The sequence below is a fragment of the Myiozetetes cayanensis genome, unplaced genomic scaffold (assembly GCF_022539395.1).
Source record: "Myiozetetes cayanensis isolate MyiCay16 unplaced genomic scaffold, myiCay2020 scf5-8, whole genome shotgun sequence".
In the NCBI taxonomy this organism is placed as follows: domain Eukaryota; kingdom Metazoa; phylum Chordata; class Aves; order Passeriformes; family Tyrannidae; genus Myiozetetes; species Myiozetetes cayanensis.
Genome location: NW_026087742.1, coordinates 14,092,950 through 14,231,602, shown reverse-complemented (window position 1 = coordinate 14,231,602; position 138,653 = coordinate 14,092,950). Strand labels below are relative to the sequence as shown.

The 138,653-nt window shown below is 41.5% G+C and overlaps 4 protein-coding genes across 12 annotated transcripts; 2 read left to right on the top strand and 2 right to left on the bottom strand.

The window, feature by feature from the left end:
* Positions 1-19,431: 19,431 nt before the first annotated feature.
* On the bottom strand, positions 19,432-45,317 carry GABPA (GA binding protein transcription factor subunit alpha). 6 transcript variants are annotated; one of them, XR_007630947.1, is made up of 11 exons: positions 45,163-45,317; positions 41,488-41,588; positions 40,693-40,837; positions 39,726-39,810; positions 35,390-35,635; positions 31,601-31,795; positions 30,878-30,934; positions 29,700-29,840; positions 28,146-28,338; positions 21,952-24,278; positions 19,432-21,348 (listed from the first exon to the last, which is right to left on the bottom strand). XR_007630947.1 is itself a non-coding variant. In XM_050332720.1 (10 exons), the coding sequence occupies exons 2-10, from the start codon at positions 41,562-41,564 to the stop codon at positions 24,050-24,052; spliced, it is 1,368 nt and encodes a 455-aa protein (XP_050188677.1). In that variant the 5' UTR covers positions 41,565-41,588; positions 45,163-45,317; the 3' UTR covers positions 21,442-24,049. The 6 variants fall into 6 exon arrangements, 5 of the variants coding, with proteins under 5 accessions (XP_050188677.1, XP_050188679.1, XP_050188682.1 ...); XM_050332720.1 differs by lacking the exon at positions 19,432-21,348 and having other exon boundaries at positions 21,442-24,278; XM_050332722.1 differs by lacking the exons at positions 19,432-21,348; positions 45,163-45,317 and adding an exon at positions 44,259-44,905 and having other exon boundaries at positions 21,442-24,278.
* A 16-nt stretch (positions 45,318-45,333) lies between these two features.
* Positions 45,334-49,508, top strand: ATP5PF (ATP synthase peripheral stalk subunit F6). 3 transcript variants are annotated; one of them, XM_050332728.1, is made up of 4 exons: positions 45,334-45,481; positions 46,195-46,384; positions 47,611-47,735; positions 49,401-49,508. In XM_050332728.1, the coding sequence occupies exons 2-4, from the start codon at positions 46,215-46,217 to the stop codon at positions 49,427-49,429; spliced, it is 324 nt and encodes a 107-aa protein (XP_050188685.1). In that variant the 5' UTR covers positions 45,334-45,481; positions 46,195-46,214; the 3' UTR covers positions 49,430-49,508. The 3 variants fall into 3 exon arrangements, with proteins under 3 accessions (XP_050188685.1, XP_050188686.1, XP_050188687.1); XM_050332729.1 differs by lacking the exon at positions 45,334-45,481 and adding an exon at positions 45,612-45,661; XM_050332730.1 differs by lacking the exon at positions 45,334-45,481 and adding an exon at positions 45,742-45,875.
* A 223-nt stretch (positions 49,509-49,731) lies between these two features.
* JAM2 (junctional adhesion molecule 2) lies at positions 49,732-88,592 on the bottom strand. Of its 2 annotated transcripts, none has more exons than XM_050332726.1 (10): positions 88,442-88,592; positions 66,265-66,330; positions 63,280-63,393; positions 61,662-61,814; positions 59,752-59,957; positions 58,163-58,265; positions 56,350-56,457; positions 55,393-55,408; positions 54,430-54,463; positions 49,732-53,576 (listed from the first exon to the last, which is right to left on the bottom strand). In XM_050332726.1, exons 1-10 carry the CDS (start codon positions 88,494-88,496, stop codon positions 53,544-53,546), a joined length of 888 nt encoding a protein of 295 aa, XP_050188683.1. In that variant the 5' UTR covers positions 88,497-88,592; the 3' UTR covers positions 49,732-53,543. The 2 variants fall into 2 exon arrangements, with proteins under 2 accessions (XP_050188683.1, XP_050188684.1); XM_050332727.1 differs by lacking the exon at positions 88,442-88,592 and adding an exon at positions 88,038-88,149.
* Positions 88,593-98,108: 9,516 nt separating this feature from the next.
* Positions 98,109-107,751, top strand: MRPL39 (mitochondrial ribosomal protein L39). Its single transcript, XM_050333602.1, has 10 exons — positions 98,109-98,184; positions 99,459-99,665; positions 99,897-100,036; positions 100,697-100,796; positions 102,076-102,143; positions 103,346-103,458; positions 104,264-104,329; positions 105,303-105,456; positions 106,257-106,304; positions 107,605-107,751. Exons 1-10 carry the CDS (start codon positions 98,130-98,132, stop codon positions 107,692-107,694), a joined length of 1,041 nt encoding a protein of 346 aa, XP_050189559.1. The 5' UTR covers positions 98,109-98,129; the 3' UTR covers positions 107,695-107,751.
* Positions 107,752-138,653: the final 30,902 nt, after the last annotated feature.

The following is a 138,653-nucleotide window of genomic DNA, read 5'->3' as shown; positions in this document are numbered from 1 at the left end:
ACAGCAGTCTCGTATTGATCTGCCTAAAGTCACGAGCCCTGGCATATGGCTTTGTGTGAGAGCTGTAACAAGGTTAGCTGAAAGAAGAAGCATTCTGCAGCATTCACAGTCCTGTGCATTCAAAACATGTGCTTGAGCAATGCAAGATCCTGAGACTTTAATATATTATGCATTCTTATCTGCCTCTCCATTTCAGGACCTTGAAGGCCTACACACATCTCACTTCCAAGCGCTCGGCTGCAGTCACGTGGATACAGCTGCTTGTGATTCTGTGGTCAAAGCACCAGGCTGAGATTATCCAGCCCATCATCAGCCCAAATGAAACCCCTGATGCTGCTGAGGCTGACACAGAGCAAAAGATCGTATTGGCCTTGCCTCGTTACAAAAAGGCCCTTAAAAAAAACCCAAACCACTTCCATAGCATGCTTATGAAAGAAAGAAATTCTGTGTCAGAAATCTTACCAAGTTTTACTGTACCTAAAATACATACTTGTTCAAAATGCAATGCGTGTGTGCAGGCAAGACATCAAGAGTCAGGGTTTTACAAATGATCACAAAGATTCATTTTCCCCCCAGAAAACTCCCTTTCTTAACTCAACAGTAAGCAAAAACACAAACACAGCTAATACCTAATCAAACAATTTCTCTTGTTGGCTGGGAAGATAAAAAATGCTACTATTATTTCTATTTTGAAACAATTGGTGGTCCTTTGAAGTCTGCAGCTCTACAGAGCTTTATAAAATACACAAGATTCTCATTAACAGAAACTTCTATATTAAAACTTCAAATTTAGCTACACAACTCAGGAAATGGTGCAAGTCAAAAGGTCATAATAAAAATAAGGCCTCAATCTCACAGTCAGGCACGTTAGCAATACACACTTGTAGATGCACCTCTCTCTAAAACAATAGTAAACACTAAATACGTACACAGAGTGGGTAAGTCAGTGTTTGCTGAATGGCATTGTAAATGGCTCCATATGCTCTTGACTAAACTACTTCATAATGTACACAATAAAGTCCTCAACATTTTGCTACTGCATAATGTTTCTTTCAGTTTTATGGTGCAGCATACTATTACACAACTCAGAAATAAAACCTGGCTCTATTAACACAAACCCATGGATTTGTTTATAAGTCTACCCTGATTATTTTCTTCCAACCTAGCTACAGACCACATCAACTGTAAACTCTTCAGAAGTGACATTTTTTAATCTGCTTTGATGGCACTTAGGAAAAAGACTGGTGAAAAATCAGAGCTTCTACAACAGCAAATAATTAGACCTTAATAAGCACAGATAGCTTTTTCTTATCTGAGTGCAAAGGTCTTTATTAATTTAAAATCAGGCAAAGTGTTTTGTTTTGCTTCCAGCTTGGGAGTGTTCAGCTCAAGACTTCATGAAAGTGGGGAGTGCATAGGTCTCAATATTGAAAAAAGAAAAGCAAGTTCTTTCAGGAGTGAATTAGACAGAGCTGTTCAGGCAACTGGAAAAGAGAGCAGGGGAACCATGAAATATAAAAGCTGTTCTGTAGGGAATGAGGGCTGAGATGCATTGGAAACTTCATGCTGCTGCTGCTTTTGATGAAGAGAAAGCTGGTGTGACATCTGGCTCAGCCTACCTTAGCAATTAATGCAGAGTAATAAGTGTGGATCTGCTGATCAAAGCAATTGGTCCTGAGGCATCTCACGTCCCCATTACAACCTAAATTCAAGGTGTTTATTTCAGAGTATCTATAATCCAGCCTTCGGGGCTAAACAATCCCAATGCACGTACAGTCTGGCACTTCCATGAGCCAAGTGACCCCATCAAACCCTGTCTCACTCACACGCCACCCCTTCTAGAAAGTACTGCAGTGTCCTTTTCGTCTGCCTTCTGTCTCTGTGTCACTGCCCTCTTCAGTTTGTAGGCACCTCATCTCCATTTTAAGGCTTAATGCCAGAAAAATCTCTACTTCCATCTTTCCTGGTGCTGCTCCTGAGTGGCCCCACAAAGCCAGCTTCTCCATCCGCCTCCCTGCTCCTGTTTGGACAGTGGGATCTCCAAGGGGCTGTGGGCCGAGGGAGGGAGACTAATCCTGAAGGCATTCCCTGCTGTTTGTTGTCCTGGGCTGTTTTTTCCCAAAGGATGGGGATGGCAGGATCTCCTCCTGTGTGGCCACCGTGCCTTGGCTGAGTGTGCCCACAGCCCTGGGGACACGAGCAGCTGCACCACCCTGGCAAAGGGGTGTGGGATGTGAGGGGCCACAGTCACGGTCATCAGCTGTGAGTAGGCTCTGGTGTTCCATGTCACCTTTAGGGAGCTTGTCCCTGGGGTCAGTAGTAAAGCTACTGCCCTGAGGCAACTCACCATGCCAGCCCTGCCAGTCAACCATCACCCAGTTTAGGGTAGGCCAGACTGCCACGGTAAGGTCTGTCAGACAATTCTCCAGGCTCTCTTTTGTGAGAGCTGCTGGCAGTGCTGGTGGAAGTCAAATGGATGTTTCCAGCTGGAAGGGGAGTCCTGTGTCACTGACGGTGTGCCAGTCCTGCCATGGAGTCCAGCCCATGGAGCTCATGGTTGTCATCGACATGGGCCACAAACACACTGATCACCCAGAGGGGATTGCATGGCAGGGTGGTTAATCACTGATACTTTTGTCATTGTAGTAAATGTACTGTCAGTATAAAAGAATCAGAAGGCTTGTCTCTGTCATCTCTCTCCACTCCCTTTCCTCAGAGGAGGACTTTCTACACTCTCCTCTAAGATTTGCCTCTCACTCACTGAGTAACACTCAATCTACAAGCATGGAATAGTAAGGTTTACTTGGATTACACCTTCCTTGGCCCTTGGTGGTTTAGGCTCTTACATCTATATCCAGGCACTGGTGCACTTTTGAAACAGACCTGGCAGGTTCATGTCCTCTGAAAGGGATCCATCTTACACCAAAATCCCTCTGAGAAACAAACATGTCAGCAGGGGACAGGGAGGCTCTCAGGTGGGTTGTTTCAAACTCCCCCAGCAGTTCCTAACTACAAGCCATTAGAGTCACTACAGTATCTCCTTTACAGGTGTGAGACATTGTCAGTCTTTCCCATCTTCCTCTCCTCTCCTCTCCCTTTCCACCCCTAATGCCCACTCAGTAAGAAGTGTCAACACAACCCTCGAAATGCCAAGCGATTTTTCAGTTGTTCCCATCTTGATTCTGGAACAAGCTAAAAGCAGCTGAACCTAAGTCAGCTCAGCAGTAACACAGACCTGCTTTCATCTGACAAACAATTAGAGGTTTGTTTTTTACCCTTTGGGCTGCCCTGAGTTTGCTCATGGCAACTACTCTATCCATCTAACAAGCATACAGGACCAGCCTTTGAATTCACAAGGCACAACACCAAAAAGCAGAAGCTGCATTAGGTCTTACCACTATCCTGGTTATGTGAGTCCAGGACATGCAGTTGGTCAGTGCTTTTATGCTTTTACACTACACATTACAGTCGTCTCAAATGAGTCATCTAAACCCCAAATTTATTCATTTGGTCACAGGAATTGCATTGCTACATGATAGAGATTTAAAATGGAGCAACAAAGGATCTAGTTGAAAGGGTCACTAGCTCTACAACAAAGACTCTGGTTCAAAACTGGGAGCAAGAGCACCAAATTAGAGTCCATAGCTAGCAAATATGGGAGGCTTTGTAAGTCAGAAGAGTCCAGTTGAAGGGTAAAAAAAAGCAGGAATTTATACAGGCACCAGTTTAAACCTTTTGCTCAAAATACATGAGCAGTGAGGACATTTTTAAAGCTTTTGATGGCTGCCTCAGAAAGCTTCTTCAATAAACTATTTTTATTGTTGCAAAGCTGCAGTGTTTGCCTCTTTTCTATTCTGACTGTAAGACAACATCTTCACCTCTATGCCTACAAGCAATTAATTAGACAGCTGGTGTGTGGATGCTGCTTATCACACCACAGGAAAACTGGCAGCACACAAGGTTTGGGTGTGAGTTAGGACACCAGCCATCCTACGCTCCCTCTGTGGGCTTCTGGGCTGAGTCGGGGAAGGCAGACCCAGATGTGTGTGTCCCTCAACTGTGGCTGTGTGCCACAGAGGAGATCAGATCCAAGCCTTCCCCAGGCAGGCACAGTCTCTGTGCTATCCCTGTGCAGGCACAGTGCACCACAGGCTCTGGGTCCCTCTGAGTAACTCTGTTGTAACTAAACAGGAGCTGAATTTTAGAAATGCAGTACTGACAGGATAGGTGCAAGGTGGTGCAAAGGTATCCAACATTAAGACCAGAAGAAGGGGCAATCAAAACAAAAATTGAGGGTTCAAGCTGACTGCCAGTGTACTGCTGGAAGTGCCAGGAAAGATCTTTCTCCTTCCCAGGGAACCCTGACTGTAGCTTTGTAGAGAGAGACAGAAGGGGAGAAGAAAACACTGAGGCTGACTTGCGGTTCCCAAGGCATCCCAGCTAACTGATGTTCCACAACAATTTTGCCTTGTACTACAAGGCAAAAAGAGATTTTGCCTGCTGGTACCTGCCTCAAATGAGCCACAAGTGAGCCCTTCACCCAGCACTGTGATGCACAGCTGGAGAGAGAGGGACAGGAAGAAGTTCTTGTTTTGTTTGAGCAGATCAAAACACAGCAGGAGAATAAAGTCTGTCTAAAAATCCACATTCTGCTGCCCCATTCATTAGAGGAATTGTTTCAGACTAATGCACTGTAACTCAACATTAATATATGGAACTGAACCAGAAATAGTCACACGTGTCAACTTATGGAAACCTCAGTAAGGAGACAGACAAAAAAATAAATGTAATATGCACAACTTAAGATATCAGCATTTCAGCATCCTATTTTTAACCTCCTAAAAATGCATTTACACATCCCACACATTAGCTACATATTCTCTTTCCTAACACTAACAGGCCAACAATTTTCCCCATCGTATGGAATATAAAAAACACATCAACCACTTGTAAAAAAGCAAAGAGATCATCATTTGGAGAGGCCTCAGGGTGGGAGGTTGTGACCCAAGGTTTACAAAATCATGATGCTGAATGCAGAACTGCTATCCACCACTGTGTGCATGGTCAGAGTTTGAGGGCACCTGCTGAACCTCACGGGACATCAGTCCCTGGGAAAAGCAAGTGCATCTGTACACAGCAGGTGGTCACTGCCCTCACTGCCTCAGGAGCCCGGGGGGCAGGCAGGACCACCAGGTCCAAAAAGGGGCTAGAAGAATTCATCAACAGGTCCATAAATAAATACCAAAGGAACTAGGCAAGGATGTACCCTCGAACAGCCTAAATACAGCACTAGGTAGTGTGGGGAGGACAAGGAGGAAGGACTGCTGGTGGGAGCTGGGCTCATGTGCTCACCCTAAGTGGCATCTCCTGCTGGCACTGTCAGAGCTGAGTTGCTGGGTGGCAAAGATGACCCATTAATCTGATTCAGGAGGGCATTTGTAATGTTACAAAAAACCTTAGGGTGCGTGAGGGGAAGGAATAAACCCCCCACCCTTCTGTGACTGCAGAAAGTGAGAAAGCCAAAGAGAGCACTTAACTCTGGAGAGTTTTGGCAGTGCTGGCCACCCCAGGAGGTGCCTAATTACAGCATTAAGCCTACTCTCCCTGGAGCACTCTGCAGTCAGCCAGCACTAGGAAGCACTGGGGGGTATATTCATATGGGCTGACAGCAGAGATCATTGGTGTGGTCATTTTGCTGCTCTCTTCTCCTACTCTGTGTGCATTAGAAAAATTAATATGAGAATTTAAATTATAGCAGTTCTGGAGCAGGAATGGGTACTGAAACAGAGGAGTAACACCACAGTGCTGACATGGAATAAACTCTGACCACTGGAAGGTTTAAGGGTGTGTATGGTTGATGTTCCATGATCAGATTTCACTGATCAGATTTAAATGCAGCAGCGTGGGAGCGATGGAAGAACAGGAGCACCCATACCTAACACTGCCACAGGAGTGCTGTGCCTCAGACACTGCTGAGATAATGTTTTGCTTCTCCCCTGAGTGCAGATCCAGTCCAGGATGGGTGAGCTGTCATGGCCTGGGTTATCTGGCCACCACACAGTGGCAAAGAGAGATGATCTGTCGGTGCTGAGGTAGTGAAATTTGGGGACCAGCTTCTGAACACAGCTGTTGCAGATGGTTTTTGTGATGCTACAGTTTAGACCAGAGATTAATAAAACTGTCTCCAAGTAGCCATTAGTGATCTGACAAGACAGACCTTGTTTCTTTGCTTGCACCCCTCGTGTTGACCATCCACCTTCATGATGTGACCATCTACACTGTCGCTTTTGATTCACACCTGTGTTTCCACGTGTAGTTGCTCTCTCCCTACCAAAAAGGGCCTTCTGACACAAAAAAGCCTTTGATTGTGGGGTTGCCTTTTTTGCACAGTCCTTAAGGTACTGTGGCATCCAAACCCCAGTTAGAACCCCGTGCTCTAATAAGATTTGTAGTCAACAGGACCAAGGCAACTTTACAAATAGAACATGACAAAATTGTCTTATTCTGAAGACCGAAAACCTTGGTCTTTTTAATAACAGGTCTCTCTGCTGGTGCTACCTAAAGGCAGAAAGATGCTACATCTGAGCCTGTTTAGCCTGGAGAAGACTGAGAGGGGATCTCATCAGTTCATGCAAATGTCTCAAATGTGGGTGCCAAGAGGATGGTGCCAGACTCTTTTTGGTGGTTCTCAGTGGCAGGACAAGGAGCAATGGCCATAAACTGGAGCACTACAAATTCCATCTCAACATGAGGAAGAACTTCTTTACAGTGAGGGTGTCAGACCACTGGAACAGGCTGCCCAGGGAGGTCACAGATTCTCCTTCTCTGGAGACATTCCTAACCCACCTGGACGTGTTCCTGTGTCATCTGCTCCAGGCGCCCCTGCCTTGGCAGAGGGGTTGGACTGAATGATCTGCAGAGGTCCCTTCCAACCCTAACAATTTTGTGACTCTGTGAGGTGCTGCCACTGTTACTGATGGGCTCGGCCTTGGCCAGCAGTGGGTCCATCTTGGACCTGCCTGGCACTGTCTCTCTTGGACACTGGGGAACCTTTCAGAGAAACCTTTCAGACATCCTTTCAGAGAAACCACACCTGTAGCACCCCTGCTACCAAAACCTTGCCATGCAAAACCAATACAACCTGTTATCTGCAGGGGAGATACCACAGTACCCTGAAGAAAATAGACCTCCTTAACGTGGTTTAGTTTAATTTTTTTCAAAAAAGGAACTGAGTAGCAATAAAGATCAGGCTGGTTCCCAGGAGCAATGGGTAATTCTCTGACTAAAGCAAGGCAGCAGGTCAATGAAAATACGTTGGCTCAGTGCATGAGAATTTCCACTGATCCCAGCGTTGGGATGACTCATGGTGAGATGGGGTGGGGACAGAGCTGCAGAGTAAATAAATCTGTTAGCCAAGCAGGGGCACCTGAGAGCGGAGTTTTCACTCAACAGCTTAGGAGAGACAATGTACTTCCAGGGATTCCATAAAAAACCAGAGAGGGGGAGTGGGGAGGGGAGGAAGGGAAGACTGTCTCTGGCAGCTGCTACAACCAGAAGCCATGTGCCCTCTCCAGCAGGGAATTGTGGTTTATGGGCTGGGTGAAAGGGAGCAGTGACTTTACTATCACTTAAAGGCCTGCCATGCTCTTTCCTGGAAAGTGGCCATCAGAAGCACTGCCAAAATTGTAGACTCTCCAAAGAGCTGATATCTCCACAAAAAAAATCCGAAGGGAAGGGGGATGTAGTGAGTTGACCTTGGCTGGCCACCAGGAATCCAAGCAGTCACTCTCTTGCTCTCCTTCCTCAACAGGGTAGGGGGAGAAATGATGACAAATCTCATGAGACAAGATAAGGAGAGGGGGATAGTTACCAGATCCTGTTATGGACAAGCATTAATTTAAGTTGTGGACAATTAAAATACAGTTGGATAGTGAGAATGACAATAATTAAAATATCCTCCCCTTGCCCCCATTTCTTCCCAGGACCAACTTTACTCCTTTATCCCCAACTCTTCTGCCTCCTCCTTGCTCTCCACCCCAAGTGTTACAGAGAAATAGGGAATGGGGGAACGTGGTCAGACCTACTGGCTCCTCTCTGCCATTCCTTCCTTTGTACACTCTTCCCTTGCCCCAGCATGGGCTCTCCATGGGCTGTAGCCCTTCAGGAAATACCCATCTGCTCCAGCTTGGGATCCTCCGTGGCTTCAGGGGATCCCTGCTTGGGTATGTGGAGCAGAGCAGAGGCACTCCCTCACCAAGGGGTGCACCCTGGGTTTGCCATATTTACCTGTATCTCAGAGTGCTCCAGAGAGGTGGCAAAAGCCATTGAGAAGTCTGGATCGAGGTTTTTCAGGCAAAATATTTCCATTTTTGGAAAACAAAAAAGAGATGTCAGCGGGAAAAACAAGAAACCCAAATCCATGTTTTCAGAAAATAAAATTTCTGTTAGCAAAAACCTAAATCTGACCAAAGGCTCTGCCAGCATTGATGCCGACATGGAAAAATTCCTTCTTTGCTTTTTGGTCATGTCCCTTTATCCTTTAACTCAGAGAAATGAGGTATAAGATGTCTCTTGCTCTGTAAAGGCCTGAATAAATTCTGCCAGACAGATGTATAATGAGGTTTATTTAACAGATCCTTTTGCACTTCAGATGTTTCCACAGCCAAGTGTGCATGTGGAATCCATCCATTTCACAGGAAGCCCATAATACCCACTTGAATTTAAAATACACACTTAGGAAAAAATTGCGCTGTATCCTAATAACTTCAGAGGACTTTGGAGGTCAGGAACACAGGTAGACAAGTGGCTGTGATAGCATCAGGCAATAATTCCCTTTTGTAAGGTCTGGCAGCACACGTGTTCCTTGACCTGTTGCAGCACAGTGTTGATTTTTCCAATCTTGAGTGGGCCTTTTCTGACCAGAAATGAGCAGTTGTAACAAACTGCACTGCAATTTTATTAATCAAACAAACACCCACTTGACACTGCTATTTTCACTAGTGACTCGTTAATACCTTTGGTCAAATCCTGAGCATAGGGCCAGCAGGGGATTAAATGGTAATTCAGAGTTCAAGCCAAGGCTCATTTGTGTCACCATCAAGGTCACTCATGGAGCTGCCAAGCTTCGCATCAGAGTGAAGAACAGAGAGAAAAGGAGTAGCCAGCACAGTCCGAGTCCATGAACCACTTCAGTCGAGAGATTTCTGGTGGCATCCCTTTATTTACAAAACTACAGATTGTCTTTCCTCAGTGCTCATAGTGAAAGAAAGATATGGAAAAGCACTCCTGACACCTTCCATATGTCCACGTGCCTTCCAGTGGGGCTGGGAGATGCGTGTGAACAATTCCTTCTGGCAGGACACAGCTTTCACAGAGGTCCTGGTCACGAAAGCAGCCCCAGGGCGTCTGTGTCTCCCAGATGCAGGGTCACTCCTGAGGCTGAGGATCACTTCATCCATTAGTCTTGGTACTGCCTGAAAATCTACTCTGTTTGCAGTCTGCAGGAATGTTCCCCAGCCGTGCATTCCCAGGCTGCTGCCTGAGATCAGGTGGAGGACACTCTTTTAGGAGTAATTTCTCTGGCAACTTGTATTTATTGTCCTGTTTTAAGATGATTTACACAATCTTTTCAGCATTATTCAGTCAATGCTTGACTAATCCTGGTCACAAACCTTTATATCTAAATAATTTGTTTCTTTCTTTTCCCTAATATAAACAAACTCCAGAGCAGATATCACAGCATAACAATTATTATTTCATGGGCAGCTCATGTGTGTAAGAGAATATTTCATTATGCCTTCAGCTTCTTTTTACTCTCAAGACAAAAGAAGAAGGGATGAGGCTGTTCCAGAGGTGTCAGGAGCAAAGGTTTTGCTAAGCAGCCCCTACTCAGGCATAAGACAGCAGGTTGGTAAGACAAAATATTTGGGTTTCTGTTTTTAGCATATGCAGGTGATAGGCCTGGAAGGCTCATAAGGCTTTGAGGTGCTTGTTGACTTTCATCTCTGCATCAAATTTGTCAGAAATAACAGACTTGTAGGAAACCAGGGTAACCTAGACTGGATATTGCCTTCTTTCTTAGGGTTGAGTAGGTTAGTGATTTCCACCTGCACATTGTGGCAGGCAGAATGGGAACTTAAAGTTTATCAGGGAGATCCTCCTGTTGAGTCACAAGGTGCAGAAAGGATTCCCTTGCTTTCTGAACTCCTCAGAGAGGAGCCTGGCCGTGGTTGGATCCAATTCTAAACCCAATCCCAGATCTGGTCAGCAATTTATGTCTAAAGGATTATTTAGGTGTACTTGAACCTTGATACAACTTTGTCACACAGGATTAAGAATGGCAAACCAAATGTATTTATAGAAATAAAATAAAATATTTATTTAAATTGATCATGATAATTATTATTATTAGTCTAAAATATCTTGATCAGAATTATTTACTACACAGTATGGGTAGCTATAAATATTACTATGGTGCACTATTTTTTAAACAACACTGAAACAGTTATATTAAAGGTAACAAACCAAATTATTAAGTAGAGGTTGATGTTACTGGCCCATACTGTGACCATGGGCAAAACAAACAAACTAACTAACAAACACACCCCCCTCCCTATACATGCACACACGTACACATCAGTAGTATCACCTGCTGATTCCTTTTTCAGGTGCTTGGGCTGTTACACCCTCACCTGTGCCAGTTTCTATCAGTCAGGAGACACTGTTCTTCCTCAGGATGTTTAACTTTGGGGTTGATGAGTTGGGCTGGTTTCAGCATCCTTTAACACCAAAAGCAGAGTGACCCTCCCCTTCTCCATTACCAACACTGATAGCTTTACAAACAGGGTATTGTTTGAGCTCTTTTATTCCCCCACCCCACCCTCCAGGCAGAGCACCCTGGCACGCACAGCACCGCATGCAAAAACCTGCCAGGATCCAGAAGGTATCACAAGGGTCTGTTTAGATCGATGAGAGAAGGAGGCCAGTGTTTCTTCGTGGCTTAGCGACTGCCTCTGCCCAGTCTGAGCTGGAACGAAATAAACTTCATCTCAGCACCAGCAGCTTGAACCTGCAGATGCTCTGGGAACTCATCTGAGTATCGGTTTTTCCGCGTCATGGCCTCGGTCTGTCGGTGTTGTTTGACATCGGAGCCTGGAGCAGGTCGCTGACACGAGCCAAGCAGTGTAAGTAATGCACACAGTCATCTGCTTGGGTTTGCTTGTCTCCAGAGACAGGATTCTTGAAAATCCATGATGTGCTGTCTTGAGGTTCAGCGTGATTGCGGATACTGGTAGGAAGCCTCTGAAAAGGAAAAGATATCATAGTTTTAACAGAATAGAGGACTAATATGGTGGTTGAAGGAAGGGGGGGACTTTCTGTTTCGTTAAAGCATAATGGTTACAAAATGTGAGACTCCTGTGTCTCTAAATTACTGCTTACTGAGGCACTTCAGTGAATCAATCTCTGCAAATAGCTATCGCATTTTAACTTCTCTCTAGGCATCCACTAACCCACCCTCCTGCTCTGACTATGAATGCAGGAATTGGCTGCCACTGGCTACTGAATTATAGGCTCCAGCATCATCACAGTGACATTTCATAACAACAGAAATTAGCCTGGGTTTAAAATGGGGAAAAGAAAAAAGGAGAAATCATCTCAGGGGAGAAGGATGATTTTTCCTTCCAGCTTCTGTAGATATGACAGCATGGCACCTTCTAAGGCAGTGTGAGCAGGACTCAGTGCCAACACTGAGACGAGCCACCTACCCCTTCTCAAGAAACTGGAGGTGAGAGGGCTCCCCTCTAATTATCAAGCAACACCGTGAGGCTGGTTATTGGAGTCCAAGTGTAATTTTACCAGCTGCTGGCATTCTGGAGATGTGCAGTGGTGTATTGCACATGCTAAGGACACACAGTGGTGTTGGCTGATCCTTCATGTCTCTTTACAAATTCCAGTAAACCGAGAAAGGAAAGTTTTAGGGATCAGGGAAATGCTGTGAGCATCTCACAGCACCAGCCCTGAGCCACCTCTCAGGCACTGGTTCCAGGGTCATTGCTGCCAGTGGCAAACCCAAGCTGAGAAGGGTTTGTCACATGCAGGTACATGTTTCTGTCTCCCTGCAGTCTTCTGCTCTGAGTCCATACAACAGCTTGTGGGGACAAAGCTTTGACAGGATTGCAGAACTGATCCAGCTGGAAAGTAAACCAAGCAAACCATACTGTGAGGATTTTTAAAAATAATTCATCTATTCTATGCAAATATATGAAATGACATAATATGTCATGTATCATTGCTATGTATGTTTTCATACATGGAAATCTATATTTTTTACTATACCTGCCCAAACATCAAAACTTGCCATTTTTAACCCAGCTGAGGTTAGTGCCATGGCTTACCTTCCTGTGAAGCACAGCATTTTTAACACAGTCATATTTCACAAAACCTCTGCCATGCACTGTAGTAAGTTCTTATTTATCCCGGGCACTGCTTTCCAGCTGGGAGTCCAGGTCACATTCTGCCACCTCGCAAACACACAGCCCAATAGCCAGGACACATCCTCCCATCAAGCACAAAATCCAGGCAGTGACAATGATTTACCCATTTGAACCAGGATTCCTGGCTGGTCTGTGACCTCATGACAGGGAGACACAAGGCACAGGGATGCTCCCCATGAAACCTGGAGGTGCTCCTGCTTCTGCTCAGCAATGTGGCTGCAGGAACAGGGGCAGAGCAGGTGGTTCCCTCTCAGCCTCCTCCCAAAACAGAGCTGCTGAAGGTTGAAGGTCTGTGCCCGTGCCCTCTGCAGGGGCCTGGCCTCGCTCGGGAGAAAGCTGTCTCTGCTACTGGGGGAGCTGCAGTCCCAGAGTGGTCCCCCCACTCCTCCCACATCTCCCATTTGCTAAAACATGAAGTTATGCCATAGTGTAACAGCAACGATTTCAAAATTAAAACAGCCCTGCTTTTGAAGCCAGAGGTAAAGAGATCATAAGTCTTCAGAAACAGCTCATTAGGAAGCTGGAATTACGCACATGTGAGTGGGAATCTTAAAGATAATGTTCTCTTTTTTTCATTCAAATTATTGATACTGCAATCTTCTACTAATTTCCCTGTAATTTGTATATGCACTTAAGAGAACATGTATCCTCCATCCAACTTCTCAGGCACAGACACCCAGGATTTTACCAGTGAGAGACTGAGAGCACAACCCAAGGTTAGCAGAGGAAGCCGCAGCAACGCCCCATGGTCACAGGGAAATCTGATGCCTCTCCAGCAAATCCATCGGAGTTTTGTGGCACAGGAGGCACACGGACCTTGTAGCTTCACAGCTTTTTTTCACCCCCTGCATTACTTGAGTGGAAGTGCTTCAAGCACGCCACTGAAAATGTCAGAGAACAAATCAATATCACGGAGAGGGGAGTGCTGCTGATGCACTACTGCATCACACGTGAAGGGAGGGACTCCTGTCTGCTGCGGCTTTGCTGCTGTTAATGCTACAGCCTGACACTTTTCCCCTCTAGGGAAGAGAGAAGTGTTAAGATTTTTAGTCTTACTGTAGCTAACCATCCCCGCTCTAATTCAGCTCAAAGCTCAGAAACCATGACAAACCCTCTCCAGAGTGTGTCATAGCAGGCAACCGAAGCGCTTGTTTAGGAAGGACAGGAGTAACTTTCATATACTTGGAAAAAGCCTGGGTCGAAAATAACAGTTTTCAATGGATTCACGGAATTCACTACCAGCTGCCCCAGAAGACACATCTTGCCTGCAGCAAGGAAGGCCAAAGCTCTGTGCCCACAACAGCAGCTGATGGGGAGGAGGAGGGACATTTGTCCACTCGGGAAGATGGAACCCAAATGGGCAGCTTCAGAAGTGGGAAGGTGCAGCAGCAGCAAGTGGGAAGCTCTGCTGGACTTTGGGACAAAATGGTGTGAAGCAGCATTAGAAAAAATCCAGTAAAAACAAGTGAGTGGTTCATGCTTCTCAGCATAGCTGTGCCAGACTCCTGAAAATTCAGACCAGGGGCCCTGAGAGTGCTTTGTCACTGTGTCCCCCAGCTCTTTGTCACTCTGTAGGTACCCAGTTAAGCAGTTAACTAACAGGAAAAAAAAGGGAAGGGTCTGTCTTCAACAGAAAACTTTGCCACGTGGCATTGTCTTATTTTGGTAACGGAAAAGGGAATTCTGAGAACAAACAGGTATGGAAGATGACTTTTTTTCCCCAGTTTTTTAAACATCCTGCTACTTGCCTTTACTTGGCAATCTTCTGTTATGTTTCCCTCATGTGCTAAGCCTATCCATTTTATACTATCTATACTTTTATATACAGCATAAATACACATACTTCAATGTATATATGCATTTTATACCCACAATCATTTCTTTGCTTTTGATTTTATAAATATTTTTCACTTGCTTTTTGTGCTTCTCCGTGCTTTTGCACATTATCTTCTTAGATTTTTCCGGGCTTTGTTCTGATGTGGAATAAGACCAAGCTACACGCAAAGCCCTGGAGCACGTTCACCGCTACCTCTCTTCTGGATTTAATTTCCCCCACACCCTTGACAGCGTTATTCATGTGTTTCTTGGCAGGCAATAGTACACTTAGGATGCAAATGCCTGATGACTCCACTGAGAGCTGGACAACAAGAAACTTCCCGTGCTGTGCTGCCAAAGCGCCGTGGCACTCCCAGGCGGCCCCTCCTGTTTCTCGAAGGAAGGACAGGGGCTGTCAGGCTGCCGGGAGATGTCCCCCACCCATCCCCAGCTCCGCAGGCTGCAGCGGGGGCACGGCCAGGGCAGAGCCCGAGGCTGGCAGATGGCCACGGTCAGGGGTCCCAAGCCCTGGGAAACGCCCCACACCATTCCTGCCCCCACGCCACGGGCTTGGCTGCCCACGGGTGCCCGCACTGAGCCTTCGGCTCCGCCACGGGTGTTAGCGCATCCCCCTCCCACAGCCCCGGCACACGCGTGACTCTGCTCAGGAGCATCGCTGGATGCTACAGAGAGTGCTGGTATTCTCTCTGGTGTGTTTGAATCCATTGTCAGAGTGACATCAGCTGGAAAACGCTGGTACTGGAGCAGGGCTTTCTTTTAAAGAAGTTTCTTTCCACCCAAAACTAAGTTCCCCCTACAGTGCGTAAAAAGACGCCTCAGCTCTTCTTAAACCCAAAAATCTTGGGCAGATTATTACTTTCCGTAACCTGAAAGCAACCAATGACCTCCCTCTTCAAAAGCATTACCCAGATTAATACCAAATGAAGTTGTACTTCAATTATTCATGGTCACTGTAAATTCTTCATAGATGAAATGAGCAAGAGCAAAGTGGAGCACAGCAGCGCAGCTGAGGGACAGAGCTGGGCACGGGGGGGATTTCTCATCGAGTCACACAGGAATGAAGATTCAGAATCAGCTCTTGTGAGGGCTGGAGATGGCAACTGTCTTATGGAAAGGTTGGCTGCCTGATGTGGGTTTTTTCTGGTCCTTCTAGTGGTAGTAATTGTATTTTAATGTTTCTCATCAAAAGGTAAGGCAGTTGCAACACAATAATAAATGATTAACATATGTTTATAATAATTTTTGCTTCTGGCTACCAATGCATTATTATGCAAAAACCTAATGTGTTTCATATTATCTGGGCATAAATCAGGATTATATCTCTTTCTGAAAGATATCAACAATTGCTGTAAAGTGCCGTGGACAATTCTGGCATACACAGATGAGCAGGAAATACAGCAAGATTTCTTCTTTGGCAAGAAAGCATGAATATTGTATTTCTGAATATTTGATAGATGCGGGTGGAGAAACCCTTCTCAAGGAGGAAGAGAGGTAAAGAAATTCTCAGAGACCCAGCTCAGCACTGAGAAAGGTTCCTTTTTCTTGGGTCAGTATACTAATGTTTACGAAATTTTTCAGCCAAAAATCTCCATAGGTGCAGCTGAGCTCATCTTTTGGGAAAAGAAGCTCTATGAGCTCTTACTCACTCTGACATTTGCTGCTCTTACATCTATTATTGATTTGCTGAAGCACCACTACCAGGCCTTCGGATTAGGATTTTGTTTAATGGCTAAAGTTTTCAGTTCCAGCAAGTGACAACATATTTTCTCTGTCTAAGATAAGCCTTGCAAAGGGAAATTGCCCCTTTTCCATACAGAAAACTGTATGACCCTAAAGGTCACAGGGAAAAAAAAAATGCATTTTCTAGACAGAATCTAATTTAAGAGATGATGGAATTGTCCCCTGAAAACCAGTCTGCACACAGCATGTCTGCTGGAAGAAGGGAAAAAGCTGAACTTTCTGGGAGAACATCACTCCTGGACTTGTTTTGGCACCAATGCCCTTTGGCAAAAAGGCAGGTGCTGAGCCAGCACACTCCCTGGGACCACTGACAGGAAAGGGGAGTACTTTTGCCTTCAGTTCTTCCATTTCACTGAAGACTTTCCAAGGTGATATAAGCAAAGGGAAGGGGCAAAGTTCTTACTGGAGTAAATAGCTTCAGTAATTCCCAAACTATTTGTGAAAGTCAGATTGAGTTAGTATGAAGTTCGTGAGTTTCTCTGCAGTGAACAAACTTTAATCTTGCTCCTGTTTGAAATAAAATTGTCATTGGTTGCTCAAGCAATGGAAAACTGAAGGAAAAATGTAGACCATTAGAATATGTTTCTCTCTAGTGAGAGCTCCTCTACAATCACAAGGCTAAATAGAGTTAAAAACCCTCAAAACACAAGATCCTCCCATAGGCAGAGGTTTCAGCATTGAAGTCTTTAAATGGGTCACTTAAAATGCTTCTCTGGATAACAGTGTACTATAACAGTGTGTTGGAAGCTGTCTGTTCCCTGGGATCACTGCTCACCAGACATACCTGTTAGCTGATATTGAAAATAATTCTCCATAGGATGCCCAAAGTTTAATCGTGGCAGGTTTGCAGAACCCTTCACTGAAGCCCAGATAACAGGAGATGACATGGTTCTAGGTGTGCACTGTTGAAAAGGATAGAGGGAATACTCATTTAACTGTTTACTTCCTGGCCCAAGGGGATAATCAATGCCAGTTCCTTTGGTCAGCAGCCAGTGAGGATAAAATCAAGAACTACCTTGACACCACCTGGTTTAGTTACAGAGGCTCTGTGGGAGAGGGAGCCAACAGGAGACAGTCCCTTGGCAGCACCAGGCTGCTCCCAGACAGCAGCTACGGCTCTTACTGCACTTTTCTCAGAGCTGCTTCAGCTGAGTCAGGAGTTTCTTTGCTTCCCTGCATTTTTATTTGTTGGTGGATGGCTCTGTTCCTATCCCCTCTGGCTGGCCTTGCACCTTCAGCCAACATCAGTGCTCTACCTGCATTTATATTCAGTCTATTTAATAACTCCTCGAGCCTGATAGTTGACATTTCTGAGCAGCTTTATACCTCTAAGGAAGAAGTTTTTATTTCTTCCCTCAATTTGTTCTCTTCAGCCAGATCTGACTTAACCATAATAACAAAAAAAAAAAATAAAAAAATTAAAGCACTGACTGGCTTCAGCTTTCTCTATTGCACAGTGAAGTCCCAAGGATGCAATTCTATCTGACCAAGCAAAGCCTGGGGGAACACCCCTTCCCCTATGTATATATGTCATTTATTTACATACATACATATATATATACACACACACACACACATTTATAAACTTGTACAGAACTTTTCTGTGTTCAGTCCCTCAACACAAGCCAGTTTTACTTCAGTCCTGGGCAAAGCCCCTTGATCACTCTGGCAGACCATCCCGGCAAAGCTCCTCAATCCTCTTTGTACCTGCCAGCGTGGTCTAGTTCACCTTCTGGTCCAGGGCAAAAGTCTATTGCCACCTGTCTGTTTTTATCAGCTTTTTACGAAATTAATTCCTATTGCTATTTTCAGTTTAGTGTCCTAAACAGCTATGGTTTAGGGTACTGTGCTCTGGCTGGTTACTGCCTCTCCTTGAAGAACTATCCTTTTGATAAAATACTTCATCAAAACTAATTGTTGAAACCTGTTTTCCAAAACAATTGAGACCTTTCCATTCTGACACATGCAGGCCCATGAGTCACAACCCTCTGGTTTTTTTCCTGCTTCTCCGGCTGCGCAAAATTCACCAAGTGACCACAACGGCATATTGTTGATTGCAAAAAGGCTGAATTAGGCTTTATTTTCCTACCTGGGCACACTAACTTGGGCGTGATCACACTGACCCAGCTCTTCAGTTTCCCAGAACTTGTTTTTGTTACTCGTAACCCTTTAGATGTAACTGGCCCATGGGTTGAAAAGTTAGTAGAGCACAAAAGACAGACACCAATCTTCTCCATAAAAACTCCTCTACTCTAAAACTATCCCCCAGGTGATTTTTTTTTCTTCTCATTCTTACAAAGCTCACTTTAGCTCTGCTGAATTATTCCTGAGGACAAGTTCAAGCTCCTGTAACAGCTTCTTGTTCCTCGTTGGGTACAGTTCAGGTCATCTTATTAATTTATGGTTCTTAGCCAAGCTGCTTCCCATCAGTTCTGCCTCCCTCAGCTCTTTTTATGGGACAAGAGCCAGGAAAGACTCAAGTTTCACAGTGAGTTTCACATCCTCTCTGACTGTCCCTGACCTCCCTTTGCTGCTCTCAATGGGGACATCAAAGTCCCGAGGTGGGTATTATGGATTCCCACATGGAGCACTTTCTGTGGAGCCAAACAGGCTGGACACAGCAGGATGTGGGAGTAACACGGCTTTGAGTTTCTGGAATAAAACCTTGCATTGATAGAGGAAAAAAATTAATATCTTTTCTACCCTAACCCTGAAGTTTGAAGAACTGCACCCCGCAGGTGTCTAATTAATGTCTGGTTAATCTCATTAAATCTCAGCTCTCACATTCTCACTCTTCCAGATTAACTTTTGTTTGCAGCTTTCACCCTGACAAGATTTGTATAAAACAGGCTGATTTCTCACTGCCTTCTGCAGCTGAAGGTTTATGCAAACCCAGTTCCTGCAAGGAAGCTCCTGCAGAGCCCTTGAAAATAAGAATATTGAAAAACTGAAGCTTACCAGGATGAAGGGAGAAACAGCTAACTCACATTTTTTTTCATCCCAAATTACCTTTCCCTAACTGGGAGGAATTTCTAAAAAAACCCAAATCTAATTTCTAAGAAACACTTTTAGTGCCATCCATGTTTGCTTCCATTATAATCAATAATTGATATATTACATATTCTTATATATAATTTATATAATTTGCTTTTTGTCTACTGAGATGGGGGTATTCTACCTTGATCAGCGAATTCTGACAGGTTGGTCTCATAGGACTAGAAATACAGGCCTTAAATGCTAATTTCTTACATTTAGGTTACAAGGCAGGTTGCAAAGGTAAGACAAAAAAAAAAAAAAAGGTATCTTAAGATTTCAGATCTATTATGGACAATGTGGGTTTTTTACTACCAAAGACTCCCAGCTCATTTAAATAATTAGCAGCAAATACTTGAACCAATAGGCAAAATTAAATGTCTCCACAAGTTTTCTCACTCCCCAAAGCTGTGCTGAACCAAACAAGCATTTTTCCTGAGGTTTCTAAACAGCCCTTTCAATTTCTGCAACCTGAAAATGACCATAAACTAAATTTTTATTACTATCTGGTGTCTAGCAGACACTGTTTTATAAGTAAAGAAGGGTTGGACAATGAAAAATTAATGCTCTACAGGGAGTTTCAGCTTTTCTGGTAACAGTCAACCATTTGCATGCAGATTCCAACTGTTTCTGATACAGAGTTATCTCTTCTAAACTGACTTAATTTCTATTAAGTAACTCCATGAGTAAGTTGCTTAAAATTACGATCAATCATTAATTCTTTGGATTCTTTCTTTCCCATCACAGCTGGTTACAGCAACACCACCTACAAAAAGAACTTAACATGGATGTTCTGTGCCACAAACCCAACAACTGATACCTGTTTTTCAAAGTAAATGAGAACTGGTTTGTGGCTCCCACACCTATCTTCTGGTGCAACTGTCATTAGAACCATTTAATTCTGGCTTGCAGAAGACCAGCTCCACAAGTAAAAGACAATTTTTACTAAAGGACAGACCTTCAATATTTCTTTCTCCCTCCTCAGCACGTTTTAACTTTAGTTTCAAATCATTAATGGCTGAGATGCCAATAAAATTACAAGATGGTAACATTTCAGTTTGGTGCCTGATTAGATTCTGTGGCCTCCAATTCTGAAATAATGATGCAAAATGTCACTGAGTCATAATATGTCTAATGCATGGGATTCTGCATTACAACCCTCAAACACAGTCAGCCATTCCTCTCCTTTAATTATCTCTTATTTAGAGTAATTCATATTAAGAGTTACCTCCAAAAAAAAATTATACAGTATCAACCCAAATATATTGTAGCAGTCCTGATGATACATTAAACCCACAGCCCTTAACAATATGTATGACCTTGAAAAACAAAACACTCCAGTCTAGTCAGTAAAAATATTCCCCTTAAACCTTTGCAAATGGACCTTGTACTACTCTTTTTTATCAGGTAACAGAGTTCTATGTCAGCTTGTTTTGGTTGCAAGCTGCCAGCTGTAATTCCCTATATTGCTCCAATAACAATTTCTGTATGAGAACAGGAATTCCAAAACAAGCTCACATAAGGCATAAAGATATTAATAGCTATAAACACAAATAAAAGGTCCTCAATTAATACAATACCAAACATTTGTTAAGTGCACTCCAAAAGCATGGAATCATTTAGGTTGGAAAAGGCCTCCAAGATCATGAAGTCCAGTAAGTTACTGCAGTGTTCTAAACCCAGTGTTTTCAGTCCATTACATGTTGTTGCTGCTAAGCTAAACATAAACATTTTGAAATAAAGTGATGCGGCAAGTTTAAAGGTGACAAAATATTTCTGTCTGGAATTTGGCAGCCCAGATGGAGGAGTTCAGAGGTATAATGAGACATCATTTTAAAATAAAGCAATAGCAGCATAACCAGAATTTTATCTTCTTTTTAACCAGGACAGTACAAACAGTTGAGTTAGCAGGGCCACGTGAAATGAGTGGGGCCACTTGCAGAAATGAAGAAGTCCAAAGTTTACAGATCAACATGAATCTTTCTGATTTAAACACCACTAAAAGCATAAAATGAACCATTTCATAGAGCTCCATTTCAGTCCTACTATTAGGTTTTCATAATTTTTTTTTAAATCAAAGCAACACTTTGAGATTCACAATGAAGACGTTAAAGAAAGCTGCAAAAGAAAGAAAGGACACCAAGTTCCAGTTTAAAAGCAGAAACACATAGCCAAGTATTGAGTCAAAGAAGATGCACCTTCAGAATATGAAGTGAGTGCCTTCTTCCTGTTCTGAGCTTCTGACCTTAGGAGAAAAGAGAAAAAAAAGACAGGTGAACTGCTTGCACCTGAATGACATTACAAATGGCTTTCTGAAAAATTAAGAAGTCAACAGGCATTAGCTGTATAACATTTTTATTTTACTATATTGACATTTTATGCACAAATATTTTATCAGAGTAAAAATAGAAAATAATTGTTTCATGTAAAATTACCAAAAAAAAAGTAAACCACAAAAGAAATACGTAATTATTAGCAGAGTATAAGTGTCTTTATTTAAAGAGTAAAAAGTATGCAAAAAACGTTCCATTTTACAAAAATTTGGAATATTCTTTGTGTTTTCCTTCTGACAGCAACAGAACAACCTTTGACAATATATTCTACATCTTTTGTTTCATTGAAGACATCAAGTTAGTCACAGACTTCTCCCTCAACTACAGAGAATGTGATAATGATTTTATGCCGTTTGAAAGATTCTTTCTTTACTAATTAGAACTTGGTGGAAAAGCAGATGGAGGCACAACAAAGAACCCAAAGGACCATCACACCTACTGAAAAGCTGCAAAACAATAATGGGATGTATTTACAGACCAAGGGTGGGAGCAGGAGTTTTCCCCACTGGACTTACCATGTAACAAGAACACGCAGGGGAATCAAGTTTTGATTAAATTTCAGTTTTGCTGTTTATCCTCCCACAGTCCAGTTTGATGTAGAAAAGCTTCTTCTCTTTTTATACTGTATTTTAACTAAAAAGGCCTCTCAACAACCCTGCTAAATAGAACCAGTGACTTGTACTATTAATTACTGTTTAGTAATTAGAGGTGCTACCACCAAACTACCACCTTCACATCATTCTTGGTAAGCAAACCCTCATCTCTCTGCACAAGCCACTTCAAACACCTGCCAACTGGTGGCACCAGACTGCTCTAATAGCAATAAATGGACTCATGTTGACCTCTCATAAACAGATGCACTTACATTTTTTGCTCAGGGTTTAGATTTTTTTTTAAAAGCAAAATGAAGCCAGCATGCTCAGCAGATGGAGTGCTTTGAGAGCTCAAGAGTGAAAACAATAGTGAGAGGTACCACAGAATCTGGCAAAAAATATTTTACATTCATGGTGATGATGAAAAACAGTAAGCCAGAACTACATGCAAGATTTCTAGTTAAGCAAAAACTATCTGGAGATGAGTATCTACCTACAAACAAAAAGCTTTGTCCTCAACACATCTTTAAAATACACGAGTCTTCACGTCCTCTACCTTCTGCATCCAAGCGTGACCATTCCTGCTCTCCCTGTCCAGCACAAACACACTTCATGTTCAGAACCTCACCGTACAGGGACTTCAGGTTTAAGGTTTAAGATAGCTGGATCCCTCACAGAATTAAAGGTCTTCCCTTTTAATTGTTAAGTGTTACCAGAGGGGCTTTGACTTATAAAGCGTTGGTAAATACCAACGGTGACATAATAATTATACTGTTTATTAACAGGAAGGGGAAAAAAGCAACCCCCAAATCGCACCATTTTCAGCCATCAAAAGCAGCACTCATAGGCACCAGTACAGAAGCTAAAAAGCTGCAGCCTGCTTTTTACTGCATGTGTAAGTTTGCATGAAGCATAGCTCAGAATTCATCCCCTCTTCAAATTGCACCCAGCTCTGGGTCATGCATTTGGCTTAAGAAGCTTTGAAAATACCACTTGAAGTTAAGAGAGAAATAAATTTTAAATAAAAAATGCCTCTTTGTATTTTAATATATATCAGACTGTACAATGATTGGGAAATCAAACTTCAGCTCTGTCAACTACTTTCAAATTGCTTTTTGTTCTTAACCAGGGACTACTGACTGTGATTAACTTAAGTCTTAGCATACTAAGGTTGACTACTGTGCTGGTTTAAGCACCTTGCAGAACACAGCATTAACCCCCTTCCCCCCCCCAAAAACAAACTACTCTTTGGGTGAGGGCTGTTTTTTCAAGTTTTTGAATGACCTGATGGGGGGTGGTAGTGGGGGAAGAAGTTTATCTTTGCTTTTTGCTAAATGGCAAATGTCAACGACATATTTCAAAACAGGTATTTGCCCTCATATATGCATATTATCTACATATTACAATGAAATACTCATAATTGGCTTTTCACCTAAGCCAGATCTAAACCTGGATCTCCTTCTTCAGCACTGATCTCCAGTTAAGCCTAGTCTTAGTTTCCTTTGCTATTCCAGAAGCTATTTTAAGAACCTGATGCTTCGTAACATTTAGTGTGTCTTTCGGCTCTGCTTGATTAACCGAGAATAATGAATATATTTTAACTCTGAAAGCATCAAATGCCACTTGGTAATTCAGCAGAGAACAAAAGACTGGGAAGGGCTGTGTTCAGACAGCTGGTCAGCCTTTTTGCTGTGAGGACTCATTTTTGTTATAAGTGCTGCAGAAATGACTTTGCACAGCCGTGGTCACACAGCCTGAGTGGTTCCACCTCTCACCAGCTGCACACCATGGAGGCCCTGACTCACAGCTGCAGAAGCTGGGGGGGATCCCTTAACTTACACTGAAATACATGCTGCTAAAAGATCCAAATTTATGTGAGTCCCAGTTCTTTATAGAAAATCACGCCCTATATTGTATGGTCAAGGAACAGCAGAAGTTTCCAATTCTCATAAAGTTGGGAGCAGCAACTGCTCTGGTTGCAGAGGAAAGGCCTCAGGTTCCCACTTTCAGGTCCTAGTGCTTAGTTGTCTTTCTCTGCTTGCAGGGATGCTGTAGCCAGTGCCACTGCTGTCACCGGCTGTGCAATGCCGTGGAGCTGCATCTTGGCCAGTTTCTTCTGCTCGCACTCCGTGACCAGCCGGTTCAGCTCCGCCGCGCTGTACCCGATCAGGGTCTTCAGGTCACACACAAACTTGTACACAAACCTCTTCCCCTGCACTTTGCAGATCATGTCTCCGTCATAGTAATACCTGCAAAAAGGGAAACGAAACCAGCAGTGTGAATTTTCAGCATCTGTGATTTCCATATACATCAGTTATTTACTTAAAGGTCACTCGGAGGCCAAAATAGGATTCCTTTTCTCATCGAGATACTCATCATTTCATATACCAAGAGAGTGTTTAGGCATTTTCTTATATGAGAAAAGGGAAGAGGGTTGAAAATTGTCCCTGCACCTTGATATGTTAAGGAGAAATAAAACACAGTAATTAGTTTATAGGCAGTCAGAAGCACCCGTTCATAAGTAAAAGAGAAGTTTAAAAACAGTTTGAGGGGGAAACAGTTATACATATAGTTTATATGTCAAACTTTATAGCTTTGTCTTAGTAAGAAAATATTGTCTCCCCATTCATTATCGTCCTTTGCTTTACTCTTGTCTCCTGAGGAAAAAAAAAATCATGTTGGAAACGGGTTGTAAATTAGCACTGTAACTTTTATGATAGGAAAGCAGCCATTCTCCCCCTAGTGTTTTCAAAGGTGGTAATAAAACTATACAAGCATGGGTTGGGTTTGGGGGTTTTAGAGTTTTTTGCATTGTTTGGTTGGTTGGTTGGTTTGGTTTTTGTGGGGGTTTTTTACTTTTTAGTTTTTTGTTTGTTTTTTGTTATAGTTCATATGCTGGCAAAGCTACATCTTTGCCCTCATTCACAACTACAAGTGACATCTCTAACTACGACTACTTTTTATATTGTGTGACAAAAGAGTTATCAGACTGGGCAGAAATGCAGTAAGATAAAGTCTTACATGACCCACTGCACTCCAGAGATGTTATAAAACTTTAGGTCGCACTAATAAAACAAAAGTTAGAATTGTGCAGTTTTGTTGCTGTTCAGGCATTAACAGAATGCCTGTCACACTTCTCATTAAGCAACCCTGAGTGGCTGGGATGTAACTTGGATTTGATGTGTTTAACAAGGTTGTGATAAATTTGGAGAAAAAACCCAAATCCGACCCAACCAACCAACACAAATCTCACAGTTTAACTGCCTCAGACCCATCACCCAAATGTAGCACAAATGAAGCCAGATTTCTTCACTGTATAAACTCAATCCTCTGACTGATATGCTTATAAAGCAAAGATGATCCTTGTTCACAGGCAAAATTGAGTCAATTCCAAGAGCAAGTTTGTAAAATGTGGCCGTGGCATGTCAAATGCCAATGTCCATAATTTTTTTAAAGTTAGCATTTACATTTATTGTACAATCCTGTACAAGAATGCCTGTCTCAAAGTAACGTAGAAAAATGCTTTACAGGGCTGAATATACTTTTAATTATTTAGTCTGCATTACTGATATTATCAGAAAGGAAAAGGACCACAAGAAACCAGATCACACTTATGTGAAGGCCCAGAACAATGCAAGATTCCCACATCTCATGCTAGAAACACTCAAGTTAAAATCAAGGCAATGTGGCAAGAGGATATTTTCAATATTATGTTGAAGGTGTTTCTGATTACAGCATTTGCTTATTCAAAAATATAGAAACCTAAAAATAAATGCCCATGCAAGTTTACAAAGCCTTAGTTACTGGAACATTCCAAGACACATGAAAACTTTGTTTCAGAAGAATACAGGAGATGAATTACTTTCCTTACGTCCCACTTCCCTAGCGGATAACTAAACAGATGCTGAATTTTAGAAAATTTACCAAGGTATGTGTAACAAAAAAAGCTGCTCTTCCCCCCCCTACTCCACCCCCCGCCCTAATTTCTGTATTGGCTGCTTTCCCTACAGCTGGGCAGAAGAGCCAGCACGTTTCTCAGTAATACCAACATCAGTTTCTGTATTAACCAACAACTGACACAGTGATTTCAGTACATTAGTAAACAAAACACATCAGTGCTTAATACAACATTAGCTTGGCAACAATGTTTATCATGGGAGTAGCAAGAGGCATTAAATATCCCTTCAGACATTTAGGTGTTAGAAAACATGTCAATATTGATGCAGCTGCCAAAATGGCAACACTTTGAGGAATGTGATTTTTGTAATTCTGTGACTAAAGTATAAACACAAAACTTCTCTAATAGTGATTTATGCAAATGATTGTGCAGACATCCCTTTAATATCCCAGCCATAAGAACATTACTCTGAAGTTCTTCAGCTGCCTTTGAGATCTTCTGCAGAGCTTGCTGACAAAACCCCAAAAGCATTAGCACAGTTTCTATTATTTTTATGTTCCTGAAAGTTTTCACATATGCCTTCGGTACACAAACTCACAGCTACACAAAACCAGGCTGGAAACACGGGGATGGTATTGCAACAATACAGGCTGGGGAGCAGCTGTACTGGGAAGGTTCTGCTTGGGGCAGGAGGTTGGACCAGGGACCTCATGAGGCCCTTCCAACCCCAAGGATTCTGTGATCCTATGAAAAAATTAACACTCTGATTTAATATATAAATAATGCAACAACAGGCACACAGGGCCAGACTAAATATCCATCTAGGACAGGAATAGACTCCAAACAGACCAAAACATGACACCTAAGGAAAAGCATGAGAGTAAATACATATCAATGTTCCTCCTTGCTTTCAGTGATCCAAGGTTCAGGAACTAAGATAAAGTTGCATCTTTCCACACCTAATATCCTCCAAAATATTTCCTTTTCATTAATTTTTCCACTTTCCTCTCAAACACATAAAGTAATTCTGGCATCCACAATATTGTGCCTAAGGAAATTCCAAGACAAACAAAAGGGCATAGTTAAGCTGTCTATCTGGTGCCTGCCAGATGTTAATTAAATCCTCCCTACAAGACTAAGAAAGCCAGAATTTGGTAAATTTACCATCATTTCTTACAGAGGTATTTTTAAGTAGAAGTTGATTTTTTTTAAGCAATGCTAAAGGCATTTACTTAAAAAAACCTCAAAACCCAAAAACTACGACAAAAAGTATCAAAAGTGAAAATGCTGAAGAGCAAATCACAGATCTCAGATTTCAACTGTTATGCAACTTCACTCATATAAAAAGAATTCCTAAAACTGCTTAAATAATTTGCAGGATTAGGCAATGAACATCTTTCTTGAAAACAAATCAGGAAAAATATATTTAATCATATCACAATAAGAAATCAGAAGTTCACTCTTAGTGATTTCAGGGAATTCGGATGTAGTTTAAAATGATTCCAGAGATCAAAATAATCAGGGAAAAGAAGTCTAAAATTCTGGTACTTGCACAATTCCCCCTGTGATGTACTCATCATTGTAGGTGATGAGTACATCACCTACAGTGATTCAAAAATACAGGTCCCTTTTACCAATGTCAAACTACAAAATCCCACTGGAATGAAGACACTGAAACATTTCCATTTCTTCAGATGAGGAAAGTTCACTGGGATGCTGAATTGCAGCTGCTGGAACTTACCTGTCACCTGCATTTTTCAATTTAACACCCCCACAATAAGAACAGTGAAAGGGATCAATGAATATGTGAAAAAAGGCTGTTATGTACAGAAAACTACTAACAATTACATAATTACAGGAAAGTATCTGCTTTATCGCATAATAGGAGGAACACACAGAGTAAAACATAAAAAATAAGATAATAATTCTCACATTTCTGTATCTTTCACCAATAATCAATATTGTTTGGCATGCTACTAAGAGCATAAATGCTGAAGATACAGGGAAAAAAAAAAAAAGCATATTTCTGAAAGTGAACTACCCAAATTAACAATCTTGAAGAAAGGAAATCTATTTTCTTTTAATCTGATGGTAAGGACCAGCTTCAGAAGATTTGTTTACCCCTTTATTAAAAAAGCTGCACGTCTTGCGCTATGACAGTTAAAGGCAAAGGAGCCAAATGAAAGCAAATCCCATCCGAGTCCCTCAAGTTTCTTACCTCAAGGCCCGACTAAGCTTCTCGTAGTTCATGGTGGGCTTGTTTTTGCGCTGTCCCCACTTCTGTGCAACCAGTTCAGGCTGATTCAATTTAAACTCTCCCTCATCACCAACCCAAGAGATACAGTCCCGAGCATCTTTGTCAGTGAGAAGTTCCAACAAAAACTGCCACAGCTGGATCTGGCCGTTGTTCCCTGTTGAAACAGGAACAACAAGATCCATTTCAACTTGTCCTTTTTATGTTCCCCACACTGATATAAATTTTCAACCAACATATTTAAGCAGACCAACACAGAACATATGACGGAAGGACAACTTGCACTTAATTAATCTCTTTTAATGATTCTTTTGCAAACATTTTCCTGGGAAGTCACCAGTATCCACCTATTAAACAACTGATGAATTCAGGAAAATGTTAATCAAGATTTCTCATAAATCTGTCCCTAGAACTTAAAACAAACCCCCAAAAATACTCCAGTGAACAAAATAATTTAGACACATATTTATCTCTGAAACAGAACAGATTTAGCAAGAGCTGCTTATTCCTCTTCACACGTTCCTCTTTTTTAAAAAAATGAACCTGTCTTTTTAAAAAGTAATTTGGTCTCCAATTTTCAACATGAAATATTAGAAATACAAAGGAAGCTCCCAAACTTCAGCTTCCATCAACATCTTTCATGTCCAATCATTAAGATTTCTTTCTAACTCAAGGACCTGCAGTAAAATTCCTAAATTCTCAATGAGATAAGGAGAGCAGACCTGATGACTAAGAGGAGAAATACAAAGTATTCCCTGCTAACGTCAGTCAATAAAATCTTGGCCTAAGAATTCTGAATGATTTCCCATAATTAAACTTTTATGGAAAATCTGAAAAAAAAACCCCAAAAACTCAAGGAGAGGAAAGGATTTAACAGAAAAATTCACAACAGTGGAGAGAACCAAAACAAAAATGATAGCAAGAAAAAATAAGGTAAAGAAATAAGGATGTGTTAGTAATAATCAAAGGACATGGAACAAGTAACAGTAATTCCAAAAATAAACTGAAGATTTAGTCCGTAGTTTTTCAGATGTGCATTCTTTTAACTAAACAAAAAATACGAAACCTGCTAAACTTTGAAGTCACCAAACTGGGGGATAACAGAGGAGAAGGGGAACAAGCAGAGCAAGTACCAGCTAGGCCAGGTTTCTACAACATACAATTTATTTTGTCCCCTTTCTGCAAATGGAAAGAAGTTAAAAGCTTGAAGAAAAGCTATGCAGTGGTTTGAGAGGACAGACTGGTAAAGAATAGCGAAAAAACCCAATTTTATGTTTTTTATTTACTGCAGGACTGAAAAACTGCAGCACCACCTTAACACAATGCTTGTGTGAGCCGACCAACCTGCCAGGGCTGCCCGTGCTTACCACGGATTTTGTACCTACTGTTCCCTTTATACCACATGGCCTCCTACAAACCTCACACTTGGTGCAACAAAGATGAGTTCCACCAAACTGCCATTCAAATTAATGAGTTAGTGTTCACTGCATTTGCATGTAAAAATAATGGAGACGGTACCTGTTCTGTTCCCAGGGGAACTCCGGTCTTCCCCGGAGATCCTTGGAGCTCGCTGCACTTTGGCTGCCTTTGCACTGCTGTTTATCACCTTAATGGTGGTCGGGGTAGCAGGCTGCACAGATGCTGGAATAATCTGCACAGCTGTGGAGCAGAGAACGTTGCAGAACATCAATTATAAATTGCACAGAAACATCCATATTTTATTTATTACCTGGATTATCGTAACATAGAGAAGCTTGTGTTTTTTTTTCCCTTTGCTAAAAAGGCACACCACATAAGTCACAATGCTGAGTATAATTTAAAGACTTTTTATCTCTTACAGTGAAAACTGTAGTTTTAGATTCGTTGTAGAAGTGTCACATTACAGGTAAAACATCAGCTTTAGTTTACTATCATGTGTATTACGTGTTTCCATAAAAAAACCCACCCAATTTCTCTCATGCCTTTGTTTTCATCTTTATGCTGTTCCCACATGATCTGCACTAATGCCCTTTTCTCCACAGTCACTGTACCACCCTCCAAACCTGCTATTCAAACAGTAAACACCCTTCTATTGCCATGGAGGAGGATGAAAATGCCCCACTCGAGTAGGTTTCAACCAGACACAACCCCAGGACGTAACACACAGCCTGTCTATTTAATATAAGCTGCTTACAAGTCTTCTGAAAACTGATTCATTTTAATAATTGATGGCACTGCTTCAGCTGAAAGAATCAGCTTCAAATAACTGGAAAGTTACTTTAGTGTATTATTTCTAGTATTGGGTTATAAGCAAGTCTTCCACATGCCCCTTCAGTTTTTGGAAATTCTTTTTTTTTTAATTAATTAATACTTTAATGTATCTGTTCATTAATGCAATATATAACCTAAAACCCCAGAATAACTAAAAACCTCAAATATGTATCCTAGACAGCTTATTTCCATTGAATGGAAAATCTACCATCCAAAATGAAAGATATAATCTCCCACAGTTCAGGTGATACACCACCTTTCAGCCACTAACAAAATATAGAGAAACTCAACATTATGTTTTGAAGTTTAGAATACATCTTGCTCCCCTCCCCAAGGAAAACTACTCTCTTAAGTGATTATCTAAATGCTGTACTGTCACAGAGCTGAACCAAAGTACAGGGCTAAACCTGCAAACAGTGAGAATTAATGCTGACAGAAGCACTCACGCTGATCAATAGTAACAGTTGCTATTTCTCCAGTGTGTTCTTGACTAGCCAACACATCTGCAAATTAGAAACAAAAACAGTATGTTTTTATTTAACCTACAGATTTCAAGTCACTGAAGATCAAAAACATTCATCTTTCATAGAGGAAAAAAGTCAAAATTTGGTATCTGTCTACAAGAGACATGTATAGCTCATGGTCCTACAAGTAGAGACATTTAACATCTGTCACTCAGTTTTTGGAAATAAGGGTGTACATGGCAAATTCCAAGGTACACATATATTAATGTATTATGCACATACAATGCATCACTCATCAGTTGTCTTGTGTACCATCTAAGGATTTCACTGCCTCTGCTTAATAATCTTTATTTCTGTATGACACAGAAATGTACATTTAATAACTCATAATCGATATTTAATTAGAGATCAAATTCAGTAGATGCACAAACTACAAATCTTTATTAAAAACAAAGGAGGAATCATCAGTCACTACCTTCTCCTAGTGATGAAGTTTGATAAAAGGCAGGCAGTGTTTAGTATGCAGACATTTTCCACAGCAGTAGACATTCTCTCTAATACCTCCTGTTACTTCATTTTTAGTCCCATTATTAAGTAAAAGAAAAATAACTGCTCACAACTGGTTTCATCTTAAAAGAAAGAAAGGGAAACAGAGAAGTGGGGAGGGGGAATAAGTAAAACCAGGAACAGAAAGTTCTACTGTACACTTTCGGAGAAGCTCCAGGTGGCTCCAGAGGATTTCTCCCCGTGGGACGCGCTGGAAGAAGTCTTCCTGGCTGAGGCTGCAGAGCTCCCTCCCAGGAATGCTGAGCGTGCAGAGGTCGATGTCGGTCATGCTGAACTCCTTCATCACCCACACCACCCAGTGCAGCACATGGTCTGTCGACCACTGCACCGGGTCTGCAGAAAGAGGGATGAAACTGCATTATGTACTGCAGGGTCCCTCCTCAATGACATAATAACTTCCTGTAGTGGGTTTCTGTGGCTGGATTTTGGTAGCAGGTGAGGCTGCCAGAAGCTTCCCCTGTCCCGAGGAGCCAATGCCAGCTGGCTCCAGGATGGACTTCCTGCCACTGGTCATGGTCGAGCCAATGAGGAGTAACACCTTTGTGATAACATATTTAGGCACACAGGAGTGTTGCACAGAAGAAAATTCCAGCCAGGGAAGAGCCGAGTGAGAATATGTGACCAACAAAGTAGACACCAAGGTGAGTGCAGAAGGAGGGGCAGGAGGATCTCCAGATTCCAGAGCTGAGGCCCTGCAGCCCGTGGTGCAGACCATGGCAGGGCAGCTGTGCCCCTGCAGCCCATGGGGGCCATTGGGGTGCAGAGACCCCCCTGCAGCCCCATGGAGCAGCCCATGCTGGAGCAGGTGGCTGCATGAAGGAGGCTGTGACCCCGTGGGAGGCCCAGGAGGGAGTGGGGTCCTGCAGGAGACCTGTGGCCTGTGGAGAGGGAGCCCAGGCTGGAGCAGGCTTTTCCTGGGTAGGACTTGTGGCCCCTGTGAAGGACTGCACCCCATGGCAGAGTGACCCACGGGACAGCAGTTTGGGAAGAACTGCTGCTGGAGGGATGGACTCAGTGGAGAGGTCCATCAAGGACTGTCTCCCATGGGAGGGACCCCATGGGAGCAGGGGAAGGACTCCTCTCCCTGAGTAGCAGCAGAAACAACACCTGACAGCAGCTCTCATTCCCTGTCCTCCTGCACCACTGGGGGAGAGGAAGGAGAACATGGAAGAAAGGAGGGGTAGGGGGAAGGTGTTTTTAAGACTGTTTTACTTCTCACTCTTTGGCTCTTATCCTGTTAGTAATAAATATAAGTACTATCCCCACTTTGAATCTGTTTTGCCCATGAAGGTAATCTGTAAGTGACCTCTCCCAGTTCTTATCTCTACTCATGAATCCTCAACTGTTTTTTTTCTCTCTCCTCTGTCCAGTTGCAAAGGGAGGGTGATAGAGCAGCTTTAGTGGGTACCTGGCCAGGGTCAACCCACTACACTTCCATAAAGGTAAATGTGTCACATCAAGAAGCAGAGTTATTGTGACCAAATCTGACCGGAAATTTGACAGCTCTTAAAATGCAGAGGGAGTGGTGTGGGTTAGTGGGGAGATGGAAAGGGCAAAAAGGGGAATTTCTTTAGTAAAAGTTATTACATCAGAACAGAGCCTCACATATCTCAAACATAGAAAATAATTATTTTTCTTTTTCCATGGTCTTTAGTTTCAAGGAAAGAGTAGTCTCTCTCACACAAGGATACTCTCCTCAAACACGTTGATCAGTATGCAATTCTGACAAAATATTACATTCTAAACTCATTCACATAATCCCGATTTCTACAATAACTGGGATGGATTAATTTTCTCCTCCTCATGCTGTGTTTTAGGCTGGTGACCAAACCAGTGTTACTGAGATGCTTTGGCTACTGCTTAATAAAGGACAGTTACACAGTATCATTTTTCACTGATGCTACCTAAAACCGTGCAACGTAATCCTTTGGCCAAAGACACACCACAAGGGGTTTGGTCTTCAAAACATTATCAGCAGTGAATTTTCATCAAAAACTTATTTGTTTTCATTGGCAGAACACAATCTGCAAGGAAACACAGATCATTATTTTTCCCTAACCACTTCTGTGGTTTCCAAGCGTCTGTTGCTCCCTTTTCTGCCTTTATTTCTCTTGACAATTAATACTTTCCTTCTTTCTAGGGACTTTTGCAACGGTACCAAATATGTGGATTCTAATGGTAAAAATACCTTTAACAGATAAAGAACTGTAATCTCTAATAAAACCCACCAAAACATGACACAAAGAGAAAGCCACATTTTAAAGACCTGTTAAAAGCTCATTTTCCATTTACAGCAAAGCTGAGAAGCCTGTAAGGATGAAAACACTGAACAACTACCTTTCCAGATGATCATTTACTGACTGGATGTGACTTTTAATATCAAGACTCTGTATTCTGAAAAGACTGAAGGAATAGTTTCAGATCATACTGTAGAACCTAGGAGTACCTGATTTCAGCCCAAGTCCCTGCAATATCTACTTAGAAAACATTTAGAATTTTATTCTTTCTAGGAAGGCAGTTTAGCACATTTTTCTGATGTCAAGGGAAAATAATTATTCATGACAGAGAGACCTCTGTCATAATGACCTAGCATGATTTTCCTGAAAAATCTGCACTCCTGTGACCCAAAATACATTCATTAAACTTTTAAAGTCACAGCTGTGGGTTATGTGGGTTTTCTTAAAGCATCAATGTTATGCAAGTTTATTACAAACATTATTCAACATAACATCAGTTTAAGTAACTTTCTTCTAGTATTAATGTGAAAGCATTCTGAAAAGTATTAGTCTGCTCCTGATAATCCCTCAGATTTTTTTTCCAACATTTTGCGTCAAATCCCTGATTATCAACAGACACAACATGATGACAACTATTTTTGAACTGTTTGCCAATAAGAACAACAAAAAGCCATGAAAAAACTATTGCTTTAGTTATCAAAAATATATTCAAAATATCGTCAAGCTACATGTCCTGCAAAGACCTGTGACTTGACTGGAATTCTTAAAACACTTCCAAATATCCCACTTGCCAAATATATTCCAGTTTTACAGGTCTGCTCAGATACTACAGCTTCCTGTGCTGAGTATGCTTTCACAGTACATTTCTGACACGAAGCAACAGAGGTAAATAATCTCCTGAATGTGATACAGGTCTAAACCCCACAGTTTCAGTTCAACTTTTAAGCAGGCATTCAAAGATGGATTTTTCTAAGCTACCATTAAAAGAGGAGCCTGCTAAGTAACAACATTAATTCAAAGGAGATGATCATCTACCAGAATACATATTGACAGTTCTGAATCATCTTCCTCCAGTATGCTGAAGTCCAGTATGGCTTTCCATGCAAAATCTGATTTAACACAAGATTTATCATCCTCCAGTTTCACTACTTTAGAAGCAACCCCCAACAAGTACTGGGTCTAGTTCAATTTCACACACACGTTAAGACCTTTATCATTAACAAACATGTTTTTAAGGAGGGTAGGAAGAAGAAAAGTGCTTTCTAAAAACTGCATTGACAAAAAAGTTATGGAGCAAAAAATTCTGATTTAATAAAACTCTTATGAGCATTCACTGTACTTCTCCTTAGTCTTCATATTCCCTGTGTGGGTGGTGAGGCCCTGGAACAGGCTGCCCAGAGAAGCTGTGGCTGCCTCACTCGTGGAAGCGTTCAAGGACAGGTTGGATAGGGCTTGGAGCTACTTGGTCTAGTGGGAGGTGTCCCTGCCCTGCAGGGGGATTGGAATGAGATGATCTTTAAGGTCCCTTCCAACCCAAACCATTCCATGGTTCCACAGTTCCCTTATGCAGATACTTGCACTGTACTTACCCACACCCTCAGCTGCCTTTTCTGAGGGCCTGAGCACCAACCCCTCAAACACAAGAACTCAGACCCTGCCCAAAACGCACACCACACCGTGTCACTATTACCGTAAGGAATTCCCAGGCGCTCCTGCTCCTTCCGGTAGCCTTCCAGTGCTGCAGCCCATCGTGTCACTTGCTCAGAGGTTTCATCTGAAATTGTTGCAATATGTTTTGTTCCATCCAAGGTTATCACTTGAGCTTCCTCAACGAGGTGAGCTTCAGCCTCTCCAGTATGAGCATCTGGATCAATCACCACCTCCACCGTCTCCACAGGCTTCACAATTTCAAGGATGTTCAACTTGGGCTCTATCCCTAGATATGGAAAGAACAAACAAACAAACACAAAACAAAGCTAGTAATGCCAATATCACAAAAAAATTGTTTTAAAGTTTTCTGATTAGTAGGGTTAGTACACTCAGGGAAGAAGCACGACACAAAAGCAGCATTAAATTTCTGTGAGCGTCCTAAATTAGAATGACATATATCCTATTATACAGCATATACTTCAGGAAGGTGAATAGAAAGCTGTCCCTCTTTCCTCCCCCAGTATTACAGCTTCCTTTTCTATTTAGGTGATCCATTTCACAGATCTTGAACAGAATGTTCAGCATGTGGGCATAAAGTACAAGTATTTTGGGCTATAAGAAATATACCAAATAATTAAAAAAATCCCCAAACCAGCAACCCCCAAGAAGACCCAGAACAAGCATCCAGCCCTTTCCTCCAACCATGAGGCACTGTTTTCAGCCTTTATAATACTCTTCTGGTATCTCTGGAGTCTACAAAGAGTAGATAACTTTTTTTTTCAGTACTCTGTGGCAGGTAGTATGTTTAACAGCGAGTTAAAAGAAAACTAGAAAATTCTTTATATTTCAAGCTTTATCAGCTATTCATGTTTTGGCTTTATGTCTGTCATTTCAGATATTAAATCATGGAGCTGGAAGATATGTCTGTAATTATTCTGCAGCAATTAAGAACACATTCACTAATGCTTTGTATCACCACCTTCTCTGCCGTCTTCTGAGAAGGTATTTTGTCCAGAAGGTGCCTTCACCAAATTCCTGACGTTGTATAGAAGATTTTGCAAAATAATCTCTATTTTTCTGACATATTATTTTCATTACAACGGAATTTATATTTCCATTGTACTGACAGCTAACAACCACATCTCTTTGAAGATATTCTTATCAAACACTTTTGCACAGAAAAAAAAAAATCTTTAAAATTCCATCTTATTATCACTTGGAAAACCTTGACTAGGTTAGGCAGATGAAAGTAGGATTCACAGAACATCATATGGCCAGGATAAATTCAGTACCTTGAGCCAAAAAGTATTAGTTTTTGTCCCTCCTGTCTAATCTGTATTAAAGCTCAATGTGAGATAAGTTCTCCAGGTAACAGCCTTAACAGCTGAAGCCACAATCCAGTCATAGCTTGGAAGGGAAAATAAATGCAGTCCCTACCTGTCCTACAAGTAAGAACAAAGCAAGTCTTTTTCAGACAAGTATTCCTCTAGATTTTAAAAGGAATTCAGCTTGAGAAAAATATTAGAAAGGGACCACTACAAACACCCTAAGTACAACTGGCAGCAATGTGAAATTAAGGAAGTGAAAATAGATGCAGACAACAAATAAGTGGTTCATTAGATGAAGAAGCAAACAAAAGGAAAAGCAAACAAGTACCTTATTTAGGAGAGTATTTTATCTAGGACATCTAAAATTAACATGCAGAGCACAGGCTTCTTTCAAAATCAGATAAAAATGGGTAAGGAAAAACACTAAGGGTTAAGATTCTATTTTTGATCTTCAAAAAAGAAAGTAAAGAAAAAAGTTTCTAGCGAGGAACAGTTCACCACTGCTCAACAAAATAATTCACTATCTGTCAAATAATTACATGTCAGAAGAACTTTGTGCTTTATCCACAACACAAACATGGAGATCAAAGCGATGAGTCTCTGTAGAGGAATCAGCTTACAAGGAAAAATGTTGTGAATTAAGTCTGATACCTAACCTCCTGCAACACTAGAGCAACATTAATTCCCTGGGTTTGGCAGCATCTCTCCTCACACCTCTTCTCCCTCCACCTACTGCATGAGAGAATGGATGCCCAGTATTCCTCTGACACACACCCCAAAAGCATAAACTGGTACAAGGAGTACAAAGCTTCAAGGACATGAGCTACCAGGACATGCCCCTTCACTGTCAATTGTCTGAAGGTAGAGAACATACTCAGGTGAAGACTGACCTACAGACAGCCCGCTTTTTCCACCCTGAAAGGTCTAGTATTAAACACAGCCAGACACTGGACATCAGTCAAACTGTGCTGTTAATCTAGATCAGCATCATTACATTTATTTGTCCCTTTACACATCAAAAATAATAAAAGCAGAAATTGTTATAGGAAAATACCCCAGAATATTTCACTATGGAGGTCTTCAAAATTAAAGATTTTTTCAAATTCTTTGACATACAATGGAATACAGTTATTCAGATCTCCCCAGACTTGCAAGAAGACCAGTTCAGAGCGGTACAGAACTGGGCTGCACTCAAAGCCGTTGTTCTCATAATGGCAGGAAAACCACACACATCTTCATTCCTCCAACCAGGAGAAAGGAGATAAGGCAAGGTAGAATCAAGAATGATATTTTATCTACTGTAGTATGAAATGCTATAAAAGAACTACACTGGACTATATTTCAGCTGGTGTTTATTCCTTTGCATTTCCATATGGCTAATGAAAATTTGATAGAACACTTGAACTGATGTAGCAGCTTCTAAGAAATAAGAGAGTCCAATCTACCCCAAGGATTAGCACCACTGATTACTATTAGTTGAATTGTATACATTACACAAGTAGGGGGAAAATAAAAATAAGTAAATTGAGAATCTTTCAAAACCTCATCCATGCAAGTAAAATATGCTGCTGGTGTAAGAAGTTGTTTTTTCCTCTGGCTCAAAAGGACACTGCAGTCAAGGGTAACAAGTCCATTTTCCTGTCAGTGATCCAAATATCTTCCTTTTATTTATATCCATGTTATTTGTTTTCTGACATTCTGTCCTGACATATTTTACATGCCTTCAACATGCAGATTTCTTATGAGTTATTAAAGTGTCAAGGCCTGAAAAACAACACTGAGGATTGTCCCAAAGTTATGCAGAAGTACTTAATATTCAAATATTCCTTTTAAGGGAGGAGAGAAAAGAGAGTGAGAAAGAGAGAGGGTGCCATGGCGTTGGGAGGCAAGAAGCTATTTGTACTATATGGTCAGTTTTACATTAAAGACAAAAAATCCCACCAAACACAGGAAGAATATTGAAGATAACAATCTGAGCACTGAATACTATAAGTTACTGGTATGAATTAGGAGCAGTTTTTCTAGTTTCCTGAAGGATATTTCTATTTTATTTTTAAAAGAGAAAGGCAGTTCAATCCCCATTACATATGGGGAACTGAGGATTCAACACAGCATTAAATGCAAATTGTGTCTTACTGAAGACTGTTAATACAAAGCAGAAAGGTTTTCCTCTGTCTAACCTACACTGCAGCCACAAGAAAACAAAGTGTGCTCCTCAAAATTTGCTGATGTAACTCAAAGGAGCTAACCAATCTACTCTAGTAGGAACTTGCTGTCACCGTCTGAAAATATGTAAACTAACACCTGTAGCTGTTCCCACATCCCAACAAGAACATTGACTTCAGTGAGTGGTGGTAGTCCTTCCACTCAAGACAAATGGAAGGAGCAAAGCAGAAGAACAGGACAAAAAGCAAAACAAGGAAGCTGCTAATTCCTGAAGATTTGGCAAGGGGAAACCCTGTCATACCGGGTAATACAAATGAAAACTATGCACCAACAAATCCCTATCAACCTGCTTCATGTTCCTCTGTCACAATGGTTTACTCTGACTTCTCATCCAAAGAAAACAGACAACAGAATCCTGGACTTTGATAAGAATTTCCAGTTAGCTACATATACTTTCAAAGTCTAATTGTGAGTGAGCACACAGTCTCACTCACCTCACAGAGGTGAAACTGTCACCTACCTACACAAACTTCTTTTGCCTGCTTTGGTATTTGGTCTGATCTGAGTAACTACTCAACCTTGAGGAAATCCTCATAATGTCATTATTTGACTCAGATTTGTTTAGGGTTTGGGTTTATATTTGGGTTTTTTTACTTATAAAAGGATATGAAGTTCCTATAATAAACATTTCAAATAGCATTAGTCCATGACATTTATTTTAATTTTACTACTTATAACCATAGTACACAAGGAAAGAGATTCTGAAGCTTCATAAGCATTCAGTGATTTTCTCAGTTTTACAGCTAGAATAGGAGGAGATTTGCTTAGAAGTATTCCTACAGTATTAGTTTATCTGTACAACAAACCAGCATAACTGATTACCTTGCCTAGATATCACTTGCACGCTGAGTTGCACTGTTCCATCTGTCTTCACTCCTTGATCAAAAAGGCTTCGATTCGGGTCCAACTTGATAAAGGCATTAAAAAAAAGAATTAAAAATATGTATCAGCCTCACAGATACAAGAAACTTATTCTCCTTCAAACTTCAGAAACCCCTGGTGCCTGCAGCAAATCTTCTGAAGTGTGCAATACTTTCAGTGCTAGCAGACAAAGTACACAGCAAAAGGAATTTGATCCGTATTTGAAACGTGCCACCCTATTTTGTTTAAGGCACTTAGAAGGACAATTTTTGACCTAAAAGAAGCAAAGCAATACTGGGCAGTACCTTCACTACTTGAAAACTACCTACAGATCCTTTTCTGAGTTTTAAACACCTTGATAAAAATTCTTGTCTTTACAACAGTATTCTCCTGTTGCTTCTGGAAAAGCCACAGATGTCTGATTATAACAACAAATAAAACATGGAGCTAAACAGAATGCAAAACAGTTATCCTGTCTAACACGTGGTGATGCCTGCAAAAACAGGGAGGGATTTCTTGAGTAATGCTTTGCTATCTCTACACCTGAGTAATATAAAAACCTTCTCACTTCACTCAGATTCAAGACAAGATTAGACTCACAGAAGTTCAGGCAGTAACGAATGATGTGGGCTACCTGAAGGGAAAGCAGTATTGTTGTTGTTCTCATTCTTTGTTCACTGGCAAGGCGCTTTCTTACCCTTACACCAGGAACAAAATAAAAATATTTTATTTTATTCCCACTGAACTAGTGTGTATATATTAAATGGTCTGATCATAATGAACCTGACATAAAGTTAAACTCTTAATTGTAATTAGTATTCCACATGAAGCATGAATTCCACAGAATGGAATAAATAGAAGGAAGGAACAAAGCATTTAAAATGCTTTTCCATTAAGAGGTTAAATCTTTCTTAGCCTTTCAATTTACCTGGATATCTTGCAGGCAAATTTCATGTGCATCCAAGGAACACTGCAGTCTGGGTTCCAGCAACTTCTTAAGATTTCCAATGGGTTCATTGATGTCAATGGCCTGACTCACAAATTCTGCTGTGGTGTAGGTTTGCTCGACGATGCTTAAATGCCAAATTAATAAAAGAAATCATTACCCACACATTACTGAAGCAGGAATAGGAAAGCCTAATAAAAGAAGTAAACTAAATAAAGGCTAATACTGACTCTGAAACCTTAGCACCATGCAAATAAACTCTTAGCTTGGGTAGAGAGTGAATTTCTAAATTTGGTCTCACTGATTTTAATCCATTAAGAACCAAAAAAACCAGGTTGAGATAATTAAGTCAGAGGATATCAGACTTCAGTATCTATGGTTTCAATAGCCCTAACAACCATTACAGTCAATATAGAACATCATTTCTGCTCTGTTAGAAACAAATGATCCTGTAGAAATCCAGTATAACAGTAAAGCAATGGACTGGAGAAACTGGAAGGTTCATCTCAGTTACAGAAGGATACACTGAAGCTGAAAGGTCTGTAGCACATGAACACAGACATGCTCCTACAGAAATGAAGGTAGGAAGAAATAAATATCACAGCTTGTATTTTAAATAATTAAGACTGAGGAACATGACAGCACTATACTGATTTCCTATGGTTGCTACATTTCAACTTTAAGAAAGACACAATTAAATTAGATAAGAAACAGAAAAATAACTTAATTATTTAATTAAGTGCTGATTAAGGACTCCAAAAAGCAGACAGTACATACCTTTCCTCAGTGCATTCCTGTTTCTCAGTTCCATCAATTTCTATTTCTATCAGCTCCTCTGCTTCTCTCTTAGTCATGGCTGAAATGTCTTAAGAACAGAGCTAGGAACAGAAAAGAAATTTTTTTTGTAAGTCACATACCAACAAGACTAGATAATGTTTTTGGTCCTATTTTTAAACCAAATACCAGAATACCCTTTTAAAGCCAAGAATTCATCTAAAAAATAAATCCAAGCTTACAGAGATTTCACAAAACAGATGACAATACCTGTTCTTCAAACAAATGTTCTAGGGGCAAACCCAGGACTATAAATGGACATAAGCACGGAGCCCAAAGCCTGATTCTCTTGGAGGTATCCAAATTTATTGACTTTTGTTTTGTTATGGGCCACCTACAGCAAAGATCACCTGAAAATTCATACTATTTTCCTAGCAAGGCTGAAAGTTGCTGCTCCTAAATTTAAGCAGCACTTTACATGAAATGCTGCAGCAGGAAGTTAGGGAGAAGATCCATGATTTCTTCATAGATAAATAAACTGAACAACAAAGTGTTTGTTGACTGTCCTATCTTTGCACCCATCCCTCCCATGGGCGATGGGTTGATGTCATGCACAAGGAATGCATCTTGTGAAGTCCCAAACTAATGCAGGACAGTAGCAATGAAATGGAAAGCTACCCTGTGATATTATCACTGACACTGCAGATTTTCATGCCTTGTAAAACACTGGAGCCTGCTGGGAACGTAAGAGGGAAAGAAAGAATTACGTTGTATTTGGTCTGCAAAGACACAGCTTGCCTGGCATTACCGTGTTTCACTAACCAGCCCCTACATCATAACTGTGAAATACAAACGATAGGAGGACCAGGCCAAATGATATTAACAGTTCACAATAAATAACACCTTCAACTCATAATAAAAGGAGCAGGAATTAAGAGCACAGAGGGAGAAAAATCACAGCAGAAAAAACCAAAACATGCTACTATTTAAATATATCCACAAAAGAAGAGATTATCGAGGTTTCCATCCTGGACTCGTTTGTTCCCAGAGACTACTCTATCCCAAACCTGACTGTTAGCATAAGAATCTTGCTAGACAAGTTAATAAGGGAACTTATTAAACTTTAAAACTTCTCTACAGGAATTAACAGCCAACTACACTCAACAGCTGCTACATAAACTGTTTAAAGAAATTCAAATTACTCATCATCTCCTTCAAAACCTATTCTGTAAGATCAGTTGCAGAGAAATCAAATGCTGCACGTGGTGCCATTCTGTAAGAAGCTGCCAAAGCCAGACAAGTAAAAACTCAGCTTATCAGGATCTCACTGAAAGAAGTAAACCCAGAACCTGTTGTGTTCACAGATCTGGCACTGTGAAAATCTCCAAAGGGCCAGGTAGTGTCCACTGAACAGGGCCCTGGGAGTCCAATTCCTGTATCCCTTAATCTTGTGTACCATCTTCATGATAAGACTTCCAAAAAATGCAGATAGGTTTAAATATCTGAAAGTACTGACACCCACATGGTTGCAGGTGACCTGACTATTAAAAAATATTTCAAAACTGAGGTATGAGCAATTTCCCTCACTGAAAACTCTCCAAAAAGCAAAGTGACATGATAAAAATAGGGTAAGTGTATTTTCTGCATTAGCAATCAGATTCAAAACCCAAAACAAGACTAAATCTTATTTTTTTTTTTTTTTGGTGATGACAGGAGTTTACCAGTAAGGTCACAAAAGTGGTTAGTCTGGGATTTCTGTTCCTTGACATATTCATAAGTTATTTATTGAGAAAACTGTGCAGACTTGTAGAAGGAACTCACCATCTTGAATGATTTCTGGCAGAAAATATTCAATATTGCTAAATGCAAAGTGATGGAAAGTAAATATTACTGCACATAGTAACTGCAGAGAATCAGGCAAGGCATTTTGAAGCCCCATGCATTGGATGCCAAAAGGGCAAATGGACTAGTAACTGTTCACTCACTCTTCAAAGGCAGTTTGTGTTTGCATCTCTCCGGTTCTGGTGTAATTTTGGATCCCTGGGGAGGTGGGAGAGGGGAACACAGGCACAGAAAGGAAGAAAGATGCTTCCACTGACATGAGGAAGGGAGATGACGGGTGAAAAGAAGAACATCATCATGACGGAAAGATGTAAAGTCATTAAATTTCAGAGAAGCATATTGGGGAAAATTATTCAGCCTTTCCTATAGCAGAATAAAGAGACTTCTGATGATACAAACATTTCACATGAAGTCTAGCAAAGTTTGCTGCTACAGAATGATGCAGAGTTTGAAAGTGAACACAGGTTGACACAGGACTGAGCTGCTTGAGCCTTCCTTGAAGATTCCTGAGAGACAAGAAGACTCAAAGAGCCTGGCTTGCCTGGAGGGTAAAGCGGTAGGAACACTGCAACAGTAGCATTTGTGCTGGATTTGTGGAAGATTTATGGGCACAAACTCTGCTAGCAGAATGTTTGCTACTGCACCAGGTCACTGTGATCAGTCCTGAGGCCCAGATGCATTATCAGCTGATACTGAAGTCCAGTCACTGGAGTTATCTGTGCTCCTGAGAAGCTCCAGCGTGTGCAGCACACATGCACCATATGGTCCTATCCATCCCAATTATTATCCAAACTGTAAATACCAACACAAAGTAGGTAACAGCCTGTCCTTTAGAGGTCAGCTTTTACAACTCCGCCAGTTCGGATTTACAACAAAGATAGCAGACCAGTGAACAGGGTGGGGGGAAGTCACACCAGATTTCACGTGTTTACCTTCCTTATCCACAGCCCGAGATGAGAAAATAGATGGGAACTGGGAGCTGTGGCTCTGCAGAACATACCTGGCACAGAACCAGAAACCAAACTGTGCGAAATCACAGAATCAATTAGGCTGGAAAAGACCTCTGATCATCCCGTCCAACCTATGCCCTAACACCACCTTGTCAATGAAACCAGAGCACTGAGTGCCATATCCAGTCGTTTTCTGAACAGCCTCCAGGGATGGTGACTCCACCACCTCCCTCAGCAGCCCCTTCTAATATCTAATCCTCCCTTCTGTGAAGAAATTCCTCCTGATATCCACTGTAAGCCTATCCTGGCACAGCTGGAGCCTGATGTCCTCCTGTCCTGTCGCTGGTTGTCTGGGAGAAGAGACCGACCCCCATCTGCCTACAACCTCCTGTCAGGGAGTTGTAGAGAGCGATAAGGTCTCCCCGAGCCTCCTTTGCTCCAGGCTGAGCTCCCCTAGACGTTTCTCACAGGACTTGTGCTCCAGTCCCTTCCCAGCTCCGTTCCCTTCCCTGGACACGCTCCAGCCCCTCAGTGTCCTTCCTGCAGTGAGGGGCCCAGCACTGGACACCGCACGGGAGGTGCCTGCCCAGTGCCGAGCAGAAGGGGAGAGCCACCAGACGCCACAAGCCCGCAGATTCCCACCCAGCCCGGGGCTTTCCGCGCGGGACGGGCTCTCCCGCCCCGGGGAGGCCTCTCGGAGCCCCGCGCCGGGAGCTCCCGCTCCTTCATCCCGCCGGCCCTTCCCCGCGCCCGCCCAGGCTCCGCGTCCCCGCAGGCCCCGCTTCCCGCGGCGCCTCCGCGTCGTTGTTTGAACCCGAAACGGAAATGGGATCGCGGAGCCGCCGGGGGAGAAACGGAAACAAAACACGGGCCGGGCCGCGCTCACCCGCCGCCGCCACCGTCCGTCCGCCCGCCCGCCCGCCGCGCCGACGCGTCCCGCCGGCCGTCCTTGTCCGGCAGCTCCCGCGGCTCGGGCTCCGGGGCGGCTCCAGGAGCGGCTCCGGGAGCGGCTCCCGCCGGGATCGGAGCGGCGCGCGGGCCCAGCGCGGGGAAGGCGCGCGACTCCGCCGCGCCCCCGCGCGAACTACAGCTCCCGGCGGCCCCCGCGCGGGGACTACCGCTCCCGGCGGCCCCCGCGCGACCCTGCGGCTCCGGAGGGCTCCGGGCGCTTTCCCGTCTCCCGGGAGCGGCTCCGTGCGGGCGCGGTGAGTGCCGGGCTCTGCCCGGGCTGCCCCTCCGCGCTCCCGGGGGGCGCCGAGCGGGGCCGCGCGGTGTCGGGGGGGTGGTGGGGGAGCGGCGCCGGGGGCGCGCGGAGGGGCGGGTCCCGGCGTACCGCGCGGGGCGGGGCGGGGCCGGGCTGGGGCAGCGGCGGCGGCTCGGCCAAGGTGACTCCGGAGGGGGCCTGGGTTGGGTTAAAATTGTGCCTTTCTTTGGCTTAAACGAGGTGAAATTTGACGTTCCTGGTTCGTCCAGCTGGCTCGGTCGCGGTGCGGCACCGAGCGGGCCGCGGGGCAGCGCCCGCGGTGTCACGGTGCCCTCGGGTTCGGTTTCTACTCCAGCCTCCATGTTGCTTTAAGTACCCTTTAAAATATCCTTTAGGTACCTTGAGATACTTATAAATACCTTTCTGGGTTAAAGTTGAGGCGGAATCTATTTTTTTTATGTTTGGTTATGCATTTACATGGTGGTAACTTAATTCCGTATTTTTTGGGTTTTTTAAAGCCCGAAGTACCAGTGTCATCGTGATCCTTGCGGCTTTCCTCCCTTTCAAGATCCTTAAATACCACTCAAATACCTTTAGATACCTTCCTGTTTTAAAGTTCAGTTCCAAACTACTTTTTGTTTGCTTCTTTAGGCATTTACTTCGCGGTGAGTAATTCAGTATTCCTGTTTTGTTGGTTTTTTTTTTTTTTTAAAGGCTGAAGCACCTTTGCGATCATGATCCTGCGGCAGATCCTTCGTCTCTCCTCCCTGTTCCGCTCCGCTGTGTCCGTGCAGCTCCGCAGGAACATCGGGCTCTCTGCCATCGTCTTCAACAAGACCAAGGAGCTCGACCCAGTCCAGAAGCTCTTCTTGGACAAGATCAGAGAGTACAACACGAAGAGCAAGTGAGTAAAGGAAATTATTTTAAGGGGGTGGGGGGGAGCTGATGCCAAAAGGGGAAAAAATATTGATTTTTAACATAAGACCATGAAACATGAGCTGTTTGATATTTGACTGCACTTTAATAGCTTTGTAGGCTGGCCTCTAAATACTTCAGGTGTTAAGGCTTTTCTGCAACACTGACTGATGGTGTCACCAGTGAGAAGATTTGTTCTTGCACACCTAATGGAAAATGTCACATTTTTTTCCCTTAAAAAAGAAAAAGGTCGGTGTTGTTCTTCTTGGGGGGTTAAGGCACCCAGTTAGGGCCTCTTGCAAGCTATGGGCACGTCCCAGTATGCTGATTTTTACCCACCTATGTGCTCTGTAAATGCGGGTGGGGAAAAAGCAAAACCAAGCCTTTCTTTATTTCTTTTTTCTGGGGTAAACCATTATTCTCCAGTCTTGTTTCCAAATACAATCAAGAATTAATGGAATTATCAGGATAATTCGTTCTACATCATTCAGATGGAATCTTAGATTCTTGTAATGCTTGAATGAACTACCGAACAGGAAACTATAGTAATGTTCTGTTGGGAATCATTCTTGGGAAGGAAATAAGTCACTTCTTAGCTCTGCTGGTAAAAGTTGTGAGTTTCCACACCTATTACCAGTCTGTGTAGGGAGGCAGATTTTTGATGGGTTTATCCATCCTAAGTGTTACCTGTGCTGGTGCTACTGAGCATTGGTAATCTACACTTACTAATTTAATTGTTTTATATTTGTATCCCAAGAAGTTCCTGCTGTGAATTTTTTTTTGTGCTTCTCTAATATTCAAAGCATGTTCTCTTTGCAAGATCAATTGAGCTTTACTAACCAAGGTGACTAATTCAGAGACAGCAGAGGCGCAAATCAGTGTTTGTTAGGAATTTACTCGTGGAACAAGTGAAACTAAAAGCCCTGAGAGCCTGGATACTCAGTGTAGTTTTCTGTCTCAAAAGGCCACCTCTGTAGCTTGGATTTTCACCTCTAATAGCCGAAAGCCTGTACTTTACCCTGAGAACCTCATTCATGTGTAAGGTAAGGAGGCCCTAAGGTGTGTCATGTCTTGGGTTTCAGAAATACTTTCAATGGTTTCCTTTGGTTGGTTATGGAAAAGGTTTTTAAATTCATACATGGGCATAAAAATGTAGAACTTCCCCAGGAAATGTTAGACCTGAGTTGTTAATCACAACTTCTAATGATTTTTTAGGCAAGCTGGAGGGCCCGTTGATGCAGGACCTGAATTTCAGAAAGAAATGAATGAATCCCTTGCAAGACTCCAGCGGGCGTATGGTGAGGGAGATCTAACCAAGTTCCCAGAATTTAAATTTGAGGGTGAGTCAACAATCTTACTGAATTCCAGTTGCAAGTAAGGACATATTCACTCATGGGTTTTCTTAATTTCCGTTTTGCCTTTATTTGGACCATTAATTTCGTGTAAGATGTCCTCTGGGAATCTTGCTGCTTTCACAAAATACACATCGGATTCCACCTGACTTTTTTTTTTTTTTAATTATTTGCTTTTTCCAGTAGAGATTTGGACTGCCTTATACTGATGCTTAACAAAACTTGCAGTCAGGTCAGGGTATCTTAATTGCCCTTCACAGACCCTAAAGAAAGAGCCCAAATAGAAATAGCCCAGGGCTTGTACTTTTTTTCCTCTTCCTACTGAAGAGATCAGCAGACTAGAATTTGTTAATCAGTTGTCTTAAATCATCCAAACTGTGATTTTCAGATTTTGTGAGCTCCTCTGGAAAGCCAGTGATTTCAGAAAATGAACATAGAACTTAACTTTCTTACTTATGGATACTTTGTGGCTAAATTGTATTAAACCTTTTTCTTTGGCTATTTGGGTCTGACTTCTGTTTAACTGCTCTAACTTTGTGTTAGTGTGGAAGGGAAGGAGCAGAGAGCATGAGGCTTGGTGGGCATCTGGCAGCCAGCTAAGGCCAAGCCACCATCATAATTCTGACCAGACTGAACTGGTAGTTCATGATTTAGAGTAGGAACACACCTAAAAATGTTATGGATTTTCATAACATTTCAGTTGGGTGAAGTTGGTGTCAGGTTGTTACTGGTGCAAATAAAACAGAGTATCTGTAAAGTAGGATTTGTGGTATTTCTTTTTTTTCTTTTCCCCCTCCTTTACGGATGTGGTTTCTTTATATTAATATATTCTTTATATTATTCTATTTCTGAGTCATATGTGAAACAATGCATATTAAAATTTCAGATTTGTTTTTTGAAGAAAACAAAAATTGTGTGATCATAGAAACAGAGCAAAGTGGAGACATACACACGAGTGTTCTTTTATCATTGTTGCCTATCGTTAATCTGATTTCAACAAAGTTTCAAAACTGAGTGGTTATATGGAGAGGAACTTCAATTTTTTTCTCTTAGGGACAATTACTATAAGCCAAACCTTACCTCTCAGACCTAGTATTAAGAACAGACATTAGTAGCCCAGCTGCCCAAAGCTCTAACCCTTCTGAGTTTGTATCTTTGGCACCAAGAACTCTTTCCTCAGTGTTTGCGTGTGGAGAGTAGATTTGAAATTTTGCATTCCCTTCTGTTAATATACAGTAATAACACTAATCAAGAGGAGAGAAAAGCTTGGTTTCTTGTTCTTGTATCAGAGTTGAATTGGAAATATTTTGTCATGTCCCTAATGTCCTGGTTGACTTCTCCAGTTTCCCTGCTGCCTTCTCCACCACTCCAGGTGTTGCTAAAAGCTGTTTTGGCAGAATGTTACTAAATCTTAGCCTTTATGGGTAACTCCTGCAAGGTGGAAAAGACCTGTCTGCAGCGTGGTTTTGGTTTTAGTGCTGCCCACATTCAGTCAGACTTATGCAAAGTAACGGAGGGTGTAAACTGCAGTGTCCAGGAGCTTGCTTTAGCTTGCCAACCTGATGGTTAATTTTCTTTGAATTACAAATTAATTGTGGTGTCTGAGGAACGAATAAAAAGAGACTAATATGATTTTTCTCTTTCTCCCTTTAGAGCCCAAATTTGAGGAGGCTCCAAAGTGATCTCTGCAGCCGTGTGCAGCCATGGCGTTGCTGAACAGGGCACCTGTTGTATCTTAATAAATACAGTGTTTCAGTTTGACTCCAGTGCTGTGAAGAAGTTCTTGACTAGGGCGAGTGTAGTTCGCTGTGGTCATCAGCTCTGAGTGGCTGAGGCAGCTGAGTAGTGTTCCTCAGTGTTAACTGCAAAACCCCTTTGCTGAGCTACATTTCAGTGGTGAGATGTTTTCTTCAGAATGAAATTACATATGCAGCCTACAGCAAGAGAGAGGGAGAGACCTTCACATTAGACAGTAAAACACTGCTTGAGCCTTAATTACAGGAAGGTTTATTCTGTCAGGATATTGAGTTTAATTCTGCACAACTACAGACTTACAGATGGCTTTGGCAAACCTAATACAGTTTCAAGGTCCTAGTAAATCAGAATTGCAGGAAAGTTTGAGCCCTTGACAATGGTCGAGACATAAGTAGTACAAGTCTGGTAGCAAGGGCATCTGTGGAAGTTATTTGAGAAAATTTCTTCCAAGCTGCAAGAGTGAATCTTGTATTGCTGCGTGTTGATGTGAACAAAATGAGAAGTATTCACACAGATTCAATATACAAGTTACTTTAGGTTTTTTGGGGTTGTTTTTTTTAAATGCCATCACAGATAGTTAAGTTGACTAGATCTGAACATTGGCAGTATTTTCAGTATTTACTATTTTCAGTTTGTAGAACTTGGAAACAATATTTACTGTGTAGAGGTCAAAGGATCTCTTTGTGTTGTGGTTTAACTCCAGCTGGTAACTCAGCACCCCACAGCCTCTGGCTCACTTCCTGACCCCTTCCCACTACTGTGGGGAGGGGAATTGGAAACGAAACTCGTGGGTTGAGATGGGAACAGGTAAATAATTGAAACAAAGTAATAATAATTGTAATAGTTATATATAGATATAAAACCTGAGAAACACAAGTGATGTACAGCACAGGTGCTCATCACCATCCCCCATGGTCCCACATGCCAGGTCCCACACTTTCCAATACACCACCACCTCTCCTGTCTTTTGATAGATACACAGATACCATTTCCTTAGTCTACAGACAATCCCTATAGAAGTCCATTGAGTTCATTTAGTCCATGATCTTCTGGCTCCATCTGTCATAACAGTGTCTCAGGGTAGGAAAGATACTGTGTAGTGCTGGATTGTTCCATGTTGAAACCAGTTCTGATTCCATCACTGCTGTGCTTGTCTGCTTTCATCAAAGTTCCTTCTAAATGTCGCGATTGAAGGGGACTTGGGTTCAGGTCCCCAAATCTGGAGTGGTGGAGGCAGGCACTGTGAGGTGCCCAGGCAATGGTGGGCACACAGCTGCTACAGAAGTGATAATACAGTGTTAAATAGCAATTAACATCACACAATTAATTTCATTGGGCTGTTCTCACCCAAAATCAAACCCAGACTTCTCCATCCTTCTGCCTTAACAAGCGTGCCCAGGTCCTTGAGCAAAAGCATGGATGGGTTTGTCTTTGCCTGAGGCAGCAATAACTTAGAATGTCTTGCCCAGCATATTTTTTATGAGCACTACAGGAACTTTATTCCCTTCTATAGTATGTAGAAGCTTTGGTCAGGCAGGGCCAGCCCAACTAGCAGACCCTCTGGTGCTGACTCACCAGGTGACCTTTACCAATGCACATCCCAATGTTTGAAGGTCCCCACACCCATAGTTCTTGGGGTAGTCTTGAACAGTCCGTTGTATCATTTGATCTTCCTGGAGGCTGGTGCACAGCAGGGGATGCAATCTACCCACTCAATGGGTAGATTTTGGCCCACCTGTCTATGTATGAGTGTTTTCCAAGTATTTCTTGTTTAATTTGTTCAAAGGCTTTGTGCTGCTTGGTGCCCCATGCAAAGTCATTTCTCTGAGCCACTCGATAGAAGGCGCAGACTGTAGTTTGTAACATGCATTTTCTGAAAACCCACAGTGCCTAAGAAAGCTTAGTTCTTGAAGAAACGGAGTAGAATTTCTTTCCATAGGATCAAGAGTAAATTCACCCCTTCCACTCTGCCTGGGAAATTGGCCACTAGAAACTGGAGGAGCAGATTTCCTGGAAGAACTCCCATTTGGGATTGTTTTCCCTTGCAGTTCATGTCTCTAGGGTTCAGGTAGGTCTTCCATCCCAATTCCTCGTGTCCTCTCTCTAGTCCCTCAGCTAAAAGCACAGGGTATCCCATGGTGTGTACTTTCCATATCCTCCCCCTTGAGCCAGTGGATGCTTACTGTTACTAGCTGAGATGCAGGTCTGTGCAGGTGGGGAATAGAACACACCCTCTCCAAACTGCTGGAATTCCTGTGACGGTTTATCTGACAGTTTCTTCACAGATGCGATGAGAGAGGAAGAGGGGCTGTCTTTGCACCCCTGAAGAAGTGGAGCCACTGCATCCACTGTTGGTAGTGTGGAACCTCTCCAGATGAATGTTGCCAGTGGGTTGGTGTGTGCTCTCTACAAGTTTCTGCCACTTGGGCTGTGTAGGACTCAGTCTGAATCTGTGCGGAACCCTGCGTTGTTCAGGTCAAAATTTCCTCAGGCACTGGAATACCTTTCTCTACTGCTGCCCACTTGCCTGAGCAACACAGAACATCCTTGTGGGGGTACTTTTCTTTCACACTTGACAGAAGTCGCCTCCAGAGGCTGAGAACTTGTGTCCCTCTTCCAATCACCTCGACAATGCCTGCTTCCCTAGAAAGTGATCCCAGCTGCTTGGCTTCCCTACCCTCCAACTCCAAACTGTTAGCCCAATTATCCCAGCACTGGAGCAGCCAGGTGGTCCTGCACTCACCGGGACAATAGCTGAAATTTTCCTGTATATCCCACGGCTCACTCAGGGATAAGGATTGAGTGGCTGCCTCTTGGTCTTGTTGGCCTGTCACTGAAGTTTGTGAAGGCACAGTAGGTGTTGCTGGATTTTGAGTAGCCACAACACTTCTCACGGGGGTTTGAGTAGCCACAGACTGTTGCTTAATCCTGAAGACGACCTGAACCACATGCAACAATGTGCTGGTTGCCAGCGAAAGGACCAGGCTGGTTTCAAGGGTGGTCAAAGGATATCGAAAGTGTTTAGATTTCTCAAACACTACTGTAATCATCCTGGAGGGGAAAGATGATGTTTCTCCCGCAGACTGGCTCTCCGAGGGAAAAAGGCAATCGATGCAATTGTGGATAATTTCCACCAGATGGCTGCCGAGGGGCGGAGAGGACACACACCGGGCGAGGCTCACGGCCAGCCACCCCATTCATATCACAAGCCAGTACGACAAAGAACACCACAGTGACAACCTTAGCCCACACCCAGAGCAAACAAATCAACATGGTGACCAGCAACTATTAAACCAACGCAATGAACGCTTAAAACAAATTTAACACACTCTGGTCGGATCTGTCGTTATCTCAACCCTTTTGAGTCACCTGTTGGGTGTCAAAAAGGACTGTCCTGGGTTAACCCCAGCCAGCAACTCAGCCCCAGGCAGCCACTCGGTCACTGCCACCTACCTCAGCCCTCGTGGGGAGGAGAACTGGGAAAAAAAAGTAAAAGTTGCGGGTTGAGGTAACAGCAGTTTAATAATTGAAACAAAATTTAATTATACCAATAATAGTAATGATAATCATAACAACAATAACAATTGTAATGAAAAGGAGAGAGAGGAGCAAAGCCCAAGAGAGACAAGTGATGTACAACACAGTTTCTCACCCCCACTGACCGACGCCCAGCCCGTCCCCCAGCAGCGATCGGTCCCTCCCAGCCAACTGCCCCAGTTTATACACTGGGCACAAGGGTATACAGTGTGGAACATCCCTTTGGCCAGCTCAGGTCAGGTGTTCCACTGTGCTCCCTCCCAGCTTCCTGTGCACCTCCTCACTGGCCAAGCACGAGACACGGAGAAGTCCTTGATTTTGTGTAAGCATTATTTAGCAACAACAAAAACATCAGCGTGTTATCAACATTATTCTCACATTAAATCCAAAACACAGCACTGTACCAGCTACTAGGAAGAAAAAGATCCCAGTCGAAACCAGGAGACTTTGATATTTTTGTATAACAAGTATTCTTTTGATGTCCCTCACAGAGGCTGAAATCTTCTAAATAACAAAGGACTTGGTATGCTTGAAATCCTAAACAAAGCAAACAAGGCTATATAAGTAATAGTTCAAAGATTTTAAACAGGTGAACAGAGTACATTTCAGAAGAAATTAAGGCATTGAGATTGACAAAAAGTATGTCTGAGGCACTGTTAGTTAATGTTTACTATTTTCTGGAATGGGAAGTCTAAGGAATGCACTGCTACACAGAACAGAAGTAATAACCTATTCATAAATACAAGTATCAAACAGCTCTGTCAAGCATTGGATTCGTATGTGCATTAATACAGATAAACAGATACCACAGCTCTTCAAAACTTGCTCCTTCCCACTCAGAGCAACCAGGTAGTTGGCCTTAGTAAGTTCCTTATAGACATGCTAAGTTAAGGAACAGGCTTATGCAATTTACTATGTTCAGTTTTGATTAAGATACTTGCGTTCAGGGAGCTTTCAAGGCTACATTAGTACTGCTAATGCTACTTAATAGCCTTAAAGTATAGATTGTGAAATTAAGTTGCTCTTAGTTTAAGTTTTATTTGGAGCACCATTCTTTTTGCACCAATCTGAAAAGCTGGAGCGAAGTACACACAATTAAAGCCTCTGAACCCCTCTAAAAGAGGGGAAAAAAAGTAGTACGTTCAGATTCCATATTTAGTCAAGTCTTTTGACACGCATTATTCTTAGAGGAATTAAGGCCCAGTCTTTTTCTCACACTCACTGCTGCCCTGGACTGTGTCTGAGTTAGTTTCCTTGGTTAATTGATACGTAGAAGATGGCAAAGTATTGAGCAAGGTGCTGTAGTTGTGTGGCGTTTGAGACTATGTGATAGGAAGCTGTAAATGCATCTAAAACTTTTTAAACACACTACTGAACACAAAAGACTTACCTTTTCACTTGTAGATTGATAGTTCGTCTTCTTTCTGTTACCAGAGCAGGAAAGGAATACTGGTTAAATACTGACTTTTCTGGTGCTGGTTTTAACCATTTCGGAACTTTATGGATGAATGCATTTTTCCAGATTTCCAGTGATCCTTAGAGTTCCCTCCCCCTGCCCTCTTCTTGGAAAAAGGTTTCAATAACAAAATCCATTGAATGCTTTTAGATAGCTGCCATTATCTCATAAACCATTGTAAATCACATTCGCTACCTTGTCTTTTCAAGTCTTTCACTTATGCTTTTTATTTAGTTCATGGCCAGTATAAATCACATCATCTTTCTCTTTAGTATATTACTTTTTTTTTTTTTTTTTTAAATGCTATTACCTAGAAGTGCTAAGATAAACTTCTGAGAGCAAAAATAATAAAAAAAATACTGGACACCTCCTCCAATGAAGTGCCCAATTTTAGCCTCCTGTGGGAGCACTAAAATAGCTTAGGGAATTCTGACTTGCTACTAAGAAATTTAAGCAAGTGAAATAAACCCATATCAAAGGAGTAGACCAGGCACCGTCAGAAAGTTTCCACAAGTCATATTATTACAAAACACTTCCTGAAATAACCTGTAGACATGGATATGATGGCAGTTCAATTTGGTTCTGATTGTCTTTTATCTAGTTTGAAGAGAAGACACGTGAGCACCTGTAGCTGAGTTAGGGGTGTAAACTATAACTGTAAAAGACACATCTCTGCACATTTATCACAGCAATGTAATGATTCCCTGCCTCACCAGCACACTGGTTCTAATAAGGGAACCAGCTGGCGTGTAGGATCAGGTTTATTTTGGTGTCAAGAAAGCTACTGTACAAGAATCATGTAAAAAAGCTCATAAAAATCATTACAGTTACTAAATCACCAGAAATGTAAGTGAAATTTGCAGTGATTTGTCTACTATTGTGCATCAAGATACTTACTGGGAAGAGCTTTCCTCTGAAAAAGATAAAAAAAAAAAAAAAGAAGAGAAATAATTAGCTCCAGAGCAGTTTCCTTCACTGATTTAAAGTCCTTTGAAATAATTATTTCTAGCTTATTCAGCTCTCCAGTTTCTAGAAGGAGTTTCTGAATCCGATGTCTCTTTTTGGTGTAGTGAGTTTAAACAGGCTGCTTCTAAGGCTAAATAAAGCTCCAAGTGAACTCTTAACTGCCTCTGTTACTGAGGCAGGTGAACTTCTCAGATCCTGGCATTTGTCATCCCTTTTTGCTGTCCTCAACTGCAGGCACCAATGTAAATGCTATAGAGGGTTGCTGGCTATCGAGTCTTCTGCAGCAACCCCTAAACCAAGCTTTCTCCATCACCCAGAGGAAGGAGACAGTTAATTTAGTTTCCTCTCACCAGAACTCAGCAAGTCAAACCTTGTATACTAAAACTGGCTTGTTTTTATATTGCCTTTCTTTGCCATTCCCTCTCAAAACTAGAGTGGAAAGGCTCCAGGAACCAGGGTTTGGCTTGTTGCTTTTCCCTAGATTGCTGTTTGGTAGCTGTAAACAACTGCACAAATGTCTCCATGTCATTCTTGAAGTATCTTTTGGAGTAGAAGTTGGCAGAATAAAAATGCCTGCACAAAAAATGTTGCTGTTGTAATGCTCTCCAGCTTTAGTACCGTGGAGTTAGAGCCTTCATGAAAAGGAGGACGTGATACAGTCAGCAGAATCATAAATTTATAGAATTGGATTGGGTTGAAAGGGACCTTAAAGCTCATCTCATTCCAGTCCCTGCCATGGGTACTAGACCAGGTTGCTCCAGGTTGGTCCAACCTGGCCTTGAACACTTCCAGGGATGGGGCAGTCACAGCTTCTCTGGGTAATAGAGATCTTCTGCTATGTACAGACATTTTTTTGACACAAGGAAGGAGTGATTTTATTTTACTTACTTGCAAAGTAGCCTTTTTTTTGGGCATAAAATACTCCAAGGCCACACAGTGCCATTACCAGAGCCACAAATACTACAGCAGCAATGATCCCACTTACATTCAGGTCATCTGTAATTATAAAACACAAGACTAGTGTTGTAAATTGTAAACATTTCCATTGGCTGGATTTTTCCCTAATTGCTACAGGCACCTTTGCTATCCATGGGTGGTCTTTGGCCCAAGCTGGACAAGTTGATTAGTAACACTTAGATGTGGATTAGAAGTCTAAAAAGCCACATGAACAGAAGTACTTGATACACTTCAACTGCTTAGGTTGGGTGAAAAGTAAGGAAAGAATAAGATGGGCCATGGGATACATACCCTTCATCATAGCTATCCCAAATAAGTATTATCCAAGTCATGTGTCTCTAAGGGAAAACACCTTGAAATCTTTGTAAGCCTTAAATCAAGTGTTTTCATACAGTTGATTTGCCTAAAACAACTGAAACAACGGATGGGTCCAGTTCTGAAGAACTTTTCAAATGAGTTATTTACAACTCAATGCTTTTTTAATTTTTAAAGAGCAAGGTTTTTAAAATGGAGCACAAAAAAGCCAAGCTGTCTGAAGTTAAACTCTATATTTAGGCTACCAAAATACCTAGCCATTTTTATTCTGAAGGTGGTGGCTTGGGTTAAATCATGACAGGGGCCATGCCCATTTCCTGATATAATCACTAAGAGTTTCAGACAATCATCCATTTTATGCAAAAAAAAACCCAACAACAAACATCAACAAGCAGAAACATTTTCATAGGTTTTTGTGATGTGTCCAGTTACCTATTTGGATCCTTACTTTAAGCATACATTAATATTTGATTGACAATTTTTCTCCCAAACCTGTAAGTTTTTGTACATTGGGTGACAGCAATTTAGGACTTACTTATGTATTTCCACAACAGAGGGATTCTATCTCAGTAGCTTGAGGAACATTTCCTCAGAATCCACCAAGAATGCATTAAAAGCCATGACACAGCAATTTTCAGCTAAGTTCTAAGAAAGCACAGTCAATTACTTTATGGAACACTTGGATGGGATCTTCTCTGCAGTAGTTATTAGAATTTGTTACCTTTTGCTTTCCTATCATATCTGCAAGAGGTAGTTGCATATTTTGCAAAGACTTCCATGCATTTTGGGTAATTATAGACTCTTGATCCTTCCAGCCTTTGCTGAATTCCAGCTAACAGCTAACCAGTGTTACACTTCACCCATGCTGTACAGGTAGAAAAGATACAGGCAGCAGGCTTTATTTATTTACTTGTTTATTTTTAAAATACTCTGACTTCTTCAGTGTTCCTCTGTCAGGTATAAATGAATCACTCAGTTAACCTTCTATTCTGTTACATTAAGATCTCACATAAATACATCCCAAAAGGGAGGCTTTGTATAAAGAAAATACCCCAGTGGACTGGCACATTATCCTGTAAGTCTTCCACAAAAGCATTTGGAAGTATTAAGGCTCTCATATGGCTGCTGCCGTTCTGTGAAGTTGTGTTTAGCAACCTAAGGGTTGCCTACTGCAATAATTTTAAGGTACTAAACTAGCTGCTTTTCTCTGACATACGGTGGGATATGTTTGTGCTGTAAGAAAGGAAAGCTTTAAGTAGCCACAGCAACTACATATAAGAAACTCATAGTATTATTACTCCTTCCCTGAAATGCCGTAACCAAACAAAAAGATTTAATGCAGTCTGGTCTTAGCTCCTCAGCTGCACCATGCCATTAAATAAATCCTGTTGCAAGACTGTTTTCCACCCTTATTTTCTTTGACACATACCGACTTGCATTCGCTTCACTGAGCATCTCTGAGATAATCCAATCCCATTGGAGGCTTCACAGTAATATTCTCCAGTGTCATTCTTTGTAACTGTGTTAAATAGCTGTCAAGAAAGAGTTCAAACCCAGTATTAGAATGGAAAAAAAGATCAGCATTTCCCATGGGATAGAAATTTTGACATGTCAGTGGGTGGAGAGAGGGGGGAATGTTTGCTTTAAACAAATAAAACCCCCAAAACCCTGAAGGAAAGTGAGAAATTCTGGTCCATTTTGACCATCTAAGTCAGCTCCCTAGTCGCATTCCCTGGTCCTTAAACTTCAGCTCTGGTCTAAGAGGATCTTTTAGATGCACATTTTTATTAAGTGGACTGTATCTACAAGAAGATTCTTTTTCAGTGAATCAGAACTTTCTAATAATGTGCCTTTTTTTTAGGCATGCTCTAATTTCAGAATACCTGCAATCAGAACAGTTTGTTCATTTTATCAAAACAACCCCATTAGCTGATTCATCAAAAACACCTGACACATACTAGTTACAATGCCCTATCAGCTGAAATTTTTTGGAAGTTAAAGACTTATTTGGGAGGTCCCCACCCCTCCAAAAATGGCACTTTGTCTTTTCTTCCAGTGGAGAAATGCTAAACCATACTATTTATCAAATATTACTACTGTAAAAATGAAAATTAGGAAGCAAGAGATGGAGAGAGACTGACCTCATGTCAATTCCAGTGTTTCCCTGTATTCTTTTTTAGACTTGTCAACTGCTTTCCCTTTAACATATGCCATACTTTGAGATTTTAGAGTGATTAGTAAGTTTGAGTAGACCACCTGATTTCCACAGTGTGATGAAAGATTCCCAGCACCTCTGAATGCTGAGTCATATTTCAGTTTCCATGTTCAAATCTTGCACAAGAGTAAGGTGTTCCTAGAACAACTCCTTACTTCTGAAAAACCTCAGCTGACAATGCACCCTAAATAGTATCAAGTTTTTTCGAAAGATCAGCTAATGGGAGAGGGCTGAGTGAGAGACAGCCAGTTCTGAGTGAAAAAAGCACAACAACACAACCCACAAAACAAACTACAACTAAAACAAATAACCTACTAACCTTACTCACAGCCCCAACTCATTCCCACTGACTTCACAGGTCCTGGATGGGAGCTCGGAAGTGTCATTGGATCGCAGAGATTCTGCACTGCCCTGAGTGCTGCAGTCCCCCTGAAGCTGCTCCTTCAGATTTCAAGTTCTACCAAATATAGCTCTGTTGCTGTACCAAGAGCTCATTCTCACCTGGCATTAGCCTTCTAGCTGACAAGGCGAAATCTGTCAAGTATTTTCTCGATCCTGCTCAGTTCTCATCGCTGCAGACTCGCATGTCACCCAGTTTGTCTGTATCACTCAACATCTACAGCTTGGCAGTGGTTTGAGGCAGAAACTACCTTCTACATTTGTTAACACATATTTCAGCATGACACTGATCTCCAACAAAGACCTTGTGCATTTTTGGCTTAAGACCCCTCAGCATTACTGTACAAACAGTAAATTCAGCCTCCTTGATAGCTGGCTATCACAGAGCTGCTTATTACACTTACCAAAGTGCCAGACTTCTTATTCATGGTGTAAGTTATATTTGGTGTTCTAGCACTGCCTGTTCCTGTCTTTTCCAGCAAGGCAACACCGTTCTTGTACCACTGGTACTCAGATGGAGGAGAGCCCTCAGTCTCCTTACAGCTCAGCTGCACCACTGTTCCCGTCATCGCGGAGCTCGGCACCACACACACCGGGGTAGTCGGAGCAACTGGACAATGGAATGGCACTCGTTACACACTTATAAGTACTGTCTGCAGGACAAGAGATTGACAGTCATGCTGAGGAGGTGAGCACTTGTTTATATGCTCAGCAAGTACCACATGGATGAAATGAGGTGAAGGAGAAGGGGTTGAAGGCAGAGCCCTGCTACTGAGAGCAGAGTAAAATTTATGAGTTGCTAAAAATGAGTGAGCCAGCCTCCCCCACCACATGCTGTGTCATTCTGCCTCCAATCTGTGCATTCTTGCCCAAGCCCAGAGAGTTTGTTTCATTTTGTGTCTTGTGTGGAACCTCTTGTTCACAGAGAGAGATGGGATAACTCAGGAAATCTGCAGCCCAGCAATTGCTCCCTTCCTTGCCCTACTATTTAAAAACAGAAGTGAGGAAGAGGAAAAAGATTTTTTGTATTAAAAGAAGTCAACTGGTTTTTGAAAAGTGATTGTCAAAAGGAATCAAGACTGGCAGCCATTGTATAAACCCCAGGTGAGGACCAAAACCTATTTGTAACTACATTTCAGTTTAAATTAAAGGCAAACATTCCCACACAAAGATGTGGGAGAACTGTTCATTCGTTCTTGCATACAGATGAACATCTCTTCTGATTTTTAATATATAAACAGAAAAGGAACCTAATTTTTTCTTTCTTGGTACTTGATGCTATGTAGAAGAAAACTAAGGGTGAAGAGGCATGCATTAAAAGCAAATGTCACACCTTAACACGTATTGATTGTTTTTTCTTGGCTGATTTTAAAGATAAAAAGCAAAAATAAAACAAAGTGAAATGCTAACTAATTCACATTAACTTTCAAAAAAGTTGTAAGCAATGCAGACACTCTTCCTCCTTTTGGGCTGGAAGAAAGAGTGGAGTTCTCTCTGAGCTAATCAGATGTTTATGAATTTATCATCCTTTATGAGGAACTTTGAGACTTTATTTATAATTTTAAAAGATTAATTACTTTTGTATGGAAAAGAATACAAAAACTACAAAACCAACCATATTTTCTCCCTATAGAGGAAGAAGAAGAAACCCATCAACCTCTACCCACTCATCTACTGGGAGAAATACCAGAAACAACAGGAGAAGAATGTGCTCAGTATTCATGTTTCCCTCCTTTACCCAACTGGGGAAGAAAACAAACAAAACCCCACAAAGAGCAACTATCCCCCTCAGCAGCCAACACTCTCTCTCCTGTAAATAAAGTCCACAAAATGCCAGCTCACTGGCTGTCATTGCATAGACACTGCAGCACTTTCTCCTTCCAAAACCAGGAGGAGATTGTAGCATATTGGAATGAACTTCTGCTTATGAATATTTAATAAGTGTTGACAGATGCTGACTTTCCAGTGCCAAACACCATGATTGTCTTACCCAGCCACTGAGCGACTTCAGTCTTAGCAGAAGTGGAAGTTTCACCACCACGTAGACCAGTATGCTTGCTAAGTTTTGATAACTGAAACTCACTTTTATATCAACAAAACCTTAGTTATATTGCTTTCTAATGCAAGTGTGGCTTTTGCAAAGCAGCTTTGTGAAGTATGCTGTAGAATGTGCATGGGCACACGTATTTATAATTCCAGCCCAAAGAAAATCCAAAACCCAGCAGCCACATGCCATGTGGACAACACTACCTTCAACACCCCAGCACACCATCATTCAGTTTGTTTACAGAAGCCCAAGTAACGAAGTTTGTACCCAACACCGTGAGGGTAATCGTGGCCTCTCCCAGGAGTTGCCCCTCTTCGCTCTTGACACTGATTTCACAGCGGTAGGTCCCGGAATCCCTTCTAGTCACATTCCTAATTCGGATTCCTGTGTTCAGCATCTCTGCTCGGCCTCGAAGATCACCTTTAAGGGAGAATGGAGAGGTTTCTGCTCTTTCCTTACAGAATCATAGAATCACAGAATGGTTTGTGTTGGAAGGGACCATCCAGTTCCAACCCCCTGCCATGGGCAGGGACACCTTCCACTAGACCAGGTTTCTCAGGGATCCATCCAACCTGGTCTTCAACACTTCCAGGGGTGGGGCATCCACAGCTTCTCTGGGCAACCTGTGCCAGTTTAATGACCCTCACAGTAAGGATCTTCCTCTATATCTAACCAAAATTTCCACTCATTCAGTTTGAAAGCAAACGTCCACAGCTCATTTGCTTATTCTGAAATCGCATACCATTTATTGATATGTGATATTGCACATGAAACTACTGCTGATTTGTTCAGTGCTAATTATCTATCACCAACAAGCAGTATGTAATCCCCTTCCCAAGACAGTAAAAACCTTCCACAACTCGTCCATTTAGTCTAGCCCACCCCCCGCCCCACCCCAGTTAAAAAACCTACATCTGCTCTTTGTCCTCCTCTTGGAAGACAGCTTTCTTCTGCTGCTTCAAGAAAATATTTATAGCAATAGTCAAGAGGCAAACAAGAAATCTCTTTACACTAGAGAAATACCAATCACTAACTTAATTAACTTACAGAAAGAATTGTGAGTGAAACCACAGCAAAGGATTTGACATTTTAACTTGGCAAGAAAAATTTGATGGATATAGCAAAGATATTGCCATCAGACTTCTGACAATTAGTTTGTTTTTTTTTTAATTCTACAGCTTGTTATGAAATTAAAGTTACATTCACACACAGAACCATGAGTTCCAGTGTTTCTCTAAATTAAATATATGCAGGGAAAAAAAAAATTTCATCAACAAGGTCAGCACGTCTGCAAGCTCTACAAACTAACAAAATTGCTGTGCTTTTATTTTACTTCTCAACCTTCATTTATTGTGTCCAAGGTAACAAGAGACCCATATTTTCTCCAAAGCTGAGGTAAGTCCTTTTCAGAACATACAAACAGAAATTCTACTTCTGAAAAGAATACAAATAATTTAAAATATACAGCTGAGTTTATATTTTATGTATATAAAAATTGCTGCATTATTCATTTCTAAGCCTCCAGCTCTACAAGAGTCTTCAGAAACCTCTTTTTAGGATAGGAGTGCAGAGCCTGCAGTAGTTTTGGGGAGTTCATATCTGCATGTAATTCCATTGTTGAAAAATGCCAAGGATCCGTGGTGCCATTTTTCTTAATTTTGAGTTTTATGATATTTAAATTCACTAAAATGGTAACAAATGACAATTTTATAAAGAAATGTCTTTTTTATCCTGGGAAAGAATTCTTTACCTCGAAAGGATAGCTGTTTAGACAGTCAAGAGCCTTCTCTTTCAGTCATTTTCCCAGTGTTATTCCCCAAGAGACAGTCAATATCTATGCTAGAGAACGACACGTTAAGGCATCAGTCTGTTTGTAGTACTGTACCTGTAAATTCACCATTGTAGTAGACAAACGAGACTCCTTGAGGCTGGATTTTCTTCCATTCTATTCTTAAGCTCATCCCTTTTGAAAATGTGTATTTGCAACTAAGAATCGCCTCTAGAGGGAAAAAAAAAAAAAGAACACAAATGGAAAGTCAGAGACTTTACTTGTTTAGTACACATTCAGGCTCCATGAAATTAATATTCCCCCTTCAAAAGAAACTGAGCAGTCAGCAAGGGCCAGATCTACTTCTCAAAGTGATGCCTCTCCAGATTTACATGAGCACAGTGGGAAAACAGAAACTAGTAATTTTCAAATACTTCAGTGGCTTTTGGATCAAACTTCAGATGTTGGGGACTAGATATTCCCACGTTGGATGGGCAGAGATTCTGTATTACTACCCTTATTTTAGGTTTAAATATTTTCTTCAGTTAGCAGACCACTGTTAAAAGAGAACTTTTACCCTGTTATTAACAATATTTTTTGAATTACCATTCTGAATTCAGTATCAATAGTTTAACTGTTTAAACATGTAACTTAATGCAGATAGAAAACATTCACTAAGATGTTTAAACATTCTTTTAAGTATCTTATGTTTATGTATTTAGTTACAATTCCGCTTTGGTTATTGTGAGGGTATATGGAAGGTGAGAATCTGCTTCATTAAGGTTCCCAATCATGGACATTTTCACTTTAAAAGTGCTCATAAATGGGGCAGCAGCAAACAAAACCACAGAGACACAAACATGGACACAAACAGAGAGGATGACAAAGACCATTAGTCTCCAAACAGTCTTAAACCCTGGTCTTAAAGCACTGGGATGTAGTGTGGGCAAATGGAGCAACTGGAGTGAGTGAGGGTCTCTGCATTGGTAGCTGGAGGGGCCACAGATACTTGCAGTGTGAGTGGGTGAATCTCCAAGCCCACAGTGCCAGGTTGTCTTTTTACATGAGAGTTGGCTTGAGTAAATTTAGGTCCAGCAGCTGGGGTCAGGCTGGGCGAATGTGGGCACCCCTGGGCTGGCAGTGCTGGCTTCTGAAGTAAGGGTGTGCAGGGTATGCAGTGTTTGTACCTTCCCTAAAGCTGGTGTGCCTGGAGGTGTGTGTGTAATTTCCCAGCAAAACTCCAGCTGGTCACCAAAATTAATGCTCCTACTGAAGAACAGGAAATCCTGTGAGCCCAACTGTCCTCACAGCAGGACATTCCAGTAGTTCCATTTTCCATGTAAAAGCATGCTGAAATATATATATATTTTCCCCCAGTAAATGATGCTAAAGTCAAGCTATTAATAAGAATTATTCAGAAAAAACATCAGAGGAAAGAATCCAGCCACACATCTGACTGGTTCCAAATCTATTAGTAAAGTAGAATCTAGTATCTCCCAGAAACTTCAGTAGAAGAAAAAAACATAACATAGACCTTCCAACCTTTAGGCTGCTCATCTTCCAATACAGGCCAGAGTATCAAGGATCAAAAGCCTTTATAGTTCTGGCAATGCCTGTCAAGCTTTCTTGAGACAAACATAGTCAAACTGCATTAACCATCACCCTCTCCAGTCTCAGCAAATGAGGCTGGAGGGCAATTAAGAGCTACCGACACTTCACCCTCTTACCCTTCAGAGTCTGATTTCTAGGTCTGCTCTACAAAGAAACAAAAAGCCAGACTGGTAGCCTTGGTGACAAGTCACAGGGGAAAAAATGTCCAGACTTGAAAGAAAAATTGAAGCAGGAGGGCATTCCTTGCCAGAAACACGTTACACATGCACCGGCCGCTTCGGAAAACATACTGTGCACTCAGGAAGCCCGAGGTTCCTGACTTCAGGTTGAGTGGATGGGTGGAGGCTTCCTGAATCTTAAGATTTGCTAAAGTTTCCTTTCCATTTTGTTTTCGTATCCTTCTTACAAAGAAAAACCATCATTCAAGCTCAGCTTGCTGACCTTGTGACAGTTGGCTGGTCTCATGAGCTGGTCTCTATTAGCTGACACAGAGTCAGCTCAGCTGAAGTGTTCTCAGCAGAACAAGTCACCTCTGTCTCGAATGAGCTGCCACTTTCTTACATGTCACATCTTTTTGTTTCAGAGAAAAAAAAGCGGTGATGCCTGTTCACTAACCTTATTCAGAGAAAAGGAATGGATGGAAGAAAGGGAGCGTGCACAGAACAAAAACAACATAATAAAACCCTCCTTAGTTATAGTTCCCCTCTCTCACTTTCCCCCATAGTAACAGAGTCAGTAAGAGGTATTTTCCAGAGCAGATCTACTTAACTTGCATTAATGCAAGCCTACAGGATGCTGTGCATCAGTACTGGCACTGCCAGGCCTGGAAAAACCTTCTGGGATCTTGGAGAGGTCTGGACAATGTTTAATTTAGATTTACATCTGGTCTGGAGGCTAATTTGGTTATTGAATTATAGAATATCTCAAGTTGAAAGGGACCCTAAGGATCATCGAGCCTAACTCCCTGCTCTTCACGGGACTACCTAAAACTAAACCGTAGTCATGAATTTTGTCCAGATGCTTCTTGAATTCTAACAGGCTTGGTGCTATTAAAAAAGCCATTCAATTATATTTATTTATAATTAGCTAAATTACAGCTGTTCTCTCTAGTCCCTCACTCCTCTTGTAAGGTATTTAATGCTTCTCTTTTCCATCAGCTCCCATCATTTTGGGTGGAAGAAGACCAGGCTGAAGTTACAGAGCGAACTACCTCGACTGACAAACAAGTCAGAATCACGGGACAGGTGAGGTTTAAAAGGACTCGGGGGAGCACCAAGTCCAGCCACACACTGAGAAAAAAATGGGAACAAGAACAAGATAACACAAAGAGTCAACAGACAGAGTAGGAACAGGACTCCTCAGGAAAGAGGAAGACAACCTTAACAGCTGCATAGCTTCTGTATACACAGTTTTCATGTACTGTATATGAATATGAATATGAATCATGAATACTGTACACTGAAAATTATCACAGCAATGCCCATACTGTACCCTTAAACTCCTCTGCTTTTACATTTTCGTTATCCGTTTTAATTGAAATTCCGGACACTTCAGGATCTGCAAGGGGAAAGAAAAAAGACAAATCAGCAATAAACGTTTGTGATTTGTCATGCACTTCAGCAGCTGCAAGTAATATTTTTGAGACCTCCTTGCACTGGACAGGTTAGACATTGTCTACTAGGGAGACCACAGGACTAAAAGCTAGACCAGGGCTGGCATTGAACAATCCATCTTTTCCTCTCCATGCTCTGGAACCTGTAAAAAGTAATAATATTTCATTTTTATAATAGCATGATAATATTTATACACGAGAAGTTCTGTATAAACAATAGATGTTGTTTTATACTGGGGTAATGTCTCAGTCTGTTTCTAATTGGGAATATTTCTATTAATCCATAAGCATATTTTCCATTGCATTCCTACTACAAGGCAGGCGTGTTTGCTGAAGAATACCACATACAGCTTCTACAGGGTAAAATAATATGTGCAGTAATTGGCAATGACCTCAAATTCCTGTTGAAATGGGAAGGAAAACATTAGACAACATTTCTATAGCTTTGAATCAAAGAGAGAATAAAAATACGTTGTTGGATATATATTGTATATTGTGAATACTGAAATTCCAGAAAGAACAAGTGAAATAACCACTAGCCCTACATCAACCCCCACCAAGCTACCTTTTATCCCACTGGATTTAACTATGTATCCTCTCTTAGGAACTGCTCTCCTCCCAGGAAAGGATTCCACTGTGTTCCCTTACAATTCAGAAACGTTCCTGCAAGGCCAAGTTACAGTTATTACAGTTAAATACAGTTCTTTACACAGGTCTACCTTTTTTCTTCTTCCTTTTTTTTTTCCCCCGAAACCATCTCAAGTTCCCTTGGGTTTTAGGACTAGTTTTAAAGAGAGCATGGACACTCCTAATCCCTTTCCTCCATCTGCATCAGGCAACTGATCAGTTGCTACAGAGGGTATGAACAAGAACTGAGCCCCTCTCCCCATCCACAGTGTATAGAAACATGGCTTGTTTAAAAGCATAATCTTCTTTTGACTGATAGGTAGATTGCAAGATTAGACTAGTTTCTCATGCACACAGACCTCCTTAAGGCATCCATCCCTAAAGAGCTAATTTCCCTTTCCTGAAGGGGGAAGAGTTGCACACAACCTAACAGATGGATATCCAGTCTTGATCTGAAGACACAAACAAGTTATGAATCTTTTGCTTCTTATGGTTTTGACAATTGATTACTCCTGTTGAGGCAGATGCCTCACTCCTCCCTTGAGTAAGTCCACTTGGGCTTTCAGCTGTGGGTCCTCACAGCTCAGAGTTAACATGCTCTTCTCTTTGTTTGAAGGTAGTATCATAGAATCTTAGAATGGTTTGGATTGGAAGGCATATTTAAAGGTCATCTAGTCCAAGCCTCCTGCAATGAACTGCTTGATGGGGTTGCTCAGAGCCCCATCCAGCCTGGCCTTGAATGTCCCAGGGATGGGGCACCTACTACCACTCTGGGTAACCTATGCTAGTGTTTCACAACCATCATATTTCTTCGTTATACCATGTCTGAATCTCCTTCTTCTAGTTTAAAACATTACCTCTTGTCCTAAAACACAACAGCCCCTACCAGAAGGTTTGTCCCCATCTTTCTTACAAATCCCCTTGGCTTTCACAGGATGAACAGCCCCAACTCTCTCAGACTGTTTTCACGGCAGAGGTGCTCCAGCTTTGGGATCACTTTTATGGCCCTCCTCTGGACTCATTCCAACAGGTCCATGTCCTTCCTGTGCTGGGACCCCAGAGCTGGAGGCAGCACTGCAGGTGGGGTCTCACCAGAGCAGAGCAGAGGGGCAGAATCCCCTCCCTCCCCTGCTGCCCACACTGCTTTGGATGCAGCCCAGGACATGGGGGTTTCTGTGCTCCCAGTGCACATGGCTGGGTCATGTTCAGCCTCTCATCCACCAGCACCCCCAAGTCCTTCTCAGCAGGGCTGCTCTGGATCTGTTCATCCCCAGCCTGAATTGATAATGGGGGTTGCCCTGACCCAGATGCAGCACCAGCACTTGGCCTGGTTAAACCTCATGAGATTCTCATGGTCCCATTTCTCAAACTTGTCCAGGTCCCTCTGGAGGCATCCTGTCCTTCAGGTGTGTCACTGCACTACTCAGCTTGGTGTCACCCACAAACTTGCTGAGGCTGCACTCGACCCCTTTGTCTATGCCACTGACACAGATATTAAGCAGCACTGGTCCCATACAGCACACCATCAGTTTTCTTCTCCAAGATCACTCCTTATTGTTTAAGTCTGGCACAACAGAGGGAATTCTCCATCCAAACCGTTCCTATGGCCCTTTCAATTTATAATTTTTTCTAGGTTTTTTTTTCCCCAGCATCCTTTAAAAACACAAACTGCAGTTCTATTGGTATCTATGGCCTCTGCAAGTCATGGAGCAATGGTCAGAACAGGTACTTGAGCCCCTGGCACTGCAGCAAAGGTTCAGTTACTCTTTTACTCTATGTTGTGCTGGGTTGACCTTGGATGGCCGTCAGACACCCACAGAGCTGTTTTCTCACTCCTCCTCCTCAACATGACAGGGGAGAAAATAAGAATAAAAACCTCATGGGTCTCAAGAAAGACAGGGAGATTACTTAGTGGTTACCATCACTGGCAAAACAGGCTAAACTTAGGAAAAATTAATTAAATTTATTGCCAATTAAAAATAGAGTAAGTGCAGTGGTTGTGGGAATGAGGGTTGTGGTCAGTTCATAGAAGCTCCTCTCTGCTGCTTCTTCCTCCACACACTTTCCCCTGCTTCAGTGTGGGCTCTCTCCATGGGTCACAGTTACTGCCAGGAGCCTGCTCCAACACGGATTCTGCATGTTGCTTTCTAGATATCTCACCCTTCCTCCCTTCCAAACACCTGCCCAACATTTCTTGTTTCCAAGAGAACACAGCCTCACACCTGGCAATGCAAAGTGAATTTTTGTGTGTGCACATTACCAAAAGATCCAAATTTGTGTGCAACTATCCTGATGTTAATATGTTTTAATTTTATCATCCACTTTATGTTATCCCAAAATAATTATGTGGTAGAAGTTTATAATATGAAAATAAATAAGACATGAAGAAGATAATTCTAGCAATGCCATTTACATACCCTTAGAATACTGAAATAGTATTTCCAAGAAAGGAAATTTTCCTGCTGAACTTAGAAGTTATAAATAAAAAAAAACCTAAATGAGCCCCCTAACACCCTGTTGAAACCAGAGGAGGGAATAATTTCTCCAGCCCTTCCAAAGCAACCATTCCTCTTGCATGTCCACACTCAGCCCAGCTCCTTGGTATTGTCCGGGCTTGGTCTAGAGTAAAGCCTAAAGTTATTAAGTAATTTTCTTTTAAATCTATTAGGTCCTATTTAGATTTATGGTATGAAAATTAGATTTTGACTTTTACCCAAACCATGTTTCTAGAACAACACCCCTGCTTTCCCTTCCCTCCCTCCCTCCCTCATCCTACACACTAATACATAAAAATCATGTTTATGTATTGAAATAACACCTTGCTTCATGTGATCATGATGGGGAGGAACATTTTGTTCTGAGATTCTGACACCAGCTAGAACTTGCTGACATCTAGGTAGGAAGCCCTTTCAAGGACTCCAAAGCGTGCATAAAGCCATTTATAAATTACTGGCACATCAACCCTCTCTGTCTGGACACAAAACAGCTAAAATACACTCAATTCACCACTGTATTACATTCACTGTTTCATAGACTGGAAATCTCTCTCCTCCTCTTTAATACAGATGTCATGCAGCTCACTGTCACCACCTACATATTCATAAGGTAGAAGCCACCACAGGAAAACGCGTTTTATGACTTCTGGGGCTGGACCATGGTGGTTACTTTTCACTATGGAAGTCAATATAAAATAATTCTGCATGCTTTGTATTGGAAACTTGCAATTGCACAAAGTCTCTGTATTTCCTGTTACATCAAGGGATTTATAGAACACATGAAGATTCTATTATGCAATGCAATAAGCACAAAATATGTCAGAACAAAGAAACAAAGTTCAACATACACAGAGCCCTCCTCCTCACACACACAAACCACACATATACATGATCCTCTTCAAGAAGCTGTAGAGTCCAAACAGTAACTTAAGGTGGTGCAGAGACAGCTGACCAAATTAAAACCATTATAATCAAGCAGGAAGACAGGTGAGGTCCTTAAGCCTAGAGCATCTCTTCCTTTAGTTGCCCTTCCAGAAATACCTCTGCCAATTATTCACAATCCAAGACTTCAGCTTTGGCATTTAATTCAGGAGCAGTAGTGAAAAGATGACATATTACTGTACCAGGAAACCTTTTATTCAGCAAATACTTTTATACAGACCAGAAAACAAACCAAAAAAAGCTACTCTTATGTGTCACTAACTCTGTTTATAAATAAACTCCAAAAATACACACTTTCCATTTGATAAATGCTCACACAGCTGTAAACTGAAACTACTAGCTGGAGGAATCATTAAGGAAAAGCATATTAGTCAAATCAAATCAAAGGAAACAGTGTGCCTGAAGGAAATTACATGAGAACAGAATCAAAACAAAGTTTAAGTACAAGAGAAAAAGCAGTCTATATTTCTTTTGCCAAGTTCTAAATAGCAGGTGGTCTAGAGCAAAGCTTAACAAAGGGCTTCTGAGGATACTGTAAGTTTAGGAAGTCTGACATCCCAAGAATAAAGAAACAATGAAGCCAGTTCTCTTAGTGAAATCTCTGAAGGAGAATAGGAAACCAGACATCTGTTTGGTTTTGGCATCCTTTAGACATGTGACCATCCCAGGATAAAGCCTCAGTGACATGATCAGGGGCTGATGCAGAATACTCAGCCATGGAACTACCTACTATGAGGCACTCAAACAATACTTTGAGTTTTGCCACTGTGACATCTGTTTTAGCTCACTTGTTGCCATACTTCTTCCTAAGAAAAGCAGTCCATAGACTACACAGTCCATAAATGGACAAGTGGGAGGAGAAGTTACCCACCATTGGACACGCTTAGTTGTGAATCACCTAAAGAAACCCCCAAACTACTAATTCCCATTCTTCTTAGTAGTTTAAGATGTGGTTGCATCCCAGGAGTGCTCAGGGTGGCATCAGCAGGCTGGACTATGTTCACTCTGACAGTCATTGACAGGCAGCCAGGGCTCAGTCCCACCACCCTTCCCAGCCACGCTCCTGTCAGGGGTCAGTGTCCTGTCAGCAGCCTTCACCTTCCATCAGTGCCTGTTGGTGAATGCCAACGTCCAGCAAGCTGGAGAGATTGGGACAGTCTCTCAGGAGTCCCTCACAGCCTCTACAGGAGTCTCCTGAGTTGAGCAGAGTCCTTAACCCACCTCTGAAACTGGCGACTTAGGCACCAAAGCATCCTGGAGTAAACCCAGCCTCACTGTGCAAAGTCAATCACACCTCAGTGTGGTCAGTCATGTCCTGGGCTGCATCCAAAGCAGTGTGGAAAGCAGGGAAGGGAGGGGATTCTGCCCCTCTAATCTGCTTTGATGAGACCTCACCTGCAGTGCTGCCTCCAGCTCTGGGGTCTCCAGCACAGGAAGGGCATGGACCTGTTGGAGCGAGTCCAGAAGAGGCCATGAGGATGATCAGAGCGTCAGAACACTGTCACTGCTGTGAAGACAGGCTGAGAGAGTTGGGGATGTTCATCCTGGAGAAGAGCCTTACTGTGACCTTTCTGTACCTAAAGGAGCTACAGGAGACCTGGAGAGGGACTTTTTACAAGGGTATGTAGTGACAGGTCAAGGGGGAATGTCTCTAAATGGAGAGAGGGCAGGTGTAGATCAGGTATTAGGAATAAATTCTTTACTATGAGGGTGGTGAGACACTGGCACTGATTGCCCAGAGAAGCTGTGGATGCCCCATCCCTGGAAGTGTTCAAGGTCAAGTTGGACAGAGCTTTAAGCAATGTGGTCTAGTGGAAGGTGTCCCTGCCCATGGCAGAGGGTTAGACAAAATGATCTTTCAATCCAAACCATTCTGTGACTCTGTGATTAAGTAAACATAACAAATGTGGCATTAAGTTCTCAGATTTTGGACATGAGCTATAAGAAGTTATCCCACATCATGAGGGGAAAAACAGGCAAAAGAAACTCAATTTCAGTCTTTCATTACCTTAAGTTGCAAAATTTCTCCAATCTTAAAGAATAATAATAGAACAGGATTTACTTCTGGCAGTTTATCCAATTCACAAAAAAAACCCCTTGCATATCTTCAGCCACAGAAGGCAAATAAAGGAGTGGTCTGAATGCAGGGTCTGCAGGGTGGGAATAATAAGCCCATCTAAACTCACACATGTGGAGTGAGTTTGCCTCAATAGGTGTGGTGTGACTGCATAAAGCACTGCAGCCTAAAAGAGAAAGCATATATTCTGGCTGGACAGCTAATGGGGTCTAAAACAAAAGGAATTAGAAGAACTTCTTGGCCATGCCATCACTTATGTGGTAACTGTCAGCAGCATCTCAGTCAGGTTTTGGGAACTGCTAGATGAGACACAGCAAGTTTTAGTCATTCAGAGCTGCTGCAGCTCCCTGAGACCTTCTGGTAACATATGCAGCTTTTGAGAGGAGCTTAACATGTGGTGCAATACATGGCAAGATCTTTAACACTCTTACTGGCTAATTAGGACACAGACCTTGCAGATGTTTTTACTCAAGGAAGAAAAGGAGGGACCCTACAATATGTACATATGTGTTATTTCTACATCAGTGGCAAATGAGAAATGTTTTTCCAGCAGCTAGAAGAAACTGCTTTTAACAAAGAAATTAAGTTTTTAGTCCTTACAACTATAAGGAAAACTGTTCCTTGATACAAGCAGATAAGAGTGCTGGTTTCCTGGCACTACAAAGAAGCTGTGATGTATCACACTAGTGATACATTCAAGCACTAGAAAAAAAATAGGGCTGGTTATTGTCACTCCTGAGACTGTATTAGAAATGTCTTGGTCTTGACTCTTGGGAATGACAGAAATACAGCAGAAGCTTTTAGATACTCAGTAGACTCAAAACACAGGGGGACATAAGAAATAAAATCTCACTGGCAGAGTATCACAGTTGAACTTCTATGTTGTAAGCACTGCCTTTTCCATAAGGACAGTTATTAGTAATCTCATAAAAAGCCCTGTCATGAACCACGATTTGTATGCATAGATATGTGCCGGCTTTCCCTACCCTCATTTTATACAAGCCATCTTCCAAATCCCAGCAGATTGTTTTATTCATGGAAAAATGGACTAGGTTTTTGTAGCAAGGGAAGAACAGGGGCAGTGGGAAGCAAACAGTTAAATCCAATATTTGGGATGGCTCCTCTTTTGGAAGAGCAGCTATTAGAAGATTAAAATCCGATCTCTACAGCTGCGTCTGACACACACAAAACTGACCTTCCCCCCATCCTGAGCAAAACTAAAAAATATTCCCCCAAACCCAAAAGCATTTTCCTTACTTCCAGCCCAGGCTCAGAACCATGCAGAATCAAGTAAATCACAGAATGGCTGGGCTTGGAAGGGACTTCTAGGGATCATCTAGTCTAACCTCCCTTCTAATGGAGAGTTACCTGGAGCAGGTTGCACAGGTTTAGAATATTTCCAGTGAGGAAGACCCCACTCCCTCTCTGGATGATCTGTTCCAGTGTCCATCACTGCACAGGAAAAGAGTTCTTCCTCATGTTCAGGTAGAACCTCCTGTGCATCAGTTTCTGCCCACTGTCTCTTGTCCCATTGTTCAGCACCCCCGAGCAGAGCCTGGTCCATGCCCTAATATCTTCCTGCAGATACTGGCAGACCTTGATGAGGTCCCCTCTGTCATCTCTTCTTGAGGCTGAACAGGCCCAGCTCCCTCAGCCTTTCCTTGTAAGAGAGATGCTCAAGTCCACTCATCATCTCTGTGGCCTCCTCTAGACCCACTCCAGGACCCCCATGTCTCTCTTGTGCTGAGGAGCCCAGAACTGGACACAGCACTCCAGATGTGCCTCACCAGGGATGGGAAGAGGGGCAGGATCACCTCCCTGACCTGTTGGCAACGCCCTTCCTAATGAACCCCAGGATCCCATTGGCCTTCATGACCACAAGGGCACTGCTGATATCAAGGCCAGAATTCAGATGGTAGGTTGGTTAGATGGACAACACACACATTAGATGTCTTGGTGGGAAGTCAGCAGATAACTCTCTTCATCTTTTTTTTTAAATAAAAGATCTCAAATTAAAAGCAAAAGTGGTCAAATTAAAAAAAAAAACAACAAACATAGACACTTACTAAGACAAAACAGTCAAGTTTTAAGGTATTCTGCTTGCAGGACTTCTCTTGTAACAAGGTGTCACTCTAAAATGTATTTTACAGTCATTCCTCCCCTGACAAGCACTATGTTGTTTCAGAGGGGAAAAAAAAAAAAGAAAACAACAGCAACAGCCCAACCCCAAAGAACCAAAACTTAAACTAAAGTGACAGAGTTTAAGTGGCCAAGCTGCTCAAGTTCGAATAGCTTTTCTCTGCTGCAACACGATGCAGCAAATAGTTTTTCTGGTGATTAGTCCCATCCTAAAACTGAAGGTCTTTAAGTTACTAACATATCTGTACTGGACATACTGTTTTAAATAGTATGCCTGGAAACAGAGTTAACTCAGGAAACATGTTCTGTACATACAAGAACTAGCTATCCCCCTCCTACTTCTCAATTCACAGAGCTTTCAAAAGCTTTGAATAAACTTTAAATATGTTTAAATGCTTATAGAGACATCACTTCTTCCTTTTCCCACAAAAAAATCAGTGCATTCTCCCAACAACTGTTTATGTTAGAAAGCCACTACATTCTTTGACAACTGGGCAAAGCATTTGTATCATTGTTTTCCCTCCCTTCTCTCCCTTAAAAAAGGCACCTGAGAATTTGAGCACAGCTGGGAAATGAGCAGTAACTACGTGTGGATTTACTGGTTACATACCCACAGTTTCAGAGCTTAATTTGAAAAGTACAATTTTACTTAGATGTAGCATAAACCCAAACAACATCCTTCATGCTCGTGTTACAGAAAGCAGGTTTTAAGCAGTTTCATCCACGTAATGGAAATCACATGAGAAACAGAAGTGCCTTTTCACCCAGGTAGGAGTTACCTAAACAGGGTAGAGAGGCTCTTCTAGAAAGTGGAATACAGCATTTCTACCTGTATTAAAAGCTGGTGTGGGATGATCGAAGGAGCTCTCATTCCCACTGGGAAAAGAAGTTCCTGTTTTAAATGCCTCGAATACAGATCAGACCAGAAAAGAGGTTTTCATTTATAAAGAAATAACCAAAGAATGAATTAATCCTCTGCTTTTTTGGGACACTGTTTAGTGCAAACTGCAAAGCCAGCACAGCAGTCATGGTGCCTTTATCCTTAACTTTCAAGTTAAGCAAAAAAATATCTTGAAACTAAAAGTAATAAAAGATTGAAGCTTTCAGAGCCAATTACCTAAAGTTATCAGTAGGATAACTTTACAATCATGTTAATGATTCAGTTCAGAGCAAAGTCCCAAGGACAGTTGGTCCTGACAAAAACTGAAGTGCTTGTAGAGGAGAAATTGGGAAGGGGGAAAAAATCACATGGCAGGGAAAAGGAAAGGAAGAGATTATTTAGGTCAGCCTTTCTGAAGAAAATGAACACTGAAGTGTAAGAATTTCAGGTAAACTGAACAGCCTCCTAAGTGCTTTCAGTAGTCCCCAGCACTGAAAGATTACTGCATGAGTGTGGGAAATGCTGGGGGAAAAATCTACTATTAAATGTTTTATAAATAATAATCAACATGTCAAATTCAATTTACTCCCAAGTTTATGTTCTGTCCTTTTTTTCTACTCACACAGAAGAGAGAAAGGGTTTGAATGCATAGCTTGAAAAGGTTCAATGTAGCACAGGGTTTATTCCAACAGAGAGATTGCAGAAAACACATGTTATTAACCAAATAAATATTTATAGCTCGCACTTTTACAAGACTGAAAACTTCACTACTCCTCTTGTCTCCATGGCAATTCAGAGGGAGCTTCTGCAAACAGGGGATGGGGGTTTAAACTAGTCAGGCTCTCACAAGAAAAGCCTATTTTCCAGCCATCTCCCAGTCCTGCTCAGCATTGGTTTCCACAGCAACTCATCAGTGGCTCAAAGGCAGCTCGTAAATGCAGTGGAAGCCTAAAACTGCTTCAGCTGTTGCTTATTTTAAGACGCATCGGGACGCTGAGGACAAGCGTCTAGTGCCATCATGTTTCAAAAGACCCTGAGAATGGTCTGTGGGGGTAGAAGCCCCTTGCCACTGCTGTCCCGCCCACCTCATATCACACTACAGAGCTGAACAAACAAATTCCCTTGGCGTTTCTAGGGGTGACCATTCAGCAGAACACTTGCCTGTGTAAATAGCCAGGAAAATTGCAGAATGGTTATTAAACTTACAAAACAAAGCTTGATACCCAGTGCAAACCAGCGTGTTCCTCTGAAGTCAGTGGTACCAAGACTGATTTACATCAACCGTAAAATCAGCTCTGAAACACAACAGAGTTGGGAAACTGGAAGGAAACAAACAATATCCCACCACTCCCCAAATGAACACAACCATTCTGGCCCATGGTTCAAGATAAAGATCTCTGAAATCTACAGCCTCTAAGTGACTTGTGCTGCAATTGCCAAGCGATTTAGAAAGGTTAAACAGTTTCATGAAGTCACCTGATTTATAAACCTACAAATACACACATTACTTACCTTAATAAGCCTGAAAATAGATTTAGTTTACTTTCCAACTTTATGAAGCAACACTAGTTACAATTCCAGTAAACACTGTATTAAACTCGAGTCCCTGTTCAGTCAGAACCAGTGAAGGCAGACAAGCTGCCTTACCATAGGAGCATGTTCCCAGATGTCAGGAAGAACATCTGGATGCTGCAATTTTAAATTTGTTGTAAATAAATACATTAGTAAAGTGAAGAAATGTCACATCCCATAGTTACTCTTATTCATTTAAGCTGGAACCAAATTTCCTGTGCCTCAGAGAATCACAGAATGGTTTGTGTTGGAAAGGACCTTAAAGATCATCTGCTTCCAACCCCTCAGCCATTCTCAGTCCCTTCTCAAGATCGTAGCAGTTTCTCCCTACTGGATCTTCTCAACACCTTTTAGATTAATCTCAGCATTTCTACAAAGCACTTTTTCACAGCAGAGCAGGAGTGCATACAAGGACGTATTGAGGTCTAGCCTCTCAAGGTATAGGATTATATATATATATATATATAGTTAACCAGAATTGTGTGTTGCAAACACATCCTAAGTAGCAGGCAGGAGAGTTACTTAGACCAGCTATAGCTAAATCCCTCATTTGCAGCCAAGTATAATAATCCAAGCCAAATCAGCATTATCACCTTATGTCCCCCCACTGAAGGAGATAAAACATCTGAAAAACTTTCTTTTCTTTTTTTTTTTAAACTCTCTTCTTTCTGAAGCAAATATTGACCTAAAATATACTTTTATGTGCAATGGATACATGAATAACTTCTTGTGGTGAGTTTTTAAAAAGGGTCTGACACAGGCTTTCTCTCATTCAAAATTTGCTGACTTTGCGACACAGTACCATGACTTCATTCCAGCTAACATGCCCATTAAATAAAAACCCAAAACCTCAGAGTCCTTCCAAAAACAGTAGGATGCTCTTTAAATACAAATACTCAGCAAGAGCCTTGTGCAATGCTTTGTGAATTTGGGATTTCTGAGATGATGTTTCCAGCAACTGGGGCTAGAGGTGGTGGTTTCACTTCAGTAAATGCCACTCGAACCTTGTATTTCAGGACAGCATCCTATTAAGTGACAGACAGCACTGAACTAGTTTTTTAGCTTTTTTCCCTCCAGACTGCAGACCAGATTCTTTGCTAACATGAGCAGGGAACATGATGACCACTTAGCTCATCCCATTTTCATTCACACACGATCTTTTATACTGCCAAGGTTGCTCAATAGTCTCTTCCTGCCAGAAGAAACTAACCATCATGTTTGATGACTAGTACTTTCAATCAACATTTTGGTTTACAGTATGAATGTACATCTTTAATTCTACAGGCCTTTAACAGATAATTTAGTTCTTTAATACCAAATTTTACAGAATCATCTTCTGGCCCATGTGAACAAGACTGAAGCCACTCCTTTAATTCTGTTAAGGTTGATAAAGTACCAAGAGAAGCTAGAATAAACAGAAGATGTTTTTCATGCTTAAAGGAGGAGGTTGATTAGAAGAAATCCTCCGGAAGGTAACAGCTAGGAACAATAGGTCACAGTATAAGAGGTGCCAAGTTTTCTTTAAAGGGGATGAAGAGAGTTAAAAAAACAAACCAAAACAAAACCACCCCAGTCTTCATCACATTAAAAGCTATACAAGCAAAACAACATATGGGTATTCAGATTAGAAAACATTAGAACAACACTGGAAAGTTACACAGGAAACAGGAATAAACAAGCTCTGTGCCTCCTTTATTTTTAAATCAAGCATAAATTTTAGCTTGGTGATCATCACAGCTTTTCAACAGGAGAGATGTGTTAGGAGTCACATCCTCAAGAGTATTTCCCTGATGAAACACCCTGGTGCTTTGCGTCAGAAGAAGGGAGAGCTCAGTACATGAGCCAATATTCACAATTCAGTGGTTTGCTGCTTCCTGTAATGGGATTTGATGATGTTGTCTGCAGGTACTTACACTAAGACAGTACCAGCTCTTTCACTGTCATGAAAATGAAACAAAGATGTTAGCAATCCTGTGATGCTGTAAAAATACAACAAAATATTTTTTTGAAGCCATTAATTTTTGTTTTATTTTATTAGAATAAACCATATGTAGTTAAGGATTCAGCCTCGAGGGGCACTACCTTCTCCAGTACAACAACTTAAGTGCTTGAAAGTCTGGTGGTTAAAATGGGTGCCTGTAATACTCTACAGCACACATATCATCAAAACCCACGTGTTACATTACTAGAATACTTATGAGAGCCAATAGATCAACACATTTCATGAAGCTGTGCCTGCCAGCAAGGCACCTCTTGCTGCTTTAAATGACTGTTTTACCATCTGCTTTGCCTACTTTTGCCCATATTCCCTTTATAACCAGCTGCTCATGGGATACCAGGGATGTTCTAGAAACCTATGTGACACGATTATTGCTTAAACTGAGGTTTCCTTTAGAAATCATAGAATTACAGAAAAAATTTACATTGTAAAAGACCTCCAAGATTATCATCTTTGACTGATCACCATCTTGTCAACTAGACGAGAGCACTGAGTGCCACGTCCAGTCATTTCCTGAATGTCTACAGGAATGATGATTCCATCACCTTCCCAGGAAGCTCATTCCAATGCTTGACCAACCTTTCCATGAAGAATGGGAGAAGAGCCTGACACTCACCTCACTACACCCTCCTGTGAGGCAGTTGTGGAGAGTGATGAGGTGCCCCCTGAGCCTCCTTTACTCCAGGCTGAGCCCCCCAGCTCCCTCAGCTGCTCCTTGTCAGACTTGTGCTCCAGACCCTTCCCCAGCTCCGTTCCCTTCTCTGGACATGCTCCAGCACCTCTGTGTCTTTCCTAAATCGAGGGGCCCAGAACCAGGCACAGCACTGGAGGTGTGGCCTCATTAGTGCTGAGTACAGGGGGACAATCACTGCTCTGGTCCTGATTGTAATAAGACTAAATAATACCACTTTGACTGAAGAAAGGTCCAAGGACTATGCTGGCAAAGAGATTATACCGGCAGATGCACATCAGCATAAATATTATGATCACAAGGAACCCAAATACAAAATAAGGTCTCTGGAGTTCAGCTCTAAATTCACAGAACAAATTTATTTTATCAAGAATCACAAAATATGCTGAGTTGGAAGGGACCCACAAGGATCATCAAGTCCAACTCCTAGAGAATCTGGGCACATTTACATATTTATTCCTACTGCTGTTGCAGGGCTGAGCATCTTGCAATCAGCTTGGATGGTACAGAGCATCAGCAGAGCTACAAGGTGGCCAAGAAATCGAGAAAGGGAACAATATGGCTTTTTGAATAATACATTGCTACCAGCACTTCTCTTCTTGAAGAGGAACTCATCAGTCAAAGTGCTACAGTTCTGCTGAAAGTAACTTTGGAAAATAAGCCCATAAGATTTTATGGTTTAATAGTGTCAGGTGTTGTTTTAGGGCAGAAAAGGAATAGGTTTCTTACAGGACAAAATTAATTACTCTTACTGAGGAAAGATTATCCACTTCAGAGCTTATAGATAATATATAATGCAACTCTTCATAGCCAAGTCTACACATATATTCTACTTAAAAAGACTAATTTCATAACAAAGCCTCTTGGCCCGTTTAGCCATAGAAGCTTCCTTGGAAAAAGGCAGCCAAGAATTTGAACACAACTAGAAAGCAGACAGTAACTCTGTGTGGACTGTTACAGGCTTGGGGACTCAGCTAGAAATACAACTGGAACATGAATGAAATAAGAAGCAGAGTATGCAGTGACAGAGGGAAAGTTGAGCTGAAAAAAAATTAGTTAAGTCTCTGTACATCCCTGTTGACAAACAGCTTCCTCAGATGACTTTTATCCCCGAAAACGTTTTTTTATTGAAAGGGCCTGAAGAAAAGTGCTCTAAGTACTTACTTCTAGAAATGCCTGAGCCATCATTTCAACAACACTTAAACTGAACACACAGAAACAGAATAATCACATTCTTTATGCCTAATACATTTTGTAAGATCTCTGTGTTACTTGATTGGAATAGCACTAGTTCATGTCCAGGGTGTAGGTCTTATTCAGAAAACAAGAAAAAATTGACTTAGAAATGAAATTGTGTTAAGGCCTCTTAAGATTGTCTAGCAAGTAACAAACCCACACATTACACAGCCCAAAGTGTTGCTTCTTGATATCTAAGCATAATTCCACTAATGGATGTACCTGCTCGCTTTTCTCTATCTCCTCTCCCAGCTGCCAACTTTGACGTTACCAGTGGCTTTGGAGTATCTACACGCATTTGCTTTACTAGTCACTCCAATACTATAACAGCATCATCTTAAAATCTCTCAAGCCCTCCCTACCACCTGTCTGTCCCAACCCTCCCTCTCTTACTACATTCTCAGATGTTGTTTTGCCCTATCCCCATATCGAAATACTGACTCTCCTTCCAGGAGCCTCTCAAATGATTATGACCTTCTTGTGATTTGGTGAGTCACATTACACCAGAGAGGACCATTATGCTGCTGAACAGAAGGCAACAGCAGCATTTATTGCAAGATACAAAGAATACCCAAATATTGACTAAAAACAAAGCATTTGCCATTCACATAAAAATATTTACTGACATTTAAATGCAAAGCTACTAAGGCTTCTTGGAGGATAAAGACCTTTTCTGCACTAACTCTTCCAGCATCTAAGTGTTGCTATTAATGAACTTTTACTTGGGCTTTATATGGACACTAGAGGAGAAAGAAGGAAAAAAAAAAAGATGAAAAAGGAAAAATACAAGACATCTTCCCACTTTCCATGGGGAACCCTGTGATACATATCTGTTCTTAAAAAAAAAAAACCACACAAAAAAACCCCCAACAAGTCAATAACAAGCAACAAAAGAGAAAAAAAAAAAGCTAAGCCAGATCTAGCCAATATACACAAGTTTTTAGCATAACACCTCCAAGACTGTCTCCCTGTTTGTACTAGGCACATTCTGCAGGCTGAGATACAACATAATCATTTTGGTTTCTTTATTGTATTCATTTGAGCAAAGGTCACTTATCAGGAATGTTCCATCATTACCTCCAACTACTATGCTAACAGTTTGCAAACAAATGTAGCCTGCATTGTTAACATTATCTGGTATCAAAATAACCCTGTAATACATCATTTTTCCATCAAGACAATAGTAAGTTTTGTTTCCCTTTGAGTCTGATCCAGTGGTTTGGACAGGGTCAAAAACATGTTCAACACTTAAGAAGTTAATCCACCCAAGAGCTATATAAATATATTTGTTGAAACTTCATACCTGTAGGGTCTGTTCTTTCCAGCTCAAGTCTGACCACTTCTTACCTCTTTAAACAGCCAAAATCGAGTTGTAGCTATTTCAATTCAAGTTTAATCTTCCCATCTCTTACTAAAACTGCTAAGTTTTGAACTTACATAAAGCAAGCATTCAGAAAGCTTTATTACCAATTTCTTCTATCATGTTTTCACCTGCAAATAATCTTTGAGTGAAACTGGATGCCTGGTTTAATTCCTATTAACCAGGAGGGTTTACAGACTTACTAGTGGTTCAACAACTACCACTGTTAGATTATTTGCTGTCGTTCAGAAATGGGCATTTTCCTCTTTTTCCTTCTCCAAAAGCTCCTTCACCGCCCAGCATGTGGTAGAAACCGACAAGTGAACAGGACCAGATGTTCAGCTGCCAAGCTCGCCTTCTGCCTGCTCTAAGAAATTTTATGTAAGCACTTGAGTGCTTGATGATATACTGTGAGCACAGAGGTGACATAACTCATTGGAGTCCTCCACACAAAAAAAGTGACTTTGGAAATACAGGTGAACACAAGCACTGGCAATCATCCAAATGCTCCTCCAGCCTCATCTGCTGTCTCATTCCTTGAAATACATATTCATTTCCCTAAAAAAACTCCAGTATTTAGACGAAGAAAACAAATCATTTGTCTTGATTACAAGTCATCATAATATTTGCTTTAAGCTTCCTGAGGTGGAATTACAGCACAGTCACTTACAGTGCTTTGAGGAAGACACAACAGGTTTTTCTGCAAAAATGTTTTGCAAAAACCGATTTTTTTCAAAGTACTGGGAATAGGAGAAGACATGCTAAGAAATAAAATTGTAACAAAGTTAGCTTCAAAAAACCGGAGGTGGTAATGTGTGAGATAACCCGAATAGGATTAATTACTTGAAAACAAATTGCCCTTCAGCTTCCACATAAGGTTTCCCTCAGTTTCCATTGAAGTGTTCACTCCATGGTACTGAACTAGAACTGAACTAGCCACTGAACTAGAAAGTAAGCACTTGTAAACCATCTCTTCTCCCATATGTGTGTAACTAAGTTTTCATGGTGGAGAAAAAAAAACACCAACCAGACAAAGAATAAAAACCAGCAATGAGACAGCTCATTGTATACATCCACAGAGACACTATTTTATGCCTTTTTTTTTTTTTTTTTTTTTTTTGCTTGGTATCGTTGTATAACTTCAAGGGAACCTTAATTTAGCCATTCCATATGGTCCTGGCAAACAGTCTGCAAGGGCAAATACAAATGTCTAACTTGTGCTTCAATTGCTTTAATACACAAGATATTTATATTGTGATGTGGATGTTTCTGGCTGTGCCCACATTTCTTACTAACCTTCCTTTACATAAGCATTTGCACTGGAGTCACCTCCAGCATTGCAAAGGGAAAGGAAGACACTGAGCCTTACTTTTAGACAAGTGTTCCTAAAAGGTGCAGGAAGCCAGTTATAGGCTGGGTAAACAGAACTGCTCCAACAGACAGATGACATTTTGAATGTTGATGGACTCCTAAGTAGGTCATACCAGATGTAAACTTTTATTACTAAAAAGTTGTTCCTGACCCTCTAAAAGAACCATCAACCCAAACTTACTCCCCCTCAAACAAGGGAAACTTGCTTACTGCAGAAGGTTCACATGCATGTCACTGTCTATCTCCAGTGAAGAGCTATCGCTATTACTCACTCATGTGAATTTATGAAGAAACTGAATTTTCTTAATATTAGAAGATATTAAGAATTGTACAAGAAGATTCTCCCACACTTCACAAGAGGACTCCTCTCTAGCAACTGGCAGCACTTGAGAAGCAGCTAAAGCACCTGGGGTAGACTTTGAGGAAGGGTAAACTTTAGCTCACTTCTTTAAAACCAGGTCTGCAACACCCCAAATAACATTTGGGGTTAGTCAGTGTGTGCAGACGAGTTTGGTAGCTCTAGGTCATGCAAGATGAACCCAGGTGTTTTGTTAAATCAGTCAGCTGAACAGAAAATGTGACGTCAAAGTTCAATTACTTCTGCTTTCTTACCGAATCATTTGCACTGGCATCAGCCAGTTTCTGCAGCAGAACCTGGCAGCTACCAAAACAGGCTGCAGTAGGAATTATAGGTATAATACAGGAAATAATCATAAAAATATCATTGTGTAATTCAGTTAAATGACCAATAGGCAGACCTCATCCAGGCTCAATTAGATCTGCTAATCACAGTGGTAGTTTTAACTCTCATTATTAATGCCAGATGCCCTATGATATTCACGGAAATACATATCCTACAACATGAACAAAGAATTGTTGCAACTTTAAAGCTGAGAAAACAGGCTCTCAGAGACCAAGCAACAACAAAAGCAAGTCCTCCCTTTGTGTATACCCACCTTAAACAGAGGAAATGTGGAAATGTGACTGTCTTGACATGACATTTCCAGGTATATTTCCTGTCTCCTGTATGCAGTGAAGGAAGACAGTCACCTGTGTTTTCTCTTTTGCACATCCAACAGCAGACTATGGGGCCAGGAACCTAAAATAAGGATACCACGGGGCCGTCACTGACCAGCTCTCTGCTGGAGAGAGACAGAGCCCCTGCCACAGAACAGCAGTGCTTCTGGCTGAGTCCTCTCAGGAATTCAGAGCCACTTCCAAGCAGCATGCCTAGGTTTAAGGAAAACAGCATGACTTGCTGAAATGCAGCAAAGGCCATGATTTCTGAAAGACATGCCAGTAACTCACAGCCAGTTTCTTCTGAGCCCTGAGAATCTAACCCAGAGGGTGAAATTGTGAAGGTTACAAAATGAGCTAGAGAGAAATACATCTCCCTTTTAAAGACAGGAAAGTCTTCCCACCAGCTTCTCAAGAAGCATTTGGGTATCTTGTGCAGTGTCACCACAGTCATTAAAGTGTTAGGCTGAAGACAGAAACACATACTGCTTTTCTGTAGTTAGCTTTCATTTGTTTGTCTACATTTTAGCATCTTACTCTCCTCTCACATCTCATGTTAGGGTATCTAAGAGTCTGTGCGGGTTTATAGACTGTGAGCAGCCTATAGCAAAGAAAAACTGCTTTTCACCTAAAACAGCAGGAGAAGGAACCTTCCTTTGATGCCTCTTCCCCTCAATCCCCCTTCAAAACCAGGTAGTCTGCATTACAGCATTATGGTGAACAGGTAATGCTACAGAACTGTGCAGTCTTACAAATCTAAGAAATCCCATCTCACCTGATTATGGTGTAATTTAAAAATGAGTTCCTACCAAGCTAATCCAGCAAAGAGGGTTCAACAGAAGGCTGGGGTTTGGGAGTATTCTCAAATTTGAGTACATCAGTTGTACATCACATATGGTCAAGACAGCACAGTTTAAAGACTTTCACGATCAATTTCTACAGCCAATGCAGTCATGCCTTATCATTGCTTGCTGGGCATGAGGGAGAAAGATACAGAGTTTCTAGACCAAAAAAGACTTTTGTATCTGACTGAAAGATTCCTGAGCAATAAGGAATAGGGTTTTTTAAGCCAAAAGAAACGAACAAACAAAATATCACCTTATTTATTGCTCAATCAAACTATCCCAGTGAGTACCATCAAATATTTATGCAAGAATACTATTTATTGCCTCTGCACTGCTCCTCACACAGACACAGTTGCTGGATTTGCTACCAGCATCACCAACTTAATTTCTTCTTAAGTTTAATTTTAATGTACACTAATGCAAGAAAAAAATCACACTTAGAAGCTTCACAGTTAATCAGTACATATCTGCTCCAGAGTAGCCATGATGATTAATAATAATAATAATTTCTGTATATTTTCTGTCATGCCAACAGAGCTCACAAGTGCTCTCTGCCACCTTTTGAAACTTTCCAGATACCATCAGTTCCAGAAGTTTGAGAGAGGACATGACTAAAGACCCCCAACTCCTTTTCTTTCCCCTAAATTAAAGGTGAAAGGGAAGTCTTAGCTCAGAGAAAGCACTAGTTCTGCAGGTCACAAATATGTCTTAGTAAGATCTCAGTGAAAATGTCCTGTGAGCAACTTTTAACTTCTGCAGCTGAGCTACCAAGAAAGTTCTCTACACCTGCCCCACAGTATAATCACAGAATCATTTAAGTTGGAAAAGACCTCCAAGATCATTAAGTCCAACTCTTGACTAATCACCACCTTATCAACTGGACCAGAGCACTGTCCAGTTGTTTCTTGAACACTTCCAGGGATGGCGACTCCCCCACCTCCCTGGGCAGTTCATTCCGATGCTTTACAACCCTTTCTGTGAAGAAATTCCTCCTGATGTCCAACCTGAACCTCTCCTGGTGCAGCTTGAGGCTGTGCCCTCTTGTCCTGTCATTGGTTTCCTGGGAGAAGAGACCGACCCCCACCCACCCTGTTTGTCAGGCATCAATCACTCCCTTTTTTCCCCCCTCACTAGTTTCTACCCATTCCCCACACTCCCCAGAGCATGTGGGTCCCACATAAGAGACTGCTCAGCCCATGTGCCTGACTTGGATGCCAGAATTACTCAGCCTTATTGTTCATGTGAATGTGCTCCAGCCACAGGAGCAGCAGCAGCAGACTCCAGGCTGCCGCTGAATTTCTGCCTGGATTTCCTCTGGCTCACAAACAGTCAGCATCTGCACACCCACACACCTACAGTCACCTTCTTCATGGAAAGACTTCTTATCAGCACCTTGCTGGTAAACTTTCTTCCCACCTGGTGTTTTTTTGGGAATTAGGACAGGAAGAGGAAAAAAACCCCAAACAAGTAAGTCTGAGAACAATGTAGGCACCAGATTCAATGCACTGTACTGCTTCCAAACCACCCTCTATCATTTCCTCACTAGTCAAAGCCAGCACTGCCAACAGACACAACTGACCAGAAAGCTGAGCAGCTTGAACAACCAAAACCTGTCAACAAAAAAACCACAGCTCACAGGCTCAGATATGCAATTAACAACAAATGAAGGGAGAAAATACAAAGAAAATAGTATTTATTATTATTGACTATATGAATGAGAAATCTGTGCTAGCTGTTCATCTAACAGCCCAACATTTCTCTAAGGTTTTGTAGAATCAAAGAGAAAGGAAAACAAAAACAGTCATGAAGCCAAAGACCTATCTCACAGGCATCACTTCAAGCCTCTCCTCAACAGGACTCCTTTGCAAAAAGAGGAGTTTCCACACACATTAGTTTCTGTTAGGTGAGGCAGAGTGAAAGGTAAACTTCAAAACATACCCAGCATCAGCACCTTGGATGTGCCATATCTGTAATGGACTGAGAACTCACCCCAGACTGGTCATTTCATTGCACAACAGTGCTTCGTAAGTCTTCTCAAAACACTATTTCCACGTATACCTTTTTCCCTAAAACACCAGCAAGACATAAGAAGCAAAGAACAGGAGCACTGTAAGACGTGCTCTGAAAGTGACAGCCTTAACACGACTGGCACTGTTAACACTTTGTGTTAATTCACTGCTTCTCTGCAGGTATGTGGCCCCGTGATCTGTTTTTCTCTTATTTCCATGTGTTTTCTGGGTGGGGAAACTTTTCCCAACTTATTCTAATATTCCCTATTCCCCCCAGTTTTTAAGGAGTTAGACAATAGGACCATAAAAATATTGGACACAGAACTCTGTTCTGGAGCAGCAGCATCCAGTGCTGTCAATAGAAAACACACTCCCGTCCCTCGCTCATTCACCTTGTAAAGGCCATCAGAAACGCAAACTACACAGCCCGCATCTCTAAAGTTTGCACGGCAGCAGAGAACCGCTGGCTTGCGCTCAAACAGGCCGGGCTTAAACAGGTTACATCTGTGTGAAAACAAGAGACACATGGAAATAATCAGCGCGCACCGCCCCGGCTGCGGCGTTCGCTCGCCTTTCGCTGTTGGAGATGCGAGTTGGCTCCTCCGGCTCGGGGGCGAGGGAGGGGAAGGGACATCCTCCCCTCCCGCGTCCCAGGCTTGCGGGAACACACAAGAGACAAGGATACACCTCGGGGGGATCGTCCCCCCGCAGCCCAGCGCCGTGCGGGGCGGGAGCCGGGGCGCTCCCGGAGGCAGCGGAACGCGACAGCCCCGCGGGGAGGGGACGCGGCACTTACAGCTCAGGACCCCCAAGTAACCGAGGAGCAGCAGGCGGAGGCCGGGGCTCGCCATCTTCCCGGCGGCGGAGCAGGGCCGGGGGCGCGGAGCGGGGCGGTGCCGGGGGTGCCCGCGGAGCAGATGCGGCAGCCGGGGCGCAGCGCCAGCGCCGCCCGGGCTCTGCCTCCTCCGCGCCGCCGGGGCCGCCCCAAACTTTTAACGTGTCCGAGGAGGCGCCTCCCCGCCCCGAGCGCGGGAGCCGGGGCTGGACCCGGGGATGTGCCCTGGCCGAGCGCCCGCCCGGCCGCCTTGGAGCGCGGAGCGGCGGCTCCCGGAGCATCCCTCTCCCTCCTCCCCCGCGCATCCCCGGGCGCTGTGCTGCGTGCTGTATCCAGCAGCCCTTCCCTCCGTTGTGTTCTTTTATGGGTTTGTTTTGAAACTGGGAGAGCTTCATTAGCTCAAGGGCATTTGTTGCAACAGAATAAACTTTTTCGTCACGAAAAGCTTAAACTTCCCAAAGAAGAGCGTTGTCCCTGTTAGTCCGTTTCCCGAAGGCGAACCAACCCGGGGTGAAAGTGGGGATAACGGGGTGGAATCACGGCACAAACACTTAAATGTTCCGGCTGGCGAAAAAGCGATGTGAGGGTGAGGCGCTGTTTTAAGCCGAAGGAAGTCACAGTGACTCCTTGTGCCTGTCGGTGCAGCTGAGCTGGACAGAATCCCACCTGCAGCAGGACATGGACCACACGGTGACCTTCAAAGCCTTTTATATTATTAGTTTATACCAGTCTGGGAGATTTTTGATTAAATATACAGGAGGTGTAATGGCCCTTTAAATTTATGAATCAAGGAAAATTACTCATCGTGACAGTTAATAGCGCATCTGAGTAGTTTCCAATGACATCTTAAAAATACATTACCACTGATGTAAAAACATTCTATAACTAGAAAAGTATCACAAGTATTTCTTTGGTAATCTGAACAGCAACGATGCCTTTATTTTGTTAGACTGCAGCAAAACATGGAAAGATTATTTATAAATAAATCCTCTAAGAGCTATTTTAATGGAGACCAAGGAAGTAGGATGCCACGATACTCTTTGTGTCAAAATCTTCTGAGGTTATTTTTCACGTGGAAAAAAATGTATGCAACACACAAGTAATATTTCTGAAAAAAATTTGCAATTATAAATATATAAATATATATATGTATATATGTGTGTCCAGCATATATTACCTGAGGAGCCCCTGGTGGTCTAGTGGTAAAGGCGCCGCGCTATCACCGCGGAGACCCGGGTTCGATTCCCGGTCAGGGCCACTCCCGGGCAGGTGGGGCTCGTTAGCCCTTAAAGGCAACCCACCTACGTCCTAAGGACCTCACTGCCACCGTCCAAGCTCGCTTGGCCCCGGCAGATGAACCTTAGGATTAAAGGGTGGGCTCAGTTCCGCGCACACTGTGTCTCACCTAAAAAATCCAATGCGCAGGCTGGAAGGTGTAAAGACCTTCCCCGGATCTTCGCTCGCGAAGACTGGCCATTATTATTATTATTATATTATATATTACCAGTGCCGTGGCATACATTTAATAAAATCAAAACTGTCCCTTTGAAAACAGAAAAGTTCTTTATTCTGTGTGTCCCAGCACATCATAACTTTGAGCATGGATAACAACTCAAAGATTTCAGTGGGACTGCTTTACTATTTAAAGTCAGACAGTGATAGAAATGCTGTCTTGACATAACGTTTAAATATATGGGAGCAGACTGGTGGGAAAAATATAGAGGTGGTGAATGTTAAGAAATGGCAGTATGGAATTAAACTACAGGATAGGTCAGAGGATGGCTGTTAAAGTTGATGTTGATGAAAAACTTAATATGCCCCAACCATGTGCGCTGGCAGCCCAGAAAGCCAACTGTGTCCTGGGCTGCATCCAAAGCAGTGTGGGCAGCAGGGGATCCTGCCCCTCTGCTTTGCTCTGGTGAGACCCAACCTGCAGTGCTACCTCCAGCTCTGGGGTCCCAGCACAGGAAGGACATGGACCTGTTGGAGTGAGTCCAGAGGAGGCCATGAGGATGACCTTTGTGATGAAGTCAGGCTGAGAGAGTTGGGGCTGTTCAGCCTGAAGAAGCAAAGCTTATGTGAAGACTTCAGAGCACCTTCCAGTATCTGCAGGGCCTACCAGGGAGTCAGGGAGGGACTCTTCTTCAAGAAGAGTAGTATGGGACATCAAACTGAAAGTAGGTTTAAATCAGATATTAGGAAGAAATTCTTTGCTGTGAGGGTGCTGAGGCACTGGCAAAGGTTGCCCGGAGAGGTTGTAGCTGCCCCATCCCTGGAAGTGTTCAAGGCCAGGCTGGATGGGGCTTGGAGCAACCTGGTCTAGTGGAAGGTGTCCCTGCCCATGCCAGAGAAGGCTGGAACAAGATAATCTTTAAGGTCCTTTCCAACCAGGCCATTCTATGATTCTTTGTAATGGTAATGAATCGATGAAGGAGAATGAAGAGACTAATTGGAAGGAGAAAGTATCCCATGAGATGATGGGATGAAGTTTAGACCTGTACTATAACCTTTCCACCACAGTAAACATTCAGTTCTAGTTGGCCAAACAGATAGATTTACATACAAGCTTTAATTTGTATTTTGTAAACATGATTCTTATACCACAGTAAGTTCACTTAAATGCTCAGGGTTTATATAAGCATGAGGTCAGAGTAAAGTTCTTTTTTTCTTTTCGCTGTTTCATTTGTCTTGCAAGTGAAGCAAATGCCTAGTGCAAAGAATTGTCTCCCCCACATTTTTCTGACTTTTTGTAGTACAGTTCACATTTGCTTTCCATTCCCCTCTTCATGGTTTCTCTACTTGCTTTATACAACTGCAGGAAACACCAGAAATTAAATGTCAGTATTCTGAATGCATTTACAGAATTCCTGGAAAAGTGGTCACAATGCATACAGTTTATTTATTAAATACCCTTTTTCTGTATGTAGATTGCTAAACCATGGTATTCTTAAAAGTACTGTTAAGTACCTTGCTAGAAGAGCACAAGACTGGTATCGATATTTTTAATATTTTAAAGTTGAATGTAGCAAAAATATTTTCATTAAACAGCACATAGAGCCCAACACGGAAGAATTTGTTTGAGATGCTCAGTTTAGCAGTTATTCTTGGAGAACTTTCCATAGAGACTCATTTTTAGAATAATAAAAGCAGTCTATGATTAACATCTGCACACAAAATGCTGGTCAAGAATAGCTATCTTATTTTGTAATAACTGTCCTAGTCAAGTTCTTTGTATAGAAAAGTCTTTAAGAATGGAGTGGAATTACAACATGATTTCAAGATTGGAATGTTTCTTATTGATATCAGAATTCATTAAAAAAAAGATTGTCCTCATTTTATTAGATGATATTTTAGATAAATTTACATTCTTACAATGCAATGGAATTCTTTCTCCTTTTATTGAAACTTCCTTTCGCAAATGTGAAGTGCTGATCATAATCTGTTCTAATAATTAGAGTTTATTTCTTTCATTATGGTACCATCACTCTTTCAAAGAGTTCTGCGAAAAAAGTTTTTGAAAAATAATTTGCAAAAATTCTGTGAAAAGCCATAAGCCAAAATTGTGACTCTTCACTTTAGGAACATTTAATTTTTCTTAGCTATAGTATGATAAAAAATAATAAAGAGAGGGCTTACTGTTATTGGAATTTACGTTGTTTAGCTTTTGATCAAGGAGACAGCTTTGAATATTTTTCCATATTTAAAGAAGAAACAGATTTTTTCATATTTCTAAAAAGAGAAACGATATATTTGAGGTGGTCAGAGATGCCATTTGGGATTTGGTGCCATAGCCTGTGCATTAAATCCCTGTACACATCTCTTTTCCAAGCACACGAAGTTGTGGTCACAAATATTAGCTCTAGTAAGTGCTGAAGACAGGAGCACAGAGCTGTAGAGTGACTGCTCTGATGTGATCCTGGTCACAGCAATGGCACAAACTGATGGAAAACTATTTTGTAGAACTGATAAAACAAATTCCATTTAATTGACTAGTTTAATCACCAATATACATATTTTATGCTCCATAGTTGAAGTCAGGCTCATTGGTTGATGTGCTATGTATTTTTGGTGGTACTGAGACTGCCAGCCTGCACTACCTTGAATCTATCAGCTTGAAAGCCTTGCCCTTTAGTGTGAAGAATTATCAGCAGCCACAGGCCAATATCTACAATTTAAGTGATATTTTTTCACTTGCAGTTTTAGTTATCACCACACCTAGTTTTTTATAATGTTCTGGGGTATTGCTTTAAAGGCTGTCTACTCCCCTAGTTACAGAATGTCTCGTCTTCTTTTGACTTCTGTGGCATCTTGTTAAATTTTTTTACCTACTCCAAGTTAATTGTTTTAACTCCTGTCTGGGGAAAAAAATCTGAATTAGCTGACAGATTATCTGCTTGTTTTTTACTTTGAAACTGAAAATTCTGAGCAAGCACAGTTTTGAAAAAAAAAAAAAATCAGATATTCTTTTTTTTCCACCAAGCTGTCGTAGTTGGCTGTTTAAAGCCAGAGCATGTCATGGATTAGTTGCCTGGCTGCAATGGACTAGAGAGCTGTGATAGAACACTGTTTCTCTATTAGACTGTTAAAATATTTCATATCTAATGTGTCTGCCAAACCTGAACCAAGAAGGCCACAAAATGTGGGGGTAGAACAAGATAACAGTAATACAAATTAATTGTTTCCAGTAGCTTTTTCCTGCGAAAGCCCCCACCCTCCGCCTCCATCTTCTGGAATGTCTTGTATGATTTTATCTTTGACTTGCAAAGCACAGAATCAATGCCTTTTTCTTTATTTCAACCGAATTTGCAAGATTACTGCAACTGAGTAGGCAGCTCAGTAGCAATCAAAGGTACATTTCTAAAAAGATCCATCAAATAGGATGGCATTGTAGGACACTTCCCAATTCAACCTAAGCAACAGTGGACAATGCATTAGCCACAATGCTGATGGTGGTGGATTCAGAATTATTTTGCCACAGTGTTTATAATGCTTTACTGCTCACTGGGTAAAAAACTGGCTAGATGGCTGAACCCAGAGAGTTCTGGTGAGTGGGGTTAAATCCGGTTGGTGGCTGGTCACCAGGGATGTTCCCCAGGGCTCAGTGTTGGGGCTAAGTCTGGAGGGCAGGAAGGTTCTGCAGAGGGATCTGGACAAGCTGGATTGATGGTCTGAGGGCAATGGTATGAGGTTCAACAAGGCCAAGTGCTGGGTCCTGCACTTGGGTCACAACAACCCCCTGCAGCGCTACAGGCTGGGGGCAGAGTGGGTGGAGAGCTGCCTGGCAGGAAAGGGCCTGGGAGTGCTGGTCAGTGGTCACTGGAGATGATCCAGTGCGTGTCCAGTGGCCAAAAGAGTCAATGGAATCCTGGCCTGTATCAGCAATAGTGCGGCCAGCAGGACCAGGGCAGTGATTGTTCCCTGTGCTGGACACTGGTGAGGCCACACCTTGAATCCTGTGTCCAGTTTTGGGCCCGTCACAGCAAGAAAGACGTTGAGGTTCTGAAGCACATCCAGAGAGAAGGGCAGTGGAGCTGGGGAAGGGTCTAGAGTGTAAGTTTGATGAGGATCAGCTGAGGGCATTGGGATTGTTCAGCCTGGGAAAAGGAGGCTTGGGGAAAACTTGTCAGCCTGTGCAACTCCCTGAAAGAAGGTTGTATCCAGGTGAGGGTTAGCCTCTGCTCCCAAGTAACAAACAACAGGACAGGGGGGAAACAGCCTCAAGCTGTGCCAAAAGAGGTTCAAATTTAGAACAAAATTTCTTCACAGAAAGTGTTTTAAAGCATTGGAACAGGCGGCCCAGGGTGGTGGTCACCAGCCCTAGAAGAGTTCAAAAAATGAGTAGCTGTGGCACTTCACGATATAATTTAGCAGGCATGATGGTATTCAGCCAAAGGTTGGACTTTTATGGTCTTGGAGGTCTTTTCCAACCTAAATGATTCCATGATTCTATGGTGTTATGAAGAATACTTCTCAAGGTGTAGTTACACTGCATGTTGTTTTCCAAGGCCATTGCTGCCTCCGACCATGGATTACTGCTACCACTTTGCTTGTGCACAGAAATGAGTATACAAAATAATGTGAATGATGTGAACAAAACATAATCTTTCAGCAATACTGATCCTGCAGTTTGTATCTCTTCAGTGACCTTGTGTTCGGGGCCTTGTACAGTACTGCTACTCTTGTCTACCTAGAGTGTAAGAAGTGAGGAACAGCCCAGAATGGCAAAGGAGGAGCAGGAATTTTTAAGCCAGTGTTACTTTTGAAGCAATCTGAAGTGAGCTCAGAGCTGGCTTTGGGACCATGAAGGTGATAAACTGTCACAGTTTGTCACTTATGCACTCCTTTTGAGCCACATACCATGGCATAAGAGCAATTACAGGGTTCCTGTTGCCTCAGAGGGCAACCTCTCATTTTCTGACCATTATGAAATAACAGCCAGGGTTTTCCTGAAAGTCAAAGGGCTTTATGAAGATGGATACCTTGCAATTATTCTTGGACAGTTCTGTTACCCATCTCTTCTTTGTACCACAAATGTGCGCAGTGTTGTGACATGCCAAAAGCCACTGGACTTCAGTGAAACTCTTCCCGGAGTACTTGCCAGTTGGCAGGCATTTCTCTTTGGGCACGGAGGGATCAATAGCTGGGGAATCACAGCAGGTCTGTACACCTCAGGCAGCTGAGAGTAACCCCCATCTGCTCTCAGCTCAGACCACGGGGTTTGAGTGCACCCAGGATTTTTTAGCCTCTCTCTGTCGTATTCAGTGTGTTACAAGTCCCAGATGATTTTTTTTTTATCTGCATTGTGCTTCCAGAGCAACATCAAATAAGTAAAAGGAGGGAGCAGATATTCTACCATAATTTTTCTGATGATCCATCTGAATAAGAAGTTCCAAATACTTGTACAAAAGAAAGTTCAGAGATTAGAAAGTGGCAATTTAAAGCAGAGAAACATGTAATAAAGTACGCAGTATCAAATAGGATTTTGTTCCTGTCATTCGAGGTTCCCTCAGAGTGACAGAACAGGGTTTCTGTCTTTCATTCTCTGAACATTTTGCATGTATCTCCTCATAGAATAAAAGTGTTCTTTTTATACCCTACATTGTTAACCTCATTTTACTTGTAATTTTTTTTAAATGATTATGTGATGTTATCACTGACCACAAATTATTCCTTGAGCCACAGAACAAAAAGTTAAGAGAAGAAAGGCTGTAGTTGAGCTGTAATGACACAAATAGCAACAGCATCGTTACGTTTTAAATAACTTGTCCTTAACTTGTTTTAACAAATGAGGAAGCTGAAATTCTTTATCTATCAAATAATGTAATGAAGGGCACAAATAGCTACTGTACTTGCACACCTGGTGTTCAGGATGAGAGCCCCGGTGAACCAGGAAGCCAAGCCAGGGGGAGCCAGCTGCCCCACTGCTCCATGGATCTGTTTCCCCAGTGGAAAATTCTCTGTCTTTTTTTTTTTTTTTTTTTTTTAGTGCTGAGTTTAATTACAGGCTTTAGCTCTTAATGGCACTAATTCAGTGTAACTGTTTGACATTGGCTTACTGATGGCCTTCCTGTTATGTTGTTGCCAGCTGAGGAGTGGGATGAAGATCACCATCAGCTAAATTGTTAAAGCATCAAAATGAATTCTTTTATTTCACAAATTTTAATAACGTTTTAATCTAAACCATGGTTTTCCTACATGGGCAGCAGCTAGGTTCAATCTTTTTGGGAGGAGGGATGGCTAGGAGGTGTGGGAGGTTGACCCTGGCTGGATTCCAGGTGCCCATCAAGCCATTCTATCCCTCCCCTTCTCAATTTGCCAGTGGAGAGAAAACACAATGAAAGACTTGTGGGTTGAAAGATCACTCGCCATCAATTACCATCACAGGCAAACCAGACTTCAGCTCAGGAAAATTAATTTAATTTATGGACAGTTAAATCCAAGTAGAGTAGTGAGAAACAAACCCAAATCTTAAAAACACCTTCCTCCCACCCCTTGCTTCTTCCTGGGCTCAACTTCACTCCCAAATTCTCTAGTTCCTCCTCCCTCCCAGCAGCAGAGAGAGATGGGGAATGTGGGCTGTGGTCAGTTCATCACACTGTTATCTCTCCTGCTGCTTTCCCCTTGCAGGGAGGACTCCTCACTCTCTGCTCCAGCTGGGCAGGGGAGCCTCTGCTCCAGCACCTGAGCACCTCCTCCTGCTCCATCCGCACTGACCTTGGTGCCTGCAGGGCTGTTCCTCTCACACATTCTCACTCCTCTCTTATCTCCCTATAGCTGCTGCCACACAGTAATTTTTTTACCTCCTTGGTGCTGCCACCATCACTGATGGCTCGGCCTTGTCCAGCAGTGGATATGCCTTGGATCCAGCTGGCATTGGCTCTGTCGGACACAGGGGAAGCTTCTGGCAGCTTCTCACACAAAAATACAGGAGAGGGTCTCTCCTGTAACCCCCTGCTGCCAAAGCCTGGCCACACAAGCCCAGTGCAGGTGGTCAGTATCGGCAAAGGAGGGCTGGCAGTGGCGGGGCAGGAGTTATGTGGTTTTGGGATGACATTCCTGCCCAGGGTAATGTACAGAACTGCCTCCCAGGGCAGTGGTCACAGCACTCATGTAAGCAATCACAGAGCTCATGGAGTATTTAGACAACACTCTCAGAATCACAGAGTGGGTTGGGTTGGAAGGGACCAGAGCGGGTCATCTGGTCCAACCTCCCTGCCCAAGCAGGGCCACCCCAGAGCACACAGCACAGAATTGCATCCAGATGGTTCTGGAATATCTCCAGTGAAGGAGACTCCACACCCTCTCTGGGCAAACATGTTGTGATTCCACAACCTCTCTCTAAGGCACATGATGGGATTCTTGGGGCTCTCCTGTGGACTCTGATGACAGAATCATAGAACAGCCTGAGTTGGAAAGGACCTTAAAGATCATCTTTTTCCAACCCCTTGCTGTGGACAGGGACACCTTTCACTAGACCAGGTTACTCAGAGCCTCATCCAACCTGGCTTTGAACACTTCCAGGGATGGGGCAGCCACAGATTCCCTGAGCAACCTGTTCCAGTGCCTCACCACCCTCACAGGGAAGGATTTCTTCCTAATATCAAATCTAAATCCACTCTTAGTTTGAACCCATTCCCCCTTGTCCTGTCTCTATAGGCTCTTGTAAAGTCTTTCCTCTTTCCCACTCTTTCCTGTAGGTTCCCTTCAGGTACTGGCAGGGCCACAATTTGGTCACCCCAAACCCTTCTCTTCTCCAGGCTAAACAATCCCAGTTCTCTCAGGTGGGGTCTGACCAGAGCAGAGCAGAGGGGCAGAATCCCCTCCCTCCCCTGCTGCCCACACTGCTTTGGATGCAGCCCAGGACAGGGGGTTTCTGGGCTCCCAGTGCACATGGCCGGGTCATGTCCAGCCTCTCATCCACCAGGACGAGAAGATCATCCTCCGACGATCCCGGTGGGGTCCCCTCCGAACCAGGATGCATTCCACGGCTGTTTTATCCCGAGCTCTCCGCAGGCAGCGGTGACAGCGGAGCAGGAGCTCCCGCCGCCTGCCGGCCGCGGGCGGAGCGGGCACGGAGCGGGCACGGAACGGGGCGGGCGCGGCCGCTGTTTCCCAACGAGCCCGGGGGAAGCGGCACCGCGGCGACGACATGGCGGGGCCCTGGGCCGGCCGCGGGCTGCGGGCAGGGAGCCGGAACGGGAGCCGTGAGTGCGGGAGGGAGCCGGGCGAGAGAACCGGGAGGGCAGGGGGGAGCTGGGACGGGAGCTGTGAGTGCAGGGCTGGGCCGGGCTCGTCCTGCGGCGGTGCCTTAAAGGAGCTGAGGTGCCCTGAGGAGGCCGTAGGAGAGAATGGCTGTCTGAGGGAAGGACCTTTGTGGCCGGGAACGACATTAACGTTTTCACAGAATCACAGAATGTTGGAGGTCATTCAGTCCAACCCCCTTCCCGAGGCAGGTTCATTTAGAGCAGGTGACACAGGAACGCGTCCACGTGGGCTTGGAATGTCTCCAGAGAGGGAGACACCCCGCCCTCCCTGGGTAGTTCCAGTGCTCTGCCACCCTCACTGTAAAGAAGTTCTTCCTCGTGTTGAGGTGGAACTTGTTATGTTTTAGTTTGTGGCCATTGCTCCTCGTCCTGTGGCGGGGCACCCCTAAGAAGAGTCTGGCACCATCTCCTTGGCACCCACCTTTGAGATGCTTGTTTGCATTAACGAGACCCCCCCCTCAGTTTTCTCCAGACTAAACAGGCCCAGCTCCCACAGTTTCTCCTCACGAGAGAGATAGTCGAGACATCATCTTTGTGGCCCCTTTTGCCCCTCAGAGTCCTGTGTTGTAGCTTCGTGCAGGCGCTGCAGGGACAGAGCGTGGTCACTCGCTGGGGCTGCTGAAGTGCAGACTGAGACAGACGTGTGGGTGATTGGCAGTGCAGTCTTCCCTTTTCCCCCATTTTTAGAAAACAACAGCTTATAAACAGGCTTTGAAAACTCAGAATGGGTCACACAGAATAGATCATGTCGGAAGGGACCACAGTGGATATCTGGTCCGACCTTCCTGCTCAAGCAGGGTCTGTTACTCAGGATTGTGTCCAGACAGTTATGGAATACAGTGAGGGAGACCCCACACCCTCTTTGGGTGGTCTGTTCCGGTGCTCGGTCACTGCACCATCTAGAAGTTCTAACCTCATGTTCAGGTGAAACTTCCTGGGCATCAGGTCCTGCCTGTTGTCTCTTGTCCCATTGCTCGGCACCACCGAGCAGAGCCTGGTCCATGCCCTGACCCCTCCCTGCAGACACTGACGGACACCGGTGAGGTCCCCTCTCAGTTGTCTCTTCTCCAGGCTGAACAGGCCCAGCTCCCTCTGCCTTTTCTCATGAGACAGATGCTCCAGTCTCCAAGTTGTCCTTATTGCTCTCCACTGGGCCCGCTCCAGTGTTGCTTCCTCCAGGATTGTTGCTCATGCTGGGTCTCTGCTTTGCCCAGGGCTCCTCTCCACACCAGCTGTGCCTCGGCTGGCGCCTGAGGAGATGGTTCGGATGCGCAACGAGCTCTTCACCAAAGAGAAGGAGAGGCAGTTGTCTCTCCACCCACGGATTGAGAAAATCGAGGTGAAATACACCGGGAAGTCGCACCCTGGCACCGTGTTTGTCATGAACAAGGCTTTGTCTACGCCCTACAACTGTGCCATGCGTAAGTGGGTGAGCTCCTGAGCTGACACTGTGCCACTCGTGGTGAATGTTGCTGCCAACTGAACTGGAGACTGAGTTGGTTTTTGGAGGATCTGTTAACAGCTCATCTTTCCAAGTCATTTACAAAAGTGAAACTTGCAGTTTGTTGTTACAAATGGAGGGGTTCTGAACTGATCCTGAGAAATATGGTTGATAAGTGTGTAATACTTTGGGGTTTTTTTACTTTCTTTAGATTTAAGTGAGTGGCATTGCAAGAAATCAGTTTTGGCTCTTGTGGATGGAGAAGTCTGGGATATGTACAGACCCTTGACCAAATCATGTGAAATTCAGTTCCTTACCTTCAAAGATGAAGATCCAGAGGAAGTAAACAAGGTAAGTCAGTATGTTATTCCACTGTAGATGACCCTGGTTGTCTGTCTCTTATCTCATTGCAGGTGTCCCTGATTATGACCACTTGAAGCTGTATGCCCCCTTCAGTTCTGTGTCTGTCTGCTTTCTTGAACATCGTTGTCATGAAAGTTCAGATATTTGTAATGGCTGGTTGGTGCATCATTAGGTTGTCATTAAACCAGTGTGTGGGCTATATGATGTGCTGGCGTGCCTTTCAACCTATATTGTTGCATTATTCTGTGATTTCAGACTTACCTCCAATGAAACATCTGGATTGCATTCTAAATGCAGTTTTGTTTTGATTTGGTTCTGTCTGGAGAATCATCTCTAAACAGAAGTTTAAATACTAAAGAAAGTAATCATAGAATCATAGAATGGTTTGGGTTGGAAGGGATCTTAAAGATCATCCAGTTCTAACACCCCTGCTGTGGGCAGGGACACCTTTCACTAGACCATGTTACTTCAAGCCCCATCCAACCTGGCCTTGGACATTTCCAGGAATGGAATGCTTGGGTAGACAGTTACGTCTGTGCATCATTCAGTTAAATGATGGTATTCTTTTGGAATAATTAGCTGATATTCAGCTGCTGTGGCTTGTTAGCTTCTAGGTAATAAATCCATATTCTGAAATTCCCTTTGCAGGCGTACTGGCGTTCCTGTGCCATGATCATGGCGTGTGTGCTGAAGCGGGCGTTCAAGGACGAGTACTCAGTGAGCCTCGTGAAAGCTCCAGAAGTGCCAGGTGATAGAAGTGCTCTGTGTTCATTGTCTTTTGCTGCTTCTTAAGTGAGTGTGTAATAACCAAAGTTACCAATAAATCAGAGGCTCCTTTCCCAATGATTGATGGTACTTCTCATTGGTGTGTGTATTACGTGCTGTTGCTCTTGCCTTTAATTTATAGAAATCACACTAAAAACAGTTTTATTACCAATGTACAGAAGATTAGTCCACGTGGCCACTGGGTTTCAGACCACTTAGGATTTCATAGCTGAAGTGAGTACCTCAACCTCTGTTTTGTGAAGTGACATGAGTAGGGTCTCTAGATATGATGTGATGTGTTTCTGTGAAATTTGCTCTAATAACTGCATAACCTTGTGAGCACCTGAGTTACTAAAAATGGCAAAGTCTGCACCAAATTGGAAGATTATTGAAGTACAAACAGGGTTAGCAACAGTGTCTGCTCATCTGTGACCTGATTTAAGATTTAGAAAGGTGAGAAAGCACACAAGAGAAGAGGTTGTTTCAGTAACAAAGCCTGCATGGTTATGCATTTGATATGTAAGAAGGTTGACTGCTGGTCCTTACAGGTGGAATCCTGTAACTGATTCTCTTTTTAACAATTTCAACATTTGTCTTGGTTGGTCAGCACAGGTGGATATTTCAGTTGTGCCAGGAGTTGGAATAATCTTGGCTATACTGAGCTGTATTGTAATACTGTATGTGTAGAAATAGCGTGAGCTTACTGGGTTCAAAGATTTGATTTCTAAATAGCAGTAACTGAATAAATATGCACAAAGAGTGTTGTAACAGCTACCACAGAAATTTGTGTTGCCTTTATCAGAAATTTCTGCCATGCTTGTGTCATGATAAAACATTTTACTTCAGCTCTAATATTGTCTGATTTCTCTATGCAATAAATTTCTCTTTATAATTTAATAGTTCAAATTTAGCATATGATGCTTGCAAAGGAAAAATGTGAAGTATTTTCAAAGTGTGTGGTTTTTAGTTTTTTTTCCCAGTATTAGATGCAATTTTGTTAAGCGGTATATTTTTTCCCCTCTTTAATGGGGTACTATTTTATTGACTCATTTCAAATTACTTTCTCATTCAGTGAGATTAAAATGATACAGGTTTATTCTGCCTTATTATTGTATAATCACAACTGAAAATTTTATGATGAATTTCTTGAGATAACTCTTTTTCTTCTCAATCATTTTGCTATATATGTGAGAATATAATGTGATAGTGAAATACATACTTTGTTACAAACATGAGTATTTTTGTTTGGATTGGAATTGCAGTGATCTCTGGAGCTTTCTGTTATGATGTACTTTTGGACAATAGACTGAATGAATGGAGACCAACAAATGTAAGCACTTTTCTTGCCTGGAAAGTTGTATGCCTTGTGTCCTTGTCCAGTGGTTGTTTTTTAATGAGGAAGAGGGGGGTGTATCTACACATCAGGAGTTCTCTTTGGGAGCTGATCTCTGCATTTACAATGCCCTGGCTGTGTTGCAGGGTGCTCTCAGATTTCCTTTCAGATGAAACTAAACCTTGGGTTGTCCTTCAGGTGCTTACAGGTTTTAGGTCTGTGGGGTTCTAGAGAAGGTTCTAGTCTGAAATAAATTCCAGAAACAGTTGATGTAGCTGTTGGGACCTCTGTGCCATCTCTGTTACCGTGCAGATCTGGTCCTCCTCAGCCTCTCCTGCCTGGTAATGGGGATGCAAACCCCAGTCTTTGTGTGAGTAGAGCTCTCCAAAAGTGAAAATGTTTGTAAGATGTTTATTTTCAGCTGGCGGTTTTACAGCAGAATCAGTTTGTTGCTGAACAAGAACTATGAGCACGTTCAGCTGAAGCTCCCATTAATAGCTTGCTTATATTTCATGCTCTGCAGCAAATCTGATAATCTGAACCCTCTAAATCTCAGAGCTCTTTGGGATTACAAGTATTTTACTTGTCTGGTGTCCGTTCTTGTTCCTGAACACCAGCAGAGGTGTGTGTGGCTAACAAAGCAATATTGGTACTATGCAGAATTTTTCTTCAACATGATCTTGTAGCTGAAGTAACTTACCTAAAAATATTTTCTACGTTACATTATAAATGTAATTTCTCTTCATAAAAATCTATTTATTTATGAGTAAATCTGAGTTCTGCAGAACTTCAGATTCTGGACCAAGGTGACCAATTTCTATTTATTAAATATTCAGTACCTTTCTTTTCCCTTTGAGTCGATCCAAAGAGAGGACATTTACAAGTGACGTCACCACTCTGGGAAACAAGATATACAGATGAATATTTAGCAGTAGTGAGACTGTATGTATATATATCATGTAGGGAAAACCTGAGAAGTTTAATTAATATATGTTGTTTCCCATGGACAAATTCCTTTTGGTTTGATTGGACACTGAATCAGTCCATTTAAACAGGGATGATCTGTAGCAATATGCATTTAGGATTTGTAGTAGATGATCTTTGTTGTTTTGACTAAAATTTAGTGTTTACTGTGCTAATTTATCCATTCACTACAGCCGAGAAACAGTGGTTATAGTTTCATATGCCCTGTTTTTTAGGAAAACTTCCGTTCTCTTACAAGAGATGCCAAAAAGCTAATCTATCAAGACCTGCCCTTTGAAACACTGTTTGTTGAAGCAAAAGTAGCACGTGAAATGTTTCTGCATAACAGGCAAGTGTGTGAAGTTGCTTTTCGTTCAAAAAGGCAATTAGAAATCAATTCAAATCTCTGCTTGCTTTTGTAAATCTAAAATAAGATGTGACAGGTGAAGTGGGAAGGTACTTTTCCCACTGCTCCGAATCAGCCTGTCTTCATTCTTTTTGTCACGCTAACTTATTTAATTTTTAATGTTCTCTTCAGAGCCCAACACCAGGCACTTTAGTGGATGTAGTTTTGTGACAAACTGAAAGGCTGTAAGACTGCTTTTGTTCACTAGTTGAGTGTCAAGATTTCTCTACTATCAGATCGAAGCTCTCATGGTTAATCTTGGCATGGTAGTTTCTCAGCCTTTGCTGAAAGGCTTTCATATTTAAAGAGAAGTAAGTTTCTCATGTCTTGGTATCTTTAAATGAAGATTTGGTGAAATGCAGGTTTTTAGCTCTACAGGGGAGAAATGGCTAAAATACTCTGGTCTGTGCTACAAAAATATCTTGTTCAAAACAGTCTATGCTGAAAAAACCCCACTTCGGCAATGTTTTGGGAAAAAAAATCTTCAGTCCACAGCTTTTTGGCAGTTGGAGAGATGTGGGGGGAGAAATGATAAATAATTTATAATTTTGTGGACTGGAATGGACTGTTTCAGTAGGAAGGGACCTACAACAATGCGTGTTGTCATTAGGAATTTAAACCTATCTCAAAGCTCACATAAATACAAACATTTTTCAGGATGCCCCTTATATTGGTTTCTGAAGTATTCTCATAAGAACTGGGTGCTGAAGGTGAGGATTTTTAAAAATAATTTTCTTGTCTTGTTCAGATACAAAATGGAGATGATAGAACGAAAAGCTTCCCAGAATATGGAAGGAATTGTAATGTTACACAGGTGAGCAAAACTGAACTCTCATTCTGTAATGATTTCATCATACTGCAAGTACTCTCTGCAAATGATAAGAGCAAGTTACTTATGATGGTGTAAATTTAAGAATCACTTGTGTTCATTGCTGCTCTGTACTCTGTCTAGGGTTGTTTGGGCTGGTTTGTTTTTTTTTTAATAACCATTATTCTGTGATACTATGTGATACTACATTTCCATTTCTTGTTATGTTAAAGGTAGTAATTGCCAGAGCAGTCTTACTGCTTTCAATGCTTTTACATGAAATCTAAATAAACCTCTAGAGCTTTGCAGGTTAAATAACATGCAAGCCAAATACTTGTTTGAAAACAAGAGTTAGCATTGTATGGTGGATTTTTCGTCTTAAGTTTTTGAGATCTTCCTAACTGGCAAACTACTGCCTTGTAGTGGTGGAGGTGAGAATGGAACAGCCTCCTGGGATACATAAAGTTCTTAGACTGGAGTCAGGAAGCTTGTATTGCATCTCAGGCAATTAAAAGAATTTCTCTCTAGCTTAGGCTAGTGTAGGATATTCATTTTTCTAGATGTCTAAATTGTTGTCTGAAAGGTCTTGAAAAAAATCCTGTGCAGGTTGTAAACACTGTACTCTGGAAAATGAGTGATCTTGGAGACAAATCTTTTTCTGGTGAATGACAGAATTATCCCAGTTTTAGAGACAACATGGCATCAAAGATTTGTTAAACCAAGGATCCTTTCCTAGACATGAAGTTTAAATTTGAAGTTTAAATTTCCTAAGTTAATTTAAGGAAATAGTGTGACCTGTACTTTTTGTTCAGGAAACCTAAAAATGCTGAATGAAGATTTGTTTAGATTTGTTTTGGTATTTGTGTGGATTTTCTTTTTGTTGATTGGAATCGGCTAATCAAAAATAAAACCTAATCTTGCTTGTACTTTTCTCTGAATATGTTTGACATAGGTTGTTGGGGTTTTTTTCTCCCATCAGGTTTGGTGACTTTGTAGATGTTACTGAAGGCCCTCATATTCCAAGGACAAGTTTCTGTTTCCAGTATGAGATAACGGCAGCCCATAATCTTCAGACTGACCGATCTGAATTGATAAGGAGGTTCCAGGGTGTGTCACTGCCAGTCCATTTGAGGGTAATTATTTTGTACAGGTTTTCTTTATTTAAATTAGGGCATTTCGCTTACGTTTTTGATCTTTATTATGTGCTGTGCTGGCAGCTGAACATAATTCAGAGATGAGAACAGGAGAAAAGGAAGGCCCATGATGAGGACCATGTTGGATATTTAGGAGTTGTTTTCCTAGAATTGTTGTGGTTGTGGAATCAGAGCTAGAAAAGTTTGCATCAAAGGTGTTTTTTTGGTTGTGCAATTTCTGCATGGATAGTTCATTCACCTTCATGAAAGAGCAGAACTTGGAATTTATACTCATAATGCAGGATATAATTGAAAATCTTCCAAGACACCAAAGTAAAACTTAACAATGACAGAAGACGTCCTTATGCTAATCAGTCTTAAACAAAGGCTTTGCAGAACTGTAGGTGGAGGAGAAAGTCTTTCTTCCCATTCCTATTGACTTAGAAAATTTTGACCTGTGTTGTAGCACATGTGCTATTGTCTCAGCTGGGGAAGTTTTCAAGGGTTTCTCATCTCATCTCATCTCATCTCATCTCTGTGGCCCTGGGCAGGGACACCTTCCACTAGAACAGGTTGCTCAGAGCCCATCCAGCCTGGCCTTGAACACTTCCAGGAATGGATCATGTGATGGGCAGACATTTATTCAAGTCCCCCAAAGGAATACTGAAATTGTTATCTGTAGCATCTGAGCTAGGCATTATTACGGCTTTGTGCCATCATTTCTGTATATTTGTCAGAGTCTATTCTACCATAGGATTATTTTTTACCTCACTAACATCATTTAATGTCATGTCACTCAGGCTCACCACACCGTGTGGCCCAGACTGCTGGAAAGATCAAAGAGGCTGGTAAGTGTCATTAGTGATGAAGTGCAGTTTAGCAAATACCGAGGTATGCTGGGGTAGAGAATTTGAATGATTAGAGGTGGGTATTATATTCAAGAGTGTATTTTTTTGGAATTGAAATATTCACAGGCGAAGAAAGATCAGAAATCTAACTGCTTGTGTAGTAGAGGACCTGCTAGTATTGTTTCTGGAGTGTGGTTATTAAAATACATTGTGCCATTTAAAAAAAACCCTGTACACTATCCAATTGATATGATTGCTAGAATTAAAAGAAATGGGGCAAACTGTGTCAGACTTTACATCCATGGCTCGGAAGCTGTCTGCTTCGAAGAGTCCCACATGTTTTTTATAGAAGTAATTTAAACTGTTGATATCATCTTATATCACCTTAATCTTGGTATTAAGTGTATCTAATATTTGAAATTATTTTTTCCTGTTTCAATCATGAACGTGGGAATATTTACGCTTACCTTGATTTTAGCTAACAAGTTTTCTGCCACAGGTTTGAGAGAACAGATGTTAACATGTTTCTTATGAATAAATACAGGGATAAAATCTAATACCACTGGTTAAATCACAGAATGGCCTGGGTTGGAAGAGATCTTTAAGATCATCTAGTTCCAACCCCTGCCATGGGCGTGGACACCTTCCACTACACCAGGTTACTCAGAGCTCCATCCGACCTGTCCTTGAACCTAGGTGGAAATTAGTGGAGATAAAAGGGAATGCTCTTTCAATAAACTGCATAAATCGCTACTTCGGGCATTTTTTTTCCTGTTTAAAAGCTACATGGCAAATGAGTTTCTTGCAAACACTCTTCTGTTAAAGAACCAATGTTTCAAAGTTGAAATGTACTTACCCATGAGAAGCTTTACAATGTTTCAATAAATGCAAAAGGCAAATTTTTAAGATAAATGGAACTATAAAATGCCATAAGCTACATATAACCAGAGACTCACTATCAAGGCATTTTTAAACGTAGGAAATCTGTTTAAGAATTAAACAACAGATGCTTTGGAGCCTTCAGATCAAACATTTTACTCATGTATGTGGTGGGAGAGAAAAAGAAATGCTATATGTCTCTTGCAACTTGTTAGCCATGGATGTGTTCTGAGCCTACCCTACAGTATTTTCTATGAACTTAGTTTGAATATTCTTGTCCTTCAGGTTGTTTAATTTTGGAGAAAATAATTGTCTTTGTAAGCTGTGCTTTATTGTTACACTGACAGTATGGGGGCATTTTCAGTATCAAATAGAACTAAATAATTTTTTAAAAAGTAACAAAATTTGTATGTTTCTGCAGGTCACTGAAGAAAAACACGTAGAAGCAGTGGCAGAACAACTTGAGGCAAAAGATGGAACTGAAGAAGGAAAAACTGTATCATTAAATTAACTTGAACCTCTAAATGTACATAATAAAATGTGTATTTTTACATGACTCATATAAAAATGTCTTGGGTAATTAATTTGAATTCTGTGGACCTTAATCATGGATAGGTGTAAAAGACAGGAATTTATGAGACGTTTCAATCCACTTCAAAGACTTCACTAAAGGAAAAAGGGTAGAGAGGAGAGAAGGTAGTGTTTTATTTGCAATAATTCATCTTGCAAGTTACCCCTCTCCTTACCTTTATGACAGCAGTTGTATATATCTGTGTGTTGTTGCTTCCTGAAACAGAAAGTTGAGACAAACAGTATCTTGAAAAGATACCCTTAAAAGGTTCCAAAATAGTATTATTTTACTAATCTTGGTTTCCTGTCAGAATTGAATTAGCTACTCTATTGTGTTTCAGGTTGCAAAGTCTCCATTCGGTAGAGAACTGTGTAATTGCCACTGCTTGAGTTTAGCTGTTAGTCTCTGCTGCACGAGTGCAGTTGAAGATCATTTTCCAGAACATAACAGGAATGTAGTTCATTACCTGCATCCCCAGTGTAGTAAGATTTATTATTCCTTTTCTTCCTTTGATAATTAAATGTGATGACTTCAATTAAATTTCACAAGGGGGTTTTGTTAGACGATGTTTTCTGACATTTTGTTATTTTTGTCCCCGAGTCATTAGAACTGTTTTCATTATACCAGAGGAGATTTTCATTACTTTTTGAAGTGCAAATATTTTCTCTGAATTTTATCCCAATTACTATTTTTACCATTAACTGCATCACTTGCTTTCTAATTGAATTGACACTAGAGTTTTGTGAGAGCAGGGTAGCAATTCAGTACAATACATGTAGATAAGGAAGTCTGACCTACCTTAATCAAACTAAATAACCAGCAAATGCAGAATGTTTTGGAGCATGGAAGAAATGCAAGAGGTGATAGTAGCTTTTAGTGAAATTGCAGAAGTCTGCTTAAGGTATGTATTAAAATGTGTTTGCTCCTAAGTGTTAAATTCAACACTTCTTTACTTCTTTCAAGTACAGCCCATGTCTTCTCAGAGTACTTGAAAAACTTGGGTTTTTTTCCTTCTCTTGATTAGTGCTGCTGAGGACTTTCTATAATGGTTATCAGATGCTTAATTTTTTAAATGAGATTTTCGATTCAAGGTTTACCTTAAAAGTACACACATACATTTACACACTCTGTATGTTTTCATTAAATCTAACCTGCCAGAGTATGCTGTGGCTTTGAACCTGTAGTTCTGGTGCTGCTGAAAAAGCAGGCCTTGATTCTTGTCTTGAGAAACACAAACGTGCTGTTTGTGTTGTTTTCTTTTTAATACAGTACCTGCCGTCCCTGATTAACCCCAGACTGTAGTGAAGTTTTACCAGTGGCATCTGACTCAGGAGGTCTGTTTTGAATCCTAAGCCAGTTATATTACAACCCACACAGTCTTCTGATGTCTGCTCTCAGTTCAGAATTCCTCCTGGATTCCACCACCTGCAGAGAAGGGTGAGAACGCCACTTCCCCTTAGGAAATTTTGTAACCTTTGCTGGAATTTCAGAGCTTTTCTGTTTTGTTTGTTTGTTTGTTTGTTTGTTTTGTGGGGGAGAAAACTTTGCCTTTGTAGTGTTTTAAGTTTTGAAAGGCATACAGCTGGGCTGAAAAGTCTGGAGAGGGAATTTCCCTTTCCTGACCTTTACTGGGTTAGGACAAGCAGATGTAGAATTGGCAGGAAGGGGAATTTGCAGCAGAACCTGGGGAACCTGCCAAGCTCCGGCCACTGGGTGGGAGCATCAGCTTGGGGAGGAGAAGGAGAAGCACCACACAGGTGAATCCCAGTGGAAGGGGCTTTTATGAGTACAGAACTACAGGACTGAAAATGCTGTTGAGGTCTGCCAGCTGATGAGTTCTGAAACAAACCCTTTCCCAGAGATCTGTGCATAAAAAGTGGAAGCTCAAACTTCTGCAGAACTTGGTCCTAACTTGCGTCTCGGCTTCCGTTGACTCCAGAAGGCAGGTCTTCCTTAAAGAGAGGTGGAGGTGGAGGATGCCTTTGAAAAGCACCAGGATTCTCACAGAGGACAGTAGCAGTTAAGAGAACTGTATAATAGAAGGCAGTGTCCACTTCTTTATCACCACAGCAATTTTTGAAGTAGGAATGCAGATTCAAGTCCCTGTTCTGCCAGACAGGGATTCAGAGCCACATGTGCAGGGGGAAACATCTGTGTTTTCTGGGGGGGATGGATCATAAGGTACTTTGAGTACTCTCTACCTGATCTGTATGAAGTGATGGCACTGCTAGAAAACAGTCCTGAACATTTCTTGGGTGAGTGTGAGAGCAAATGGAAGCACTGCTCAGTGCCAGGGCAGCCACAGAGCAGCAAGGAGATCCCAACCCTGAGTTCAGGGCTGTTTCTCTATTTTACCATTGATTGTTGGTGTGTAAAATGCTGATCTTGTCTGCCAAGGGGACTGTTGCAGCAGCTGGGTTAGAGTAATGCTTTAAAACTCTTTTTGCCTTCAAGTTTTCTGAACTTCTGCTGAAGTGTGGGGTGTGTTCCAGCCTGGCTGTTTGGGTCTGTGCTCCAACATACATCTGCAACTATCCCTACACACCAAAGTTAAAGCTATGGGGTTATATAAAATACCAAAATGGGTATGGCAAAGCTCTGGCTGAGTGTGGATTCTATATGTATGTCACTGTCCTGCCCATCCTGGGTCCTGGCCCAATCTTCTCCATGGGAAGAGACCATGACTGGTCAGTTCAAAAAGAGACAAGAAAGGAGATGCTGTCCTTTTCTTTACTGAACACTAGGAAGCTGCAAGGATTAGGGGTGAGTAGATGGACAGAAGAGACTGCAGAATTAAGCCAAGTGCCCTCCTTGAGTATTTATCTTTATTAAACTTTATTTTGGGTGTAAAGAGGCAATTTTACTCTACCTGTTCAGCAAAAGAACTGCAGAGCCAGGTAAAGGTCAGGAAGAATCTAGGAAGGCACCATCCTGCAAAGTGGAGAAAGGGGAGGGCAGGGTCACTTAGGTCAACATACACGAGCAGAAGACAACACTGGCCAGATTCTGATAAGGAATAAATAAATAAGAATCTTTTTGTGGTGAAAGTAGTGAGATACTGGAATATGTTGTTCAGAGAAGTGGTGAATACCTGAACCTTGGAAATGTTCAAGGGCAGCTTGGACAGGGCATGGAACAGCCAGGTCTAGTGTAAGGTGTTCCTGTCCATGGCAGGGGCATTGGAACTAGATGATCTTTAAGGTCCCTTTGAATCCAAACCCTTCCAGGATTCTGTGATGACAGGGTAAAGACAGGAACTGAGGCTTGTATCCTATTTACACATCCCAGTAGTAGCTCCATGGCTTCTCGTATTCAACTTGTTCCTCCTTCTGCCTCTTGTTTAAAAGAGAGTAAAAAATTTTGAGCCTCTCCTTTTATTTACCATTTTTATCTAAAAAAGAAACTCTACACTAAGGGTAAAGCTACGTGGTGCATTGATCCTGAGAGATGGAAGAAGGAAGGTTGAGCTGAGTCAATTCCAGCTGAGAGATATGACCAACTGAGAATTTGTTTTCTAAAGGGGAGTATTCTGTATTTCATGTTATTGTGGGTTTTGTAGATAGAGAAGGCAATTGGGATATAGCCTGACTTATTTCGTAAGAGAAGGAATTAAACGTCAAGAGAGTTATTTTTTTCTTACCAAGGAAGTAAAGCTCTTCCCTGGAAAACTGAACACATGCAAGTGATGAAAACCCTCAATCCTCAGTGGACATCAAGTCCTTTTATGACAGCAGCCAGAATGAGCTTCCCTTTCTATTTTAACCTCTCACAAGAAATAATCTCTTTCTGCTCTTTGATAACTTATCTAGAGCTAGACCACTCAGTTTAGTGCAGTACTTTGTTATATTTGAAACCAACGAACTTGCTACATTTATTTTACAATTTTTTGAAGGAATCCAAACACTGGAACTAGGCAGCATAGGGGTGTTTGATGGGAAGAGTTGGCACTGGATATTTCTTGAAGAGCAGCGACCATCTGAAAATGGTAATGCTGTCATGCTGTGGTCTTTCACGAGATTTAACCCCAGTCATGGATAGCATTAACATTTGTTCAGAGTAAAAAGAAAACCTATTGTTTTAATATCTGCTAACATAACATCCACAACCTAATATGCCTGCTTTTCTGGGGAATCAGCTGTGCAAAAAGAACACATAGAATGAGTCTAATGACCATATTTATGTTTGCTGTCTATTTTTTAAGTTTGCAAGTTACTCAACTTACAGTTTAAAGAGAGAACACGTAAGGGAACAAATATTTGATTTTTATAGCATGACTATGAATCAGGATGGTGTGTGGCAAGACCCATTTTCTTCCTTAAGATGCCTTCTATTGGCACGTGTCTATATAGGATAGAAATGGGAAGTCCAAGCTGGGGAGTGGGAAGGTGGATTGAAGTGAGGAGTCACAGCTGGTCATTGTTTTGGTACTGGGTCATTCACAAGCACTAAGACAGTGCTGTATTCCAGGTACACTGCTCTGATGTTAATCAAAACCTTTGAAGAAGAGAAAAACATCTCTTACTGTTTGCAGGCCTTGGGGTGCTGTGCAATAAATGAGACTTCTTTAAATGCAATGAATAACCAAGGAAAATACCATGTAAAATCTTTTTGTGAGCACAGTTGACATAATAGATGTAATCACTTGATTAGTATTTCGCTTTAATTTATACATCCCATGGGGGAATTTAAGCTGTGGAGACAAGCTCAGGAGCATCACCAGATCCTGTGTTTCACAGAAATCTTAGCTTTAAAATTATCTTTAAAAGTCAGTCACACAGCAACTCTAAGTTCTGGAACCATGTCAAGGCAGCACCAAACTTACTGCTGGTTCTCTGGTAAGCGCACCATGGAAGACAGGCAGCAGTGACCTGTGAGTCCTCCTGTTGCTGGGGGCTTGGGGACCATCTTGGCTGCAGCTGGAGAACTGGATACTGCCAACGTTGCCTCAAAAGGACAGGGAAATCAAACCAACTTTCACCTTGTCCCAAGAAATGAGAATTTCTATCAACTCACCTCTCTTTTGCTGCAGTTCTCTTCCTGCTTTCAAAGCCATTTCCCTCCAAAGCTAATAAGACTTTGCTTTTCTTCACCAAACTGTGCTTCACCACATTGAGAATTCCCTCTCAGACCTATGGCTCTGGTGTTGGAAGGGCTGATACTTTTACTTTTTAGTGGTCATGGCCCCCAGGCTGTGTGCATCCTCCAGGGAGCCCTTGAACTTACAGCCTGATTTGGAAAACATTTATACCTTGCAGCAGTTCTGTCTCAGTGGAAAAATCACGTTCAGTGAGACTCTTTGTTTGTGAGACTCTTTTGTGTGTGAGACCATTGATTCAGGGGTGTCTGCGGTCTCGGGTGCTCTGTGATTTTACCTCATGCTGGAGGCTCACAGACAGAACACTGATAACAGAAAAAGGTCTTTGTATTGGTACAGCACACACATTAACCTGATTCCTTAATTAATGGTGAGTACTTTGAGGTTTTTGGGTTCCCCTTCTGCTCCTCCATCAAATTAATGTTTCATAGCTAAACTATTCACTAAGCAAATTTAAGTAGAGTATAAGAGGGAGAGTTTTAAAGACTGGCTCTATCTCTCAGGTTTTGTGACTGTGAGTATTCAGTAACTCTTTTGACCTTCCACAAAATAAATATGGCAATACTTTCCTATTTCTCTGCAATTTTCTAAGACTTATTCTAGAAGTTTGGAATGCACTGATAGTCCTAAAGTAAACTAAAGATATTTTAATTTTCTCATAGTAACCCACTGACATTTCTCCTGACAATGAAATTGCAGAGAAACATTTTCTGTCAGTTTTTTTTCTTACATGTAACAAAATGATATAGAAACGAGTAAAATGCACAGTTTTACATGCCAAAAGTTTAATTCATCATGTTTTGTTACTAAATAAAAATGAAGAAATTAAATATTTGTGTGGAAGAGCTAAAAAGCAATAAGACAGAATAAAAAGCAGGTGGTTGTGTTCAAAATGTTACGTTTGACATCTAGTAAGAGTTTGCTGATACACAGAGCTGCTTTTTCCCCGGCTTTTCCAACTCTAAACCCAGCAAGCATTCTAGCCAAGTGTGTTTGTCTGCAGAACAACTTGTGTTTTTGCACGTAGAGTGGAGGTTTTCCCAGCAGAACACTGACTGATTCACAATTTCTGTTCTCCTCCCACAGCAGCAGTTTGGTCCGTGTGAATTCTGGTAAGAGGCTTGGTACAGTGTTAATGCTAACATGTAGGAGTCAGTCAGAGGTAAAAACCCCTATCACGATTAGCATTAACAACATACAGCCTACAGAAGAAGTCTAGAGGCTGGAGTATGAGACATAAAGAACTGAAACCACTGTTTTTTCCCCTCGATAGACCTAAGAAAAACCAAAAAAAAGGACAAAAAAAAAGACATGCATATTAAAAAACTGTGTCAGAGGAAGTACAGACGTCGGAGAGAAAATTACTGTAGTTAGTAAAATATACAGGAACTGTTTTCTGTACATTTTAAATGAGACAAACTTGCAATTGTTTTAGTTACTTTTATGAGAGAACCAGAATGCATCGAGCAGTGAGAGCATTGAGCTTGCTTGGAGCAGAAGGAATACAGGTGATTGCATGGTCTTGCCTAATTTTGAATCCCTTTGTATATCAGTTAATGAAGACTACTAATATCAGCCTAGTGCCTCAAAATGTTTAAGAACTCAAAGTAAACAAAAGCAAAAACTAGTTGGAATGATTTTTACTTAAGAGAAAATGCCTCTCAGGAGGGCTGACTGTTTAACAGGACGTGAGAAACAGAGCTAAAAAATTGGTTTCATCAGTATTCGAGATTTATGATTAAACAACAAACATTCCTTTGGACTCTGGAATAAATGATCACTGAGAGGAGAGAAAACCTGTTGGACAGATTTAATTGCTGGTCTAGAATCCATACACAGGGCTCCTACATCCTCATTCCAATAGGTTAGAATGAGATTAATGACTATAATTGCCTGTGTTGAACAATATACTGTTTGCTAATCACTTCATAATATTAACCAGTCCATTTACTGATGCTTTGACCATAAAATTAATGTGCTAAATTTTCTGACTAAAGTTGAATATTTTTTTTTACTTTTTTTTCCAGCCTACTGTGAACTCTTCCCTGGAAACTAACAAGGAGACATAGTTGTAGAAATCAGTAATTCTTAAAAATATTTCCAAAATGTGCAAAGACATCACACAAGAAATACAAATACAATCAGTAGAAGAAAAGTTAGAGAATCCTCATTATACATCAAATTATCTGATTTATTTTACAATTTTTAGTTACTTACATCAGTTATAAGGGTGGAATAGCTGAGACAGTCATTCCAAGCAGTTTTAAAAAGGCCTAAGTGATGCCCAGTTAGTTCTCTGCTAAGTGTGTCTTGATTGAAATAAGTTTTCTTTCTCCATCCTTCTAAAATAAAATACCAGCTCCTGGGCAGAATTCATAAATAGTTGAATCTTGTTTGCTTTCTGTTTAGTCTCCCAGTAACCACTTAAAGAAAACAACAACCACCTTTCTGTTGTTTAATCAAAAAGTAACAAAAAAACCCGTATGGGAAATGAGACATTATATATGAGGCAGTCTTGGAGATCTTCTTTGTATGTAAATTTAAAGAAACTTGTGTATTTTTATAACTTCCCTACAGTTACTAACACATGTTTTAAGAGGAAGTTAAAATGTCATAGTAAGACTGTGATCTAATTTAGAGATTTTAGGGAAATTACCTTTTACTTTGTGCCACTCTAAATGAAACCAGCCGAGTACATGGCTGTGATGTGCAAGTAGCAAACAAAAATTCCAAGGTGAATATAAAATTTTGGTAGGCAGAAAAAAAGCGGTTCAGAAATTTCCAAACCTCAAATTTCAGATGATGATTCAGAGCTCTGGTGAGTGTTCAAACTAAACTCCTACTGAAGTCAGGCACTGAGACCTGTGGTGTAAGATTTGCATTTGTGGGCAATGAAGTTAAACAGTTTCTAAACCTGTGATAAAATGTGTGTATGTGTAAGGTGAGGGGTACAGTTCAGGGGAGGAGGATGAGAGACAAAAGTTAAGACATTAAGTTATTTTTTTTTTTGTTTGGGTATTTTTTGTTTTTGTTTTATTTTAGGAAGAAAGCAAACAAATAATTCCTGTCAATAAAAGGCTCCTGTCTTATCTAAATTTGTTCTGGATTGAACCTGCTTTGAGAAGGGATTTGAATTTTATGACCTTCAGAGATCCCTTCCAACCCAAATTATTCTTTAATTCAGTTATTGTGCTTTTAATGTCTCTAAGTCCCTAAATCCTTCTTTACTTGTTGCCAGCCAGTGGGTGTACATATTTATGAAGGGCTTGATGCTAAATGTCCGTTCCTCTTGTGGGAACACTAGATTTGGCTTCATTAAGCTTTGGATAAGGATCACACTGGGCAGTAGGACAAGAGCTTTCCTATCAGAAGCTCCTGTCACCTCCAAACCTATTGCCCTGAGAATATTTATAGAATATGTGAATTTGCACTCTCTTAAGTGTGTTCCAAGTTGCCACACCATGCTTACCAAACCCTAATTCTTTCATATCTTTTATGGGTTTTGCTAAAAAAGCAGGTATTTTTATCTGTGGTTTGCAGCAGCCATTTGTGGTTGACAGCACTTTCCTCTTCAGTCTGCTTATGTTCAGACTTGGAGAAGGGATGTTTTTGAAATTGATCGCTTGAATAGATCTAATAATTGTTTCTTTAAAGAAGCTGAATGAGTTCTCAACTTGCCTATGCCTACTTTCAGCAGTGAGGGAAGTGAGAGACTTCAGGCAGCACTTGGTCTCTGCAGATTTGCTCCGAAAAAGTAGGTAAGCGCGTAACCATAACCACAGACGAGACCTCACTTTGGGATTTCTCTAATCCCATAATCTTGGGTTTGTGTAACAGAGTAGTTTTACCTAGGCTGCTACACTAACATTTCAGTTTTGGGTTTAAAAGCTTCATAGCATCTCCAGCACTGCAAACTGTTTTGCTTCTGTGTGCTAAAGGCGAAAATAAGAATCATGCTTTATCAGGAAGTGGTGAGAAATGACACGTGTTTCCTCTTGCTGAACCTTTGTAACAGCCTTTTGTACAGCCGTCAGGTTTCCATTACATGAACAAATACCTGTATTGCTGCCTGCTCACACAGCTCGAAAAACTTGGCCTTGCCATCAGTGGAAACAATGACCATCTACTCATGCTTAAATATAATGAAATAAAATCCCCTATTATTCTCCTTGCAACATTAATAAAGAAAAAGCTCATAAGATCTGGTGTGATTTCCCTCTTCCCCTTTCCAACACTCTCTTCCTTCAGTCAGTAACATTAGAATAACACATGAATCCTTCCTATCTTATTTGCTGATATCTGGTCATTAGGTACCATCCACTCATCTGCTTTTCTGTTCCTTCATCTGTTGCAGTGGCCCCAGATAGGTTTGTGTTTTATTTTCCTTTTCAAACTTCTTACCCGCTTTCGTTGCTATTGCCTTCACAGAAGTTGCCCACTTAAAAGGTCAGATTCCTTTCAGATGGATCACCACAAGTGTATTTCAAAGTACTTTAAAAGTGACAAGTTCCCCTTACCCCACCTGTACATTTGTACAACTTTGTACCTCAAGAGTGTGAGTGGACTGACTGGTCCACTGATGGACTAGAAGCATCCACCTCATTAGTCTTGTTATATGACTCTTAGCCAGTCCAAATAACCAAATTCTTATTTACTTGTTGGTCAACTAGAGGGGATCCTTGGTCATAAATTTGGAATAAAACTCAACCTTTTGTCTTTGTTTTGCTAGCAAGAGGACATACCAGCTTTGATAGAACTTCCCAATATAAATTTTTTTATGAAAAGCGTACTCAGATTAGGAAAGTAATTTCAACTCTGGAGAACACCCTTTTTAAACCTCTGGAGAACACCTCTTTTAAACCAGCCACCAAATTTTGAAAACAGCAAAAATAATTTAGAGCTTGCCTTTTAGGAAGCCTCATCTGGTGGTGCTTAGGGTTGTGCTATCGCCTCTGCTACAAAGTCCTTTTTTGGTGGAAGAAAAGGCAATTACCAAGGCCAGAAATCTGCAGTGCTCATGCATGTGAGTTTGTAAACTCACAGTCACGTTGTAATTAAAATGTGATAGACCTCAGGCATAGGGCTTTGATGCTAAAGAATAGAGACCCACTCTGACCACAACAGGCTTTGAACAGACCTAGTGAGCCCTGCATTCACTGTACATAAACGAGATACAGCTCATTAGTACAATGTCAGATTAACGGCTGAAAATAACCCAAAGGCCTGATTCTGTGAGAAAAAACCTGAAGGAACTCCGGGGTCTTGTGCCAGCCAGCAGACTGTGTGAATAGATTTGTAGGGGATGTGAGGTAGCACCCACATCACCCAACTGCAGCTACAGCAGAATTAACTCTTCTCTCTGTGCTGTCTGTGTGTGCCCTTCCTTAACATTCACCAGAGAGAGAGAGAGAAGTAGGCACTGGCCAAAGGGTAATATGCCTCATCTATTTTATATCTTAGAACATTGCAAAATGCCTTCTGGAAAAGCCTATTTCCATTTATTTGTAGAAAATAAACTTGGTAGAGTATATGAGAGTGGCTTTTGAATCTGTCTTCCTCTGTAGTCATGAAAACCCCCTTTTTTTGATTAAAAAATAAGACCAAAATTAAATGTGCCAGTTTCAGAGATGTTTTTAGCTCTGAACAGCAGAAATATAATTTTAATATAATTAGCACATTCTATGAATCTTTTAATCACCTAGAAAAGGCTATTATATGTAAACAATACACCACACATCCATTTTCAGATACCCTATTTACATTTTCAGAAGAATTTTAAGTCCCCTGTCTCCTTTAATTTCTCAGAAAGTAAAGCTGTTCTTTTTAAAACACTTAGAAAATTATTGAATTCAGGTCTTACTTAAGATACTGGAAGAGCTCCAAAGGTGTGTATGTGGATAGAAGAGGCTTTACTCTGCTGAAAACTCCCCTCTGAAATAAAATAGACTTCTACTTTGTGGCTCAAGTAGCTGAATAATTTTTTTTTTTAAATACCAAATTTCAGCTATTTTGCTTGTTCCTTTGTAAATTAAAAACTGCCATATTGAAAATCTAATAAAAGAAATTACTAATCTTGCTGGCTGGCAAAATTTGATTCCAGAGCAAATTTTTATTACCAAATTAAACCTTGGAGTTTTCACTAGACAGGTATTAATGCTGAGCATGGAGCTCTTGTTTTGTTGGTATGGTTATGCGTTTCAAGAAGGTTATGTAAAGTTCTTATATGGGCATTTTAAACACATTAATTTTAAGAAGAATTAAAACAAACCATAGCTAAATGATGTAAGTCAAATCGATATATTGTAAAGAAAGCATTTCTCGGCTGCTTAATTATTTCTCTGATGCTTAATTATGTAATGAGGACCAGAACTTGCCCATAGGCAAAACTACTTATATGGTCAAAATTAAATTAATCAAAGTTGTCTGTACAGTTACTTTTCCCCACGTCAAAATGTGTCTGGCAAGCTGTAGGCAAGAGAATAACTGCAAATTAATCATAGAACTCTTCCAAATAGGTAACTGAACCACTGTACGCATTCTATTCCATGTTGTATGGTCTTCTAAATTATTCACCTCAAACCAAAAGGAGGGGTGCAGGAGCTGAAAAGCAGCACGCAGACACCTTTCCTGTGTGTGCTGGCCCACCAGCTTTGTGAGGTGACCCATAAAAGTGAATTCAGTGACAGGGAGGGGACTGGGGTTGTATTCCCTTGAGACTATGAGATCCTGGATGTCTGAAGACATATTCCCATAAGGATGCCTGCCTTGGTATTTCTGCATGGGTGATAAAGTTTGAAGTCCAGCCTCTCTGATTCTTCAGGCTTCTAAACCCTGCCCTGGGGCCCCCTCCCTTGGCCTGATCCCATCTCCTGTAACGGGCAAACTCCTCGTTTAAAAAAAAAAAAAAAAAGAGCACATGCAAAAATAAACAAAAAAGCCAAAGAACCAAACTGAAAAACCTACCTGCTACGAGGCACTTTCTTTACACAGAGATGCAAGAAAAACCAATTCAGCAAGAAGGCCACAGACTTCCTTTGTTCCATCTCACAGGTTAACCATGATCACTCAGCTTGGCTTGTGTTTTGTCTTTCTTTTTCTTTTTTTTTTTTTTTTCTTCTTTTAAAGAGAGAGAGCGAGAGTGAGAGAGAAAGAGAGAGAAAGAAGGCAAACAAAAAATGAGGCAGGAGCAGTTGCCACAGAGGTCTGTTGGTCTGGCTGGTCACCTGATATCCCTGCAGCACAAGTTAGGTGAAGAAAGCCTGCTCCAAACAACTTGAGACCCTTTATAAGTCATGGAGGTGACTCATAACTAACCGACTTGCCTTGCCTTTAGTAAATCCCCTGCTTTCCTTTTCTTAGAACACAGCTCAAAAAAAAAAAAAAAAGAAAAAAAAGAAAAAAAAAGAAGAAGAAAGAAAATGAAAAGAGAAACCCCAAGGAAAACAGAAAACTCCAATCAAATTGAGGATTTTTTAAAAATGCACTGTGTACTTTCCTTCTCTCAGACAGCTTGACATCAGCCTTTGAATTGAGTAATAATAATAAATGCAAATGACTGTTTAGTAGTGCCACTGCACTCAAACAAGTTACGGGTATGTCGTGCGAGAGAGAGTTCATGCAGTATCTTCAGAGATCTGACTGGAGAGCAAGTTCACTGCGGTGAGCTGTCTGCTACTTTTCTCTGTATTACTTTTTTATCCAGAGCTGTCCTGAACAGACTTTTTGTGTGACAATTGACCCTGGCAGATCCAGGCAGAAAAAATAAACCTCAAGAAATGTTCAGAGATGCCTGGCAGCTGTAGCTGGAACAGCTGCAAACCTCTAAAACCAGGGACAGATTTTAGCCAAATCAGGGGTTACATGGAAGAAGGTAAACCAGTAGGTTATGGAAGCCTGTTACTGGAATTATATGGCATTTTAAACTGGAAGACCACTGCAGATTACTGGAAAGACAGATTTGTCTAAATGGACAGGAGATACAAATTTATACAGTCCTTATGTTCTGAACATATTCCCATCAAAACCTAGTTCGTGTGAATTTCCAGCAATGAAGAGTGCTGCTGCTACCTCCTGATTTTCCTGAGACACTGAAGGTTGTATCCTTTCAAAAGACTACATTTTCATTATGAATAACAGAATTTCTTTTGCCTTGAGCTCCGGCAGTTTTGTGATTTTTATTTTTTTAATTTTCATTTCAGAACTCTAAGGTGGATGCAATAATATAGTTCTGTGTGCCAACCACTGAAACATAAGGAAAAAATTCCAACCAACTCCATTTTACACACATTAATTTTCTCTCTGTTTTAGGTGTATAATTATAAATGTCTTCATTTTCCCCATTGAGCCCGCATAATTTTTGGGTTCTTGTCCTCAGATCTATTATATGGTTCCATCAGACACTCCTGCCTCATTAACAGTGTGATGAATTTTGGCTCCCATGGTTACAGAGAGAAGAGTTTGAAGCTGTGGCTGGCACTGATGACACATCCCAGGAGAAGCAGCTCTGAGAAGCACAAACAATTTTGTCTCCAAGGTCCCCTGCTCTGGGACATTGCCATCGCCCACGCTGCTGGAGGAGAACAGGGCAGCAAGTCGGGCTGTGCTCTGATGCTCATGTGTCCGGATGAGTGGGGAGGTTGTGGCAGACACCTCTCTGTGGATGGAAAGGAGGCTGGATTTCTCTTGGGCACTTAGTGGGGAAAAAACAAAACCACTGAGCTCCTTGATTCTCTCCCCCAAATATCTTCTCTTACTTGGTACTTGATGTAGGGCCAAAACCTGGGGGCAGATTTTATGGGAACAAACACAGAGGCTCCTTTTCAGTGAGATTAGGCCCTGAGATTGTCTCCAGCCACATGACAATTTCTTATTTTTTACCTCAAATTCTTTTTTTTAATTTGCATTTTTACTTGATTTCAGTACAAATTGGAAACCTATATTCCTAAGGAGATGAGACTTACAGGATGACTTGGCATGTGTATATCTGTGTGCATATCTGTTGGACTCCTCTCTCATAACTTGAAATCATGGATTAATTTGAACCCACAGTGATAAACGGACACCTTGAGGATATGATACTCCGATAATTTTTGTGAAAACAAATGTGCGGATTAGGAAATACCTTATTAAAATTCTCACTTGCAGAAAGGACGGTAATTAAATATCCCAGAGTCCACATGGGAACTCAATTACAAATCTATAGGCAACGAGATTTCATTCTTTTGGCCACTCAGAAAAGAACCTGATTTGTAAGGGATTGTGTTAAATGCATGAAAACACCAGTTCATGCATTGGTCAATAGGCAACTTTGGGTTAAGGAGCAAATAAAATCCTAATGTTGCTAAGAGCAATATAGGTAGGTAATGTAGCAGGAGAGCTGTCAATTAGGCATTGATGCCTGTGTGTGCTGTTGTTTGAAGGCAGGTGGGAAAGCAGCTACAGATGCATTGACCAGTGGATGCTGTGAAGTGGTCTGGTAACATTCTTGTGGCCCAGGGCCTTGCTGAGCCTGTCCCAAGCTCTATCCCTGCTCCTCTGGGTTTCACTCCCTAAACTCTTTTTTTGTACTTTACAGCAATTATCACTGTGGTTCTGCACTCCAGAACACTCCCATAATTTCCTAGGAGAGGATTAATGCTCTTTGTATTTTCAGGCATGAAAATATGATGCCAGTGGCTATTCTGAGATGCAAAGGAATAATGTCTTGCAAGAATGTAAAAAAAACCCCTTTTGGGGTAATTAAAATTAAAAAAAAAGGATCTTTGCAAGTGTGCCATATATTTTTAAGTTCCTGGAGTGCTTCTAGTTGTCCAGCAGACATAGAAACAAATCTCCTGGCTGACAAAGTAAAGATGGTTGGGTTTCCTGTCTTCTGTGATGCTCTGTGAGATACACCTGACCAACAGAGGGCAATACATTCATACAAGGAACAGACTACAGTCCAAAACTTATGGAAGTCAGGGAGAGTTTGAGCTGAGTATGACACTGGTCAGACCTGTAACACTCAAGACTAACTTCTCTTGAGATAGTGGTTAAGGCTCATAATGAAATCTATCAGAGAGAGAAGCAGATCACAATTTGAGCTCTATTAGAAAATAAACAATGGAAAAGGTGGAAATGCTAGACTTAATTTAAGCTGTTTAATGACAGAAGTACCATCTTTAAATAGAGTTTGCTCATGAGTAACTGCAGAGGCTTAAAATATGGGTCACTAGAAAAAGTAATAAAAATCTAGATGTAGCAAACTTCTCTTTAAATTAACTGCAATTTTCTTCAGAGTGTTCAGACTCAACTTCTTCTCCTTTTTGAAATAAATAGTTTTATTCCTCTAATAAGATTTTTTGCATTTAAATTTCCAAAATTGCTAAAATTGGTCTTTACAATAAAAGCTGACTATAAATTTTTATTTTCAGTACACTTTTAATACTTTTATGGAAATTTTGACATTGATTAGGCAAGATATTTTTTTGAATGTAAATTCCATGAAAGTTAACATTTCAGTTAGCCAAAAATTATTCTATATGTTTTAATTGGTTTTTGTCACATTGCCTAGATAAAACATCCTTTGAGATGCATTTTTGAAGCTTTTTCAAACCATCTCTCCCCATTTTCCTCTGTTCCTTCCCAATAGTCTCTAGCACTTCAAACTGTGCAGTACTGGCTCTTAATGAAAATTGAATTGCTTTTACAGGAGAGCAGGTTTTTTTTCTAGTGGTCACCAAAATTCTGCACAAGTTACTCTTTAAATGTCTATCACTTTTTCTGTGATACTGAAATTGTGCTGATGAGCCACAGAGGAGCCAGAATGTGATTGCTCAGATCTATCTTCCTTTTCTGATGCAAAGGTCCTAAACCCTAGGTACAGCTTTAAATGCTGATGAACAGTGCCTTCCCTTTCTTATCCATCTTCTTGTCCATGCAATGGAGATGTTCCTTTCTAAATCTGCCATAAAAGCAAGATGTTCTTGGAGATCTACTTCCAGCAGAACTTATGGTCTTTTCTGAGGAACTAGAGCTAGAGCCAGGGTCCCAGGAGCTGTGGAGGCTCAGGAAAACCTTGTGGTCCTCCTCCACTTGTGTCAAAATGGACAATGAGAAATCCAGGACATGCCAGAGCAATGAATAGGCTGCACAGATGCTGGAGAGCATCTTGGAGGGTGTTCCAGTGCAAAAAATGGAAATCAGGAATTGAACATGAACTTCAGAGCCCCTCTGGTCAAGGCCTTGGAAGGACATGGCACTGATGGAGAGTGCTGTTTTAAAAGCTGCATTCTAGGGGAAACTTCCTCCTACTTCTTGAAGGGAAAGACTCAGTCCTGGAAAGCAATGAAAACTGGAAGTAGGAAGGAGGACTCTAATATAAAAGAGGAATGGATGTTATTGTGAACTACCTCTGAGATTATCTTTGCATGGAAGAATGGGCTATGCTCATAAAGTACACTTCTTAGTGCATCCTGGATAAGTCTAAGTGTAACTGAATAGAACTCAGGTATAATTAAAAATACATTTGATAATGCCTAAATACTGAGTGTAATTTCAAAGTGCTCTGAGTTGTATGCAGCCATCAAAGAATAATGTTTGAATATATATCCTAGTGTTATTTTCAGTGGTCTCAACTCACAGCTGGAGCTTGCATATTTTCTGGATATTTTCTATATTACAGCCTTTTACTCTTGAGGGAGAACCAGGCTTTCAGTAATTTTAATTGCTAGCAGACTGTGAGATAGTCCTTTATTTTTCATTATGTTTAGCATCCATGCTTTGTCCACTTTGTTTCTGGGATGGAAGGCAAAAAAACACGAATTGGTACTCTGAGTCACCACTTGATGGAGAGCAGCCCTGGCTGTGCACAGGTGCTTTACAGAGCAGCCTTGGTGGTGCTCCAGGGCCTTTCCAGGGTCAGGGACAGGGGCAGAGGCAGAGGCAGGGGCCAGGAGCTGATGAGGAGCAGAGGGCCATGGCTGGCCCCTGGCAGTGCTCCCTGTCAGTGCGGCTTCTGTAACCCTCTTTAGCCTCTCTCTCTTCAGAGATGCCAGTTAAGGGACAATAAATGACAGGTAGAAGAGAAATCTCTGCTAGGTTTGGCAGGAGGAAAAAGGAACGGGGGACAGGAGCACTCTCTAAGTAATGAAATGACAAAAAGTGCTTTTGTAGCAGAGTTGAGAAAAATTGAATTTGCATGTGTTTCCTCGTGGCTCCTTAAGAACTTTTTGGAATTTTCTTGTTCAGCTATGTAATATAGTCTACAATTACATTAGGAAATGAAAATATGACTGAGGAAGAAGTTAATCACCACAGAAGTGTGTTTAGTCAACGCTTAAGACATACGTAACCTTAAGCAGGGAAGTTTTATATTTCTACTTTATTTTTTTCCCTCAGTCTTGGTAGGCACAGGCTGAAGGAGCAACACGGCTCCAGCTTGGAGAAATGACCTGCACAAACCCCTCAGGTCCCTCACTACGCTAAAACATCCTGTAGGTGTTTTAGCATCACAGATAAACCTAGACCCAAAATTAAAAGAGTAATTTTTCTCTCATCCTAACCCAACTGTTGCACTTGCACTTTAACAGTGAAGGGGAAAACAGAAAACTCTGATTGCCTTCAGTGTTGTGGAACTTCCTTGTACCTACAGATTTTGTGCTACCCAACATCCTTGCATGGCATTTGAGAATAAGTACCCTCAATAGTCAGGACTGTACTTACATGATTTAAATATAAGACAAGCAGAAAAATGTGTATATCACACATAAGTGCCCCCAAGCACAAGACATGATATCAAATCCTTCAGTTCTTATTTCCTCCTGAAAACCAGAATTACATTTCTGGGAATCAGAAGGAGATTTTTACAGGTTATTGAGATCACTTAGGCTGAAGAAAACTTTCAGTCTGTGGAATTTATTATTTCAGAAGTTTATGTTTCTGAGGGTTGTAAACATGGAGAGGTTTTTTGCATAAGCTAGGATGATGCTGTGAAAGAAATTATGTAGTCTCTCATTTGTACCTTTCCCCAAATAAGTGAGTTTAGATGTGAAATTGGACTAAAGGACAGCTGACTCCAACAATAAACATTAACTGCTGGAATTTACTGAAAAATTACGACTATATTCCAGAGGTACATGGTGATGTATCATCAGCAAGAGAGTGGGAAGTAGAACAGGAAGAAGCTGTAGTTCAGAATTTATGAGAACATAAGACTGAGTACAAACCAAAAGAAAGGCTAGGCAAGCCTCTTGTTTCCACAAAAGAGAAGAGTTGGCAATATTTTATCTCAGTTAGGGGTCATCTGCAGCTTTTTGAGTGCCACTGGAAGGTTAAAAATCCTTTCCCTGAAATATGACCTATTTTGCTTTTGAAGATGGTTCTCATGCTGTTCCTTTCTGACCTACACGTGTGTGTCTCTTCAGTGGTTTTGTTTACTCTCTTTGCAGTATGGTCAGGTGCAGTGAGATAAGGTGGTCTTGTAATTGGAGTTCCTTTCAACCTGGTATTATTCAGTGGTTCCAACAGCAGAGTTCAGGCAGAATATATCACAGATAAAGGATTTTTTGGAGAAGAATGCAAAATTAATAGGTAGATGACAAAAAAATTCTGATAGATGAAGTTACTGCTACACATTTTGGGGTTTGAATCTTGAGTTTATGATCCCTGCTCACCTCTTATTATGGTTTAAGCTGAAGTCTTCTGTGCTGTCTTCTCCCATTTGTACTGCAAAATTTATTCCTGTGAAATATTAGGATACTTCTAGGAGAGTGTGTATTTTGATAAACCATTATCTGCAGAACATTAAGAATTATTAAGAATTCCACAGTGCAAGATATCCTTATTACAGCTCCAGACTTTCTCTTTGTCTAGATGTCTAGGGAAATTTAGATAAGGAATATGAACTTGCACTGCCTTATTCACAGCTCCTAATCTCTTACAGTCTGCACATCTTTAATAATACAGCAAGGGACTTCAGCAAGAGTTAAATCAGAAATATTTACCACACTTTGAGAATTTAGAGCTGGGTCTGAGCTCATGACACAGCTCTGTTTCAGCAACATACTGGCCTGCCAAATGAAGAAGAAAAACAGATGTTAATTTTCTAGGCTGAGATAGTATATTCATATGAAAATAATTATTTTGCAGCTGTTAGAAACAGCAATTTTATAAAGAAAGGCCACTCATGAACACACCCACACATATCTTTAGTGGATAAATAAATTACCCAATAAGTCGAAAAAAAAGGTTCATAAAAGAAAAAAAGCTCTCCCCACAACCACTGCTGTTTCCTACTAAGACCATTTTTCTTTGTTGCAGGACATGCAAAGTTACGAGTGTGTAAATATATCATGTATTGAATGGGTTAATGGATTTTATCTGCTTTTTTTATACTCACAGGAAAACTACTTAGGTCGATTTCCTGTAACACAGAGAGCTGTATCACAACATGAAACACTCAGCTGACAGTTTTATGGCAAGAAATGGAAGGAGTATCTCTGTGAGAGCGTGCTTCAAAGAGAATAATGTGGGTGGGGAATTTTTAAAAGCTACACACAAGTTCAGAAATTTCTGAAGAAGTTGGTCTTCTTCAATCAATGATCTTTCTTTTCTTTCTTTCTGTAAAGTACATGGGATTTTGTGGTTTTTTTGTCAGTGATGAGTACTTCCTTTCCAGAATGCCCTTAATGACAACACTGGTTGGTACTACAGAGACATGGGATTAATAATAGCAAAAAGATTGCTTGGTAATATGGTAATAAGTATTTTTATGTTAGAGAGAGAGAGAGATGCTGAATAAAAAAATTACACATTTGGATGTATTCTATGCTCTTTTGTGTTTCCAGAAAAACTGATTAACTTTATAAATTGCTACAAAATTGCATGTCAGTAAGGTCTATTAATAAATATCAATAAGGCTTATTAATAACAGCAATAGTAGCAATAATAACAACAACTAATAATTTAATCCATAACTCATTTGATGAATCACAGTCATTAAAAATTCTCATTAGTTATAAGCACTCTGCATTCAAGAAGTGTATGAATAGGTAAGTAAAATAAAAGAGACACATAGGTGGAGAGGGCTGGTTTCAGTGAGGTAACACATCTCTGAGAGAGGACTTTAGGCAGGATGGATGTCACACAGAACTAAGTTGTAGCTGGGAGCAGAAACTCATTGGGTAGGGAAGATCTCACTATAACCAATATCTCTATAACTACACCTCTATTTAGCTTTTTAGAAGAAAGGGAAAGTGGGGTGTCCCTTGTTTGGGTTGACACCCTGAAAGCTATGGCTGTAGGGCAGGGAGGGTGTTACATTTAAGAGGGTGTTTCAGTGCCACAGGTAGCCCCAGGGCTCCTACTCACAGCCTTCTGTAAGTGGCAATGGAAGAACTAGAATAATCAAGTCTCGAGGATCTGACAGCACGTGTTGCCAGCATCAGGTTATCTTGGGGATCCAACTAGTAATTATGTGCCTAAAAACTGTGTTATTAAGTCACATCTAACATGGTCTTCAAAGGAGAGGCTGTGGTCTTCAATGGGGCCAACAGTTTTGCTCTGAGTCACAGCCTCAACTGATTTCTTCTCAGTTAGAAGGAGGGATGAAGGATTATATCTGTCTTGTTTGAAAGAGAGCAACACAATCCCACACTGAGAAAAGTTGGAGCTGCATTTGTAACAACATGTGCTGCTTTTAAAGAAGGACATGGTAGCACTGAGGGCTGGATACCCTGTGGTTTTGCTCAGGTGAGGAGCATTTCTTCACATGGCCAGTCCTGTTGTTAACTAGAACTACACTTGTGTGTGTTATCTGGATCGTCTCCTCCTCCTGCATTTCTGGAACTGGGGAAAAACAAAGAAAATTACCCCAGACCAGAGCTTGCCTCAACAGCAAGCACATGAGCTGGGAAGTAGCATTCTACCTAATAAACTGGCTAACAGTGGGACAGTGCAGCAAAGTATACCTGTATCATGTAGGCCTTGCTTCTGTGAATGATGTATTGTTTCAAGCTTTCTCATCAGCCTCAGCATGGCTGACAAAGGCACATGGGATTTCCCCTGTAAATTGAAGCTAGAGGTAAGATTCTGCAAGTGCAATGCAGTTGGAGGTCTGGGCTAATCAGGGGCAGGTTCCCAGCAGCCATAAGACTGTGGGTAGGAATCTGGGACACAGGGGTGGTTGGAAAGCCCCTCAGTGCACATCCCTGCTATGAAGTGCAAATCCTGGGACACAGAGAAAGTCTGGCTTCAGCAAAAAATCTATACAACTGCATAGTAAGGCATAGAAGGGACTTGGGTTCTAGCTCCTACATAGCTGCTGGAGATTTTACTAAGGTGTCTTAAAAGTGTCTTAAAAGTCCTACTTTAATTTGGGGCAGTTTGGTCCTGGGGCAGTCGTAGCAGGAGGGAAGTGATAGTCGAGGGCCACGAGCCTCAGTGATCGAAGCTCGTGGTGGAGAGATGAGGTGGCAGGAAACCACAGGGAATGCTGCTCCCTATTTAGTGAGAGTTTTTTGAAACAAAAATGTTTCCATGAAGCCTCTGATTATCATAAAATTGCACTATGTTGCGGGATTCTTGACCAACTCTGTGTGATGTCTCCAAGTGCCAAAAACTTCAGTCAGAAGCAAGGTGCCAGCACACTGATTTAGAAATGGTGAAACAGGTTTTCCTGTTCCTTTGTGTGTTCTGCATTTTAGGATCACGTTGTCAGTTTGTTTGTGTGCAACTGTAGGGGCTTGCAAACTTCCCTGAGTGAAAACTGGGAGTATGAAGTTACTGCAGAATTCTTAACTCTGTGTTCATTAAGAAAAACACTCAATAAATAACCCAATACTTCAGTGCTGCGTTCTGCCCAGCAAAAGATAGCTACTGCACAACTTCATTTTTTTTTTAGCTTGTCCTCCCTTTCTCTGCATTCTCTTATCCTGCAGGAAGAACAGGTAACAGAGCAGAACAAAGAAGATCTGGTATCAGCCAAAGCATTTCCCTCTGTCACTTCAGCTCTGTGCAGTAGTTGACTACTGAGCACAAGTGAAACCTACTGAAATATTCCCTTCTAATAATTTAAAACATCAGACAACCATGTTGCTGTGCATTTGATGTTACAAAGAGATAAATTACTATGAATTTCCAGTTCTTTTCAGCCACCACAACCGCACTCATCTGGCTAGAAAATTTGCTGCCAAAGCAGAGCTGGTGAGATGGAAAGGGATGCTCCAGTTGGAGGAGATGAGACAGATCAGTACCTGTAAAACCCTGAAGCCTGAGGGAAGGTGGTTTGGGAAGCTGATTGCAAATAGCAGTCCATTCCTTTTAGGACTTCACTGTAAAGATGTAGCTCATTGTGCCATTGGAGGTTGAATGTGATCACTGTAACTGTGTACACACATGGGGATCCATCCCTTCCCTCTCTGTCCCCGTCCATGGTCCTCAGATGACTGTGTGCCCTTCTCAGAATACTAAATGTATCTATGAATGATTTTCAGGAAAACTAAGACTACATCAGCTAGAGGATCAGTAGATCTGTAAATTAATTTATGATCCCAGAAGACATACAGGGTTACAACACACACATACACACACACACACACACACACACACACGCACACACTTATTTCCTGAGTCCCTAAAACTGCATTATCTTCCTTTCTGTAGGACGTGTTTACATTCTAGAATAAAATGAAAACCTTCAGATATCAAATGTTTCCTCCTTCTCTGAAATTTCAGCCTTAGAAAGATGAGCATTTATAAAGCAGAGCCCACAACTAGCAACAAGATGTGTGTACACTGTTTTCATGCCCACCACATGCATATCACATCCTCTTTTTCAAGTGACATAGCTTCATACACAAAATTTTAATTTCTGAAGTGACTCATGAAATGCATGCAGGCTCTGTTTATGCTTCCTCCACCTTTTTAACAAAGAATGCCAAACCACTGAACGTTAGGAAGCATTCCTAGTTCATTTCTTAGAAGTTTTTGCTGTTCCCCTTTCTAATGAAGGCTGCCGTTACAGTTGTATGTCAAGAATGATTCATAGGACACAAGATAAGTTTACATATACCTTACTTTGTGTACTTTCACTTATTCATGAACTTACACACTCATTCTTGTTTTAGATTTTATTTAATTCCTGTATAATTATGTGTGTTCATTTACTTTACAGACACACCATTTATCATGTTGCATAGACTTTTGTGCATAACCTATGTTGCCTGGGCACTTGGAAAGAAACAGGCATTCAAAGAAGAATCCTAGAAACCAACTTGTCAAGGTACAGGTATTTTTGTCTCCTGTATGTCATGCTACAGGTGGATATCTTTATCTTACATTTGCTGCTGACCTAATTTTACTGGTTTAGGTGCTTGATAGTCATTTGTATAATAATTTATTTACCCTTCTGCTGCAGGTGGTGACCTCCTAGATTTCCATATGTTTGCTAGCACAGGCTATTGGAAATTTGAAAAGCCTGAGAAGTGGTGCCAGGCATAGGGCAGAGTTTAACTACTCCATATGAAAACTAGAATCAAGGAGGGTCAGTCCTTGTGTGGAAGGTCAGTCCTTGCTTGAGACTTGTTGCATGTATATGTGAACAAGTCTATCAATGGAATTCTTTGTTGCCAGAGATCATAGAATCATGGAATCAGACAGGTTGGAAAGGACCTCTGGGATCATCAAGTCCAACCCTTGATCCAACACCTCCGTGGTTACCAGATTATGGCACTCAGTGCCACATCCAGTCTCATCTTAAAAACCTCCAGGGATGGAGAATCCACCACCTCCCCGAGCAGCCCATTCCAATGCCTGATTACCCTCTCTGTAAAGAATTTCTTCCTAATATCCAACCTAAACCTCCCCTGTCAGAGCTTAAGCCCGTGCTCTTTTGTCCTGCTGCTGATTGCCTGGAAGAAGAGACCGACCTGGCTACAACCTCCTCTCAGGGAGTTGTAGAGAGTGATGAAGTCTCCCCTGAGCCTCCTCTTCTCCAGACTAAAGAACTCCAGCTCCCTCAGCCTCTTCTCACAGGACTTGTGTTTAAGTCTCTTCACCATCCTCATTGCTCTTCTCTGGACCTGCTCCAGCACCTCAATGTCCTTCCTGAACTGAGGGGCCCAGAACTGGACACAGCACTCCAGGTATGGCCTCACCAGTGCTGAGTACAGGGGCAGAATCACTTCCCTGCTCTTGCTGGCCACACTGTTCCTGATCCAGGCCAGGATCCATTGGCCTTCTTGGCCACCTGGGCACACTGCTGGCTCAAGTTCAGCTTCCTGTCAATCCAAACTCCCAGGTCCCTTTCCACCTGGCTGCTCTCCAGCCACTCTGTGCCCAGCCTGTAGCGCTGCAGGGGTTGTTGTGGCCAAAGTGCAGGACCCAGCACTTGGCCTTGTTGAACCTCATCCCATTGGAATCAGCCCAACTCTCCAGCCTCTCCAGGTCCCTGTGCAGAGCCCTCCTGCCTTCCAGCTGATCAACACTCCCCCTCAGCTTGGTGTCATCTGCAAATTTGCTAATGTTCCGGGAACAATAATTTTAATGGACTTGGGACTTTCTATCGGAGCAGGGCAATTCTAAATCCCCTTTGGACTTGAATGCAAGCAGGTTTAGACCTTTGATCAGGGATTAATCTCATATAAAATGGAGTTCCATGGTATTGACATCTGTGCCTGTGTTACTTATCCTGGATTCTCTGAAAGGTCTGTAAGTGAGAAGAAAACAGACTTTTTTAGACACAGTTCATCTGGCCTGGCTTAGATTTCTACTTTAGATTGAGATGATTTGCACCTTAAAAGACTTATTTTTCTCCATGACTATACAGAAAATCTATACCTTTATCTCAGATACTCAGGTCTGCTTACACTAGACACTGCATTTTTTCATGTGAATCCTATTCCCAAAGCCTAGGCCAAGCCGTTGGTAAATCAGACAAGTCCAGTGAAGTGCAGTAACCTCAGCAACATCCTCAAGCAGGGGGCTATACAGCTATAGTGATTGAGATTCAGTACTGATTACCAGCTTTAGCAACAAAAACACAATTGCAAAATTTCTGTGGTGTTATTCTACTAGATTTTAGCTCCATATTTACTTTAAAGAAGTGCTTCATTTTTAATGTACGTTGTTGCAGATGAATACTTGAATTTACTGTGACATGATCTAAACAAGTCTTTAAGATTCCATGGTTTAAAAAAAAATAAAGAAAACATCTGAAACCCATTTATGAAATCTACTACATAGAATTTATCAATTTGCAGCTTTATTTACAAGTGGCTCAGATGTGTCATCTGAGTAAATGTACCGGCAATGATCTCTCCTTTGCAAAGGCAAATAAGGAGAGAGGCTGGACATCCTCTGGCAAGGTGAGGGCATCCTTGGCAGGCAGTGATTGTTGTTAACTGATGAGTTTCTTATTTATGGAGTGCAATGTAAGAACATTTATCTCGGTCTAGACATCAAAACTTTCTGAACTTTCTGTGGATATTTAATATGCAGATGTCCAAATTACGATAACCATATCTGAGCTCTGAAAGGCTTGTCATACTCAGATGATTAGCTCTTTCTAAAGTCAGTACACTGAATTTACTGCCCACCTGTCTGCTCCCCTGGTCTAGAAAAGCCACAGAAAAGAAAAAAAAGGGCTGATAGGGAAGGAACTTCCTCACAGCTTTGCAGAAGTACAAGTTATACCTTTATTTAGATGTGCATTTAAAGGCCATCTCTAATGTTGCATTCCTATCTCCTGATAAATAGGTAAGACAACATTAGTATGGAGTGCAGGGAATACTTTTTCTTACATTCTGAACTGTAGACAAGTTACCCTATATCCCATGAAATCAGCTGCCCTACTTGAATGTTTCTGCATTGCATGCTCCTGAAAAATTCTGTTGTTCCCCTCTTTCAAACAGGAAATGCCACTTAATTTTATCAGATTTCTAAAACCAGGACTGTTTTAACCACAACATTTGTGCTGTGAAACAAAATTACTATATTCTGACTGACTTCTGAGACCTGCACATGCACACGATAAGAGTAATTTTTTAAAAGAAAAGGTCTTACTTGTATTTCAGCAAAACTTGTGGAGTGGGGTGACCTACAAGGGCTTGGGAAATGAAAGATGTTTCATTCCAGTCAATTACATCAATGCAAATTTAGGATGCTCAGTTCCTCCTGGGGGAGTAGGGCACCAGGTAAGTTAATATGTCAATTAAATACCAAATACAGGCGTGATATTTAATTTAAAACCACAACAATAAAACTTTCTGTTTGGTGGACATGCTCCCACTGTTTTTTTAAAAACATTATGAGTTTTCCAGACTTTTCAATTAGAGAAGATTTGCTTAGAAATCATATAAAATAAATAGAAAGAAATTCTATATTTTCATCTGGAATATATAATTAGATACAACACTGATGGAGGACGCAACCAATTCTCTTGCAGGTTATAATGTGGCATTAACAACAAATAATTGTTAGCTTCTTAACTGAGTGGATTTTTAAACATAGTTTGTTATTCAGACACGTATTAATTAATGTCTTATTTTCTTGATACTGAAGCCCAGTATTAAGTATATGGGACACGTACCATAGAAATAGCAGTATTAATTTTTTTGAATATTATGTAAAATTAATAAAGATTCATGCAGAGAATTAATGGATTTATTCATGCTGGTCCCAGATATATATCATAGTGTTGTATCCATGGAAGACATCGCTTGCTTCAGGGTGAATTTACTTCAGTGAAGGCTGGATCCAGTGTATGAAGAAAGAAAATATGAACTGTTTCTAAGAATAAAGAAATATATGTCATATACGTACCTTGGCATGATACGTGCACTTACTCAGAGACATTGTGAAAACATACTGTTATATTCAATAGAAAATCTTGTGCAACCTTATTTTTTGTTGCATGTAATTATTACTTATTTTGGATTAGCTAATGACTCAACAGCTAGAGAAATTATTTGAAGGCAGATTTCTCTATTTGAAGTAGAAAATCTCATAATTTTTAAAAAAACAAACCTATCTCAATTTTAATTGAACTTGGAACTCAAGTAATATCTTTTGTTCAAAATGAAAAATCAGGTCTGAGAATGACAAACTAGTCTGAGTTGAAAGAGTCTTAGACAAGCGTCCCCTCTCCATTTTTCTGTTCAAGAAATGAATCTGATTTTTGCAGTGGCTGGCAGTCATTTTAAGCTGAGAATCTCATTTAAAAAAATCATTGTGGGGTTTGTTCAATATTTCTTTTGGGAACACACAGGGAAAATCTAAAGCCTCTCACTTTTACACCTTTCATCCTGAAACTTCATGTACTAATATGAAATTACTCACGTTTCTTACCAGCCACAGGGGAACGGTGAGCTTCCAAACTTGTCTTCTGCTCTCACAGAGGACAAAATGATGCTTTCCCTTCATTTTTGATGGGGCTGTAAGTCCATGATATCAGTTGTGCACACAGAATTGGGAACTTTAATACGTCCAAGGAGTGTGCATCTATTGTCTCACTGTGAAGCATTGAGTGTAGCAAAAGTAATGATTCCTGTTTTCCTGTGTTCTTGCAACTATTTTTACTCATTCTTTTTTATTTCCTCAAATACACTTCAAATTATTTTATTCCAGGAGCATGTCCAGATAAAATATGAGGTATTTCAGCAACATTCAGTGTCTGTGGACTTCTCCTCAACATGACATGAAGTGTCCTACATCTCAGTTTCATTCCTAGTGCCCTGGCAGAGTCTTACTCAGCAACCTTTGACCAATACTTTGGTGAGCTTTGGAAACCTTTCTCTAGACATAGAAATCCTGATAACAGTGATTGGCTTCATGTGAAAGAGTAACTTCAGCAAACCTAATGGGACTATTCAAAAGTTTAAACTGGATTATTTCTGTTTGTGGGATCAGAGCCTGAATTTCTGCAGGGTTCATGGAGATCACTGTGGTGCACAGGAGAAGACGGTGAAACAACTTTTTAGATCCCTTGTAACAAACACCTGAGAAATGCCGTTACCTGAAGAACATTACATCTCATTTTTGCCTTGGTAATCTGTTTCCTTCTTGGGATCTGCACTTGTAATTAGTAATTTTTTTGTATTTGAAGGCCACTAAATCACAGACAGAGAGAGAAGGTGGTGGCCATAGGAGAACCACAGTTTCCTCTGGACACCTACATGCCATTAAGTTCCCTGGTAATTCCAGCTGTTTCTCATGTCTCAGAGTAGAGATGTTTTACTGTTTGAAGTACATGTATATTGATCAGTTATCATACTGATAGATTCGTTCTATTTTTTCATCTCTTGACATTTACTTATGTTAATTTTGTGAACCTTTGTGTTTTTGCCACAAAGACAAAAAAAAAAAAAAATCAAAATCAAGATTGCCACCAAACTATGGGCAATAGTTTAAAAAGAATTATTACTTTGACCAATAGTTACAAATAAATGTATCCCTTTGCCATTACTGCAGTTTTAGAGCTATGACAAAGCAACGTGGCTTACACAGAATGGACTTGAAATACATACAGCTATAACGGCAAAAGAGAACTGTGACTTAAAAAGTCACATATTTTTTAGTGATTTTAGGCCCAAGGTGTCTGGAACTCAACATCTCTGGTTTTGGCTAGGGCAGGTTGGACCCCTGTTATGATTCATCCTGGCAATTCTCAGTTGATTTTGTACAGTAAGTGGGGATTCCCACTGAGCAAGGGTAACTCTAAAAAGAGTGCTTGAAAGTGAATTTCTGCATCTCAGCACATTTCTGATCTCAGCTCTATTGTGAAGATCAAGACTTTATCATCCTACATGTGCATCTGCTGATGTGCTCACTCTGGCACTCGTTCATGTTCCCTCTGTCCAAATCTGGGTGGTACAGCACTCTGCAATGTGGGGGAATGATACCACTTTCATCTAACAGTTAACTTCTGACTTTAATGATTTCCTCTTTGTCAAGAGATGTCAAATCTCCAGAAATTAAAAATTTTAATGAACGTACTTTCTTTTTTTTATTTATTCCACACCTATCCCCCTTCATCAGAAGCCAAAAAAGACAAAATTCTTTATGATTTCACCTTTTTTTGCCTCTTGCCTTATTTATCCAACACACTTTCAGTCATTTACCAATGGTCCTGGTTAACCTGGGAAGGTTCCAGTTGACTGGAAGTTAGCAAATGTACCACCCATCTACAAGAAGGGCCAGAAGGAAGATATGTGGAGCTATAGGGCTGTCAGCCTGAGCACAGTGCTGGAGAAAGTCATGGAGCAGATCATCTTGAGTGTGATCATGCAGCATGTGCAGGACAACCAGGTGGTCTGACACAGTCAGCTTCACCAACTTTATGGCCTTCTCTGAGAAGGTGACCCCCTTAGCGGATGAGGGAAAGGCTGTGGATGTGTCTACGTGGACTGTAGTAAAGCCTTTGACACTGTGTCCCACAACATTCTCCTGGAGAAACTGGCTGCTCATGGCTTGGACAGGTGCACCCTTCAGTGGGTTGAAATCTATCTGGATGGCTGGGACCAGAGAGTGGTGGGGAACAGAGCTAAATCCAGTTGGGGTTTGGTCACAAGTGATGTTTCCCAGGGTCAATACTGGGGACATCTCTGGAGATATGATATCTTTATCGATGTTCTGCCTCTGGGAATTTGGCTTCTGAAGAATTTTCAGAATTCAACAAACATGTTACATGAGACACATGGAAGAGAAAAGTAGAAAGAGCAGTCAAAATAGTGCTGTTTAAAGCCTTTAAGACTGCCATTTTGGCACTTTTAAAATGATGGAGCTGTTTTTTTGTTCCGAGAAATAAGCTAGTACATTAGCTCTAAAAGCTAAAATCAGGTAAAGAAAATGTGTCTCTTAAATACAGAGCAGATCAAGTTGCATTGCAAGGCTGAATCTTAGCACATGAGCTCCAAGTTCTTTGCTGCAATCTCAGTCTATTGAGAAACCAGACTGAAAGTCTGGGTGATCAAGAGTGAACTGAAGCGTATTAGAGCACATTTGTTCCTGGTTTTTCAGTGTATCTGCTTTTCCTCAAAAACACCAAACCCTGTGAGTCATCCTGGAGTGCAGCTGAAGCACCTCCAGAGTGACTAGTTGTATATGGAAGCTCTTAACGTAGATGTAGCTGATAAACTGGTGAAGAGAATGTTTGTCCTGGAAAAGTATTCCAGGCACTCATTTCTACTCAGCCTTCGCCTCAAGGTGATTATTCAGACCTGGAGGTGGAAATTTATTAATGATGTTCCAGCTTTTAGCAGGAAGATAAGCATCAAGTTTCTCAGTTTCTCTAGAGAGGTTTTTAATTTTCATCCTTCTAGACCACAAGTAGGCATGTTAGCCTCTGCTGGGAATGGAAAACCAATGACATTTATTGTGTGTCCTTGGCTTTCAAATGACTTTTTTCTTAGGTGATAATACTTTGTTTTAGGTTATTGTTGTTAAAGGTGTATTTTCTTTATTTTGCTCCTCCAAAAAATCCCACCTTTGGCTAGAAAAAGGACATCTAAAAGCCTGGTAGATGTGTTTAATCTATTTAATAAAAGGAAGGATGTGCATCTATTTTATGCTACCTCATGGCAAGCTGTTTTGATCCCCTGCAGAGACTGTATTTCATTCAAGTAAAGCATTTCAGTGAATTCAATTAATACAATAGGGAACATGACTGACTGCATTTTTCGAATTGGAAAAGTGGAATTCCTCACTAAACACTTTGAGAAAAAGCTTGATATGGTCTCAAAGTCCTGCACAGTTATCTTTGTAAACTTTTGAAAAAAAATAGGTGATACCCAGAAAGTCTGCAGTAGAGTAGGCTCATCACAAAGGGAAT

Bases quoted from the DNA above. Each gene is read 5' to 3' on its own strand.
- GABPA (XM_050332720.1), bottom strand. From the start codon at position 41,564: ATGACTAAGAGAGAAGCAGAGGAGCTGATAGAAATAGAAATTGATGGA. The intron at 40,838-41,487 runs GTATGTACTGTC...TTGGCATTTAAG, and splicing joins CAGGAATGCACTGAGGAAAG to CATCGTCGAGCAAACCTACA. The intron at 39,811-40,692 runs GTAAATTGAAAG...GCCTTTATCAAG, and splicing joins TTTGCCTGCAAGATATCCAG to TTGGACCCGAATCGAAGCCT.
- ATP5PF (XM_050332728.1), top strand. From the start codon at position 46,215: ATGATCCTGCGGCAGATCCTTCGTCTCTCCTCCCTGTTCCGCTCCGCT. The intron at 46,385-47,610 runs GTGAGTAAAGGA...ATGATTTTTTAG, and splicing joins GAGTACAACACGAAGAGCAA to GCAAGCTGGAGGGCCCGTTG. The intron at 47,736-49,400 runs GTGAGTCAACAA...TTCTCCCTTTAG, and splicing joins CCCAGAATTTAAATTTGAGG to AGCCCAAATTTGAGGAGGCT.
- JAM2 (XM_050332726.1), bottom strand. From the start codon at position 88,496: ATGGCGAGCCCCGGCCTCCGCCTGCTGCTCCTCGGTTACTTGGGGGTC. The intron at 66,331-88,441 runs GTAAGTGCCGCG...TTCCCCTTGCAG, and splicing joins TTACTTGGGGGTCCTGAGCT to ATCCTGAAGTGTCCGGAATT. The intron at 58,266-59,751 runs GTAAGTGTAATA...CTTTCTTGACAG, and splicing joins ATAAGAAGTCTGGCACTTTG to CTATTTAACACAGTTACAAA.
- MRPL39 (XM_050333602.1), top strand. From the start codon at position 98,130: ATGGCGGGGCCCTGGGCCGGCCGCGGGCTGCGGGCAGGGAGCCGGAAC. The intron at 99,666-99,896 runs GTAAGTGGGTGA...TACTTTCTTTAG, and splicing joins GCCCTACAACTGTGCCATGC to ATTTAAGTGAGTGGCATTGC. The intron at 103,459-104,263 runs GCAAGTGTGTGA...TGTCTTGTTCAG, and splicing joins GAAATGTTTCTGCATAACAG to ATACAAAATGGAGATGATAG.